The 144,179-nt window shown below is 36.6% G+C and overlaps 10 protein-coding genes, 1 long non-coding RNA gene and 6 pseudogenes across 18 annotated transcripts; 13 read left to right on the forward strand and 4 right to left on the reverse strand.

Moving 5' to 3' along the window:
• Nucleotides 1-14,714: 14,714 nt before the first annotated feature.
• Nucleotides 14,715-26,559, forward strand: TSK (tetratricopeptide repeat (TPR)-containing protein). Of its 3 annotated transcripts, XM_089049679.1 has the most exons (21): nt 14,715-15,104; nt 15,732-16,529; nt 16,703-16,879; nt 17,154-17,245; nt 18,302-18,400; nt 18,542-18,755; nt 18,846-18,975; nt 19,065-19,108; nt 19,199-19,453; nt 19,577-19,724; nt 20,382-20,498; nt 21,697-21,797; nt 21,930-22,053; nt 22,225-22,337; nt 23,396-23,507; nt 23,680-23,784; nt 23,877-23,943; nt 24,043-24,163; nt 24,272-24,445; nt 25,727-25,844; nt 25,933-26,559. In XM_089049679.1, the coding sequence occupies exons 1-21, from the start codon at nt 14,832-14,834 to the stop codon at nt 26,361-26,363; spliced, it is 3,813 nt and encodes a 1,270-aa protein (XP_088905805.1). In that variant the 5' UTR covers nt 14,715-14,831; the 3' UTR covers nt 26,364-26,559. The 3 variants fall into 3 exon arrangements, with proteins under 3 accessions (XP_088905805.1, XP_008229265.2, XP_088905804.1); XM_008231043.3 differs by having other exon boundaries at nt 18,542-18,975; XM_089049678.1 differs by having other exon boundaries at nt 18,542-18,975; nt 19,580-19,724.
• A 2,453-nt stretch (nt 26,560-29,012) lies between these two features.
• On the forward strand, nt 29,013-31,463 carry LOC148917601 (uncharacterized; annotated as a pseudogene).
• Nucleotides 31,464-31,772: 309 nt separating this feature from the next.
• LOC103328679 (DNA repair protein XRCC3 homolog pseudogene) lies at nt 31,773-32,654 on the reverse strand (annotated as a pseudogene).
• Nucleotides 32,655-49,874: 17,220 nt separating this feature from the next.
• On the forward strand, nt 49,875-51,844 carry LOC103328637 (putative glutamine amidotransferase GAT1_2.1). Its single transcript, XM_008231042.3, is given in 5 exon segments — nt 49,875-50,082; nt 50,197-50,960; nt 51,059-51,271; nt 51,382-51,603; nt 51,605-51,844. Coding segments are annotated over 5 exon segments (1,317 nt in total). The 5' UTR covers nt 49,875-49,994; the 3' UTR covers nt 51,635-51,844.
• Nucleotides 51,845-52,829: 985 nt separating this feature from the next.
• Nucleotides 52,830-53,412, reverse strand: LOC103328677 (cell wall / vacuolar inhibitor of fructosidase 1-like). Its single transcript, XM_008231085.2, has one exon. It carries the CDS (start codon nt 53,391-53,393, stop codon nt 52,848-52,850), a length of 546 nt encoding a protein of 181 aa, XP_008229307.2. The 5' UTR covers nt 53,394-53,412; the 3' UTR covers nt 52,830-52,847.
• Nucleotides 53,413-56,792: 3,380 nt separating this feature from the next.
• LOC148917602 (uncharacterized) lies at nt 56,793-57,936 on the forward strand (annotated as a pseudogene).
• A 5,584-nt stretch (nt 57,937-63,520) lies between these two features.
• LOC148917603 (LEAF RUST 10 DISEASE-RESISTANCE LOCUS RECEPTOR-LIKE PROTEIN KINASE-like 2.4) lies at nt 63,521-64,553 on the forward strand. The gene has a single exon (XM_089049871.1). It carries the CDS (start codon nt 63,762-63,764, stop codon nt 64,551-64,553), a length of 792 nt encoding a protein of 263 aa, XP_088905997.1. The 5' UTR covers nt 63,521-63,761.
• Nucleotides 64,554-65,615: 1,062 nt separating this feature from the next.
• On the forward strand, nt 65,616-74,235 carry LOC103328636 (LEAF RUST 10 DISEASE-RESISTANCE LOCUS RECEPTOR-LIKE PROTEIN KINASE-like 1.3). 4 transcript variants are annotated; one of them, XM_089050176.1, is made up of 5 exons: nt 70,021-71,205; nt 72,009-72,032; nt 72,116-72,451; nt 72,557-73,458; nt 73,920-74,235. In XM_089050176.1, exons 1-5 carry the CDS (start codon nt 70,362-70,364, stop codon nt 73,947-73,949), a joined length of 2,136 nt encoding a protein of 711 aa, XP_088906302.1. In that variant the 5' UTR covers nt 70,021-70,361; the 3' UTR covers nt 73,950-74,235. The 4 variants fall into 4 exon arrangements, with proteins under 4 accessions (XP_008229261.2, XP_008229259.2, XP_088906302.1 ...); XM_008231039.3 differs by lacking the exons at nt 70,021-71,205; nt 73,920-74,235 and adding an exon at nt 65,616-66,628 and having other exon boundaries at nt 72,557-73,777; XM_008231037.3 differs by lacking the exons at nt 70,021-71,205; nt 73,920-74,235 and adding an exon at nt 68,312-68,431 and having other exon boundaries at nt 72,557-73,777.
• LOC148917604 (LEAF RUST 10 DISEASE-RESISTANCE LOCUS RECEPTOR-LIKE PROTEIN KINASE-like 2.7) lies at nt 67,634-68,625 on the forward strand (annotated as a pseudogene).
• Nucleotides 74,236-75,170: 935 nt separating the features above from the next.
• LOC103328676 (50S ribosomal-like protein) lies at nt 75,171-76,204 on the forward strand. Its single transcript, XM_089051419.1, has one exon. It carries the CDS (start codon nt 75,554-75,556, stop codon nt 76,049-76,051), a length of 498 nt encoding a protein of 165 aa, XP_088907545.1. The 5' UTR covers nt 75,171-75,553; the 3' UTR covers nt 76,052-76,204.
• Nucleotides 76,205-82,587: 6,383 nt separating this feature from the next.
• On the forward strand, nt 82,588-83,815 carry LOC103328675 (uncharacterized). Its single transcript, XM_089049872.1, has 3 exons — nt 82,588-82,605; nt 82,876-83,031; nt 83,273-83,815. The coding sequence occupies exons 1-3, from the start codon at nt 82,588-82,590 to the stop codon at nt 83,813-83,815; spliced, it is 717 nt and encodes a 238-aa protein (XP_088905998.1).
• Nucleotides 83,816-97,599: 13,784 nt separating this feature from the next.
• On the forward strand, nt 97,600-104,330 carry LOC103328635 (alpha/beta-Hydrolases superfamily protein). Its single transcript, XM_008231036.2, has 5 exons — nt 97,600-98,192; nt 102,077-102,113; nt 102,801-103,037; nt 103,119-103,166; nt 103,732-104,330. The coding sequence occupies exons 1-5, from the start codon at nt 97,852-97,854 to the stop codon at nt 104,128-104,130; spliced, it is 1,062 nt and encodes a 353-aa protein (XP_008229258.2). The 5' UTR covers nt 97,600-97,851; the 3' UTR covers nt 104,131-104,330.
• Nucleotides 104,331-104,463: 133 nt separating this feature from the next.
• Nucleotides 104,464-108,376, forward strand: LOC103328674 (LEAF RUST 10 DISEASE-RESISTANCE LOCUS RECEPTOR-LIKE PROTEIN KINASE-like 2.1). The gene is given in 4 exon segments (XM_008231082.2): nt 104,464-105,577; nt 106,716-106,739; nt 107,103-107,257; nt 107,259-108,376. Coding segments are annotated over 4 exon segments (1,917 nt in total). The 5' UTR covers nt 104,464-104,799; the 3' UTR covers nt 108,219-108,376.
• LOC148917605 (uncharacterized) lies at nt 108,358-113,287 on the reverse strand. 2 transcript variants are annotated; one of them, XR_016125994.1, is made up of 4 exons: nt 113,042-113,287; nt 109,911-111,020; nt 109,741-109,795; nt 108,358-108,919 (listed from the first exon to the last, which is right to left on the reverse strand). It is a non-coding gene; the product is annotated as an uncharacterized LOC148917605 (long non-coding RNA). The 2 variants fall into 2 exon arrangements; XR_016125993.1 differs by lacking the exon at nt 109,911-111,020.
• Nucleotides 113,288-113,722: 435 nt separating this feature from the next.
• On the reverse strand, nt 113,723-118,080 carry LOC148917606 (uncharacterized). Its single transcript, XM_089049873.1, is given in 9 exon segments — nt 113,723-114,061; nt 114,145-114,534; nt 114,672-114,992; nt 115,034-115,494; nt 116,103-116,496; nt 116,670-116,923; nt 117,018-117,496; nt 117,498-117,573; nt 117,576-118,080. Coding segments are annotated over 9 exon segments (3,219 nt in total).
• Nucleotides 118,081-135,287: 17,207 nt separating this feature from the next.
• On the forward strand, nt 135,288-136,164 carry LOC107881026 (LEAF RUST 10 DISEASE-RESISTANCE LOCUS RECEPTOR-LIKE PROTEIN KINASE-like 2.1; annotated as a pseudogene).
• On the forward strand, nt 135,948-139,691 carry LOC103328671 (PR5-like receptor kinase pseudogene; annotated as a pseudogene). The gene is made up of 3 exons (XR_016125995.1): nt 135,948-136,078; nt 137,890-137,913; nt 138,061-139,691. The product of XR_016125995.1 is annotated as a PR5-like receptor kinase pseudogene (transcript).
• Nucleotides 139,692-144,179: the final 4,488 nt, after the last annotated feature.

Genomic DNA, 144,179 nt, shown 5'->3' on the forward strand with positions numbered 1-144,179 from the left:
TCAATAGGCACACCATGAAGTTGCCTATACAACAAAGAAATAGTATATGGACATTGAAACAATTGATCCAATCTCAGAATTGGAACACAAATAATGAAAGAGAAAATTTCACTAGTTATTTGAAATAAAAAGATTCAAAAGAATCTCTGGAAAGCAATATCAGGCAAACTTTATCAGCTCACTGCTATACAAACAAGAAAGGTAGTAATTTCAAAACTTAAAGTACATATATTTTGTGACGAATATAAAATACATATATTCCATATCAATAAATCTAGTACCATAACAAAGTTTGCGGAGATAATCCATATAATGACATAGTTAGGACTGATAAAGTGCAATTGAACCCACAGCTGCAAGAACTATATTATAAAAAAAACCACAAAGTAGCAAGAACTGCTGCTGCAAGTGTTTCCAGTCTTGCATAACTTTGCAACTCAAAGATTCATAGATTCTTTATGGGCCTTCAAAACCAATTGTGTTTCTTTGGTTGTCAGATGACAACCTACAAAATGGAAATGACAAGTACATAAAAATTCCAAGAAACTGACTATTATCAACTATGATGTGTATAATCTATCAAGGGTGTGACCAACTAGAGTATTTTGTTTAGATTTTGGTCTACACGAAAGTATGCCTGCACCTCCACCATTTCAGTTGATGTATTGACTCCTTGTAACGATTATGAATAAAAATACATTATCAGTAAAACACTGTCTTTAAATCTCAGACAATACAATTAAAAAGATAAACCAAAACAAAAAAAACAAAAAAAAAAAATTTCCCATAAACCAAACAAAAATATTTACATAGAATCAACTCAAGCTATTAAATTTTTACCAAGCATCAACACCCATCAACAAACAAGGAATTCACTGTAGAAAATAGGTATGAAACTAATTAACTTTGTTGCCCGCATTATGCTCTTTAAAATCCAAAATTTAAGTGTTTCCAAGAATTGTGTAGATTCCTCTAGTTTAGGATGTGTTCAAAGTCTAATGCCAAACCTTTAAATTCCATATAGATTATTGACTATGAAAGTTATGGGCTCAATATTATCTTTCTATAGACAGTGTGACTACTTTTGTTCCACCTCTTTCTCTTATAAGTGGTTTGACAATGATGTCCCCATCAGAAACTATGGAGCAAAGGGCTGCCTTTATTACTCTTCCATACAAAAATCAAAATCCAAAGATCCCATGCATTGGCTTCTCCAAAACTCTATCTCTCTCTCACATATTAAATTGCCAAAAAGATGTGCTTTTTGATATTCTTGTGCTATAACTTTTGGGCAGTTTTTTTACTCGGTGTTCTTAGATGGAAAATGTTCTCCTACTAAATCAAATACATCAAGTCAGAAACCAAATCAAATATATTTAAATGTAAAGCAATAAGCCTATAATGACACATACCTTACAACTAATTCGATTATGCCCTTCTCCACCGCAATTGCCACACTTTAAAGGGATGCCATACCTAGGAAGCTTATGTGGATTAGCAGGTTGTTTAGGTTTATCAACAGCTTGTTTTATTGTCTTCTTAGGCCCACCAGGCTGCTTGTGGTATTTCGGAGGGAGTAATGGAGGTAAATTAATCTTCATCCATTGATCTTGGCTAGTCATAAGCATAATCATTGGTTCATAAGCTCTCAAATAAGCCTCTTTCTAGTACACTGCATCACAAAAGTCCTCTGGATTCCCATGAAACCAACTTATTGCAGCACAAGCATGCAAACATGGTATTCCATTCAAATCCTAAGCATGGCATGAACAAGAGTGGGCATTCAAATCAACAGCAAAGTTGCGGCCACTATGGTGCATTACTTCAAACTTATTTTGTCCAGCAGCATTAGGAATGCACTACTGAGCTTTTCTTTTGTTTTTCTCTAATATCTTTCTAATTCTTGGTCCAACTTGTCCATGCCATTTCTCACAGAAAACCCTTCTTCCAGCCATCAACAACATTATATACAGCCAAATTATTTCTAGCATAGTCAAAACAGGCTTGTCTTTGGCATCCATTATGCTACAATTGAATGCCTCACATAGGTTGTTCATAAGCATGTCACACTTGGAATCACTCTTGAAATATGCCCTACTTTGACAACCTCCAGATTCTCTAAGCACCACCATCTTCACACTTTCTAGCCTTAAAGTCTAATGCCAAACAATGATTTCTTCTCTAGATTCTTCCAAAATCGAAACCAACCTCAGATTTTCACAAACCCTAAGCCCTCTTCTCCAATTTCCCCTTCTCAACTAATTTCTCCCTTTCTTAAAACTAAGAAACCTTTATTCGAAGAGGTTAAAAGTTAAAACGAAGTGGTGCCCAACGCTCATAACGGAACGTCTAAAAAACTAACGGAACGGGTAACGTGAGACTGTTTTTAAAAGGTTGAGGGGTACTTTGAGACATTTGCAAACACAGGTGGTAATCTAAGACAAGTTTGAAAGCACAAGGAGCATGTGCATAAATAAGCCTATAATTAAATAACATAAAAATTACAACATATGCCATTATTGTCAAATTTCAATATTTAGTTTTAAACCAAAATACAGCTGTCAAAACGACATCAACACACTAAAAACCTAATCATAAACGATCACCAACGATCAAAGCCGATTGTTCATTCTCTCTTTCGACAAAAAACGGTAAGAAAACCAATGCTAAACCTACTGTTCATTCTTCGTTCTGCAATGTAGTTTAGGTTTTGGGTTTAGTTTAGGTTTTCTCTATTTCAGAAACTACATTGCACATTCTGCACCCTACATAACAGTTTTAGGTATTTTACCTTCTTAGATATGAATAGGTTCATGCTTGCATGCTGAAGGTGACCATATTGATGTATTTTCAATTCTGACGACTATTTTCAATCCTTCCCCTTCTTTTTTTTAGAATTTTTTTTAATTTTTGGGTACTATTCCTCCTAAAAAAAATTTGAGATTTGGTACAGAGAAGAAAATCAAATGCGTCTGCCTCCTCATTGGTGTATCTTGTGCAAAATATATTTATAAAAAATATAAAAAGAGGCACAATCTGGAAACATTAGTTAGATATATTTATACATTTCTGCAACGATTCAGTCATATTAGTGCTTCAAAATAAAATCCCAAACAATATTGCATTAGGTTGAGCAACGTAAAGTGAAACTAAAATGTTTTAAATTTTACTCACGGTACATCCACACTGAGGTAATTTATCAGCAGCACCACATCCCCAGATAAATTTTGGAATCTGAAAAGTACAATATATGAGAAAGCTTTTGTCTCCTCAACAAGGATTTGTCTTCTCAACGGGTACCATAGAAGTGTCTTCTCAACGGGTAACATAGAGCCACTCACATGAAGGTTGTGGTCATGAAAGAGACTCCACCAGAAAAGTATTTTCAATTCTGACGGCTATTTTCAATTCTTCCCCTTTTTTTTTTGGAGTACTATTCCTCCTAAGAAAAAATTTGAGATTTGGTACAAAGAAGAAAATCAAATGTGTCTGCCTCCTCATTGGTGTATCTTGTGCAAAATATATTTATAAAAAATAAAAAAAGAAGCACAATATGGAAACATTAGTTAGATATATTTATACATTTCTGCAAGGATTCAGTCATATTAGTGCTTCAAAATAAAATCCCAAACAATATTGCATCAGGTTGAGTGATAAGCCTATACTTTATATATATTTTATGCCCCCTTTACTTATTTATTTGTTAACTTCCTCAAATTAAATTGGTTGTTTTAATCGGTTTTGTGAAATTTGTGAAGGAATTATGGAAATAGGAGAAAGTGTGCAAAAAGGGTAAGAAGATGAAGATTGGAGATTAATCAAGTCAAGAAGCCAAGTCATTCCTTTTGTCGCAAGAAGTGTTGTCAAATTTTCTAGTTCAAGATGTTTCAAGTCTTATCAAGTCAAACAAGGAGAAATAAAGAAGACCTTATTTTAGAAGGAATCCTACTTTTATAGCAATTGTAATTATACCTTAGATAGGATTTCTAGGAGTCTTATAAATAGGAAGTTTAGGTCATTGTTCAAAGGACCCATCATCCTCCATCCTCCATCGCCCATCATCCTACATATCCATACTTAGAGCCGAAATATCCAAAAGAGGATACGTAGAAAGCTTGCACAACCTTGGCATTCTACTTGGAGAATTCGGTGTCTTCCATGTCTTCATCAACCATCATGATTCTCAATAAGTCCTTCATGAACTAATTTCTTTTACTAGGGCTACGATGTAGCCTAGCTATGAATACTCAAATTCTTTGATATTGTTAATTTTATTTATCTATACATGTTGAGTGCTTGTTACCATTCTTAATGTTTTCAATTAATTGGCCACTAATTGCATGATTGGAAGAATTAGGTTGAGACCGGAAGGAGATTCCTAGTAAATAGCTTCTTGTAACAAGTACCATAAATTACATAGCCGACTCGGAAGACTAGGTTATGGTTTGTGTAATCTTTATTGTTTTCCACAAATCTTAATAGGTTCTTAGCTATCTAAATCCATAACTAGGAATAGAGTGGGTTGATGGTAAGGAATACAACTAATATAACTCGGAAGAGAGTATTGGTGAGGTAAGGGAAAACGATTATCAACGTGTTAGGTAATTAGAATTAACAAGCTAAAAGGATTGGAGTGGGATTAGCGAGGTGAAATCGGTGCCCTAGTGCTTTATCATCTTTGTTTTAATCTTTTATATTATTTACTTGATCTCAATTTATTTTACTTACTTAATTAGATTTTAATCATCATAATTCTCTTTTCATTTAATTCAAATATAATTAGAAATAAATTACTCTAGTATTTAATAGATTACTTGATCCCTGTTGGAACGATACTCTACTTACTACTATATTAATTTGAGCGATATTGTCCACTTGCAATTAATCACATCATTGAGCAACATAAAATGAAACTAGAATGTTTTAAATTTTACTCACGATACAACCGCACTGAGGCAATTTATCAGCAGCATCACATCCCCAGATAAATTTTGGAATGTGAAAAGTACAATAAATGAGAAAGCTTTTGTCTCCTCAACAAAGATTTGTCTTCTCAACAGGTACCAAAGAAGTGTCTTCTCAATGGGTACCATAGAGCCACTCATGTGATGGGTAGGGGAACATAAGTTACAGAACCAACCATACATGCAAAGGTTCTGGAACCGAGGCTTTGAATAAACTAGATTTAATAAACATCTGCTCAAGTCCAGTCCTTGTGCTGACAAAACTCATGTGATGCTGACACAAGCACAAAACGTCTTCTCTGTCATCGATTGCTCCCCAGGAAAAGGCATTTCTTTGGCGCTTTGTAGTGACCTTCTTAGCCATGGTCATTGTTGATGGTGGTTGCGACCTCGTGGTCTCCGTTTGGGATTGAATCCAAAGCTGGGACGTGATCTGGCTCCTAAATAAAATACAAACGGTAAAAATGTTATTTCAAATTCAAATTAAGCAAGCTTAAAGAGCACATGGGTAGGGCCATTGGCTTTTAACAAAACAAAATATAAAACTGATCCATCATATCCAAAATAAAACTAGGTAATGTATCATATGCTAATTCCTAAAGTGTTTTGTCACTATACACTAATTTTTTTTTTTTACATAGTTCATGACTTCTAATCATGTGGTCATCGACATGACCAAGTTCATCAACGAGCTACACAACTAGTGTAACGAGTTAGATCGAACCAAGGAAAGCCACTAGTTACATGCCGTCTAGAAGGCCCTAGGACACAAGTATAATGCAACAACTCTGGTAACATCAATTTTTCATTGCCTATACTTTCAAGTAACGACTTTTGACATTGGGCAACAACATCGAGTTGTTGGCTAATGCATGTGTATTTTTGGTAGTGGATTGACTTGTCTATTTATGACCAAATTAAGGTATTATGACTAATTTTGGAGAAGGCAAGTGATGATAGAACATTCTTGATATTGGATGGTGCTATGCGAGAAGCATTTGTACTTCTCTTACTTGGGTGAGGGAGATGTGCTTAAGGTGATGTACTTTGGGACCTATTAATAATGGTGTGTGCACTTTGATGTAGTTTAGTTTGTGAACAACTTTCTCTTTTGTTCTTATCACCTTAGTATGTGATCACTTTTGAATTATACATTATGCGAAATAAAGCTTGACTGCAACTTTCCCTTTTGCTCTTATAACCTTAGTAGGTGATGCATGTAAAGTGACTGTTGTGAAGACATGTACGGTGGTGATGCATTTAAGTTGACTAATGTGAAGCCATTGTGACATAATGGGAATGTTATATTCTATGATATTTTGATTGGAAGGAGATTGAATATTCTATTCTTATTTGGAGAAGAATCTTGCTAATGCCTAGTTTCGAGAACTATGATGACCATTTTCAATTTTGAGCTAGAAAATTCAAGCCCACAGATGAGTGTTACTTCATCTTTGCCATATACTCCCCCATTTCATTGAAAATGTACACAGGAAGCTTGCCAATGGAGACTTACAACATGTAAAGAATCCTATAATTTCACATCATGTAAAAGATAATTGAATTAATGCTCTACATTTTTAGGTTTTCAATGGGGCGAGACAATTGTGATGGTTATGATGCATATGTTCTTTTCTAGTTTGAGGCAAAGCTTCGTGCGGAAGCAGAGCATAGATTGTGAACAGACGTAAGAGTTAGATACATTCGTTTTGTTTTTTCAAATACTCACGGTTATATTCTTATTTCATGTGAATGTATTGTGCTATAATTTATGGAGTTCACAATTAAGACATGTGCATCAATTTGTTCAAATGGCTTTTCTTGGAACAACTCATTCATCCTTGATTTTATTCATACCGGTGTTTTATCGATTGTATGGCTCTAAAATTTTTGGGTACCTTAAAAAATAGATGTGCTAAATGGGTGGACGCTAGTTGGTCATATTTAGCTCTCCTACTTAAAGGTTTAAAGTGCTACATTTAATTGTGTCATATAGGAGGAGAGGTTATTAATCTTTGTGGGGAGTTTAAATGGTTTAGGTGTCTAGTTTTTCACTCGTTCTTGTATAGGGAATCTGCCAATTGCAGATTCTTGACACTCACATTTTATTTGTAAAGTAGATAAGAAACTGCCACATTACTTGATGTATTAAAGTTTTTGTTATACTTTGATCTTTTTAGTAGTACTTTTATTAGTACTACCATGTCACCTTAGAATGGAAGGTTGACAAAAACTTAGAAAATCGATGATGTAATGCTTAACATTGTTTGCGGTATGTAAAAACTGAGAATGCTTATATTCATTTTTTTTTCATATGATCATTTGTCATGTATTCTCTGATTTCATAAACTTAGTTATATAGCTAGTTTGAATTTTACAAGTATCATTAATATGAGTTGAGTGAACTTCACTTAAACGGTTGGATCAGAATGCCATGTTAAAAATTAACCCTAACTCATGATGTTTAAACAGCTCAACCTATAGAAATATTAATAAACACTTATGTCTTGAAGAAAAAAGAAATATCCAGAACAATATAAAAGAGTTCACGACTTGGTAAAGTAAAGTTAGTAAAATAAGGAAATATAACTAAAGTTGTAATAATGTGTGTAGAGTCGATTTGTAAAAGTTGTGGTAAGGATTGAGATTAATATCCCAAGTTGATGGGATAAGTTAGTTACTTGTATCTATAAATAGGAGTGTATGTCCTCCTTATGTAATCAATCAATAAAAAAAAAAAAGCAAAAGCAAAAGCTATAAGCTTTATATCCTAAGCTCGAGTAGTCTTCGTGAGGAGTGTGAGAGTTTTAGAGTTTGTTTCTAGAAAGTGAGGAAGGCTGTCAGCTTCTAAAAATTGTGGGTTTTTCTTTGAAAGTTATTTTGTTGTAATATTTTGTGAGTTCAATACAATTAATTTGTTTACTTATTTTGTCTCCAACAATTATATATTAGAGTTGTGTACTCTAATTTCTCAACAATTGGTATCAAGTAGGACGCTCGGGGACTGATTATGCTAAAGCTTCCTTAAGTCGTGAGGAGTTTGTCTCTACAAGTTTGCATTTTTAGATCAAGCTTATTCAGTATTGCCAAAATTCTGCCAACACAATGGGTGATCTTTTACATAGTTGGAGGAATCAATAAACTCAACAACAAAAATTACAATATGTGTGCGATGTGTATGAAGTCATATCTACATGGTCAACAATTTTGGGGTGTCGTTGAGGTACAACCGTGAGAAGACAACAGTGACACTTTGTGTAAGTGGAAGATCAAAGAAGATAAAACCATGTTTCCCTTAAAGACAACAATTGAAGAAGAAATGTTGGAGCACAAAAGAAAAGTCAAAACACCAAAAGAAGCATGGGATACCTTTGCAGTACTCTTTTCAAGGAAGAATGACACAAGACTCTAGGTTCTTGAGAATGAGATGTTATCAGTTGCACAACATGACATGACGATTGCTTAGCATTTCCATAAGGTAAAGTTGACATGCTGTGAAATTTTTGAATTAGATCATATTGTTGCTATTGTGAAAATTTTGAATTAGACCCGAATACCGAGGCTTTGTTGTCTTTGTACAAGTCGTCTCAACCATCACTTGTTGAGTTTGAAATGCTTGCCGATCATGATGTTATGGCTAAGCAAATGAGAGGGGTCTCATCAAAAGGTGAGGAGGAAGCGCTCTACACCAATATAAGTAAAAGCAATTTCAAGCAGCACGTTGATGGTGCATCTAAAAGTGGTAGTGACAAGACGAAAGGTCATTAAGGAGAATGAAGATCTTAGCCATGGGGAGCTCCAAAGTATTACGGTAACTGTGATTTTCTGTAGCTAGCTCCACATCCACCAAACCTTCCATGGCTTATCCACAACAGGTGTTTTGTGTCAAAAGGGTCATTTGGGTACTTTTTAACATCTTACAAGAAAATTGATGGAGAATGGACATCTTGATCAGGATTGTGAATCTATGCGAGCTTGATAATCCTTATTCTCTTCTCTTTCCTTTGTTAAAAGGCTATGCTTTTACATATAAAAAAATCTTGATTAAAATAATACTTTGGAGTTTTAGCGACTCACACAGTAAACTATAGTGAAGCAAAACTTAAAGGTGTTTTTAAGTGTCACATCATACGCTTTGGATAGGTAATTTAGGTTGGGTGATCTTATGAAGAGAGTTTTAGAGTTACTGTGGATGACTTTTAACAGGCACTTCGTGAAGTTACCTCTGCAACTGGAGCCTCTACTTATAACCTTGATAAATTCAGGTATGACTTTAGTTTGTGGTAGTAGGATCTTGCTTTCTTTGAATATAACCCTATTAAATTTTTTTTTAAATATTATTTTCTGATCTTGTGGCCATCGACATAACCAAGTACATCAATGAGGTATGCAACTAGTGCAACGAGTTAGATCGAACTAAGGAAAGCCACTTGTTACAAGCCGTTTGCATATGTTGGCAAGACAAGAACTAATAAGACAACAAATTTATAGCACATGAGATTGGGTCACTCTGATGTGTTCGGGCTGGTCAAACAACCATTGATTTGCGGGATGCGATACATGGTGATGTTCATTAATGATTTGTTCACACATTTGTGAGTTTTCTTTATGAAAGAAAAATCTTAAACATTTTCAAAAGCTAACCGAAAGTCAGTTCCATCATTACACTGTTTGACTTGTTTTCTTTGTCATGCAAAATCACTTTTTAAATATATATATATATATATATTTAAAAATTAGGTCATATAGCCGTTGGTGGTGCATGGTGAAAGTTTATTTTAAGCCCAACGGCTCAATTCCAAAGGTTACTTTTTTTTTTATAAGTATTTTCTGACATTCTCAAAATTTTTAGACCACCAACATTATTCATCACTCTTGTTCCGTGTTGGCAAAAATCAACAAACTTACTCAATTGTTTGCATTTTTCCCATAATTTATCTTTCACTAATGGCCAAAGGTTCAAAGCAAAAAGGTTCCAATCATTCCATCGATGAAGATGTAGCACTTTGTCGAGCTTGGATTATCATTAGTGAAGATCCAATCATTGGGAATTCACAATCTAGTGGAACAATGTAGAATTAGATTATAGCTCAATATTTTCCACTTATCCCTGGTGCCTAAGATAGGATACCAAGGTGCTTAAAATCACGTCGTGGGAATATCTAACAATCGTGTACCAAATTCTCGGAATGTCTTGATCAAGTGGGAAGGTTAAACAAGAGTGGCCAAAATGAAGTGGACAACGTAATTTGTTTCTTAGTCATGACATATGTAGTACTTGGATGCAAAATGGGTGTATTATAATAGGAGAAGAAACCATTCTAGCTTGATCACTGTTGGAATTTTGTTCAGCATGGCCCTAGGTGGCAACCGGTGAATGTAGATGGTGATTTTTCGATAGAGTCCATTCTGAAAACATAAAACCCCCTTGAAAGCTCGAATTGTTGACAAAGGCCTATGGGTCACAAGAAAACAAAATAGGTAAAAAGGAAGGGGGTTGTGGAGCGAAGCTGTCAAGAGAATAAAGAGTTAAGAAAAAGTCATGCTATCTTACAATGAGACTATGGTTGAGAACAAAGCTTAGGGTTATGCTTACGAATACTTCTACAATCAAAGTCCGGCTATAAGGCAATGGTTCCAACGGAAAAATGTCAATATCATAGCCAAAGAATTGGCCTATTCTCTTAACTTTGAAAATGATGTCTACCGTCCCGAACCCCTCGAATATGATGATTTCTAAATTTGGATGTATGTTTTTATTTAAAAATTATGTAATTTCATTATTGTAATACGTTCAAGTTTATGAAATAAATTATCATTTTCCAAAACTTGTTTATTCATTGCAAAACATTCTTACACACCAAATTAAAAACTTATAAAAGCAAGCTTGCACACCAAACTAAAAACACATAAAAACACTTCTAAATTGCAAGAACATTGCAATTTAGTTAGTGAAATTGTAAAAGAACATTGCAATTATAAAAAAGATAACACTCAATTATCGGCTCCAAATTATGTCTAGAGGTGTTAAATGATATCATCTGTAGTGGGCAATTGGATATACCATAATCCTTCAATTCAACATAACCTCATGAAGGTTCTCTGTACCAATATGATGCTTACTTGTCACCTCTTCCACATGACACGTGTTTTCAGCGGGAGCTATTTCATCATCATCATGCATTGTGGAGAATTAAGCATGTCTTCATTACCTCATTGATGTCTTATGTATACCATTGGCAAGCATGAATTTTTAAAATTATAAAACGAGCTTGAAGGATGCTGAAAGCTTTTTCAACATCCTTATGATATTGCTCTAGGAGTTTAGCGAACATTTGATTTTGCCGTTCTTGAGGATCCGAAAGCGACTGTACAAAAGTGCTCAACTTTGGATATATGTCATTTGCAAGACTGTATGGTTGCTTATATTGTTTCCCATTAAGAATGTCCCAGGCCCATGGAGCACGCCCCTTTTATGACATCATCAAACAAGGATGACTTATATAGTACATTCAGGTCGTTATTCATCCTAGCATTCCAAAGTTGGCATGCCAGATCTGTATGACATATGATGCAACCGCTTTAAGGATTAGCGTAAGACGACGATAGTGACTCATGTATGCAGCGTGGAGGGAATTGTGCCAGTTTTTCCACTCCAATGCATGTAGAAATTTTGTCAGTTTCTAGAAATATCAGCTGGCATACTGTATGCAAGCATAAGAAGAGCGGTTGCCATCTTCACTTGGGGTGAGAAACCAAGCTTGCCGCATGCATCCAGTTTTTGTTGGAAATAATTGTCAAAGTGGAAAATTTGTTCCATTATTTGGTTAAACAATACTCGCCTCATTTGGAACTTGTTTCGAAATTATAATGAGGGATACAAGGGACAGTCAATGAAGTAATTTTTCATAAGGTTTTCATGGGCACTTACACCATCTCTTGGTATACTACATCATCATGAAGATGTACCACCGTGGAGCGACTATGCAATTTCTTTTTTTTTCTTTTTTTTTTTTCCCGTGTACCACCATGGGATATGGATAGATTTCCATAATGAATATGAACCAACTTTATCTACCATCATAATGTTCTGACAAAAGTAAATGAGAAAATTATGGAAGCTCATAATGAATCAGAACCAAATTCATCAACCATCATAATTTTATGACAAAAGTATATGAGAAAGTGATAGAAGGCTATGAAAGAAATGTGGTGTTTTTAATTTTGTCCAAATTTGATTTTTTTGGTAGAAATGTTCAAAAAAAAAAAAACATAACACAAATATACATTAAAATTAAATAAGTTAACAAAAAAATAAGGCTTATTTATGTACATGCCCCTTGTGCTTTCAAACTTATCTCAGATTACCACATGAGCTTTGAAACATCTCAAAATACCCCCCACACTTTTAAAATCGGTCTCACGTTACCCATTCCATCAGTATTATAGACGTTCCGTTACGTGCTTTGGGCCCCACTTCGTTTTAATCCTTAACATTGGAGAATAAGGATTTTTTCAGCTTCAGAAAAGGGGAAGGGGTGTTTGGGTGAGAAGGGGAAATTTGGAGAAGAAGGCTAGGGCTTATCAAAATTTGAGGTGGGGTTCGAATTTTGGGAGAATCTGGAGAAGAAATCATTGTTTGGGCTGGGTTGCTACTACTCCTGCTTGTAATCTATACCCAGTTCCTAATTCTTCGCCTTGAAGATACAAATTACAAAGAACAATGATATATTTATATATCCCATTTGAAATAGATGAAAGCACATCAAGATACAAGCTCATGTCACCACTCCCTTTCATAAGATCTAGATTGGATGGGGAAAGGAATGGAGAAATGAAGGGGAAAATAAAAATCTCCATCACATACAAGATACTGCCCTGATAGGAAAGAGATCAGGTGCTGGATTTTGTTGTTTTCTTCATGGAGTAAGACTTAGTTTTTCTTTCGTAAGCCTATTATGTCCAAGCTTCCCTCCTGGAAGCCAAGTATCAGTTGGGTGATCAAAAATCTGCCATATAACAACAGATGAATTAAATGCATATGTTATGACAAAAGTTCCCATTGTTAAGTAGCATTGCTACGGTGGAATGAGAAACCGTTGACATAGAATGAGTTGACCAAATTTCAGTTTTGGATTGGAATGTAGGGTTAAGTTTCCATTTAGGAAGAGTTGCAATGTTGAAGACGATGTACCAGAAACAGGTTGGTTTCTGTTTGCCACCCAAACTACTGTTTTCGGGGGTAGTTTTTTGTACCATATCCCAATATAATAGTTTTGAGAGTTACCTAGTGTGAAGAAACCCAGCTCAAAAATGCCACTTGGAGAGGTAATTGTCTGGTTCCCAGAAAGAGATTGGCCTGCGTAGATAACATGAGATGCCATGGAGATACAAGCATTGAAAGTTAAACATAACAGAAGTAGAGCAGGCTTATAAATAAAGTTGTTCCTGCAAGTAAATTTCATATCCTTAGAAACTTGCAAAAAAGAGCTATTTTATCTATAATTCTCCTTCCATGAGCTTGCATTAGCTGTAAGATATTTCATTCTATTAGTGTTGGACTAAATCATCAAACAACCAAAACCTAAAAAGAAAAGTAATCTCATAAAGATAAAAGTCAATAAACTGAAAATTCTACACTTTAGTATCGTCTATCAATCAAAACTTGGTAAATCAGACAATTGAATTGAAATTTCAAGACTTCATATTTCAGAGAAAGAATGGGGATGTATTTAAGCATCACTTTTGACTTTTGAGGGGACCCTAACTATAAGTTTATGATCCATTTAAGAGTCCTAGGAGATAATTCAGGTAGGCTCCCACAAATCAAAACATATTAGTTCAAGCAAATCATCAGACTTAAACAAAGAGTTAAGCTGTTGCTTCCTTTGTTTTTAACTCTTATTAGCATTAATAGTATCTGGTTTTCCAGGTTACAAAGTCATTGAAAAATCTTATGCTGTTAAGATAAAATTATAGGCCCATCATCTATCAATCATAACTTGGTAAATCAGGGCTGCATTAGCTTAATACATCTCTTAATCAGAACCCAATTGTAAAATTGATTCAAAAAAGGGTAAAAATGTAGGCAATTTGGGGTCCATAATGGTCACTTTCCACCCAAATTATAATTACTTGATTTAGCTTCAAATTCATTAACTAGATTTAGAGTACTTCTGTGTTCTTCAATATGGAAACACAAGTTTTCAGTGGAAGCAGAAAATCAAGGAACTTTGAAGCAGAGAAATAACCTGCATGAGAAAGAAGTAGAACCCAATCTGTAGTTTTAATCAAACATCTCCTCACATCAAACTACAAATACACCATTATAGTCTGTGATTGCTTAAAAATTAATGTAATTAACAAACCATTGTGTTTATTTGTATTTAACCAATTTATGCAAAAACCAGTTTAAAGATTCAACATTAAAGCTGAAATTTCCCCTTCTCACCCAAATACCCCCTTTTCCCTTTTCTGAAGCTGAAAAAATCCTTAGTCTCCAATGTTAAGGATTAAAACGAAGTGAGGCCCAAAGCACGTAACGGAACGTCCAGGTGGTAATCTGAGATAAGCTTGAAAGCACAAGGAATGTACATAAATAAGTCCAAAAGAAATTGCACACAAACAAAATTACTTCATAAAAAATGGAAACTCTAAATGGGTCACTATCCACCATTTTTAGAGCCCATTAGGGACTATGGTTGGGCTTGCCCTAACAAGCTGCCCGCCCCACACAGAAGACGTTTTGGCGGGAGTTGAGCCCTCAACCTCCAAATTTCCAATTCCAAAAGTCCTTCCCAAACCCCCGAAACCTCAAATGCACTCCGATCTCTGAATCTCAGACAAATTAGAGAGTGAGAGAGAGAAATGGCTCGGGAGGAAGCGCAGCTGAGCGCGGCCAAGAAGTCGTATCGAAACGCTAAGGCTACGGGGAACCACGAGGAGGAGGCTCGGTGGGCGAATGTGATCGGTGACATGTTGAAGAAGAGAGGGGAATACGTGGAGGCCCTCAAGTGGCTGCGTATCGACTACGACGTCTCCGTCAAGTACTTGCCTCAAAAACATTGCCTCCCCACTTGTCAGTCACTCGGTGAGCTCTATCTTCGCCTTGAGTTTTACAAAGATGCTCTTCTGTATCAGGTATTTTGTCGATTTGGCTTTGTTTTGTTTAAGTGTTTTTTTATGAATTTTTTGTCGGATTCTATGTTTTTATTTTTCGGGTTTAAGAATGTCGAATATTGGAAGTTGGGTAGTTGTGATTGTTTGATTGCTGAGAAATTTGGGGAAAATGAAAACAAAACGAGGGATTTGGGTGAGATTATAACCAACTTATTATATTAATAAGAAGGGTTGAGCTGAGTGGAGGGGTTTTGTTTTCTGTGGGATCTGTAAAGGAAGTAGTAGACTTGAACTTCAGCATCTGTTTGGTTGTTGAGAATGTGCATGAAAGTGAAGCAGGTGAAGAACTTTGAGTAAGTAGGGCTTAATATGTTGGGCGCAGATTTGATTGTTTGAATTCTTGAATTGATCAGATTAAATAAAAGGCCAGGTTAATCCCTACATTGACTACTTTCAAGTTTCTAGTTCGTTGCAAAGTCTTAGCAAACACCCATTGAGATATCAACTGTAGCCTTAATATTAGGTGAATAAATTATTTGACGTCTCTTATTCTGTAGAGAGATTTATCGAGAAATCATATAGTTTTGGATGTATGAGTGCTACTTTTGGGAACCAAAATTGAGTCTTTACCTGTTGTCTCTGTTGCAGAAAAAACATTTAGAGCTCGCTGAGGATGCCAATAATCTCATTGAGCAGCAAAGGGCCAATACACAACTAGGTCGTACCTACCATGAAATGTTTTTAAGGTCTGACGATGACCATTATTCGGTTCAGAATGCCAAAAAGTATTTCAAGTCTGCTATGAAGCTTGCACAGATTATCAAGGAAAATCCACCTACTAAGAATTGTTCTTTCCTCAAGGAATATATTGATGCGCATAACAATATAGGAATGCTTGAGTTTGACCTTGATAATCTGGAAGAGGCTCGAAAAATCTTAACTAAAGGATTGGAGATTTGCGACGAAGAAGAGGTAATGGCAGACGATGATGGGCGCAGCAGGCTCCATCACAACCTTGGAAATGTTTACATGGAGCTAAGGATGTGGGATAATGCTCGGGAACACATTGAGAAGGACATTATGATATGTAAAAGAATTGGCCATTGCCAAGGGGAGGCAAAGGGCTACATCAATCTTGGTGAATTGCATTATCGTATTCAGAAGTATGAGGAAGCACTCCTTTGCTACCAAAAAGCACGTGAACTGGCAAAATCAATGGAAGATGAGGATGCTTTACTCAGGCAAATTGATCAAAATATTGAAATTGTAAATGAAGCCATTAAAGTAATGGATGGGCTGAAGAAAGAAGAGCAGAATCTCAAAAAGCTAACAAGAGACATGGCCATTACAAGAGGCACACCGCGTGAGAGGAAGTGTCTGCTGCAGCAAAATGCTTCTCTTGATTGCCTCATTGAGAAATCAAGGACAATCTTTGCCTGGCTGAAGGTACATACTTGGCTCAATGTGTTTTGTCTGCCTTTCTAACTTTTTTTTAAATGTATGTTGCTCTTCATAAGGAACAACGCTCCATCTTGTTGAGTTAGTCTCTTGTTTTTCTGTTATTCTTGTTATGCTATTAAAAACTTTTCCTGTCATTATTGAAAAATTTCATATTTCAGCTCCTTGAATTTGCGAAAAGGAAGAAGATAATAGCGAGTGAGCTTTGTGACCAAGAAAAGCTGAGTGATTCTCTTTTGGTTATTGGAGAATCATACCAGAAGCTAAGAAAGTTCAAGAAAGCCCTTAAGTGGTACATGAAGAGTTGGGAAATATACAAGTCAATTGGTAATTTGGAGGTAAGTTGGTGTAGTTGGCCTTTTTTCTATAACATTATACAGTATGATGTGTAATTTAGTGTCCTTGACAGAGAAGTAATGTGGACATAAAACATGCTTAAAATAATTGTTAGTAGACTTTGGTAAGCTTGGTGCATGCGATATCATCTAACTAGAGATCGAGGTGGTCGTGCTGGGCAACAATGGGATTTCATTAATGTATATTGATTGTGTTGATGGTTGTACTGTACTTCTGTTGTTTGATAGATGCTGACTCAGAATTGTTAATGCGTAGGGGCAAGCGTTAACAAAAATTAATGTAGGTGATGTTTTGGACAGTGATAATAATTGGGAAGGAGCACTAGATGCATTTGAAGAGAGTTACAGGTATGTTGTTTCTAGTGGACATTTCTTTTTGGAATTCGAAGATCATAAAGAAGTTTTTTAATCACCATGGATTCTCTAAGGTGTCTGCATTCATGATGATTGCATATAAAATTGTGAAATACAAACATTTGACATCAAAAATATCTGAGCATGTGGCTCACATAGCTTTAATATGCTGTTTATTTATTTTTCTTTGGCATCTCATAGTTTTCAGTTGTTATAACAAATTATACAAACTGTGTGTTCACGTGAAAAAGGAGTTGTAGTTTTTGTTGTAGGGTGCGGAGAGTATTTATATTCAACATGTGAAAAATAAATCTTGAGAATAAGATGATGATCATCTTTCATAATTCATGAATACAGTACATAGGTGTTTAAATAGAACACCAATACATCAATTGTCCTAATTATTTTCTAGAATCAACTTTTTTTGAACTGTACATCTGTAGTAGCTTCCAAACCAGAACCAACTTGGTTTTCACATGCACAATAGAGTCAATGCAAGAGTGTGAGAGTTAAGAACTGCATTCCTAGGCACTATATTTTCACATTGAGTAAATTTATCATAAAGAGAATTAGAGATAGTGCATAGTTTGATGCCCATTTTATTTCTATTCATTTTTCCTCTATCCATTTGTTAAAACTGCTGCTTTTATTTATTAACATCATCATCGCAATTCACATTGTTTTTGAAATGTTGCTATGAGGTTCAGATATTTAATAATCATTTTGTTCATCTGAAATACAAAAGAAAATGAATCTAAATTTAGTCTTGAGAGAGGATATATATATTACGTAGATTATGGCTTTAATTTGGTCCATATGGAGATTCATTTTGAGGACTTGTGAATGATTCATGTAGCCAACCCCATATTTTGGATAGAGTTGTGTTTTTTTTCTTCAAAAGAGCTATTAGTAACTATTCTAGCTCAAAAGATACCCTAGAATATAGTCAATTGATTTGCCTATAAATGCATAAACTTTCTTTTCTGACCCAAAAATAAATTTTCTTGCTTTCAAGGTTTATGTTGAATTCATACTGTATTGTCTTTGCAGGCTTGCGGTTGAGGCGAACCTTCCTTCTGTACAGCTTATGGCGCTAGAGAATATGCACTACAGCCACATGATAAGATTTGACAATGTTGAAGAGGCCAGGTAATTCCTGCAAGTCCCTCACCGCTCTCGATGCAATGTAAAGTAATGACCAAACGGTTAATAATATAAGACTTTAGGTTGTATCATTATTTTTATAAAATTTTCAATAAGTTATTTTAAAAGGTGGATACCTCTGTGCAGGAGATTGCAGCATCGAATCGACAAATTGAAGCAATCAAAATATAAAGATCTTCAAACAAAAAATGTGGCAGAGGATCACTGCTCTGAATCTGATACAGAAGGGAGTGGTCATCTGTCAGATAAAATGTGCAATGTATGCGGTTCATCAGAGATAAGAAAATGCAATTCTAGCAAATCACAATCTTTACCCAGTTCGACCAAAGCTTCACCCAAGGTGAAATCCGCTCATTTAGGAAAACAAAATATTACAACTGAGACAAATGTTTCACAAAAAAGTTTGTCTGAACCAAACACTAATGAGCAGACAGTCGTTGGCCGTAAACGCATTCGTTTAGTCCTTTCTGATGATGAAGATGAAATGTATGATGAGGTACAATGCTCAAAAAGCTGGTCTAAAAAACTCCCATTAGAAGATGTTGCTACATCTGATGAACGTAAGTCTTAACCATTGACTAATTTGATCTACATATTTTAACCACAGTGAAGAGCCATAAAATCTAATGTTTTTCTTGTCTGGTTGCAGTGAAGATTAAAAGAAATACAGCCAGCCCTGCTCGTAAATTTCAGGTAGGGGCTCGTCTTGGATCGATTGTGATGAATAATCTCACCCTTGTGTTGTAGTTGGTTTTTAAGTGCTTAACCCTTTGGGTTTTGCAGGATGTCTCATCCTATACCTCAAATTGTACCACAAGGTCTTGCAATCCTGTTAATATTGAACAAAGCTCTAGTTCATGCAAATCCAGGACTCTTAATGTGGTCGCTCAAAATGGCAGAGGTTTTGGAGCTTCAAGCTCCGAAGAAGGTTCCATTGCTGCTAGCGGCTCTAAATGTGATATCGGTTTCCCCGAAAATCTAGTTAATAAGAATCATGGTGCCCATCTTATTTTTCTTACCTCTGATGATGAAAACAATGTGAGTGCTAGCCAATTTACTTGTAGGCAGATGGTTCTATCTGGTTGCATATGACTCTGCACCGTGCTGTTGCCACTATTACAGTTTTAATATTTACTAAATTGTGGTCTTTTGTAATTGCAGCAGTGCATTACAGTCAAGATTGACAAAGACCTAATACGTTTGGATAATGGCTCATTTATGGATTCTGATAAGTTAAGCATTGAGTCTGTCAAGGTTGAACTGGCGTGCTTATACTACTTGCGACTTCCAATGGAAAGAAGATCAGAAGGTGGCATTTATTGAATTTAGTATCTTTGAAGTTGCTGATAGTTATGGCACTAAAACCTTGACATATAACTTATAAGTGATTCACTGCTGCAGAACAGACTGGGTTCAATTAATAGTTGCAATCAAGATGTTATTGCATACAAAGAATTTGGTTATTTTTTATATTCTTTAACAGAAAGCAAGAAAGCATTGGAATGGTCCTTTCAACATTTTCACTATCCTCCAAGATGAAAACTAGGTGGATGGGCATATATGAACACCAGTGTGTTTGAAATAAGTTTGCAGTATGGCATAGATATTGTGGCACATATGGGGGAACTATAGTAACCTTGTTGAAATAATCATGCTAAAGATGATGATTTCACAATTAAAGAGTAGGGCACGGTCTCAGTCATGCATCACAAATTCTGGCCAAGTGGCTCACACATTGCTAAGCTTACCTCTGTGCTACTTTAGTTGATTGCATGTGTCTAAAACGATGCTCATGTAAATTCCACAACTTCTCTAGATTGCATCCTTAAGCGTTTTGGTACCATTGGGTTTAGATTGATATATAAATATATATGTATATCAATCTATCTATCTATCTAGTGTTAAAGTATCTGTTTCCTCCAAAACAACTTGTGATCATACTAACACTTGGATTGTGCATTGTTAGGGCTACTTCCAATAATACAGAATATAAAATGTGGTGAAAGTGTCATACAATCCGTGGAAACATTTCAAAAGCTTAAGCAGGATATGGGGAAAGTCTTGGTTGAAGCTTTCATTGATGGTATGTGTTTCAACAGTTTGAAGCTTATTTCATATGTCCTCATCTTTATTTATATGATTTATAAAAACCTGTTGACAACTATTTGTAATTGTTATCAACAAACTAATCCTTATTTTGAATTATTTTCATAAATATATCTGGTTGATTTTCTTTTCCTGGGATTTTCTTGTGGGGTTGGGTGGATTTTGTTGAGATGTTATATTTTGATTAAATATATCTTCCTAACAAGTAATTTGTAGAGTATGAGGACTTTTTACTAACAAAAAAGAGAGAAGTTAAAGTACTTTTTGGTGCTGTTTCCACCGATTTTGTCAATTAGTTTTGGGTATGGGATCCTCTTAACTTTAACATGGCATTAAAGCAGATAATTTATCTGCCAAGTCCAATATGCCCACACATGCTCCGCGTCATGTGTTTGGCTTAGGTCTGGCCACACATGAGGTTACGTGCTGAGGTTATACAAATCCCCCATCGAATCCTCTAAGCCTTGCATCTCAATACATAAAATTTTGGGCCTCTCTTCCCCTTGCCAATTGGTTTTGAATTGGATGCTCCAACTATTACAAGTCGCTTTGCTTGCATCTGTTGTAGATGGTTAGCTCCATGAGAATTTTTTAGGGTTTGAATATTCAATCTTAAAAGGTATATATGATTGATTCATCATAAACAGTTCTGAAGAAAACTGTCTTCCCAATTGCAATAGTTGCTGTGAAGACCTTGTGTAACTATAGCTAAATTAACAGAAAAGTTTAATAATCTGCTTGATGGGATTTTTCAAATTGGGAAATTACTGCTTCGAGGAGGTCAATATGATCTGTTTAAAATACTGAAGAAATCAGATGCTTTCATTTAAAGTCTTTTCTTAATCTCTTTGTCTCTGGAAACTTTTCAAACTGATGTTGGATGTAAAGAGAATTCTTCCAATACAACTATTTGGAGCTGAGGTAGATTTCTGAACTCTTGGTAGTCTTACATTGTTGAGCATACATATGATGATGCAGATTACTGAGTATTTTTTAGTCAGTCCCCAAATGGAGTTCATGGGCTTCTGTTGTTAATCACTTCAATGTAGTTGGTTTTCCTTTATATTTCCCCTTTAACTTTCTGCTAGCAATAAATGTAAGATTCTTATTAAATGGATTATATCCAATTTCTTTTTCTTCCTTTTTGTTAAAATCCAACTTTGCATGTTGCACAGGATGGGTCCAAAAGCGCTTGATAAAACTGTACACTGATTGCTGCTACAAGTTATCTGAGACACCTAATATGAAATTGCTTAAGAAACTGTATGATCTGGAGGTAAGACTGGAGGCAATCTAGTGAGGACATCTTTGTTCTGTATTCCACAACCTGTTGTAGGATGATTATAACATATTCTCTCATTGAGGCTTGAATATATCTTCTGATTTTGGTTCTTTTTTTGTCTACCAGTTTTCAGATGATGAAGTTACTGTCTCTGAATGTGAATTGCAAGATTTATCAATAGCTCCATTGTTGAATGCCCTGTATGCCCACAAAACATTTGCAATGCTGGACCTTTCTCACAATTTGTTAGGTAATTTTTTATTAACATTTTCAAGTGTTGCTTCTGGACTAGAAAGTGTGTTAGCCTTTCTCTTTGATATGCTACTACTAGACCGAACCCTCTTTAGTTCTTGCCTATATAAAAAATTAGTCCAGGAAATTTTGGGTAGTGTTAACTGTTTATTGGCTCGGTATTACCCAGGAAATGGTACAATGGAGAAACTGCAGCATGTTCTGACATCATCAGGCCAAAATTATGGTGGGTTAACGTTGGATTTGCACAGCAACCTATTTGGTCCAACTTCTTTGTTTCAGGTTTGTAACCAACTTAGCGAGAATTTTCATGTTAAAGCTTAAGTGGAGTGTTTTTGGAAGATTTACCCTACATGTTTTTCCCAAGTAGGGTTCTCTCGCTTTTGTTTGATGCTACAAGGATTTATTGTGCATTAATGGAGATAAGTGGGTTAAACTTGACTTTGCATTTCTAATATCTTGTGAGGTGGAGCAAAGGTATTACCTTTTCTTTTTTGGCCTGAACAACAATGGTACTACTAGACCTCATGGTAAATGTTAGAACATAGGAAATTTACAGTGTTAAGTTTTTTAGATTAATGGTATCAAAGCAGGAGATCTTGAGTTCATATCTTTGTAATGATAACCTCCTGAACTCCTAAATTCCTTTTGGTAGGGAGAGGCAGACATGTAGGAGTATTAGAATGTAAATTATTACCGTACATCCTAAGTTGTGAAAAATGGTAAACCAATAAATTTCTCTGGAACTAGTTAATGACTGAAACTTCCTCTATCATATTGAGAAAGCTAGAACCACTTCTAAGGTGTCCCACTCTCTCTTTAAAGTTTCTTAATTAAAGGTTGTACGTATGAACTATTATTTTTGGCATTTTAAAATTTTCCAAGTCAGTGCCCACTTTTTCAAATAAACCCTTTCTACATAATATTCTATCTAATTACTAGTTATCTGGGACAATTGACAAAGAAACCCGTAAGATTAATAAAAATTGCACACATGTTTGGTGCATGTGAAGGAGCCACGTAACTGTAAGTATTTCAAGGTGCCAGTTTGATGTTGAGGCCATCAGTTTTAGTAGCCTACTGGTTCTTTCATGTCTGAACCCCCATTATCTTTCCTATTGTCTCTATTGATTGAAAATTTAGAAGAAAAAAAGAAGAAGATAATTCTCACGATATCAACGTATTTGCAAACGTGGATTTTGTAGTTTTATATTTAATGATGATAAGTTGTAGTCATGAGTAGCATATTAAATTTGTTGTTAGCAGGGCAACAGTATGGCCTTTCTGTATGTATAATAAGCTCACTATAAGTCTATAACCATTGGTGTGTCAATCTGTAGATTTGTGAATGCCCTTTGCTATTTTCTCGATTGGAAGTGCTCAATATCTCTGGAAACCGTCTCACTGATGCATGTGCCTCTTACCTTTCAACTATCTTGGAAAATTGCAAGGGTAAAGTGCTTTCCTTGAAGCTCAACTATTTAGAATTTTGGTTGCTGTTTCGTATCTATTATTAGTAGCATATGTGCTTCTTGCTAAATTTAATTCTTTTAACACAATTTGTTCAAAATAAGGCTTAAACGTCTCCATGTTTCTACTCTACTTATGTGGTATTCACTTGTAGCTCTTTGCAGCTTGAGTATAGAGCGGTGTTCTATCACATCTAGAACAATTCAGAAGGTTTCTGATGCATTGAATGCTTCTTCTGTGCTCGAGCAACTTTGTATAGGTACGCTTGACTTATCGTATTGGCAATCAGTATTATTCCCTGGACTCTTTATTTTCATTTAATACGTTTTCTCAATTCCTCTCTTTCCACAGGACATAACAACCCAATTTCTGGAAGTACCATCACTGATTTACTTTCCAAGCTTGGCACTCTGAAAAGGTTTAGATTGAATTAAGTAGTCACTCTTTCCTTTTGAAAGCATAGGTAACAGATATGCACTGACTGGTCTAAATATACAAATTACTTTCTCTAATGTAGATTTTCAAAATTAAATCTGAATGGTTTGAAGCTAAGCAAGTCTGTAGTTGATAGCCTTTGCCAGCTTGCTGCAACCTTGCCCTTCTCAGTATTAAGTCTTGGGGAAACTGGTATTGGAATTGTGAGTGCTCTCATTTTTCATAACTTACTGTTGTTGGACTTAATTCACTAGTCATATTCTCCTGTTCTTTTCTTTCAATTATTTATTTATTTATTTATTGTTTTGCAGGATGGGGCGTTAAGATTAACTGAGTCATTGTTCAATGGAACTGCAGAGTTTCTAAAATTTGACTTATCATATTGTGGTGTGACATCTAATTACGTTCTCAAACTAAGCACTGTTTCTTCTATGATTTGTGGCATTCTTGAGCTGAACCTTTCCGGAAATCCTATTATGCAGGAGGTTTGTTCTTTTAACTCGGGATTTTGCTAATAGTTAAACTTGTTATGCTTGTCTTTTTGCAACTAGTAACCATTCTGGGTAGTGTGTGTGATGAGTATGCTATACCATTAAGCTCTTTCTGCCAGCTACGATGTCTGAAAATGGCAGTAGTATGATGAGTATCAGAGATGACCATCTTAATAAATAACCGTAAAAGATGACTCTGTTTTACAGCTTGAATACCAAACAGTTTGAGTCTAAAAGATGTGTATTTAACTTGTCTCAGTCTAAAACTGATCTAAATCGTTCAAATTTAAAATTACATGTAAATATGTAGCCCTGATATTCCTGAGGTTGTTTAGTTGAACCTAAATGAGATTATTTTGTCATTAACCCTCTCCTAGCCCGGTGGTGTCAGATTCAAACCTCCATGGCACCTTGGTAGTTTGTGTGAGAGAAATCCCCCTTCCCTTGTAGTTTAGACTATGACTCATATTCAACAACCAAAAAAAAAAAGGCCGCCTGTTTTTAATACATTGTTTGCTAATGGCACCATCTATACATTTGCTTGGTCCTTCCACTTTGCTTGTGTCACTTTTGGCATGAAATGCATTCCTCACCATGTATTCATTGAGTTTCATCATACATGGCCAAATCCTTCTAATCCGCTTTATCTAATATCATTCATAGATGAGACATCTTTACCTTCAGAGCAGTTTCCTTTCCACTTTCCCCTGTAATCATCTATCTTGATAGTTTTAATCTACATTCCCTTTTCTCCCCTTTGATATGCCGAGAACGGTATATGGAACCCTGCAATAATTACCGAAGTTCCATTCACAGGGTTGAACTAGCAGTTGAGGGATCTGTTTGTGATTGTACATATCTGATGTAATTTAGAACAGATTTGTTCATATCTGCATACTTGCATCTTCTGTACACTTTGTGGTTGCTTGCAGCCCTTGAAGTCTCTGGTGGTCAACCTTTGTCTTTTAGTACCACTAGTAAATTCCAGATGGAATTTGACATGGTGTTCAGTTAAATGTGAATGTAATGGCTATATATATGGCTATGTATTCAAAATTTGAATATTCTCTGATAACATAATCTATCAGTCAGAAAATCCTGATTACCATTCAATGTTCCCTTCTCTCAATAGGATGTTGTCATTTGTCCTTAAGCTAATCTAAGTGCTGTGACAGAATTTCTGACCTTATTGAAAACAAAAAATGGTAGTCCATGCTATTCTAATTATTTTAATTTCAGACTTGTTATACTGACCTGATCCAACCATGAACACAGGGTAGCCTTGCATTATCATCAATGCTTTTGAATTCTCAATGTTGTCTGAAACTTTTGGTCCTTCAAAAGTGCCGGCTTGGGACTGCTGGAGTTCTTCGAATAATGCAGGCATTATCAGGTTCACACCACTAAGTCCACTTCAGTTCTAAATATCAGTCCCTCCCTAGAAATGAACTTACAATTTGTTGGTTCGATGTTTTAAGCAGGTAATGGTTTTCTCGAAGAGTTGAATCTAGCTGATAATGCCAATCTTGATAGACAGAACTCTGCTCAACCGGGGTCATGCAATGCGAACACCAACTTAGATGGGCTTGAAGTTGCTGATAGTGAAGATGATGAAGTAAAAGCTGCTGCATCTGGACTTGATGACAACCACACAAGACCGTGCCAAAGAAATTCCTCATCTTCTGGATGTCAGTTTATTCAAGGGCTTTCAAGTGCCATTGATATGGCAAAGAATTTACGATTACTGGACCTTAGCAATAATGGTTTCTCCACACAAGACGCGGATATACTGTATTCTTCATGGTCAAGATCAAGATTTGGTTCAGCTCAGAGGCATATAAAGGACCAGATCATCCATTTATTTGTGGAAGGTATCAAGTGTTGCGTGAAACCCTGCTGCAGAAAGGACTAGTTTTCTTGCTGCTACATCTTCATTGAGGGATTTGCAGGGAGGATTTGAGGCACTTGGGAAGCTTAAGCTATTTTTATTTTATTTATGTGTATATATATTTATATTACCCTTCAATAAGTTCCACTTCCAGCGGACTTCCAGTTGAGTTCCAATGAATTTTCTTAATAATATTAAAGTCTTTTAGTTTCGTACCAAACACACCCAGTCTCTTTTTTTTTAATTTTTTTTATTTACATGATATACAGTGGATAATCGGTCTTTTTACCGGTTGTTTTGTTTTACCGACCGATTGATCGAACCTCAGAAGATCAAAGAGTAAGAGATATTTAGTGATATACCAATTCTTAGCACTAATATTATAGATAAACCATACACCATTGAATTTCTATAAACAAACTCAAAAAAATCCCAAAAAATGATATCTGGTCTTATTGAATTTAATATTGATTATTAAATTATTTTGATTCCCTATTGAGTGTTTTGGGTATTTTATGAGATTTTGGGGTTGGGTTTATTTTAAGAAATTGATGGCAGTTTTGTAATTTATAAGAAGTTAAAAGTCTCTTTGTTATGTTGTAAATGGGCTTTGGGTGTGTTTCTAAAATCCATTTCATATGGGGTATTTTTATAATTTGAACCCTTATATTGGGTATAATAGTGAATCTCCCCCTACATAAATTAAAAAATGTCAATAAATCATAAAAGAAAAGAAAATGTTAAATTAATTTAATTAATGTGGTTGTCCATCTCATTTTCCATATAAGGTGGTATGAGAATGTGATATACAAAATGCGGTAAGAGTAGCATTTTGGTGTACTCACAAGCGCTTTTATGGGCCCAAGTCCTCTTGCTCATGCATTTGTTTTGCATGTCGTAGAGCAAGCGTTGGCTTTTAAAACAAGCACTTTTATGGGTTTCCAAGCTTCGTTTACAGTATCTTGATATTAAATGTGATTCCAAGACTCCAATACAAATCCTTAATAAAGAAATTCAACTTGTTGACAATATTTGGCAACTGGTACAATCTTTTAACAGGGTTTCTATAAAGCATATCTTCCGTGAAGTTAACATGGCCGCCCCAAAACTCTTGCCAAGAAAGAAAGGACATCATTTTACAAATACTTGTATTCGGTTCCGTTCCGGAATGAAGTGTTACTTAAATTTAAGTTTGATTTGTACGGTTGTTAGATCCCTCGAGAATCTTCTTCTGCACTTTGTTTTCAAGCCAAAGAAAAAAATAAATCAATCAATCGAAGACTGAAATGTAGCACGATTCGATTCAAAGATATATGCCGTGCTGTATTGGAGTCGTATACCGAGCTTTGTCAGGTGAGATTTCATGCCAACACAACCACAAAACCAACACCATCTATCCATGATATATTATCTAGTGATGGAAGCTCATATTACTTGCAGTTTGAACACCAAAAATCTGATCCCTAAACGTAATATGAAAAGGTTATATTATATCGACTATATGGAGAAAGATTATTGTTTCGCCACAAAAATGCAATATTTTCTGTTTTGACAACTTTGATCAGTTCAGCATTGTCCTGCCCTGATGATGCACGTTTGTGAATCCTTTATAAGGCCAGACGTATCCATGTGAGCCATTTCTCTTAGATACAGATTTTGTTATTTGCATGTATATGTGAATCCTAATTATTATAGGTTTACTATATCATAAAGTCCATACCATTTAAAAATTTTTGGGAGGAGAAATTCTTGTGTGATGTGTGGGACGAATGTGGGATCCACAGGCGTGGGCCCCACTGCTTCACTACAGCATTTCATATGAAATTTTTTTCATATATGTGTATTGCCTATTTAGTATGATGACCAGGAGAATGAAACATGGGTTTAAGGCAATCTTTATAGGGAAATAGCTCAAAATGCCACTCTTTTTATAATTTTAACTTAAAATATCACCTCTTTTTTTTTTCACAACTATCACCTATAAATATAGATTTATTGTCCACTTATTGCACACATATCACATTTTCAGAAATTTTGTTCTCTCTTAGCTCGCTCAGCCCCCTTTTCTCTCTCTCTCTCTCTCTCTCTCTCTCTCTCTCTAGCGCAGCTCTCTGTCTCTCTCTTTGCTCTAGCACAGATCTTTGTCTCTCTCTCTCTCTCTCTCTCTCTCTCTCTCAAGCAGCTCTGTCTCGATCTCTGTTCTAAATTGCGAACCTCTTCTTCGACCCCATATTTTAGGCATGTCTTCTAAATAGTTGCTTGCAGCCTTGAAGCTCTATTGGATCGCCGACCTCGAATAAGTAGTGTTGATGGTTATTTTCATAATATCTGTTGGAATATGTGAAATTTGTTTTATTTTGATTGCTTGGGTTTATGTTAAATTGGTTTTGGCTTTAATTGCTTTGTGTTAGGTTTTTTGAATCTTCATTATCATCCATTTGGGTTTTTACCAATTGCATTTAGATTGCTCTGGATATGTAAATCTTGAAACTTTGGACTTTCCATTTGATGTAGTGGATTTGTATAGTGTGATTGTGATGAATCCTTGTTCACTACTGTGTTAGTGTTGTATTGCTGTTGTATTCCTGTTATTTTGCTATGGTATTGATATTATATTGCCTGATTATTGTGGTTGTATTGTGTTAATGAAATGTTGTTTTTTCATGGTCAGAAATGGAGACAATTGTTATTCTGGTTTGCTACAATGGAAAATGGGTAACCTCAAAGAAGATGTGCAAATACGAAGGGGGTAACTCAAAAGGCTTAATAGTGCCACGGACCATCACATTTTTTGAACTGTTGGACCGTGTGCATCAGATTGGTAATACAAACAGCAGGGAAGACAAGGTTTGCTTAAAGTTCTCAGTTTTGGTGGCCTCGAATGAGTGGAAGCACATAAAGATTGAGGATGATGATGATGTCAAATTTTTTATGAAGTACAATTGTAAGGTAACACCTTCAAAACTAGCTCCATTACTCGTGAGTAGAGAAGATAATGGACTGACAAGTGATGTAGTTGATATTATGCATATCATGACAGATAGTAGTTGGATGGGTCGTTCTTTAGTTGCCATTGTTGAAAGCAATGAAGTGACTCGGAATAATAAAAATGTCACTGATGTGGGAGGTGATGTTGGGACAGATTTTATAGACATGATTGATTTTAGCGAGGTGGAGGAAATGCATGGTGGTGATAATGGTACTGAAAGAAATGAAGTGTCAGTGTACTCTGCCCCTCATATTTTAGGCCCCTTGAACATATCTACCCAATTGCCAATAATGCATTTAGGAGGAGAATCTGAACCCACTCGTGAACATTATTTGAGTCAAATGGGTGAACAAAACGGGTACAATGTGGTCAATGTAAATGATGGAGAAGCATATTTGGACACAAGGTATTCGTGAAGTGATTAGAATTCGAAAATTACAATTGGGAAAATTTTCTCTAGTAAGGGAGTATTGTTGACCGAGTTACTGTTGACGGCATTGAGAGGCCGCTTTGAATTTAAGGTGCAATTATCTTACACTAAGAGGTTGCTTGTGGTCTGTTGTCAATGTCAATGCCCATGGCCGGTCCGAGCATCGAGAATTGGAGAATACAACTTCATGATTGTGAGGTGTACAGCTGTCCATGAATGTAATTTGAGGTTCGTAAATGGCAACCATCGTCAAGCAATCGCTGCACTTGTAGCCACTTCATTTAAAAGGAAGTTAATGGATTCTCGAACAATATACACACCAAGAGACATAATGAGAGACGTGAAACACAACTTTGGTTTCACCATCCATTATTCGAAAGCTTGGAAAGCAAGTGAGTTAGCTCTATTGTCCATTAGAGGATCAGCCGAGGAGGCTTATTATATCCTTCCAGCCTATTGTTATGAATTGGAGAGTATGAATCCCGGCACAAAGACACACATCCAAACTGATGAGAACAATCACTTTGTGTATTTATTTATGGCAGTTGGTGCATGTATTAGAGGGTTTCGTTCTTCCATGCGCCCAGTGATAGCCGTGGATGCCACTCATTTAAAATCTAAGTACAAGAGTGTTATGTTTGTAGCAAATGCATTCGATGGCAATCGAAATATACATCCTCTTGTTTTTGGGATCAGGGATTTGGAGAAGGATGCATCATGACATTGGTTTTCACTAAACTTCATGAAGCCATTGGTGAGTGTCCCAATCTTGTTATCATTTCTAATTGTAATGTTAGCATAGAGAATGTGTGGAACAAAGTTTTTCAAACGACACAACATGGCATATGTTTTTATCATATGAAGGGGAACATGAAACGCACTTGCAAGTTGAAAAGGCGTGATCAAATACTTATGCACTTTGAGCAGGTTACGAAATCTTATTCCATTGCTGAATTTGATTGTCATTTTCAAAAGATCAAGAGAAATGAACATGTTGCTTAATATCTTGAACATGCAGGGTTACATAAGTGGTCTAGAGCTCACATGGATGTACGCCGCTACAATGTAATGACAACAAATATTGCGGAGTCAATAAACTCAGTCCTTAGGTTTGCAAGGATGCTGCCAGTAGTACATTTGATGGCTCATTATGAAATAGTTCACCGAACGTCGTGAGTTGGCTATGAATTGCACAACAACATTGTGCCTCAATTTTGGCGAGAAGAAGTTGAGGAATAGGTTGGAGGATGCTGCAAGGATGAATGTCGTTAAACTAAATAACGTACAGTTTAATGTTTTGGACAGTGATATGGACGGCTTCGTGGATTTGACGAACAACAGTTGTAGTTGTAAAAAGTTTTAGCTTGAGCAACTACCTTGTAAGCATGTAGTTGCAGTTTGCCGCTTCTTGAAACTAAATGTATATTCGAAGGCTTCTTGGTATTACACTTGGAATACTTGGTTGGATGCTTATTCGGATAGCATCTACCCGGTACAGCCTCATGCAATGTGGGTTATTCCTAAAGATGTTCGAAGTCGAGTTGTGCTGCCTCCCATGGCAAAGGTCATGCCAAGCAGACGGAAGAAGCTAAGAATTCTCACGCAAGGAGAGGGCAACATTATAAGAAAGTGCTCAAGGTGCGGTTCCATAGACCACAATAAAACCACCTGTAAAAACAATATCACATTGCGCAATTTATCTTAGACAATATGATTTGTGTTGCTTTGTTAGCTAGTCAACTTTAATTTTATTTATGGTGGGTTTCGTGTTATGTTGAATGTGATTTGTGTTAAATTTGCATAATTTGGGTTGCATTGCCATACAACATGTTGTGTTCCCTATTTATATTCACAGTATCGCTATCGTATTGTAATTTTATTGCCTTTAGATTGTCATTATATTATACTGGTATTGCTATTGCAATGTAAACTGTGAGTACGAAATTAAAGGCTTGGAATGTAACTCCAAACGGATCCAAAACATTAAAGTTTTTAGAATTCCATTATTACACAGTTACTGTGATACTCCTACTACACTTTCTTTTCTGATTACAAATTCAGCCGATGCATGGGGCAAATGTGAGGCAAATATAAGGTCAAATGTCCGATGTGTTTGGCTAAATATAGTTGTTGAAGCAGCATTACAACTGTTAAGCCCAACAGATTGCTCATGTCTTGCCAAGAACACCCTTGAATTTATGCAATGTGCCCAAACCAGTCCCAAAGCTGGACTCACCCTTCTGCCTCATGTATGCAGGCACTCCAAGTTTCCCAACCTCACCTCATTCACTCCATCATGTGGCCCAATAAAATCCACTACTTGGTTGGTGACAACCACCGCCAACCTAAACTAATTTTCTAAAGCTTTCACTGTTCCAGATATCTTGAAGAACATTTCAGACCGCCATTTCAAATCTACCGGTGTTGTTTGATACTGTGATCGGAACAATGCAGCAATGGAATTAATGACAATGAGTTTCACAGGTAACCAGGTGTGATCAATGGCAATAAATGCTTGTATGTCTCGAAGGACATGGATGAGTTGTTGAGCATCATGAACGCCATGAACATATATGTCTTCCAATGGCTTCATCCCTATTAAGTTGGGGTATGATGCATGATAAAGGTTGCCTAGTTGTTGCAATTGACGAAATGAGAAGCTGAATTCTGTGAATATGTAGAGGGAGGAGCCCCCTAGTCCACCATGTGAGGGTGGGAGCTGAGCTCTAACCGTAAGTTGGAGATAAAGTTGCATCTTTTCGGAACCATTCTCCCCTACCAATTTTGTTATGGAGTTGCAGGGTATCCCATCGCCCAAGCAGCCATCTAGTATTGGGCATCCGATGGATAATTTAGGGGTTAAAAGAGGAATGAGCATGAGGTTTTGTGGTGTCATGTTTCTGTAATTTAGGGGGAGATGTGATGGTGATGCAAGACATGAATTGTATGTATAGAGTCCATATTAAAGGTGTGTAATGTAGGCCATATGTCTTTTAAGGGATGTATACTTCATCCCTTTTCCAATTTTTAATTAAATTTTGGTTTTGTTTTTTGTTGTAATTTTTTTGTCTAAGATATTTTAAAAAAATATGCTAATGCAGTACCTACTGCAATAGGATCGTATTATAACTCTATTGTACTCTCATTGACATCATATTGCCATTATACACATGCTTATTGTGGAGTTATTGGCGCTATATCGCCACTGAACTGGACACGGATAAACTATATACGCAGAAATACAAAAAGAGGCATCATAGTTCTATGAAATCTAATTTTGAAACTTACATAATACAACAAGAGGCCACCCCACATTACATAATACAAAAAGAGGCTACTTGAACATGATTCCATTTTACATGTTGTTTCCACTACATTTTATAGCCAGTTCAAAGTCATATTAAAGTGTCACAAGTTTCCTGCTGTTGACACATTCGAAGTTGCATACTCTTCAATTGTAGCGATCGCGACCCATGAAATTCATGACCCACTCCACAGTGATGTTGTCCTAGTTTCCTTCTGGATCCACTATTTTTGCAAACTTACGAAATAGTTCGCATTCAGATTCCACTTGTTGTTGCTTCAACTGGGCAATTTTATCAGATTTCTTGAATACCATAATTGCAGTGGCAAGGGCAATTTCAATTTTTGCTTTCATACCCTTTATATTGAGGAGATGCATGCGGGCATGACAACGAGAGCAAATTGTGCACTTTTTTATGACACCCCACTCAGCTTGGCCCTCCGCAATTTTTGAAACTATGTTCGCATGGAGATTTTTCCAAAACATGGTATTGCCTCGACATTGCTGCATGTCATGGACCAAGTCTACAGTGAGTAAATTGGGTGACTTGGCTTGTGTTTCAGTCTCCCTTCCTTCAACAATTGAAAGCGTTGGGTTTGGTGTGAGGTTATTGTCCATGATTTTGGATAGTTATTGTAGGCTGGTGTAGGACTTAATTGGAGAAAAGTGGGACTAAATGCGATGTGAGTGAAATCAGTGGGGAAGGAAATGGCTGCAACAAGTTAATGTCATGGAAGTTTTCCCTTCATTCAGTTGGGTTAATTAATATAGGCAGGTATTAATGATCCGAGTAAATCGAGAGTAATTGGCAGGGCGTATTGGGGGAGTAATTGGCGGGAGGATTGGTGGAGTCATAGGATAGTATTAGGCCAGCATTATTACCCACTGGCTATATGCATTTTTTTAAAAATATATTTCTATTTTGAATTTTCCGAATTTGGTAAATTTCCCATTATGTAATTGAAATAATTTGCCTAATTTGCCTAATTCAACAACTAATTCAAATTATCCAATATGGTAATTTTCTTATTTCCCATTTCCGCAATTTCAACTCGTTTCCAATTTTCCAATTTTCCAATTTTCCTATTATCCAATTTTCCTATTTTCCATTTCCTTATTTTCCTATTTTCCTATTTTCCAAGTTTCCTTATTTCCTATTTCCACTTATCCTATTTTCCAATTTTTCAATTTTCCAAGTTTCCTTTTTTCCTATTTTCAATTTTCCAATTTTCCAAGTTTCCAATTTTCTTATTTCCAATTTTCCAATTTTCCAATATTGAAAGTTTCCTTTTTTCCTTTTTTCCAAGTTTCCTTTTTTCCTATTTCCATTTTTCCAATTTTCCAAGTTTCCAATTTTCCAATTTTCCAAGTTTCCTATTTTCCATTTTCCATTTTTCCTATTTTGCAAATTTCCTTTTTTCCTGTTTCCTATTTTCCTATTTTGCAAGTTTCCTTTTTTCCTATTTCCATTTTTCCAATTTTCCAAGTTTTTCAATTTTTCAAGTTTCCTTTTTTCCTATTTCCAATTTTCCAATTTTCCAAGTTTCGTTTTTTCCTATTTCCAGTTTTCCAAATTTCCTTTTTTCCTATTTCCAATTTTCCTATTTTCCAAGTTTCCTTTTTTCCAATTTTCCAATTTTCATATTTTCCAAGTTTCCTTTTTTCCATTTTCCTGTTTTCCTATTTTCCAATTTCCATATTTTCCCCAATTTCCATTTTTCAAATTCCCAATAATTGCTTAGTTATATAGTCCTTTTTTGGCCTGAAATCAACAATTTCCATTTTCTCATTAAGGTTTGGTTTTTTTTCGTTTGTAAGGCAATTTTGTTGTTGTTATTGTAATGCTCTACTGTTCTAAATGATAGCCAAGTAGTAAATGGTGTAGTTTGCAATCCCATCAAGTTCCTACATATAACTGAAGCTTCCTACCATTTCTGCAGCATAGGCACCTTCTTAATAGGAAAGGTAATTATTCTTGCTGTTATTGTTGTTTACAAGTGTTCATAACATCAAACTAGAGACTAAATGTACCTTTATTTGTTTTTATGCAATCTGCAGCTGTGAATTGTACCCAGCGATACTTAAAAATGTCGAATGTACGCCCTCCAAAGGAGCATGTCAGTTCCTGAGACCAACCGTGGCATGTGCCGTTCCCATCTCCACCTCTGACTCCCAATCACGATCCCACTTCATCTGAAAGTGAGGCTGAGAGCAATGATGCGCTTGACAAAATCTATGTCATCAAGCACGACCTCCAATATTTGTCTAAGGCAGCAGATTGGTGGGAGAGCAAATGTGATATTCATGGCCAAGTTATGGGAAGCTTGGCCAACAAGTTGAACAAAGCACATGCTGGAGAAGTAAAGCAAACTCTAAAAGCAATAAGTCAGAGCAAAGAGTTAGAGTCCCTCAAGTTAAAATTGGAAGAGACAAAGAAATATGATGTCCAACAATTCTCAAAATCTAAAGAATACAACCATGAAATGGTTGAATGTTTCAACAACGGTTTCGAGATGTTCTGAGATTTTGCTTCGGTCATCTCACCATACTACAATTGGAACGAAATTGATGTAGCTGGTGTCTGGCAGGTGCTGAATATGGGTGGAGAGGGAATGAGTCATCATAGCCTCGTGCATGCAGCGAGGATGAAGGCCAAAGACATAGCCTCGTGTATATTGAGATACTATGGCTACCTTATTGCTGTTATATTGCCCTAATATTGCCACTATATTGATGTATATTGGCCTAATATTGCTATTATATTGTATGTATATTGACTAGGGCTCATCAATGGGTTTAGGGTTTAGGCCTACTTCATTCGAAAAGAAGAAGAAGAGGAGAAAGAAACAACGTGCCTTTCAAGAAGAGGCACTCAGGTGCCTCATAATTACACAGTAAGACATTGTAAGAAATAATTTTAAAAAATAATAACTATTAAAAAATTATTTACAAAAAAAAGGAAAGTATGAATAAATATGCAAATGCTTAGTGATGGGCTGAAAAAAAAAAAAAAGCAGGATTACATTTGGTGGTATGATTATGTTTGGTGATACGATATGTTGTTGTCTTAATCTTGATATATGTAATTGTTGTATTAATAATTGACACAAATTCATTCGTAATCATCCAATTATTAACTGGTAATGAGTAAAGCTAAGTAAATTAAATGAAACAAAAGAAGAAGCCCAAAATTAACATAAACAGCAATTTCTAGCACCCTTTTATCACCACTGTATGACCAAGGTAGCACCAGTTTATTCCGTTTTAGGCAGAAAAGAATTATGCACTTCATCTATTTTTTAGTTTTGACATATGTCCATCTTTTGACCTTTAACTTGTCAACCCATTACGAAAATTTTGTGTTCTATATATGGTTGGATTGAGCACAGAAAAATGAAGAAAGCTACATGGACCAAATGTAAAAAATGGATACAAAAATTAGCAGAATTCAATGAAAATGAATACGTCCTTTCAAACAAGTAAACTGTTATACCTTCATAAAGAGTAAGTATGTTTATATATCGAGGTGTACGAAATAGTTCAACTCCACAATGTAAAGAATAAGTATGCTAAGCACGACGGCAACTCGAAAACAAAACCCCAAAATGGAAATAGTTTATGTGCCATGTAAGTTAATTAGCCGCCGCCACCGATTGTACAATATTACACTTCACCATGTACAACAAGGCCGAAGACCCGGGAAATGAGTTCACCTTGCTACACAGAATAACTAAACCAAATAGCTGTATCAAAATGGCTGGATTGCCATATAAAGCACCTCCAGCAGAGCTTCGATGTCTGCATCTTCATATAAAGGAGTTCCTGACATAATTAAGGAGCACAGTGAATTCCCAAGTCATAAGTGAAGACTGAACTCAATTCACAGACATTATGACATTTACCTCATATATATGCCTCCCTCTTAAAGCCTCTATCTCAAGCTTACGTCAGTAATATGTGATCTTCGAAGGGTCAACTTTATCCAATGAAATGCCAGCACTGAGATGCTCGATGAATTTGACTGTCATGATTCCGTAAGAGCTACTGTCGAGGCAATAAGTTCAGAAATTAGAACTGCAGTTATGTACAATATCGATAAACTGCATTAAATTCACATAGCTTACCCATCACGTTGTTGTGGCACATCTCCAATGTTGCAAACTGTGAATGACGTAAACGTGGACATCTTCATCCCCTTTTGCTTAACCTCTTCACCCTTAGAAGCGTCATCAAAGTGCATATCGTATAGCACATGTGCCAGAGTATCGCTAATAGGGTGCAGATATTTGACCAGCTTTGAAGTTGAGGTAAAAGCAAGGTAGGAGTCATACACAGTTGCAGTATGTCTCACGAAGTCAATTTCGATTGCAACCAAATAGGACCCTTGAAGATTATATGGAAAATAGACATTTCGGACTTTGGTCCAAGCTTGCCCATACCCGTGTTGCCATGTACCGTGCACATAGTGATGTATATTCTTCAAGTTGTTGGCTAGAAGGTCAACGGTGTTTGAAGCAGCTACCTTGTTCGATCCTCGTTTCTTGGTAGGCCCTTTGACCGACTCTAGAAATTGCTACAAACATTGAAATTAAGGCATATTACATAATGACAAACCAATGCAACTGAAGTAGTGAATGTAACATGTTAACATGTTTACCAGCAAGAAATAATCAGTCGTTGTCTAGTGAGTTCCAAATAGCAACGGATGAGAGAGTTGCCTTTTCTAGATGAGAAAGGTCGCCATGTCAAGGTGCTGGAAGTTGACGTATATAATATGAGCACAATTTCATACAAATGTACACTTCACAAAGGTAAGAAAACAATTTAATTATCCTAATGAAGTAGAGTTAAAATTCTTACCTTTGAGCTAATCCATTCCGTATCATTGATAAGTTTGAAGAAAAACTCAGGGCCTACTGAACATGATTCCAACTGCATCTCCGCACTACAATAGGCAAACTTCCAACAGTGAATTTTGTACTCATTTAATAATTGTGACATTGTAAAATATGACAAATACACACATGTATATTAAATGCAGCTACATTTTCTTATTGGTATATCACTGCATACTACAATAACATAAAGATTGGATTTCCAACGTAAAGAATCCTAACCTTATATATCGTTTTTCCAGGCAATGTAAAACTCTATTATTGCCTTGACATCTTCAATGGGTAGGGGTTTAGTTGGATCAAAACATGGCGGGGTCGCCTCCGCATCCGAAACACTCATCGTTCTTTTCTACCTCGAAGGATCGATAAATGGACTCAACAATATCCTGGCCGGTCGCTTCTTTCTGCACCCTTTACCTTCCACCTCTTATTTTTCAACAATGCACTAGCTTCGTTATCATCAGGCACAATAACTTTGGGTATTATTGGAGGATTCATCTAACCTTCCGATGGCATAATGTCGCTCTTTTTCCAATCATCTAACAAAAACAATAGTTTTTTTGTAGATTTCTCTGCACCCATCCCCATCTTCCGAGTAGAAAGCTTATCGATTTTGGTGCTAAGCTTCTTGCTTGTATGCGAGGAACCAAGTGCCCATTTCGCCTTTTGGACTTCCATGGCTGCGCAGGCTTTGGCTCCATCACTTGGGGACTTGTGCTTTATTGTTGTCGGTTCTGTAGTCAGAGCAACATATTCATGTATGGGCGAGATGTCATTGTCACCTCCTTCATTCATATGAGGACTACCAAGGTCCTCATGTCCTTCCCCATGTTCATTCAACCCACCATTTTGTTTCTTCAACTGCTCTATCTCCAGGTTAAAATAGTGTTCGATTGAAGCGACACTTTTTTTTTTTTTCAGACTCCTTTTCAAGTTTCAACAACTCCTTCCGTATCATTTCTTCCAAGTCACGCTTCAAAGTGCGTAACTCAGTGGACGGTACTTTACCCTCGCATCCAGTTATAATGCAATGTTACAATACTTACAAAATGTAACCCAAATACAGCTACTGTTTTGCTATTGTATTGCCTATATATTGCCTATATATTTATTATATAGCAGCGCATTTAAGTTTATTATGACGGATATATTGCAAAAAGGTCCTGCTTACCTTAGAAGATGACGGAAGGGTAGCAGTTTCGTCAAGTTCATCATTTTTTCTTCAATAGAAGCATAAGTGTTGGTTTTTTCTTCGGCGTCATCACCAAACAACTCAACAATTTCTTCAGTGTCCTCAATCACTGTCACCCCAAGTCTAATAGGGCAGTTGCTTGTCAATTACACTTGGGTGGAGAAGTTGCACATCAACCTGCAATTTACACATACAAAATACAAATAAGTAAACTTGTTATATTTTCATACGCATAACATTATCATTAAAAACATAACTAACCTCATGGTTCTCGAATATTTGGCTCATTAACTCATGAAAACGAGCCGAAGTATTGCTCCTCCATTTCAGTATACGAGAGATGTGGGCATTCTCTTCGTGCACGACAAAATGCAGTGCAACCAATGCTGGAAAGACCTCAATAGCCCAAATCTAGTTTGAAGAATAACACGTCAATCACTTAAACAAATGAAATTGAACTTAAACATTAATGGAAATTTGCTCACCTGAAGTGCAAAGCCAAAACCTTTGATGTGGTACTCTCTTGGTCTACCACTTGCCATTGTCTTTGCTTTCTTTTTAGATTTTTTTTTGGGTAGCTTTTTGGGGCACTTTTACTTGTTGGTAATCTGCAAAAAGTGCCCTCAAAAGTGAGGTATTTATCTTGGCATAAGAAACAACATCCCATGGATACTTCACAAACTCTTCAAGGTCTTCTGCCAATTTCAAATGCTGCACGTCAATGTGGACGTATTTTTCACTACCCAACAGCACAAATACAACAAAGTACAGAAATCTAAGCTTGAATACATCCTCCCCATCAGCGCAGTCGAGGAAGGCTTTTTCTAGTTCCAAAAGGTTGACAGTTTTATGATTGCAAAAGTATTTCCTTTTCAATGAGTAGTTCTCATTAGTTGTAATCAGAATGAAATGAAGGTTTCCAAACCTTAGCCTTGTGACGACGCAAAATAGCTGCGTCGTGAATTGTATCACCTTATTGCCAATGATGAATTTTATCTCATTGACTTGTGAAACTATCTTCGGATCAACCTTCCTCAAGTCCACTTAAGGTCCTCAATGAGTAAGAGATGACTAAAACAACTCTCTTCAAACCTTTGTAGCTGTTGCAGACTGAATTTCTGCTTTATGGTACTAATGGCGGTCTTTGTATGGGAAAGGGACATCGTCTTTCCTGGAACTTTTCTTCCTCATCAATCATCAACTTCACTTTAGAAACCATATTTCCCTGCACACCAACATTATACAAATAATTTCAGACCGTTGAAATCTACACAATAACAAGCAATAAACACATAGTACACAAGCATATCAAGGCAATAGGCAGGAGATATATCAGTGACAAACGTACATATAGGGGCAGGCAATAGAACATGATATGCAATGCATGTATGTTCACTAATGTCTCATGACAGAAAAAACTGTGGAATGAAATGGTCATTTCCATCAACTGTCAATCCCTCGAAATGTGAAATAATACAAATTGCATTTTTTACCCACTTTCAGTTTCCTTATCTACTCTCAAACTCTCTCCGCACTCCATTTATCTGCATTCCAATTTTACTAAATCAGGATTACATTCCATCCACAAACCAAACACCATATAATTGTCAAAGTGATTTCATGCTCCAAGGATGAACTTCATACACAGTTTCAGAGTAAAGGCTAAAACAACTACCCCACTGCATCAATCCTTCTCCACTTAGTCACAAACAAATTCAGAAATAATCATTCAATTCATGCTTCAAAATTCATGCATGCTTACAAACTTACACAATCAAAAATCACATAATATGGATTACAAGAACTTGAATAATTGAGTCGAGGCAAGTGTTGGACACTCTAACCTTCAGACGAATTACGCCTTACAGAAGGACTCTTTGAACCAGATTATGTAGGAAACCCTCTTTGTATTCAAATGGATAAACTTTACTGAATAAATTCCCTTATTTTAAATATAGGAACACTACTGCATTTATACGTCTTTAAAAGGGTATGTCCCAACCATATAAAAAACCAACTAATGCATCCATTCAATAAACAAGTGCTTTGATACCTCTTCCTAAAAATTGACAAAGGACACCATCGTCCAATTAACTCTATTCATTTCCATTGAAATTGGAAAATAAATATTAGCTAATATTAAATTTCCAACAAAAGTTGCTGCAACTGCTAAAAACTATAAAGATTCATGTGGCTAATGCAGAGACTATAAATGAACACCTACAATTTCCCTTCTTTGGATGAAACGAAACAACAAACAAACACAGAATCCAATTGCATAAATTGCCGAAACGATTAAACCCACAATGGAACGGGAATAAAACCAAAATAAACTAGCAATAAAACAACACTACAATGCCAATATAACACCACTAAAATGGCAATCCAACAGAAATAAAACGACAATACAACATCAATAACAACAGCAAAACAACAGTAGTTTCAAACAAAGAACAGAGAACACACTCCTTCATTGTTTCAAATAAGGAATCATCATAATCACACAATTTCGGAGAAACCCCCATACCCCAAACCAATTTCAAAAAAACCCCTAACCCCTAAACCAATTTCGAAGAAACCCCTAAACCAATTTCATAGAAACCCATAAACCCTAAACCTATTTCATAGAAACCCATACACCCTTACCCAACTTCAAAAGAACCCCTAACCCTAAGCAAATGACGATGAACAGTACCTTGTCGATATGATCCGTGGAGTTAAGCTTCGATGAACACACACAACTGAGGGAGGCAGGCCACTATGTCACAGAGAGAGAGAGAGAGAGAGAGAGAGAGAGAGAGAGAGAGAGCTGCGCAAGAGAGACTGAGAAAGACCGAAGACAGAGAGACAGAGCGAAAAGAGAGAGTGAGAGCTGAGCGACAGAGAGAGAGACAGAGCCAAGAGAGAGATGGAGCCAAGAAGTTCAGAGAGAATAAAATTTCTGAAAAAGTGATATGTGTACAATCAGTAGACAATAAAGATGCATTTATAAGTGGTAGTTTTAAAATTTTAGGGGAGGGGTAGTATTTTCAGTTAAAATTATAAAAAGAGTGGCATTTTGAGCTATTTCCCATATTTATAGGATTGCCTTGGTTGCTATCTAGTTTTTGGAGTTGACTCTTTACATGTATTACGTAAGGAAGCATTATTTGTTCTTTTTCTCCCTTGAAATTTTCAGACTACGGTTGATTAAGGTAGTGAGCGCACTGCTTTGCGTCCAAGTTCGAATTCTTTTTCGGTAAATTAGATTAATTTAAGGTAATTTATACTATCACTTTTAACCCCAAAAAAAAAAACATTTTTTCATAATTAATTACAAAATAGAAACAAATTTTTTCATTCTCCCATGAAACCAATGTAACCATTTGCATAAACAAAAACTGAACTACAACAGTAAAAACAAATAATAAAAACTTATTTTATATGCTGGGAACTTAGCTTAGTCTTTACAACGAACTTTTATTTTAATGGTATATATTTTTCTTTCCAATATTAAGCTGTTCAAAGTTCGAATTCTCCTTGATTAAATAAAATAAAACACTTGGGTTCATGTTTTCTAAATTATCCCACAACTCTTGCTAAGTATCATCATATTTTTCTCGTTTCAATTTGCCGTACGTAGTCAAGCTGTATACCAAAGATGAACTTGAAAAATAAGTTTAAAGTAGAGAAGAAAGTCATGATCTTCTAAGAAATACTATAGAAGAAGAATTAATACATAGAGTAGGTGTAGCAAAGTGGATAAGTTGACCGCCAAATAAATAGCTCCCCTCCACATCATCAGAAGATGATATGCATGCCAATCCAACGTATTAAACTTCCACCTCCTAATGTGGATATTTCTAATTGGATCATGTCCCAATGGCATCAGGTTTCACCTACTTTTCTTCAAATTCTTTTTACTACCCGTTCGAATATTTCGCACCATATTCTTAATCAAGCAAGTAATCATACTGAAGGTGACTCTGAAATTATAATTCAAAATCAAATCCTACCTCTTGGTCTACTAAAACGCTTGTGCAACATATTTGGCAATTGTTGTATGACTTTCAACATGTATATCCTTATCGTATGCTTTTCGTAAAACAAATCAAGTGGCAAATACGTTGGCTAAGAAAAGGACATTATTTTTAAAGACACGTGGAAAATTTTACAGTATATATTTTAATATTATTTTACAGTATAAACATTTTTTCTTGTTCATAAAAAATTAATTAGTATGAATATTATTTTTAATATGGAGATGTGCTGGACTCGTATACAGAACCTTGCATGTCGGCTAAGATTGATCATGCCAACGCAACGCAAACCCCAAAACCAACACCACCTTTCCATGAGCATGATATATCATCATGGACAAAAAATGTAATATTATCGGTTTTGGCAACTATGATCATTTCAGCATTTCCTGCCTGACGATACACTTGTGTGAACCATCAAAGAAAAACATGAACAATTTTATATTTTCTTTTATGAGGCCAGACATATCCATGTGAAGCATTTCTCTTAGATAGTATTTTGTTGTTTGCATATCTGAATCCTAATTATTAGGTCTGTCTTCACATATTTGTATCTATAGTATCATATGGGAAGGACCTCGGGTCCACAGTCGGCAGCTGGTATTTACGGTAAGGAGAATTCAAACTTGAAACATTTAACGAAGGTAATCTTTAGAAAAATTAGGTGGAAGACAGACTTCGTTGTTCCCTACCTAAACCCTATAACTACATGAAATAATTGATTATTTACATGTATTGTTTTTCTCTGTCTAACTAGCAGGAGAACGTTTTTGTTGTCGCCTTTAGGTATTTTGTTTGGTGTGCTTGGTCTGTTTGGCCTTGTGTTGTGTTGTCCAGGGGGTGTTTCAGCTGTTAGTCTGGTTCCCTTCTGTTTGGTTGTGTTGCAGCTTGTTGTGCTGTTTCCTTCCTTTCCCTTTCGTTTTTAATGAAACTCTTTCGAACAAGGAAAAAAAAATAAAAAACTAGCAGGAGAACGTTATTTTTTCTTTTTTTTTTCAAATTTGTTTATGTAAAAAAACTTTGAATGCACATTGTGACACACACAAAGGGTTCCTATAGATCACTCGGACATCTATTAATTTCGTTTTTGGCAGCTAGTAATTGTGAAACGTGTTTACAGAATAATTCAAAAATAAAAACAAATTTTTTCAGTCCTCTCTCATATGTAACACAAACAAAAAACTGAAACTAGAATAAAGGGAAAAATAACAACACAATATAACTTTTTTTTCCCCTTTGAATTTAGCTCCATCTTTGGCAACTAAATCTTAGTTTAATCATGCTCGGTCTTGAGATTTTAAGGGCCCTGTGTGAATTTTAATTTAAACTAGAGCACTTACTAATCTAACACAAACTTACACCATTACTTAATGTCATACAACAATTTTTTTAGAATACAAATCATTATCAATTAGCATGCAAATCGTAAATAAAATTTATAATATTTAATATGAGAAACTTAAATACCAACAACTCAAATAAAATTTTAAAAAGTTATAAAGTTTCAATATTTATATATAAACTGTCAAATATATATGAACTATATCCAATGCTCGTCATCATATATAACTAATCAACATGATAATGAAGTAAGTCATTTAATATATATAGATTGAAATTTAGATTTAAATCTGACTAATTAATTTTGAGTAACATTTATGAATTTTGGAATTAGAGTTTTCGATTTTTGGTGTTGAAATTCTTGAAATTGAGAAAAAAAATTTGTTAAAGGATTGAAAAAGAGAGTCAAAGAGAGAGATTGGTGATGATTATTACTTACTAGAAAATAAGATGTTTGTCTTTTCTTTCTTTTTCTTTTTTAAATTATTGTTGTTACAAAAAATAAAATGAAACAAAAGTAAAAGTAAAATATTGATGTACACAAGTTGGTTTTGAACCCACGCCCTAAAGAGAAATTAAAGCCCTGCAAACCAACACAACCAGAAATATTTTTTTGGGGCTAAAAAATTGGGGCCCTGTGCGATGACACCACTTGCATACCCTCAGAGCCACCTCTAAGTTTAATGGTATTTTTCTTTCCGGTGTTAAAAGCGATTTCAAGTTTGAATTCCCTCTGTCCTTATTTTTTTAAGGAAAAAATAAAGGGAGATACTTAGGTTCATCTTTTCTTAATCATCCCATAATTCCTGCTAATTAAGTATCATGTTTTTCTCGATCGTGCCAATGTTTATATACTAAAAATGTATTTGAATAATACAAGTGTGCATAAAACAGTGTGCATGGAATGGAGAACCCCTCATGATATGTATTGAAGAAATTCATGATGTTCTAATATAACAAATACTAGTATAGAAGAATATAGTGTAGTAGTGCGTAGCAAAGTGGATAAGTTCACCACCAAATAAATAGTTCCCCGGGTGTTACCTCCACATCAGAATCAGACAGATCATACTCTGCATGCTAATCCCTCCCATTATATATACATATTCCCCAGTCAGCTTCTGCTCAGCTTTGACCCGTCTTGGTTGAAACCTACCCACTTAATGTATAACGATGACATACCATTAACTCAATTTGGCCAAATGTCCTTCCTTCCTACCATCTATCAACCCAACACACGACTTGCATGCATTTCCTCCATTCCACGTCTACTTGCATGTATTTCCATGTGTTCCAACTCCCAAGCTTCCCGATATCAACAATGCTCCAAAAACCAAAATTAAACTGACCTAACGTATATATCATGGTTTTTGTGACACGAAGCTTTGCTAATTACGAGAGAAATGTTAACGGCACTTTCTTAAAAAACGAATAGTTTTATGACCTTTTTTTTAAGAGGGGTGATAATATATTAAATTCATACGTATACATTATACGGATAGAGCTGGTCTTGAGATTTTGAGGGCCCTATGCTAACCTTAAACTAGGGCCTCACATAAGCTAATACAAACTTATACCATTACATAATGCTATACAATAAATGTTTTTTTTTTCCTTAAAGTGACCAAAGTACCCCTACTCCCAATGGCAAAATTGAAATTTCACAAAAGAATTAAATTTGGTTAAATCGATTAAATTGTATCAGGAATGTTACACCTTTTGAATAATCATCATAATTGTGACGATGAGTCTTTATCATAATATATCATATTCAGATATTAAATATTTTTAACACCCAATTTATTTTGTATCAATATTCCAAGAACATCATTAATTGGATGTGACTTTTTTGGTTGAGTTAGTTGGATGCATTATTTTTGTAAAATTAAATATCTTTTTAACACCTAATTTATTTTGTATCAATATTCCAAGAATATCATTAATTGGATGCAACTTCTTTGGTTGAGTTAGGTTTTTTTTTATTATGATAAGCGATAGAATATTATTGATGTAGAAAAGGTAATACAAGAAATTTGAACTCATATCAAGGGCAAAGGAAAAGTCATTGGTCACGAATTGCAATCTTTGTACAGTACATCAGAAATAAAATCAGAAGGTTCCTCGAACCAATATAGAGAACCCCCGATATGCAAGGCAAATTGCGCTAAACGATGAGCCACACCATTAGCAGTATGACAAATATGGGTAAAACCTTCCCCAGTGATCTGTGTCAGCAAGCTCTTGGTATCCTCCACCACAAGTCCTATGACGGACCTATCTATGGAGTGACTTCGAAGTGCTGTAACGATCTGGAGAGCATCACTTTCAAAGATAACATTTTGATAACCCCTGTGGTTGAGTTTGTTGGATGCATTATTTTTGCAAAATTAAATATCTGAGCATATATAAAAACAATCATGTACCACTTTACTAACTACTTTTTTTAATTCAGGTGAGCCCTATATATGGAAGTCTTATCTTTATGGGCACTTGAAAAAAAAAATCTACATGAGCAATTGAAGAGCTAGCGTCAAGTCAATGATGGGGACGTACGCACGTGACAAGCAATGTTTGCACATAGGAATATAGATATTATTGGGGCAATTAGTACTTGCTGAAGAATAAATATATATATATATATATAGTGCCATGCATGCAGTTGAGAGATTCAGTGTCATCATTTGAGGAATGAGGTGCTTAGTCGTTGGATCTATTTCAATGAAATCATGTGGTTGAGATTGATTTAAGTGTTTAAACTTGTTTGTGTCTAATGACTTGCCAAAAACCCACATGTACGTACGCTTTATTGTGTAGCAGGGCTGCTGTAACTCGTCCACGTGTTATAATATGGATGGGCGATATGGTTAATATTTTCCACTTTTATTATATAATATCAATAAATATCCACTTATATATATTCTAACAGACGAGTTATACCATGTGACATACTCTCATACTACGTACACTATAATTACTAGCACTTAAAGCATTCACAATGGGGTCCCTAAACCACCTTCTTAGACAAATGTTAGGGAGGCATTGGAAAAATACAAGTCCAACCATGCTCCCTATTCACCTCCTAAAATAGAGAGACCTCTAGGAACTCCTAAATTTGAGGAGAGAGAAAGAATTCCTAATAGCTCCTTATAATTTAATGATGTTTCGTTTTATGCATAGTTTAAACTTTTAATTAATACAAGCTTTTTTTTTTTTCTATAGAGATGATAACCAATCATGTTGAATTAAAAAATAACTATAGTGTTTATGACTTCCTAACTTAGGGAGTATGATTGGAGTTCAAATTTTATAGAATTCCTAAAATAACTTTTGTGTGTTTTTAGCTAAATTTTAACTAAATAATAGGGAGCATGACCTTTGCCTACATAATTACTGACTAATTCCTTGTGATCGGGTATTTATTATTTCAGTATGTGGTTCTGAAAGTTGCTGGGATATTGAATGTTGGTGTTGACATTGGACAAGCTGCTTTAAACAGTGGTTGCAACATTATGTGATTGACAGATAGCAGAGCAGTTTTTATCTTTCAACAAAAACAATAAGTTTAAAAAAAATCAAAATTTTAATTTGATCCTAATTGTCATTATCAGGGGTGGCCCTGAGGGTGTTCAAGTGGTGCCACCGCATAGGGCCCCGATTTTTTTTTGTGTATATATAATATATGTTTAACACATTTATATATATATCAAGTGAGCAAATTGTTGACATAAAGACGTTCCTAGTTGTGTTGGTTTGCAGGACCTCAACTTTTATTCAGGGCGCAACTTCAAAACCTGCTTGTGTTAAAGACTTGTCTGATGTCAACACCAACATTCAACATCCCAGCTACTTTCACAACCACAAACTGAATTAATAAATACCCTAAACCCTATGCTCAGATATTCAATTTTGCAAAAAATAATGCATCCAACTAACTCAACCAAAATAATTGCATCGAATTAATGATGTTCCTAGAATATTGATACAAAATAGATTAGGTGTTAAAAAATATTTAATATCTGAATATGATCTATGATGACAAAGACTCATCGTCACAATCATGGTGATTATTCAAAAGGTGTAACATCCCTGACCTAATTTAACCAATTTAATCCAATTTAATTCTTTTGTGAAATTTCAATTTTGTCCTTGGGAGTAGGGGTACTTTGGTCACTTTAAGAAAAAAAAACATTTATTGTATGGCATTACGTAATGGTGTAAGTTTGTGTTAGCTTATGTGAGGCCTCAATTTAAGGTTCGCATAGGGCCTTCAAAATCTCAAGACCGGCCCTGGTCATTATGGTGGTTTTGTTGCTAGCTAGGTCACATTTGCATATGACTCTATTCTTTAAATAAATTTTACTGGCCCTGTACGTAATAATTTTTATTCTACTTTTTGCAATTTGATCTTTTTTATTTTATTTTTGTCATTCGATAGGGGGGGAAATGGGGGAGTATTATATTGGTTGCCTCAAGATTGTCTTTTACGTTAATCGAACTCGGGTGCACAATACTCGGAATTGAACCCGTGACTTTTCATGGGAAAGCAATTACTCCTAACCACTACATGTACTAGTGGGTTTTTTGGACGGCATTTGTTTATATAGATTTACTGTGTCACTTTATGATTTTGACTCAAGAATTAATATTAAGTTTAGTTAAGTTTTGGCTGTGTGGATTGGATTTGTTCTGACCCTAGTTGCTTAATTGAATAAATTCTCCTCTTGATAAACAAAAAGGAAGTATTCCAAAATGAGTTTGGCTGCTGAATTATGTACAATTTAAAACTGAACTATACTTCTTAATGAAATGTCGGTTAAGTACATCAAGTAAAGGAGCCATCTTCTATTATGTTCAATTGTGTACTCGAAACATCACATATACAATGTATGTGATGAAAATTACTGCACAAAGAGAGAAAAAAGTAGGCCGTCAAATACAGAAAATAAATGTGTAATTAAATGACTATATTATGCAAAATAGCTTCATTTAATCTTAATTTACACCTTGACCAAAAAAATATCTTGACTCACACCCTCTTGCTAATTCAGATATATATATTTTTTAATAGAAGCGTTAGTCTAAATTATCTTCGACCTCGTTGGCAATACAGATAACTATTAAATGGTTTATTTTTAGATTTGGAAGGAATATTCGAATTGTTAATTATGATAGTAGGTATATTAATCGTGTGTGTCTTTTTTAGCACTAATAATAATATTTATTTTGTTACATATCTAATTCAACAAACCGACTTTGAAAGTGTGAGATGTATGCGGCGCCTGGACTACGTACACCTCTCTTCCTCACCTGCTTGCTTCGACCGATCTCCTTTAAATAGCGCACATCATCTCTGTCTTTCTTATCCTTTTCCTCTAATTTTAGGAAATCAAACTCCTCCTACTTCTTAATCTCTACTTAATTCTTCTTCTTCTCTCCAATTCCAAAAAATAATAATAATAATAATAATAAACCCAACCCAACAAACATGGCTTCTGATCTCTCCGTCATCCTCCCTCGCGTTCTCATCGTCTCTAGACGTACCCTTCGCAAGAACAAGTTCGTAGATTTTGTGGGTACGCTTCCGATTCCCATAACAACAACAATTCATCTTCTTTTTCTGTTTTTATTTTATTTTTTTTCCTAATAATTTGCACTAATTAATGTATGCATAATATATGTGATTTTAGGTGAATACCATCTTGATCTCATAGTAGGCTATGGAGCAGTGCCAGTGATTGTGCCCCGTGTCAATGGGGTCCACATGTTACTGGACAGCTTCGAGCCCATCCATGGAGTTCTGCTCTGTGAAGGAGAAGACATCGACCCATCGCTGTATGAAACAGAGGTGGATGTTTCAGGCCTTTCACCAGAAGAATTGGAAGAAATCAGGAGGCTTCATGCAAGTGACACAGCCATTGACAAAGAAAAAGACTCCATTGAAATGAGGCTGGCCAAGCTTTGCCTTGAAAGGAACATACCCTACTTGGGCATTTGCAGAGGCTCACAAGTCTTGAATGTGGCATGTGGAGGTACCCTTTACCAGGACATAGAGAAAGAGCTCTCGAAAAAGCACAATGAAAATTATGAGTTAAAGCCTCAAAATGGGGTTCAAGTTCGACATATTAATTATGATGATTATGATGGGCACAGGCATGTAGTGCAGGTGGTGGAGGAGACCCCTTTGCATCAATGGTTTAAGGAGTCTATGGAGAAAGAGGGGAAGATGGAGATTCGGGTTAATAGTTATCACCATCAGGGTGTTAAGAAATTGGCTCAGAGGTTTGTGCCAATGGCATTTGCACCAGATGGTTTGATTGAAGGGTTTTATGATCCAGATGCTTATAATCCTGAGGAAGGTAAGTTTATAATGGGGCTACAATTTCATCCAGAAAGAATGAGGAGGCCAGATTCAGATGAATTTGATTACCCTGGTTGCCCATCTGCTTATCAGGTCTCTTACCTACTTTTTGCTTTTATTATTTTTATCTGTTGATTGATATGGGATTCTAGAGGTTGATTATTGATTTTATTTTTTCTGGGTTTTTGTAGGAATTTGTGAAGGCAGCAATTGCTTACAAGAACAAGGTTAATAGCTCAACTTCAGTGCCACAACCTTTGAAGCTTGATGGTGAAATGGAGATGAAGAGAAAGAAAATTGTCAGAAGTTTCTCAATTGCAAGAATCATATACAGTGGAGGCCTAGGAAGTGGTTTGCAACCAATCAAGGAATCTGAACTTGAAGCTGGAGCAGAATTCCTTGAGGTTTCTGATAGATTACCAACTGTTTGATATTTTGTTCCAAAGTTTTGCTATTTTTCTTTGGGTCATTTTAATTTGATGGTAATATGTGTTTTTGTCTTATTTATCTGCAGTCAAACACAGTATTGAGCTTACAGCAGGAGAATAGGCTAAAGCAAATGGGTGCCACAGTGAGAAATGCAGGGTCCTACATAGAGAGATTGAAATTGAATGAGGAGAGAGAAAGGTTGGCAAGGAATGTGATGGGGAAAATGTCAGTTGAGCAATTGTCTGATCTGTCGGCTTTCTACCATATGATGGGGCAAATCTGTTCTGAAGTCTTGGAAAGAAAGCTTCAATGGGATTGTCAATGATATTGGTTCTTGACCATTTCATCCCCTGTTTTTTAGCTGAATATATTTCATGCTTTGAGGTCAAAAGGGTAGCTAGCTGCTGCTTTGTGCTGAACTCACATGAATCTTGGATGATGGGCTCATGTCTATATCTCCTTTTTACTTGTCTCTCTTGTTTCCTGTTACTTACCCTGAAAAGTTCACTATTTTTTTTCCCTGTTGAATATGAAATAAAGTGTGTAAATTTATGCGTGCATAAGACCTTTACAACCAGTTTTGGAACTTATTAGATATGTAAGTTTCACATGTGCGTTATGTCAACAATTTAACAGATTTTCGAAAGGAAGCTGGATGGAAGTCGACAACTGAGATTAGTTATGAACACAATTGTTAACCTTGAGGATCATTAGTGACAAAAAAACAAAACAAAACAAAACAAAAACAAAATGAACTCAAAACTTGATAATTTTGTTCACCTCAAGGATGTTTTGTGATAAAAACACAAAGCATTATTTTACAATCAATGTGGTCCTTACTGTTCTTTACTTTCTGATACATACCTTACTGCTCTTTACTTTTGTATACATACCTTTCTACTTCAGAAATCATGTGCTATAATATATCTCTTGGTTATTTCATTTGATAATACCTTCCTACAATTTTTTAGTACTAGTTGTACATAATTTCATTTAACATAGATTTGTTTGGGACTGTTGTCATCATCAGAACAACCCTGTTTAAGGGTTGAAATTTTTCCCAAACAACCAAAAAAAGTGGAAGCCTGTATTTTGTGAGTTGGGCTCCAAGCCTTGTGGCGGCAGACGGGGGGACTCTAATGGGCTAGGCCTTCCTTCTGGCACGACCCATTTAAATCAAAACCGAATATTTTGATCGAACTGCATAGCCGCCACTCACCACCACCATTCACAAACCCGGATTATAGCGATTAACATCCCTGAATAGCCAAGAGAACTAGTGATTCATTTGGTTTAAGAATTCCCCAGAAAACAAAACTATTTCATCAAGGCCAACAACAATTAATCAAAGTCGGAGAAGACACGAAACTGTAAAAAGTTAATTAACCAGGCAGGACCAAATAAGTATATTTAGGTATATTATTATTAAGTTTTTGAGGATGCTTTTGATTGTTGTTGGATATAAATGATATTCATTTTTGAAACTGATCAGAATGTGTAAAAGAAAACAACATGAAGAAGAAGAAGAAGAAGAAGAAGAAGAAATATATATCAAAGCATTGTCCTCGCAATTGCTGCACCCACAGCCGCAACATCATGAGCAGCTTTGTTCTTATCTGTCAGAGGAGAGCTCCCTTCAGAAAATTGGCTTTCACATAAGTCAATCACGATGCCAGCGTCACTCATGCCTTGGTCAGCAAGCTTAGCGTTACCTGAAGCAAAGGCTTCATTAGCTAGGGGAACATCACCTTCTATAACTGTCTTGTAATAGTCAACGCAGGTGGTCAACGATCGGTCTCCTGGGCTCTGCTTAAGTAGCTCATTGATTTTGTTCAGGCTGTCCGTTGCCTTAGCCTTAACAACATCTGCCATTACGACGCCTAAGCCGCCCACATCTGCGGTGTAGCTTCGGGGATCTGAGTTCAAAGAGATGACACAAAGATCGTAGTATGGTGTTTTTTTGCAGGTTAGGTCGATGAGATTGGCACCCATTGGAAAATAAGAAACCTTGCAATGGCTTATAGGAAGAAATACAATTACACAGAAAGCAATTTCTAGGAGAGATAGCATGAGTTTTGGAGATATTGAATTCTTCATGTTGGCAAGAAAAATTAGGGTTGTGGGGAGTTGGTTTCGATGTCAAATTATGGTGTGAGTTCCTTTATATAGGGTTTGGATGCTGAGACAATAAATGTTGGAAAGAACAACGTACCATGTGTCACACATGATGTGTATATAAACCGCAAGTGGTAATTTTTGGTATATTGTCATTTTTGGATACTCTATTGATTTTTTTTTAATCACATTATACCTATTGAATTTTGATTTTAGTCTTTTGACTATTGTTTATATTTGTAAGTATATTATTCACTACCAAAAAAAAAAATTCCGAATCATCTGTTTGGATTTTCTCTGTTAGGACATAATTGATTTTCATTCTCTACGCATCACAACATTTAAATTTCAATCCAAAGGATTTAAAGTTGACACATTGTGTTTAAACAAAACCCAATTTTTCCTAATTAAAAAGGAAAAAGATTTCCTAATCCAAACTTGACGTGTTTTCCTCTTAATTTTCCTTCCTTTCTCTGCAAGCTTCTTCCTTCTTCCCCCAGATTCTATTGCCTCTTCCAAAAAAATCCTTCTTTCTCACTGGAAATCAAGTGATGGTAGCCACAACGTTGTTTTGATTAATTTTGAGGTTTTTTTTTTTTTTTTTTTGCTACAGATATCTTATTTATATTTTATTCTTTTGATCCCTTTTAGATGGACTTATTTGTGCATATGTAGGTTTCTATTGGATTCCATGTTTTTGTCAATGTAGACCGTAGGTGTTTCCGGAGTTGATTTAATGGTAGATTTTTTATAGGGTTGTTCCTTTGATTAGGGTTTGATGATGGGTTCTTCATAAATACAAACGTCTTTCAGCCAAGTACAAAATTGATGCAGGGTGCATGAAGAAACAATGGTTATTCTACAATAAGAATTTGCATGCACAATAATCTATTTTCATATTCCTCTAGCAAAATTTGCACGCATAATAATTTGAGATATTTAGTCATATACCTATTTTTAGCACAAAAAATATAAATAAATCCCTACACCATGTAATTTCTATAAACAAACTCAAAAAATAACAGCTAGCTCTATTTAAATTAATTTTGATTATTAAATTACTTTGATGCCCTATTGAGTGTTTTAGGTTTGTTTATGAGGGTTGGGTTTGTTTATAAATTTGTATTTAAGAAATCGATGGCAATTTTACAATTTATAAGAAGATAAAACCCTTTTTGTTATGTTATAAATGGATTTTGGGTGTGTTTCTAAAGTCCATTTAAGATAAGGTATTTTTATAATTTGGGCTCTTATATTCGGTATAATAGTGAATCTCCTTAATAATTTTTTGAACATTCTTTTTCGAATAGAAATTTAATAGAAGAATTTTTCATTCCAAATAATAGGTGTAGTAAACTAAAAACTATGAAGAATAAGCGGCATTAATGCAGCTAATATGGAGAAGTGAAGGGAATATATGTCACGTTTTTAGCCATTGGATGGTTTTTAAATGAGGTTGCAGATGAAGAATAAAAGTTAAGGAAATCCTAGTAGAGAAAATCAAATCACAGAATTCTGATAAATAAAAAAACCTTTGCTTGAAATTGAAGTAATTAAAAGATCTTTGTTTTGTCAATTTCAAGATCTGGATCCTCTGCTAGTCTTTCCACATTTCTATTTCTATCTTTCTAAAATAAAAATAAAAACGTTAATATCTTAAAATGTAGCAATTTAAAGACTTCCTCATCCCTAATTTACTCTTATCCGACTAAGAAGAAGTAACCTACTTTAAATCATTAAGAAAACTGAATTGTCACTTATTTTTCAAATAGAACTAATAGATAGTCAATATGAATTTAAGTTTCTTAATTTTAAAAACTTATGGCATGTTTACTAATCCGTAATTGAATTAGGAGGAACTGAATTGAGGATGAATTGAATGGAGAAGGAGTTGGATTGAGGAGAATTAGATTCCGGATTCCTATTAAAGTTGTTAACTAAATCATATGGAATTGGAGTATGAGTGGTGCTAATTACTAAAAATGTCCTCGTTGTTGGATTAAATTTGATGGCAAATTTGAAAATTTGAAAATTGTGTGAGAATATAATGGGTAAAAAAAGATGAATTAATTCCTAATAGGTTAGTTCTTCAGAAATTAGAATATCACCTCCCGCCCAAAAATTTAATTCCTCCAAAATCAAGAATTCAATTCCTAATTTTCTATGGGCCTCACTTACTTTTTAATTTCTTAATGTGAAATAAATACATAAATCCTTCATAAATAGAATTCAATTCCTAATCAGTAAACACATAATTAAAGTAAAAGAGGGAGAAAGCAAGATAAAACAAAGGGAAAATAGTGATGCATAATAGAGAAAGAGAAGGAGAAGTAGAGGGAGGCCTTCTAGGGTGCCCATAGATCACAACTTGTGCAAATTAGGCATCTACCCTGTCAGATAGCCATGACCCAATAATCTGTAGCTTGAAGGCCCATCGGTCTGGAGTTGATTACCGACCCAATAAGCGACTATTACATGTGCGTAACCATGTTGTATATTTTTATTAACAATTTTACATTTGTAGGACTTGATTTCTACCTAACAAGACTACATTACTAAAATTGTCCAAATTAATACAATCCGTCCAATTTTGTTCCTATCAACCTTACAATGGTTAAAACCATGAAATGGATCGATCCGGGTCGATTCAATTTGATTTTGAGTTGATACCAGCTTTTTTAGTGAACACAATTTTTTACTTCCAATTTGGCCTAGTTCACCATCAAATATCACCTTAGTTATTGCAAGGAGCTTATAGCTCAAATAATTAAGAGTAGTTATACATGCACTCAAAGTTCAGTATTCGAATCCCCCCAATACCACTATTTTTATTTTTATAGTCACCTTAGCTATTATCTATGTTGCACAGGTACGGGTATGCTAATACAATACGATATAATTTGTTGATATAACAAAACTCCAAAATCTAGGATATCAGTACGGCACCGATTCAGCAATTAAAGTAATATATATTTAAAAATTAATATAAATAGCAAAAATTAATATTGCATTCATCATGTTATAATCATCCACCATAAGTTCAAACATAAAACTAAGCACATAATACAAGTCTCCATAGAATTGCTCAAATCATAAAAATTAAAATAAATAAAAATAACACAAAAACAAATTAAAACATTGTGAAAGCCTATTAGAATAATATATTGTAATTGATATGTTATTATTGTAATATGTTAATTATAACCATACATAGAGTAGTTACTTGATATAGGTAGACAGATCCAAATCAATCCCTAGGATTGGGGATCACACTACAGAGATTCTGGTAGTATATATTTTGCTTGTACTCTACTATTGACAATACAACAAAACCTATCAACCAAGCATTCTTTACATGGTATCAGAGCTGCGTCCTGGTGCCTGATTTCCTAACCTTTTCAAAACCCTCCAGCAAACCTGCAACCACCATGTCAGACAAAGAACAAACACTAGAAAACAAGAAATCCAATTCCAAAAATTCAAGCAATAGCAATAGCAATTCTGGTATGGATACATCAAATCCATACTATTTTCATTCTTCAGACCACCCTAGTCATATGCTCGTTCCTACAAAATTGAATGGCGCCAATTATCCATTTTGGAGTAAATCCATGATTCATGCCCTCACAGCCAAGAACAAAATTGGCTTTGTCAATGGATCCATTAAGCCGCCATCAAAAACAGAAAACCCCACAGAATATGCTCTTTGGAATCAATGCAACAGTATGATTTTATCATGGCTTGCTCACTCCGTGGAACCCGATCTAGCCAAATGGGTTGTCCACACCAAGACCACTCATCAAGTATGGGAAGATTTCAAAGACCAATTCTCACAAAAAAAATGCGCCAACAATTTATCAGATTCAGAAGTCCATCGCCTCTCTCACACAGGACACCATGACAGTCTCAGCCTATTTCACAAAACTCAAAGGCCTTTGGGACGAATTAGAGACATACAGAACTCCTCTCACTTGCAATGAGATGAAAGCACACAACGAAGAAAGAGAAGAAGACAAGATGATGCAATTTCTCATGGGCCTTAATGACACATTCAGTGGTGTTCGCAGCAACATCCTCATGATAACACCATTGCCCAAAGTCCGTCAAGCTTATTCACTTGTCATTCAAGATGAAACACAATGACTGATGACATCGGAAACAACCGAGAACTTTTCTATTGTTGCAGCTATCCAAAGCCGTCCAAACAATCCCAAAAATAAACATTGTGATCATTGTGATCGCAATGGTCATGTAATTGGATATTGCAGGCAATTAAAATTCCATTTGCAATTTTTGTAATCAAAACGGACATACAGAAGACACTTGTCGTTTCAAGAATGGAACCTACACATCGAGCGGACAAGGAAATCATGCCAGGAACAAAAACCAAGGGTCCAATCGAGGTACAAACTCACGTAGAAATTCTGGTTTCTTTGGTAGTAACACGCGCACCTTCACGCAGCAATCACATGGGTTTGTTCCACATGCGGGCTCATCCTTCCCATCCGCACATGCGGCCCAGTAAGCTGGCTCTTCAAGTGTCACACAGCCTTCACAAAACCCAATTCAAGCTCTAGACTTTTCAGCTCAGACCTTCTTGAGTGGACTTACTTATGAGCAATATCAACAATTGGCCACAGCCATGTCACTAGTCAACACCAATGCATCATCCTCTGGTAATAACCATGCATTTGTGAATGCAGCTGGTCTGTCCACCTTTACTGTCCCTTCAATTAATTCTGTTTCTAGCAAACCTTGGATTTTGGATAGCGGGGCTACATATCATATTACATCCGATTCTACACTTTTCACAAAAACGCAACCATCTCACACTCCCATTGTTAACTTACCCACTGGTTCTTCCGCACCAATTACTTCAGTTGGCACAATTCCTTTCAATAACACCATCACCTTAGATAATGTTTTGTGTGTTCCTTCCTTTCATTTGAATTTAATGTCAGCCAGTAAAATTACCGACTCACTCAATTGTTGTGTTATTTTGTTTACCACATTTTGTGTCTTATAGGACTTGGCTACCGGGAAGATGATTGGTTTGGGTAAACAACGTGGTGGTCTATATTACATGTCGCCTTTGCCAAGGATACCTGTTTCCTATCAAGTTTCACAAACCTCCAATTTATGGCACCTTCGTCTCGGACACCCTTCACCTACTCGTTTTCAATTACTTTCTTCATTGCTTCCTTCAAAAATTGTTTCTGTTGACAATAATTGTGGCATTTGTCCTATGGCTAAACAAACAAGAATTCCTTTTCCATTAAGTTCTATTTCATCGCGTTCAACATTTGACTTATTACATTGTGACGTTTGGGGTCCACATAAAATAGCCTCTCATTCGGGAGCTCGTTTTTTTCTTACAATTGTTGATGACTTTACTCGATGCACTTGGCTTTTCTTGATGGTTCACAAATCTGAAACACAAACTCTTCTAAAATCTTTTTTTATTTTTGTCAAAACTCAATTCAATTTCAATGTTAAAGCCATTCACACTGACAATGGTTCAGAATTTTTATCCATGAAAGAGTTTTTGCAAACTAATGGAATTGCACATCAACGATCCTGTGTTCACACTCCACAACAAAATGGAGTTGTTGAGCGCACACATCGTCACATTCTCAATGTTGCCCGCGCTCTACGTTTCCAAGCCAATTTACCTCTCAAATTTTGGGGGGAGTGTGTTTTAACTGCTGTCTATCTCATAAATCGTTTGCCCACTCCATTATTGTCCTATAAGTCCTCTTTTGAGTTGCTCTATCACCAGCCACCAACCTTTAACCATCTTAGAGTTTTTGGGTGCCTTTGTTATGCTACTGTGACTCATCCCCTACAAAAATTCGATGCTCGTGCCACACCTTGTATTTTTGTTGGCTATCCCATGGGACAAAAGGGCTACAAACTTTTTGGTCTGCACACCTCCAAATTTTTCGTCACTAGAGATGTTCAGTTCCATGAACATATTTTTCCTTTCTCCACTATCCCACCTTAACCTGCTTCCTCAACTCCTATTATTCCTAACCCAATTTTTGACATTCAACCACCACTTTCTATAAATCCCATTTCATCACCCAATGACATCACATGTCCACCTCCTGCCATCCCAATCCCAACTAGCATTAACACACCTACCCATGACGCCACATGTCCACCTCCTGATGCCTCCATTTTAGAACCTACCAGCATCACTCCTTCCTCTCCACAACCCCACCCCGCCACCACCAGTTAGGTGGTCCCCAACACTTCACCTATCTCCCATTCATTTAACCACACCTTGCCACTTCTTCATTTTCCATCCAAACCAACATTACTTAGTTCACCTCATTCATCTCCCATGGCTCCAACATGTCATTCCACTCATCCAAGGCAAGCTCCCACATGGCACCAACATTACCACATGTCCAACCATGCCTCTTCATCTGCCTGGTCGCCATCTGCTGTTATAGGTACAAAATACCCACTCTCTCATTTCTTTTCTTATTCTCGCATTTCATCACCCCATTATTCCTTTTTAGCTAACATTTCAGGCACCACTGAACCCACCAGTTATGCTCAAACTATCCTTGATCCCAATTGGCAGCAGGCCATGCAAACAGAATTAGATGCTTTGGCATAAAACAATACATGGACTCTTGTCCTGTTGCCACCTGGACACAAACTCATTGGTTGTAAATGGGTTTTCAAACTCAAATATAAATCTGATGGCACCATTGATTGTTACAAAGCCCGGCTTGTGGCCAAGGGCTACACACAGGTGGAAGGCATTGATTACCAGGAAACATTCTCTCCTACAGCCAAACTCACCACATTGCGTTGTCTTCTCACTGTTGCCGCTGCTCGTAATTGGTTCATCCATCAATTAGATGTTCAGAATGCCTTCCTCCATGGCGATTTGCATGAAGTCGTATACATGGACCTTCCTTAAGGTCTTCGCCGACAGGGGGAGAATATTGTATGTCGACTCAATAAGTCCCTTTATGGACTTAAACAGGCTTCCAAGAACTGGTTTTCTAAATTTTCTGGTGCTATTCAATAGGCAGGCTTTCAGCAGTCAAAATCCAATTACTCATTGTTCACCAAGGTTCGAAATAATTCTTTTACAACAATTCTTATTTATGTGGATGACATACTTCTCATAGGGAATGATTTGCAAGAAATGGAGCATCTCAAATCTTTTCTCCTCAAGCATTTTCGCATCAAGGACCTTGGTGATTTAAAATACTTCTTGGGTATTGAGTTCTCTCGTTCCAAGAAAGGTATTTACATGTCTCAAAGGAAATACGCTTTGGACATATTACAAGATGCAGGTCTCTTAGGCTCTCGCCCAGATAAGTTTCCAATGGAGCAAAATCTCATACTCACACCCATAGATGGAGCTTTACTCAATGATCCTATGAAATACCGACGGTTAGTGGGACGCTTGATCTACCTCACTGTAACAAGGCCCGACATAGTATATTCAGTTTGGACATTGAGTCAATTCATGCATGAGCCTAGAAAACCACATTGGGATGCAGCACTCCGTGTTCTCAGATTCATAAAAAATTCTCCAGGTCAAGGCTTATTATTTCCTGCATCAAACAATCTTGCTTTGAGAGCTTACTGTGATTCAGACCATGCCGGTTGTCGTACCACAAGACAATCTATCACAGGTTTTTGTATTTTTCTGGGAAATTCTCTCATCTCGTGGAAATCCAAAAAGCAACAACATGTTTCTCGTTCATCCGCAGAAGCAGAGTACCGAGCCATGGCTAACGCTTGTTTGGAACTCACTTGGCTACAATACATACTACATGATCTTGAGAGTCCCTCAGGTTAACTCGGCTCCATTATATTGTGACAATCAGGCTGCTTTATATATTGCTGCGAACCCTGTATTCCACGAGCGCACCAAACATATTGAGATTGATTGTCACATCGTTCGAGAAAAGCTGCTTGCCGGATTGATCACTCCTTCATATGTTCCTTACCACGCTCAATTAGCAGACATTTTTACGAAGCCTTTGGGAAAGAATGACTATACCAGATTAAGCAGCAAGTTGGGACTTCATGACATTCACTCTCCAACTTGAAGGGGAGTATTAGAATAATATATTGTAATTGATATTTTATTTTTGTAATATGTTAATTATAACCATACATAGAGTAGTTACTTGATATTGGTAGACAGATCCAAATCAATCCCTAGGATTGGGGATCACGCTACAGAGATTCTGGTAGTATATATTTTGCTTGTACTCTACTATTGACAATACAACAAAACCTATCAACCAAGCATTCTTTACAAAGCCACTTCCTAAATCTTTAACTCCATAGGATTTTATAATTTTGAAAACGAATAAACATATTTTCAAATATTTTCGGAAAGGTGCACGATACTCCTATATCCATATCAAAAGCGTATTGTACCCGTATCAGTGTATCGGAATATCGGATACGAGCATATCCATATCGGTGCACCATAGGCTATTATACTTGATGTCATGTGAAAACAAAATACTAACAACCGTGCAACTTACATGTCATGATCATACATAGTACGAACACGTAACCAAGATTGTCTCTGATTCATAAACTAAAAACAAAAGGAGAACCAACCAACAACCACTTCCAAAGCATCTACCCAACTGTTCATTAATTTCATATGACTTGTAAAGTAATCATGTAAATTGTATGCACCCTAATCTGTCAACTATAGGTGACGTCCATTCTCAAGTCCAAAGAACTAGTCAAAGAGAGACAACTTCGGCCAATATGCGAAGCTCCCGGCAGAAAATGCAAACTATGGGTCACGTCCGATTCCTGTGTGTCAATTAACGTTTCACACTTCTTTTTCTACGGCGCTTTAATTTCGATAACTTCCACCCTTTCATCATTTCTTTTTGTTAAAGATCCATTTGAATGAGTTACCAATCAAAGGAATGACCACACCAAGATATTGTCGGTTTTTCACAAGTGATATCCTATCCTAGTCAAGTTCGGAGAAAAAAATTCTGATATAAACCTTTTTCCTGTTTTGAAATTTGTATTATATGTGTAATTGTATATGTGTTTGGTTGCTCAAGCAGTTGCGATTAAGTGATCTTTTATTGTATCAAAATTGGATAAATAAGAGACTTGGTGAACAAAACAAAGGATTGCTATAGTGTTAAATTTGTGTTCACTTGGCACGTTAATGTTACATTGACGACACCATTATAAATGAGTCGGCAACTCACAAGATAATAACACGATCCATTAACACGAATTGCCATCAAATTTAGTAGTAAACACGATGGTCTATCAACAGAATCGAAACATCATTTATATGCAAGTAATACGTAATGAGGTCTAGTCCAGTGGAAAATGGTCTTAACAGATAGTGGTCCAAGTTCAACTCTTATAACATCTTGGCAGTATGAAAAAACCCCATTCCCCTTCTTAATTTGGCACAAAATAAAAATATGCAAGCAATACAATTATGGTGTGTTTACTAATCAAGGAATTGGAATTCGACTAAGGAAATGAATTCCAATTATGGAGGATTCGTATTTACTTTATATCAATGAATTAAAAAATAAGTGGGGCCCACACAAAATTAAGAATTGAATTTTTTTTATTTTGGAAGAATTTAATTCTTGGGTGGGAGGTGGTATTCTAATTTATAGGAATTCATCTTATTTATCCATTATATCCTCACACAATTTTTAAAATTCCAAATTTGCCATCTACTTCAACCCAACAATAAAGACATTTTAGTAATTAGTACCACTCTCCTCAATTCATATGGTTTAGTAAATAATTTTAATAGGAATATGAAATCTGATTCTCCTCAATCCATATGATATTAATTTTAATAGGAATCCGGAATCTAATTCTCCTCAATTCAATTCCTCATAATCCGATTACGGATTAGTAAACATATCATTATAATTAATTAATTAAAGAACTTCTCGAAAGTAAACTATCCCCTTCCTCCTCTTAGACCATGATTAGGTTGGTGGGAATTGGATGAACCGACCCAAGCTAGTTTGTGAGGCCATTAAAAATCAGTGTCTCTGCTTGTAGGGGGGAGAGGCTTATAGTTAATTTGGCTTGACTTTGAGCAGATAACCGCACAAACAATAAAAATCCCTGTACGGAGAAGAAATTTCTGGCCTGCGTTAAATAAAATTTCTTATTCAAGTCAACAAACCTTTCAAGCACTCATCATTTATGTATCTCTATCTTTGAACAAACTTTCCTCGTCACTTGGCTTATCTCCAGTTGCCTCCCCACTGCCCCTCCAACCACCGAACAAAACTTTTAATTCATTTCATTTCTATCAAACACTTTCTCTTCCCCTAAAAAAAAAAAAAAATGAAGTCCTGGCTTTTCTTCTCATCCCCTTTTGCCTTCATTGTTTTCATGAACATTCCTTTAGCCTCAAGCTTTGATGGGTACACAAGTTGTAGCAACAAGTTCAACTGTGGAGATATCACAAACGTTGGTTTTCCTTTCTGGGGATACGGCAGGCCAGAGAGTTGTGGCTATCCAGAACTGAAGCTCACATGTTCCGAGAATGTCACCGCTATAGGGATTATGGGGGTCCAATACAGAGTGTTGAAGATAAACCAAGAAGCTGAAGAAACACTCAAACTTGTGAGAGATGACTACTATGAGAAAATTTGTTCTCCACAGTTTGGGGACACCAAACTGAATTCCAATCTTTTCGAATATGTTTTAGGCTCTGTCGATGTTAAATTCCTGTATGATTGTACTTCACAAGGTGAGTTCAGTTGCCCCAAGGGTGAAACTTATGGTGATGTGGCCACCGTAATTGCAGCTTTTCCGGTGCCTCCCATGTGTAAATCAAATGTGGTGATTCGGATTCCGGACGCAATGAGTTTCAGAATCTTTAGTTCAAAGAATGTAACAGAACTTGAACAGGCAGTTAGAGAAGGATTTGAGGTGAAGTATAAGGTGGACAGTGCAAAATGTGATGAGTGTGTTGGTTCAAAGGGTGTCTGTGGTTATGATTGGGTTTTGAATGAGACTGTTTGCCATTGCGCGAATCAAAGTTCTGCGTCCCCGATTTGTTCTGCCACAGCAGAGGCCATAGACAATCCAGAATTGCCATCAGCTAAAGGTACGAGCTATGAACCCAAATAAATATGCTAGCAGGAGTGGTTTTTTGCATTTGAAGCTGAATTTCTTAGCTTTTGGCAATTGGGTTCCTCATATCAACTCATTTTTGGTAGTGTTCAACATGACTTCATTTTGTCCCATGGACTTGTGTGCAAGAGGACTGCAAAAATTTTGAGAATATTTTAGTCCCTTGACACTCTGACCATAAAAAAACCAAGTTAGTTCATTGTCAACTGTCTAAATTCAGCATAGCACACAAGGATTTTTAAACAACCATTTTAATCCTTTGGCAAAGATAGAAATATAATCATATTTAGGAATGATTTTGATGGATTGCCTTTTCTTTGGACTATATGAGACTTTTTACTCATTTACAATTAAGGGTGGATGAAACAGAAGTGTGGAGAGATAATTAAATGTTAATGTTCCATCACAATTTGGGGCCATATATATATTAGTGGCCAAAGTAGTGCTGAATTTTCTTTAAGTTAGATGGCTTGTCCCTTTCATATCTTAATCAGGTTGGTAGGAAGTTGGCCTTATTTTGTCACTATTAAGGAACACATTAGGGATTTGGTTAAAGATTTGCCTCATCTTTAACCAAAACCGTAACTTGCTAAAATCCTTCAAGCTAAAGGGACCTTTATTCGTCCCCGGTGCGTAGGGTGGTAGAGGGTGGAGGAGGGGTCACTCGGTTTGCCGCCAGTGCCTGGCCTCACGTCCTCCCTCTCCATTTGAGATGAAATGGTTGAGATATTTTTGAATGTTTGTTGCTCTGAGGTTATCCTTGTCCAACAAACAAGTCATGGAATCTTTTGTAACTATTACATTCTTCCTGCCATGTTCTTTGCATTGTACTTATTATAAGTCTTTTGCTAAAGGTCTTTGGTGGTACCTGTCCCAAAACTCCATCATCTATTGACTTTGTCTAGCTTCTGGAATAACATATTTTCCAGCCCTCATGAGAACACCTCCACATCATCTGAGTGGTTTAGGAAATTAATTAGAAATATAAACAAACATGGAAGTAGACTAATTAAAACTATTGCATGCCTTTTTGGGATTGGCTGGTGTGCCAAGAAATTCAAACAAGAATGAGAAAAGAAACAGAGAAAACGAGATAGGCTTCTGTTTCCCTTACCAAACTTCATTGAAATTTTCAAAGGCCGATAGCTTAAGACTTGGCACAACAACTATATTAAAATAAAACAGGACGCTTATTCCTTTTTCATTGCAATCCTTGAGCTTCCCCATTTCATTGATGCTTGAGTTTCCTTGTCCCTCACTCTGAGCTTTTTCCTCCAAAAACATGCATACCCTTCTGCTTCAATCGTTGTTTCCCTTGCTCTTGATCACTTCCTTTCTTTCGATCAACGTTGAGTTAAGTCTATGCCAGGACAATGAACAATATACAAACTGCAGCGAAGCTATTAACTGCGGTGGCATCGGAGGCATCTCATACCCCTTTTGGGGAGTAAACCGGGCTAATTACTGTGGTCTGCCGGGGTTCGAGGTCAAATGCCTAGAGAATGCCCCCATAATCAACATGTCGAATGTCAACTACAGAATTCTTAAAACGAACTCTAGTGCTCCCTCTGTTACAGTTGCTAGGCAGGACTATTGGGGAACTATCTGTCCTCAGACTTACGTCAACACCAGCATCAACTTCTCTCTGTTTAATTATCCTTCTGGGCTTACAAACCTGACCTTTTACTACGCGTGCAATTCAAACGTCCCGGGGCTGGAGGTTAACTTTACTTCCCAAGTTTGCAGTACGAACAACGGTGACATTGCTGTTTGGTATCTCACCCGGAGTCTCCCAGTTGATGTAGCTGCTCTTGTTACCCGCGCCTGTACAGCTGGGGTCAGTGTTCCGGTTTTTACGACAGCTGCTCAGGCTCTAGAGGCCAATCGAACAACTATCCAGGAAGCCGTAGAAGAGGGCTTTGAATTGGGATTGGAGATTGATAATGTTGAATGCAACAGTTGTGTGGAATCAGGAGGGAAGTGTGGGGTTAACGCTACTGGTGGATTCAGTTGCTTTTGCCTGGATCAGGCCTATGCAGCCGTATGTAATGCAACTGCACCCGGAGCACAAGGTACGTCTGTCCCTCGTCATTCTCTTATAAATTACAGACTAGGAAGATGTTAGGAGTTTTTGTGTCATTGAATTCCAGGATTGGTAGCATCCACTCTTTTTTTTTAATATTACAATTTAGATAGCTTCCTACGTGTGTGATTAGGCTCGTCTGTTAAAAGCCCGGATCGGAAATTGGGAATTGTGTCCTATATAGTCCATGTCCAAGTAGGAATAATCCATCTGCATGCAGAAGCAGAACATTGAAACTGCTGAGCTTCACAGCTACAATAATAGGTCTGCGACTATGTGAGAGATCATGTTGCTATGAGCTTCAGCAATTAAACTTGCATAGAAAATTTCTGTCAACCAATTGAACCTTAAGCCCTTAAGATTGTTCATGTTCTGGTCATTTTGATCCTTTGGCACAAGCATCAAGTTGGAAGTCCTGATGGTGCCAGAGTCAACCCTTTTTGTTGCTCTCCCTGGACTGCAAAACTGTGCCGTATTACATGCTCCAAGCAGCCTAAGAAATATAGCCACCAGACATCTTATACAATCCCATTGAAGTCGGTGTCAGTCGCCCTTTGTTGACTTTGATCATCCAACATGGAAATAAGATAGTTTTATTAATCTAAGTGCAGAGAGGTTTAGGTGCACAAATTCAAAACTTAGCTAATTTTCTATCAAGGTGTGCTGATTTGTTATACAACCAATACAAGTTTCGTGCTAAGACCGCCTGCAAAGTTGACCATAACTATGTTAGAGAGAGAGAGAGAGAGAGACTTGGTCACCCAAAAAAATTTCCATTGACTACAAGCACTCTTAACGTTCCACTAGAACCTTCTATTTTTAATATGTAAAAAATATAACATAAAAATAAGATTAATCCAACGTTAACTTCGTCACATCCCCACCCATTTGTCTTCACAGTCGTACTTTAGAGATGAAGGCATTCACATTCATCTTCTCTTCTTTCCACAACTTTGAATAGTATTCTCTCTCTCTCTCTCTCTCTCTCTCTAAAATGAATCTCTATCCCTTGCAAAAGATCTCTTTTCTCCTTGTGATCACAAGTACTATATGCCTATTGTATATTCCAAGATCTTTGGGTAAGGAGGATGATGAGCAATACCTCAACTGCAGCGCTTCGTTTCAATGCGCAAATATTCCGAATATTGGTTACCCTTTTTGGGGATCAAGCCGGCCCAATTATTGTGGCTTCCCGGAATTCAAGTTGAACTGCACCGGGGACGCCCCGGTGATCTCATTCCAGGATGAAGATTATCGAGTCCTGGATATCAACCAAAGTGCAAGTACTGTTAGAATCGCTAGGACAGACTACTGGAACAACGTTTGTCCTGTGTCACCTGGCAACACCACAATAGAAGTAAACCACGTAGAATATGCTTCAGATGTTCAAGAACTACTGCTGTTTTATGACTGCCCCCCACTCAATATTCCTCTTCCAATTCAGCTAACAAGTCAGTTCAACTGCAGCATAAACAGCACTGCCAATTACATCAATTACTTTGTCACACACAACCTCACGAATTCTGGGCTCACGAATATTAGTGGTACCTTTGGAACGTGCAACACGACTGTCACTGCCCGTGTTTCACAATCAGCGAGTGAAAATTTGGCGATGAATTCCACCAAGGACAATCTAGTTGCTGTTCTTGATTCTGGGTTTCGTTGAAATGGGATGCAAGTAATAACTTGTGTAAGCAATGTAACGGAACTGGTGGTCAGTGCGGGTACAATACATCTACATCTGAGTTCACCTGCTATTGCAAGGATGGACCTAATCCCTCAAACTGTGCAGGTATGCATGCGCTTGTAATCTTTTTGGTCTTAATTCCTTGTCTTTGGGGCTTTTTATCAAACACCTACATGTCACATGTGGGTCGTTTAGAATCTTTATGCTACTTTCAATCCCTTCACCATGGCAAACTCTCCTACTTAGCAACCAATGCCAAAGGGCTTTGGCTCAGGTTAGAGAGTTATATAGAAATCTAGCGTTTAGGCTAACTACTTCTTGATTCCTCTATGTTTTCTTTTAGTATATAGTCTGGTCTAGAAACAAGTGAGGGGCCAAAGCAAGATTGGGTTTTTGAGTTGGGTCTCAGAAGAAGATGAAGTTAGTTTTGATGGACAAATAGAATTTTCTTAGATGGGTGCAAGATTTGTGCCAGATTGAGTCCTTTTGCAGCTCCTGCTGCATCTTCTGGTACAAATTCAGAGACATTAGTGCAGAGTATGCAAACATAATACCAATTGTTCCATAAGGCACCATCGGAGCCCACTATTAAGTCCAAGCAATCACATATTGTTCCCTACTTATGATTAAGTCTAATACATCGGATGAAATAAGGCTGGATAAACTCATTTAGGTGTGAGATTTCAACTTAAAAGGCCTCGGTACAATTACCAACGTAGACAAATGTCCAACATTCAACTGGAGCAAAATTTTATGGGATTAGATTTTACAACCTTACCCCGCACAACTAAACGGGACCTTATTGTTTTGCTCAATTCTCTATCCTAGAGTTTAGTGATGTCAAATTATGTGTTCCTGCTTGCAATTCTCTATCCTGTGGTCTAAACTATGTGCTTTCCTAAACTTTGACCTATACCAAACATTTTCTGACTCCTACTCCTTTTCCATCCAAATTCCTTTCACATAGCCATGGAAAACCCATGCGGCATTCCATTGGAAACCGCAAGTTGGGTTCTTCTGGTCTTTTAATATCATCTCTCCAATTAGCTAGGCTGGCCATTTCCATGCCAAAACAAAACCAAATGATTCATACCACGTGTTATGCTTCATATGTTCTGACTTCTGAGTTATCTAGGCTGCTTTGACATTTACTATAATGACCTTATCTGAATTTAGAAGCTTGTATGAATTTGTTTAGCTTTTGGACTAGCTTTTGTCAAAGTAGTGTTTGAGGTTGAATGAAATCCATTTAATGAATCCATCTTGATAAAGATTGTTCTTTCATAATATACCTTTAGAATAGCTATAGTTCGTCAATAAAACAACGCTTTTCATTTCATGTGCGCGGTGGTTGGGCTTTTTTTATTATTAAATATATAGTATTGTAGGGACTGAAAATGTCTTATTCCATTTGCATGTGCTATCATGAATACTTTGTACCGAATTCATGTATTGAAATTAGGAATTTTGAGCGAAGATTTTACTAGTGTAGCTAGGTTCAAGTTGTAGCAGCCGTGTAATGTGTGTGAGTTTAACATATTATCATCCTTCCGAACAAAAAAAATCTTTAAAAAATATTAAAGAATCTTCAAACGAAAGTAAGTTATAATAATTTCTGCCTCAGAAAAAGGTGCTCTATAATTTGATATATTTACCCGAGATAAAGTTGGGGGGTAGTAGAAGTTTTCTACCTAAGAAAAACTTGCCCAAAAATTGTATGAGATTTTCTTCTTTTCACATTCAAAGCCCTCCTCCAATTCATCAACTACCCTTTCGAAAAATTGCTAGTTTGGAGCTCACACTGTTTGACTATACCTTTGAAGTTGACCACGAGTCTTACTCAATCTAATAAATAAATAATAAATAATCATTTTAATTCCTTGAATTACGAAAATACCCATACATTATTGAACAGAAAAAATTCATTAAAGTAAAAAAGATAGGGACGTATTTATTTGGTCAGCAGCCTCCAAAATATTCAAAAGCTGTGTGCAGTGTCCACCCACAACAGTCCAAGTCAACTAACGCCGCCCATATGATCAAACCAAAACCTCATTGCATTTCATCACTCAACTCTCTAAGCCACTTCCCGCCTCGCCCACCCCACACCCAAACGCCGTTGTTTTCCCGCCCTTCCCCAATGCACCCACTCTTCCTCCTCTTCTTCTTCTACTCCTTCGAGGTTACGAAGTCGTTTCCCTCGAATGCAAACCTCTCCAACTGCTCCCGGGCCTTCGACTGCGGCCCGCTTCGAAACCTCTCGTACCCGTTCGCCGGCGGGTCCCGCCCGGCCTACTGCGGCCCGCCGGAGTTCCATATCAACTGCGTCAACGACTCGCCGGAGCTGACCATCTTGTCGCTGAGTTACCGAGTTCTCCAACTCGACCCGGTTCGTCGGAATCTGAAGCTGGCCCGCTCAGACCTCTGGACCTCGACCTGCACAGACAAGGTCTTCAACTCAACTATGAAATCCGAGTTCTTCGCCTACAACGACAGCGACGACGTGGACGTGTCCATTTTCTACGGCTGCAATTCGACGATCACTACGCCGAAGCTCGCGAATTGGTTCCACTGCAACAACAATCGGGATTTCAACGACTCTTACTACTTGATCGGGCCGGTCCCGCTCGACCCGATTATGAGCACTTTCAAGTGTGAGATTGGAATTACGGTGCCGATTCTCAAAACCACGGCTGCGAAGCTCGTCGCCAATCGGTCGCTGTTTCAGGAAGCAATCAATGAAGGCTTCACTGTTAACTATACCAACCCTTATGATAATCAATGCGCTCAGTGTCTTGGTGTAAATGGGCTGTGTGGGTTTGACACGGGTTCGAGCGAACCCGTTTGCATTTGCGGCAATCGGGTTTGTGACCCAGCAGGTATTTTCAGCAGTCTTTGAAGTTTTTATTTTTTTTATTTTTTCCTCTCATGGGTTTTGTAGAATTTACTCATAGTAGTTTTGGGCAATTTTTAGGTAGTGTTTTGAGTGCTCAGTATCCAAAAATGGCTTCTTTGTCTTCTGGTTTTGTTACCTTACTTAACTCCTATGTTGATTTTGATGACACCAAACAGAGGAATAGCCTTTTGTGCACTGTTTTGCTATTAGTCCCTCTTTAGTAGACCATTGCACTACTTAACTAGTGTTAGGATCTCAACGTTTCATAGATTCATTTGCCTTGGCACATGAGTTTTTGGTTGCTTCGGTTTTTCAAACGGGCACCAGGTTCTAGCTGAAGACAGGACAAGTAGATGGCTAATGTGTACTGAGCATTCAACTAGATAGATGGCTGATTCCGTCCACTGCTCATCAATTTCCCGTAGATACGTTCACTTTGTTCTTAGAAGATAGAAGTTGTCACAAATTGTGATTTGTTTAGTGAGCTATAATGTAATGCTATCAGTTCCTTGTGCATATTGGAGAGAAAGAACAATGGCTTTCTCCATGTTTGGCCTGCTTTGTTTTCAGTGACATGCTATTTGTATCTGTAGCCTGATATGGGTAAGGGGTTTTCTTAGTTTTGATATTCATGGAAATTCCACAGGTTATTATAAGAGTAAACACAAGTACTATGAAGAGTTTGTTTTTCCTTTTTTTGTATTGAGAACTTTATAGTCCACAAAATATTTCTATATATGTTATACAATTTTCAACTAATGTTGCTTTATCTTTTGGCTGTTTCAGGAAAAAAGAAGGAAATAGCAATAGGTAATACTTCACTTCATTAATAACATATTGATGACATCATGGCAGAAAGAAGAAAATTTAAGCAATATTTGTTTCATCTTCAGGTCTTGCTGTAGGAGGTGCAATCCTTTTTGGAATTTTCATAGGATTCTATATATATTCTTTCATACAACGAAAGAAGAAGAAACTTGCTGCACTAGCTCAAAGCAAAGAGATTCCAACACCCCTCACGAGCAAAAGCGTTGCTACTCCCTCAACTAATCTCTCTCAATCTCAAAGCATCCCTTCGTATCCTTCCTTTACTTCAAAGTCAGACTATGATAAGGGGAGCACTTACTTTGGAGTTCAGGTCTTCAGCTATACTGAATTAGAGGAAGCCACTGAAAATTTCAATCCTGCTAAAGAACTTGGAGACGGAGGATTTGGCACTGTTTACTATGGTTTGAAAATACTTCCTTTTGCATCTCTACAAGTTACCAATTTCACTCACCAATAAATACTTGTTAATTCTGTTTTGTAATATTTTCTTTTAATTGCTTGATCAGGTAAGCTACAGGATGGCCGTGTAGTTGCAGTGAAGCGCCTTTACGAGAACAATTTCAAACGTGTGGAGCAGTTTATGAACGAGGTCGAGATCTTAACTCGTCTCGAACACCGGAACCTTGTCAAGCTGTATGGATGCACCTCAAGACGCAGCCGAGAACTCCTCCTTGTTTACGAGTATATTCCTAATGGAACAGTGGCTGACCATCTCCATGGGAAAAGAGTTGAATCCGGGTTTCTTAGTTGGCCTGTTCGATTGAGCATTGCCATAGAGACAGCTGATGCACTGGCTTTCCTTCACCGCAATGATGTAATACACCGTGATGTCAAGACCAACAATATTCTCATAGACAACGACTTTTGTGTGAAGGTCGCTGATTTTGGGCTCTCAAGATTGTTTCCCAACGATGTCACGCATGTTTCAACTGCTCCACAAGGGACCCCCGGCTATGTTGATCCTGAGTATTATCAATGCTATCAACTCACGGACAAGAGTGACGTATATAGCTTTGGCGTGGTCTTGATCGAGCTCATATCATCACTACAAGCAGTGGATACCAATAGGCACCGGCACGATATAAATTTGGCCAACATGGCTATCAACAAAATTCAAAATCATCTAGTGAATGAGTTGGTTGATCCTCTTCTTGAGTTCGAAACAAACCATGTTGTTAGGGGGATGGCAACAGCAGTGGCAGAATTGGCCTTCCGATGTTTGCAACAGGAGAGGGACATGAGGCCAACCATGGACGAAGTGTTAGATGGTTTGAGAGCAATCCAGAATGAAGATCTTGGTTCAGAAGACGGTCAAGCAGTTGTGCTGGATATCAGGGCGGATGACGTTGGACTCTTGAGGAACATGCCTCCCCCACTCTCACCAGACTCAGCCGGAACTGATAAATTGGTTAGCAGCTCTACCCCACCTAGTTCCTTTTAGCACTTCAGATTTCCATATCCTCCCACATCCTCCTCTTTTCTGCTTTTTGGTGAGCTTCAGCCTTCAGTTCTAAAATAGATGGTAAAAAGTATTGTATACTCATAATCAGATCCTCTGGACTGGATTCAAACTTCATTGTCTTTCTATATGCTTTGTTTTCTTTTGATGTTGATAGAAGATATACTAAAGTGGCATCACTATTTGATCCAAGCCAGCCAATGTACATAAATTAATGAAGCTGTCAGCACTTGGAATGTTTTTTTATGTACAAAACTACCTTCTTCTATTTTTCTTTTTCCTTTTTTTTTTTTTTTTTTTCCCTTATAATCAGTTTCAATATATCACAAACACATGGTTTTTTAGGTAAATCTTGACATTTAAAAATGAATTTTTTTTCCTCCTTTAATTTTTGTTCTTCAACTTAACAGGTTTATAAGAGATGGGACAAAACTATTTAACCCAACTGGTGATGGTGGAAGCTCAGACTCAGAGTTCAACAAAATCTCATGGTGGATTGATTTTGTAACTTTTAAGTTGTAAATGCAGGAAAGCACCATTGTCGTACGCGGATGGTGGACTAACTTTTGGTACAATACTTTCTTCGCTACAAGGCGCGGCAGAGATGGCCTTTGTTGTCACTACGTCACTACGATATTTTGGGTTTTGGTTTTGCCATTTTTTTTTTTCTATACAATTATGTATAATTATACAATTATTTATATATGCACAATCAACTTACAATTATTTGAGCATATCTATTTGAATAAAGCAACCAAAAAAAACATCATGTAAATATGCAATTATATTTTATCTTTGTATAGGCAAGTTCACTACTTCCCAAAGAGAAGAAGCCTACCATACTTCCTTTGCCTTCCTCAATTTTGTTGTATGAATTGACTAAGGACTCATTTGGGAGTGATTTTGAGAACCAAAATCACTTATGGGGGGAAGGTTTGAATTTAAGAAATTTATTAAGACACAATTTAGAATGGTTTAGCAAGTTTAGGACTCCAAATTTAGAATTTAGGGTTTATGGCGGATCAACGCTAAAAATTAAATATATTTATATTAGCTTTAGTCATGTCGAGTTGGATGTATAACGGTTTGACACGAAAATAGACATCTATTAACCAATCATTGTTAATTTTCGAAACATGTTTAATACGATAGTGACACTTTCTTTGTGAAAGTTAATTTTATTTTTTAAAATTCTAAAGCTTATAAATTCATCTTTTATTAATATTCTTTTTAATAATATGCGTGGACATTTGTTTTGTAAGGCAGTACAAATAAGTTTCTAGTGCATTAAAAGATATATATTTTTAATACATTTTGTCAACACAGTAAAAAAAAAGTAAATACGACATGAAATTATTAGTAAATGCGCTATTAATTTGTGTTTATATATTTCGACACGATGAGTTAATATTTGGGTCTTAAGGAAAACGCGTGACATTACTGATTGGTTGAGATCCAACAATAGCGAAATTCGGTTTCCAACTCTCCTTTCGTCATCATTAACCAAAAGCAAGACTTAAAAACAAACAAGAATATCAAAATCAATTCAACAAATCCGTCCCCAAAATAAGAACAAAATTCTTGGCTTCAGCCGACTCATCTGTTCTAAGATTCCAATCAACAAGCAAACATCCCCTCAAAGGCCGCCACGTGGAAGCATAGATGGCCTGCAAGCCAAATAGCCCCAAGAAGAAGCCAAAGAGTCCAAGAGGCCCATGACCGAAAGCAAAAGTTACACAAGACAGAAGAATCCATAAAGCCGTTTCCTTCTTCCTCTTGTTCACTCATTTGTTTCTCCAGAGCCCCACCCTCCAATATCAAATTCCAGTTCTTCTCTTTTCTCTCTTCTCTCTTCTCTCTTCTCTATCTCTACCCAATAAAATATTAAAATATTCTTAAAAAGAACGCATTTTTCAGCTCCACTTGCTCACTCCGAACAGTGAATAAAGCAATCCCATCCTGATCCTCCCATGGCCTCCTCAGATCAGATCTCGCCTTCTCTCTCCAATTAACAACGAATTTACACTAAAACTTCTCCAAATTCATGGCGACCTTGCAGAAATTCAAGCTCTTAGCCACCCAATGCGCCGTAGCCGGAAGCCCCACCCGGAGTCCATCCGCTAGCCCAGTCATTCACCTCCGCCGCCGCAAAACCCTAAGAATGTTCCTCTCCCGCACCGACCGCCGCCGATTTACTAGCCGAAGCAACTCCGACCCTCCAGTAATCAACGGCGACGACGAAGACGACGACGATGATCGGCCGCAGAAGAGCAAGGAGGTCGCGAAGGTTCGGCACAAGCTTAAGGACCTCTTCGTCTCCTCGCCGCCTTTAGAAGATAGGGTTTCGGATAGGAGCCGAGGAATTGAACAAGAAGAAGAGCGAGGGTTGTTGTCGGCGACCGGAAGTGTCGGTGGTGTCGGTTCTGGTGGCTTCGCGAGCCGGCGCGGTGCAGGCATGTCGCTTCGGCCACTAGCGGCGTCGTTTCGATGTAGATTACTGAAACGAGCTTGGCGGCCTGTGCTCGTCACCATCCCCGAGTAGGCGTTCTCAATTTTCTGTGGATGCACGGATAATTCCAAAATTTTAATTATTTTTTTCTTTTTTGGTTCTTGGAAATATTAATTTTTGCTACTCTCGGAGTGTAATTTTAGATTAGAAATATAAATAAATAAAATAACTAATGGGATTATAATATTATTTTGGCGCCGTTTGTTGCTTACGTGCGCCGGGTGTCGCTAGCGCACTGATCACGACGTAACGGGCCTTAGAGTTAGAGCATCTCTAACGGCCTTTGCTTTGCGACGAAACTGACCACAGAACGTGAGAGCAGCAGCGGCGTATTTTATCAGCTAGATTCGGATGTACGTTTAGATCTTATTATTAAAAGCATGGTAGGTTGTGGGATTTTCTGTAGGAACAACAGTCTTTCTTAATTCCAGACGAAAAAAAAAAGCAATCTTTCTTCATATTTTTTAAATGTGCTGATTAAACCTAACAAAAGTAAATGAACGTGTTAGTTAAATGAAATTTGACGGTGGGTGGGGTTGGGTCATTGAAGATGATGGGGACAAAGTTCGGCAAAAATGGATACGAATATTGTGCATTAATCTCGGGTAGAGGGTTTGCACACAAATATTTATTGAGTGTTTAAAAGTTTTGAACCATGTGAATAGAGGTGGAAGAACGCAACCAATTGAGTTATAACCCACTAACATTATGCAAGTGAAAGAACTCGATCAATTGAGTTATAAGTCACTGGCATTATATATCAAAACTTTATACCAAGGGAACGGGACCCAACACTACACTAGTGGGCTATTATAGAAGCTATAGAGCATAATAATGCACGGCTTACTCTTTCTTGGTTGTGCTTCAAATCCTTTCACGCTTACGAAATCTGTAATCATGATTTACAACACAAATACACAATCTAACCATATTTTTATTTTGTTTGGATCTCAAACAGAAAGATCTAGATTTTATGATTTTTTTTGGGTTCGAAATCTAGATTTTATGATGAACTGATTTGTTTGGATTCAAGACCATATGTTTGAGCACTGACCATTGTTTTTTAAAGTACTTTTTTTCCTTGGGCTTGATGGAGTGATATGAATAGATTTGTTTTTGGATGATCTTCTTGTTGGATTACATACTAATTCAGTATTGCGCATGCCATCTTGAGAATAATTTCACTAATGAGCTTGACCTTCTAACATTAAACTTGGATGCAAAGCAAGCCAATGTAAAAATAGAAAGAATATTTTTTTTTTTTGAAGTGATGGGCATTATTGCTTCAATGTATATGACACTTGTATAATGGTGGAAAAACTAAAGACTTGTTAAGTGGATTATCAAATAAATAATGTAGAAATGTCCTTTGGATTATTGCTTCAAAGTTATATTTTGTATAACTTTGGATTATATATAAATACCACTTCTCTTTTATTTTGTTCAAAGGACGCCTAAGGCCTTAAAAATTTCGGAGGCACAAGGTTTAAAGGCTAGGTAATGAGGTGAATTCGTTTTGATTCAAATTCATATGAACGTATATTTCAGTGGTGACCAACTTTTTTTAGTATAAGTTTATTCTATTTTCTTGGCTTGAACTTATAGAATATGAAATAGCAAAATTGCCCAATTGTAAGATAAAATAGAACTAGCACTTATGCTATGCATGTGTTGGATATGTTACAAAATATAATTTAAACTCATTGAGAAAAAATAGGGTGGATGTGGGAGAAAAGGGAAATGGGATAGGGGTAAAACATTAATAAAAAACATAGCGCCCCCCTTTTTCTTCTCAGTGCCGCACGGCTCCATTGGGGGAGGAGGACTGTCCCTCTTCTCCCCCCCCTTCTCTTTCGTTTCTGCCAGCTCTCAACCTCCCCTGCCTTGGATTTCTTTTGTGGGGCTGGTCTTATTTTGTGTTTGAGCCTGTTTGGCTGTGTTGGTGGTTGTCTTTGAGAGTTGGTTGCTTCTCCTGGTGACTGCTTGAGCCTTGTGCTCTAGGTTGAGATTCAAGCCAATTCTGTGTCCTCCTTTCTTGGCCAAACACCCCCTTCAACTAGATTTACTTCTCCCTCAACATCCCCTATCTTACTATTGCTTTCTCCTTCTTCTGGATATGGTTTCTCCATTGGGATACAACAACTGCTTCTTTAAGCACTTTGTTGTGTTTTATCAGATTGTATAAAGAGCTCTTGCTGCCGGTTCTAGCTCTGGTGCTTGCGCCAATACTCTCCATTCCCTTGATTTCGATCCATTGGTATATACCATGGTGTTGTTGTGATTGGTTGCTGTTTTCTTCTTCGTGCACAAGCGGACTTGAGTGTAAAGCAGAAAGTGACTCTTGGAGGAATGTTCTTGTGCTGATGTGTTTATGTTTTTCGGGGAAATTTTGTTCTTGATGTAAGATCGGTGGGTCTTTATGTGTAGCTATGCTAACCTATGCAGAGGATGTGAATCCCCTCCTTTGTGGCAATATTGGTGTGGTCTTCGATCCCATTGCTGCAACGGTGGCTTTGTTTTGATTTTATGCAGGAAAGATTTGTTATACTAGACTGTATTGGTTTTTAGTGTAATCTTTCATGTGCTTGTGGTACTTTATTTATGCATTTGGCATTTTTGGCTTGTGGTACTTTATTTATGCATTTGGCATTTTTGGCTCTTGTTTTCTCTGTTTGTTTCCTTCCTATTTTTGGGGTTTTAATGAACATTGATTGACCCCCTAAAAAAAAAAAAAAAAGGTTCTATAAGAGTTCAAACCTAAGACCTCTAGTATGCAAGTTAAGGCCATTTTTCACTAAGCTAGACCCCATTAGCCCTTTTATACCTAATGATTATATAATTTGTTTACTCATAATATAGATGAAGGGGTAAAGTTCGAATCTAATATAACAACTACTAAATAAGCACGACCACCACTTAATTCATAACTTTGATTTAGAAGTTGTCTCATTGAAACATCAAAGCAATTCTTCTATACTAGTAAGGTCTCCAGTACATTGAGCAACACCATAAACTGAATTATTCGATACACCAAGCTGTAGATTCCATGAGTATACAAGAATTTATTAACATAAGCCTTACAACATAATTGGGCTATCAAGTCATGAACTTTATGATAAAGCAACAAGGGATGATCAGGAGGGTTCTATTCATCACAAAAATGCCATTACTGTGTCACTCCTATCCAAGAAATGTTCATTTGAGTATTTTAAGAGGCAGTCATCATACCAAGTTATAACTCCTTTCTTTTTAAGCAGAGAATGCGAATCGATTTGTATTGCAAACCTGATACAACTTCTGCAAACAGAGCGGGAGCTGTTACTCCAACATTGTGATAGCCCATGAATATAAGTACTTTTACTATATCTGATGCCACTTTGTTGACCATGACTATACTTCTCAGATAATTGTTGAAGTAAGCCATTCAATTTAATTACATAACTCTTATCAGCTGAAAATTCTAGCTGGTTAAAACACTTATGCCCAATATATTCAGCAACAGAGCCTCCAAAGACAACATCTAGAAAAAGAAAGAAAGATAACTGACCCATAAGGATAATTAATGGTTTTGATAAAAACGTCTTCAACAGAAATTCACTTGTGCCGAATGAAACTTGAGTGCTTGGCCTTAGTGGCGGTTCTAGGATTCGAAAGCTAGTTGGGCAAAACTTACATATTAAACTTGACGGTATGAGTGATTCATTAATAAACATAAAAAGATACACAAATTTAGGGAATATGTAATGAGTCTTACCTTCAAATGCATCTCTATCCATAAATAAAAGTTCAATAAATAAAAAAACTAAAAGTAAACCAAAAGTAAATGCAATACAAAAGAACACTATTTTAAATCTAAAATTTAACCATACGAGGCTTAGAACTCTTAAATTCCTTAATTTTCGATGCATTAGCAAACTCTCTTTCATTCCTAAATAAAACCTACAATACTCAATTTTAAATTAAAACTATAATTAAAGATATATAGAAAATAGAGGGAGAAAGAAGCAGCTGATGTTGAGTAGCTAAAAGAGAGAGAAACAAGCTGATGTCGCATAGCCAAAAGAGGGGAGAGAAGATACGGGACCACCTAGATGGGCAGCATGTGTGTAAGGTTTGCTTTTAATTTTTTTAATTTTGAGCTGGACTTATGTTATAACATATGTAGTTTTTTTTTTTATTTTTTTAATATTTTATAAATTAGGGCGGGCACCCAATTTGTCCTGTGCACAGAACCGCCCCTGCTTGGCCTTTATAGGATTAGATGTTAAAAGATAAAAGCCTAAACAATATTTTAGTGTATCTCCAATAAGAGAAAAAAAAAAACTAATTAGCATGTCTTCTTCTTTCTTCGAATAAATAGGAAATTATATTGATGTGATAATTTAAAAAGTTTTACAATTTTCATTTTTAAAATACAAGAAGTATGACTCTTCAGCAAATCAGCGAAACACATGCCATTAAAATATTAAATAATTAATTTTAAAAGTAGTCCGATTTAACTTTTAAAATTTCGATGGTCCACTATTTAATTTTTTATTCCAAAACCATTAATTCATAAATATTATCATGATTTGAAGAATTACCTGATGGAAGATGAAGGAGGTTACCTTTGAAGCGTGCTTTCAAACCTTTCGAATGGGAAGAAGATGACATACCTTAGAGAGAAGAAGGTGCTTGCAATCTCTCTCTAAGGTGGCCAGTTTAAGCTTGGAGGACTCGTAAAGAATGCAACAACCCTACGATGAGATGAAGACATAAGTTTCCTTAAATATGAGCCTCAAAACAAGTGACTCACTCACTCCTCTATGCTTGGTCTGCCTAGCCTTGTGAGTGGGCATTTTGGGCTTCCTTGGTTAATAGTTGTCATCCAACTTATGTCCCAAGCCCAATTAGTTAAGGCCCAATGGGCCTAAGAATCTGAATCCTATTTTAAGGTCCATCATGACATGCCCTTATGTTTTCCCAAAACTTATGTTTAACTGTGTGTGAATCTATTATGTTCTAATTAGGAGGTAATGGGATTAGAACTCTTATTAATTGATTGTGAATTAAAATTTCCTTTTAATTTTCTCTACAAGTGAGGATCATTATAGTTAATCCTAAGGTCATCTCCAACTCAAGGACCTAAACCAAAAATATCCCAAATTATTGCCTAAAATCTCTCACAACCCAAGAAAATGAAGGACCCAAAATTTGGAAAAACTCAAATACCAGTCCAAGTTTTGCCTGGACCCAAAACTATTTAGTGGAGCCCACGCTGAGGTGGCACATATGTGCATGAGAAAAATCTGGGACCAGCTCTGGGAGAAATTATAGAATGATATTGTACTACCACGTCAGCTAGTAGTACTTCTATTCAAAATATGCCATGTGCTATTTTTTAAAAATTTATAGTGTTTTATTTTACAGCTGGACTTTTGCCCTCTAGAATAATATTTACAAAACGAAAAAACCAAAGACGACGGAAACCAACTCCCACGACAACCCAAATCTTCCTACCTTGCACTACCAACCACCCAACCCAATCGCCCAAGGGTTTTGGTTGGCCACCTAGTTAATCTACAATAAGAACCACATAAAGAAATCACTGGAAATAACAAAAACTGATTATTTCCTTTGTGGTTTATGTAGAAATGAGTATCAACAAACCCAAAAAGAAATAATCAGCACGCTACAGAAACCTGTCGAGTCCCATGGACTATTGGGTTGGGTGGAAGAAGTGCGAGGATGGGGATTGGGTTGTGGTGGGAAGGTGGTTTCCGGCGGCTTCTTTGGGTTCTTTCTTTTTTAAAATAAAAAAATCTTATTCTAACGTTAAAAAGAAAGTATTAAATCCATATGTACAAAAAATTATAATTAAAAAAATGACATATGACATATTTTGAATGGAAATACTGATGTGATAAGATATCATTCTATAATTTCTCTAGCTCTGTGGGTATGTCATGTTGCCCATGCCACGTGTCTGCTCGTGGTGAAGTGGCCGTTGCAATTCCAATGTCTCTTTATTTTATTTTATTTTATTTTTTATAAATCTAATAGTATCTTTAAAAATAGACTGGGCCCACAGTGCTAGCTTTATTCTAGCTTAAAGTGGCGTTGCAATTCAAATATTCTTTAAAAAAAAATTCCAATAGTAACTTTAAATTAACGATCTAGATTAAATCTAAGCTATTTTAACAGTAAAAAAAAAGAGCAAACGGCTGAAATTTAAATCCAACGGTTAAAATAATATTTTAAATTAATCCAAATCAGATCCAACCCCAAAACTCACTCCAAACTCTATAAATACTCACTCATTTCTCAATTAATCTACCAAAAACATATTTTCTATTTGTCAATTTATTTTTCCTTTGTCAATTTCATCAATCTCTTTCATTCTCATACTTATGATATAATTTCAAGCACATCATCTTCTTCATTCTCATACTTTTCATATCATTTGAAGTTTTCAATGGATAACCGTGGCAAGACCATCTTTTCCTTTATGTTTGATGATGATGATTCAGATGATGAAGAACATCATTAGAGAGTGATAGAAACCATTGTCCACCATACTTCACTGAAGAATGAAGCCACCAAACATGGTGGGTCGGTAGTCGGCCGTATGTAGAAGAACCGTGAGAGGGAAGATCACTATTGCAATCTCATGTCCGACTACTTTGTTGAAAGGCCACATTTTAATACTACCGACTTTCGTAGGCGGTTCCAAATGAGGAAAGAGTTGTTTTACTACATCTTGAATGATATTGTCAACCACGAGCCATACTTTTGCCACAAAAAAAAAAGACGAGCTCAGCCGACAAGGGCTATCCCATGAGCAAAAGTTAACTGCTGTATTTCGTATGCTCGCATAGGGATGCTCAGCTGATGCCACTGACGAGTACTGTAGATTGGGTGAAAGCACAACTCTTGAGTCACTCTGTAAGTTTTGTTGCACTATTGAAGCCGTGTATGGCCAATGTTACCTCAAGTCTCCAAATCCAGCTGACCTTTACAAGCTATTGCACAAGGCAAGCAGTCGAGGCTTCCTAGGCATGTTAGGAAGTCTTGACTGCATGCACTGAGAATGGAAGAATTGCCCATCTTCTTGGGTAGGACAGTTTACCGATCACAAAAAAAAAAACCATTGTTGTGCTAGAGGTCGTGGCCTCGTACGGCACATGGATATGGCATGCCTTTTTTGGAGCCGTTGGATCCAACAATGATAACAATATTTAAGCTCGTTCTCCATTGTTCAATGATGTGGTACAGGGAGTGGCTCCTTATGTTGAATATATTGTCAATGAAAATCAATACCATTTGGGCTACTATTTGGCAGATGGGATCTACCCCCGTTGGGCTACTTTGGTGAAGACCATCTCTTCTCCTGATAACCCAAAGAAGAGGCTTTTTGCACAAATGCAAGAAGCGTACATGAAGGATGTTGAAAGAGCATTTGGAATACTACAGGCTCGATGGGTTATTGTTCGGGGCCCTGCACGTATGTGGTGCAAGGATAACCTCCACTCAATCATGATGACGTGTATAATTTTGCACAACATGATTGTGGAGGATGAGTACGAATATGTTGAAGAGGAATTTGATGAAGAGAATATGTGTCCACAACGATCCAGGAGGGCCAGAGCAAGACAATATGAGTTGGAGCCAAGCATTACATATGAGTACCACCAAGATAGGCAGACTCTCTCTGATTACATGATTCGTCATAATAGAGTTCGATCTCCACATGTGCATCAGAGTCTTCGACATAATTTGATCAATCACCTTTGGAGGAGCTTTGGAGATGGTGAATGAGGTCGACAATTGTTTCAATCCTCATTTTGTGTTTCAATTATGTTGTGTTTTTTTTTTTGTTGTGTGTTTACTTTTGGAATAAAACTAAACTCATGGAATTTCAATTTTTTTTTAGGTCAAATTGTTCAAAAAATTAAATTATGATGTTATTTAAAAAGATTAAATGAAGAAAAGTTTTCCATTAAAAAAAAAATTAGACTTAAACTATTCTTAAACAATTTAATAAAGTTGCGGACTTAAAATTTGAGTCTAGAGGGTTGGGAGAAAAAATCATTTGAGTCCGGGCAAAATCCAAATAGTGACTTTTTGGAGGGGGAAAATTTGGGTTTAGCCCTGGGTTGGAGAAGGCCTAAGGGCTTCCATAAGCCATGAGTCACATTTAGCAGTATGTCATGACTACCCAAGCAAACTAGAATAGAAAAAATCTATTCAATTAGAATTACAATGTAATACAGTCATTCTCTATTTCAATACTCCCAATCACATTATTATGGTATGGATAATTCATGTCAAGCCCATGTTGTGATTCACTCACTTTCATATGATTTATATTAGCATATTAAAACTTCTTTTTTAAGTCATGCTTGACAATTTCATCAGAGTTTTCTTTAATCATATCTTAGAGCATTCTCTCTCTTTATTGGGGATATAGATTCCTTATTTTACACTAACATGCCTCTATGAACCAATTGAGAGGGTCCCAAGAATACATGAGGCATATATGTGGCCAATACATGTTTATATATATTGTACTATCAAAAAGACTAAGGACTACTTTGCAATTTTGCAACCCAAAGTTTCTTGTTTGACATGTAAGTGAAACTTTCATACAAGAACTCTTGATTGATTGTGTTTAGTGAAATCACTATCCACTGAGCACCTACATACTTGTCTTAGCGTCTCTACACAAATGAGTTGAGACCAATCATCCTCCCAATAGAGCAGACATTATATGTACCGGTTTTTGTTGGTTATCAATGACTAGTTGATAATTCTATGACTAGAAAGTGTTTAGGATATGAGGGTTATAAGAGGAAGGTCTCCTAAATATTGTTTAGAATCTTTTCTCTTTATTTCATATATCTTGGACTATTGTTTAAGCATTGTTAGGCCAAAATTGGACAAGTAATTTGTATGAACCTTCACCCAACATAATCTCACTCTTGTCAATGACATAAATGAATTTTTATTATTTTAGCTACAATCTCTTGTTAAAAGAGAACATCCTTTGATTCTAACATGAATAAAATGTAATTGGGGGTTTTGTGTGTTTGTTTAAGTTTGCAACTACACCTAGGTTGGACCCCAAATTGCCTACGTATCCCTTTTGAGGGATCAAGCCACTCATAGTTCTTTAGAGAATTTAATTGGACTTTTGAGAAGTGAATGACCCCTTAAAAGAATTTGTTGTGATATGAGTTGAGTATGGAATTTGGATGAATCTGGGTTTGTGGTTGCATATGGATTGAGTCTCTACATGTTCTTGGCTGAATCAAATCGAACATAGTTCAAACGTTAGGAATTTATTTGGAGTGAATTTGTTTGTTTCGCATTATTTAGAGATTTCAGACTTGGAAATCAACGAAGGTGTTAGTGTCAAAAAGAAAACAAGAAGTGGTGTACTTTTATATCAATTATTTCTTAACTGACATATTGGAATTTTGGACTGACTAATTTTAATTTATAAAACTTTCTTTTCCTTGATCAAGTCTCCCTGATATACATATTGTTGGTTAAAAAAAATAAAGATAATTGCTATATTTATAGATGATAGAGTCTAAAACTTGGTTCTATCTTCTTAAGACGAAATTACCTCCTCATAGGTGCTTTTAGGATTTGCTTGGCAAATGTCTTCTAGGATAAAACGATCGACTTCTTGTTGAAGTAGCACTACAATTCCCAAGAAAAGCGAACTCAAACTTGTGTATGAACTCTCTCTTACTAACTCACTATATTTATGAAAATACAATGTTATGAATGCTCTAAAAACTACTATTGTCGAATGACAATTGGATGAATGAAATGTTGTAGGACATTCTCTATTTATAGGCAACAAGGCCTCTGCTCAGAAAAGATGTAATTGAAAAATATCAACAAAGTTACAACCATAAGCTAAGAAGTGCAATATTTCAATTACTATGAAACAATGCAACTTTTCACATAAAGTATTATTATTTCATTCACAAAAAAAGTAAATAATATTTTATTTTTCCTATGTTAAGAACATGACTATTCCCAATTGATACATACCAATTCGTAAAAGTCATGTACTTAAAGTCACGGGCCCACAATTTAATTTCCATTCAATTATTAAAAAAATTAAATATAAATATTGTAATTTTCTAACACAAGTCTCCCCTACTCGTTCTCGCTATGTAGCGTCCTCTCTGTTCTTGACAGAACCTTCTTTTGATCTTTCTTTGTTTTTGCGGGCTTTTCTCTTTGCTTCTCCTTGGATTCAAACAACCCTTCTGTTCTTCACCTTTTGTTTTTCTGAAAATTAGGCAGCCCTTGGGTTCTTCTCCTTTTGCTTTTGCCTCCACCCTTTTAAGCCTTTGGTTCATACCTTTTTATAGGCAAAAAGGTGAGTAGCAATTGACGGAGCATGTTCCTTTACTGAGTGTGCCGCTGTTTTTATGAATGGAGTAGTAGGAGATAACTTGTTAATTCTCATCCCACCATTTTTCCTTCTTTTTTTCTTTGTTTTCCTTTTGAAAGTGGGCTAAAGTGGGACATTTGACTCTAAACTTGCTGCCATGAGGCACATCACTCTTTTTTTTCTTTTAGTTTTTAAATATTATTTACAAATTTTCTTTGTAAAAAATATAGTGCAACAAGCACAAAATGAGACAATTGCTATTAAACAATAAATCGGATTAAAGGAAAAAAAATATAGTTGCAAAGTTCTTGTTTCTTCTACCAACCCATCCACAAAATTTGTAAAATAAATACATAATCATCCAATGGTCCAAAACATTCAAAACTAAACACCTAAAAATTAGAAAAAGAAAAAAAACCATGTAATCCTTTTGATATTTATTAATACATTTGTTGAGGCCCAAAAAATCCAAGGTCAGGCCCAAGTAAATTTCTTGCCCAGTGCAATACTTATTTAAGAAGAGACCTGAATTGGAGCACGCAAAAGTTTGTCATACACGCTCGCACGAGCCATGATCCACGTGTCATGCCAAATAAATATGCAATCCATCATGCTACGAATTGAAATGAGCCTATAAAATGTAGTGGCTCTATGAGCCCAAGCTAATTATCCCGTCAAGCATTATATCCCTTTTCAAAACGATAAAATTCAAGCACGCCAATCGACATACAATGCCAAGCAAAAAACCCTCATTTTGCACCTAGGCACGCTATAAGCTTAAGTGGGCCCAAGCCACGCAAATGCTCGGGGCTTCCTGAGTGGGTTGTGGTATGGATGGTAACGAGCATTCATGAGGCCCATTGATGAGCCAAGAAAAAGAAGTTTTGGACTGCTTGGGAGCCCCAAAACTTGAGCAAATTTCTTGAGCCCAAATGTGTGGGTAAGCATAAAAGAGAGAAAAAGATAACCCATTACTTTAGAAAGTTGGCCCATCACCTTAATAAAATTAGTCCATCACTTTAGGAAGTTGGCCTATTCCCTTAGTAGACTAACTCATCACCCTAGGATGGCCCAAATAACCAAGAAAATATCTGAAAGTCTTCAGCACATGGCTAGAGACAAAATCCACGACAAAGGCCAAGGGTTGCCCATGTATGTAAACTGTTGGGAGACTTCAGCAAGCGATCAAAGGCAAACCTCAAGGCAGACCATTCAAAAAACCAAAGGGTATTAGTGCGCACAGGTTGCTAGGAGAAAAAACACCCTTCAAACCAATGCCCTAACCCATTTCTTTCTCCTACTAGCTCTTGCCATGAAATAGGGGAGGAAAGAATGAGAGGTGGTAGCCAAAGCTAAGAGATGGCCACTGGAATAGTTGCAGGAAGGCTGTAGAGCTCCTAAAAATCTTTCTATATGTGTTTGGACTGAGAAGGATTTCTCAAAAATGAGGATGAATCGAAGGAAGAGAAGACTTGGCAGATTGGGGAGAAACCAGCTAGGGTCTTGGGAAGAAGGAGCTTCCCGTGCCTATAAAAAGGAGCATCTCCTACCCATCAACACACCCACATCCAGATATAGTAAGCATCACTTCTTATCCCTGGAACCCTTCAATTTTGAGCCCTATTTCCTCTATATCTTCCAATCTTCTCTTCTGGCAATCCTTTCCAGAGCTTGACGAAGCTTTCGTCAAACTGCTGGAAAATCGCTCAAACCACCCACTACTCCTCCCTCATCTCTCTCTCTCTCTCTCTCTCTCTCTCTCTCTCTCTCTCTCTCTCTCTCTCTCTCCTCAACAAATTCTCTCAAAATTCCTTATCCCTTTACTTTGAACCCCTGTTTCTCATAGGAAATCCAAGCTCTCTCTCTCTCTCTCTCTCTCTCTCTCTCTCTTATGCTAAACTCATGAATGCTTAGCTTCCATGCCATAAGCTTCTCAAGCCAAGCCATATATTTATTTGTAAGCAACTGTTGGTTTTGTTCGTGAAGGAGACCAATGTATTTCCTAAGGCTCCACAACCCTTTTAAAGCCTCCATAACCCTTTTAAAGCCTCCACAACCCTTTTAAAGCACTCGGGGGTTTGATTCTTGAACTCAGACACAGGGGCCAATTCACCCATTTCTATTTACAGCAGTCTAGGCCCATTAGTAGCTAACGGAACAAAAAAGCTCCTACAACATTCAATTGTAAACACTTATCTTTTAAAAATTTCATCTTATTGAATGAAATCATATTTTTTCCAATTCAAAATATTTTACATCCACTTGTTTGGAAAAAAAAATTAATAATATAAACCTAACATGCAAAAAGTATTTTAAAATGTTTACTAGTAAAAAAATTAACACAAAAACTAATTAATACCCAAAAAAAAAAAAAGAATTTGCATATTAGAATTTACATTTTGATATGTTGCATTCTATTTGGGCCTAAAGAATTCCACAGGCGAGGCAAATTGAAAATCGGCCCGTAATAGAAAAACAGAAAAATGGGCCTTGTCTCCAAAAAACAGCCCAAGCGACTTTGGAAGCCTATGTTTTTGCAAAAGTGGCAGAGGTTTAAAAACATGAAAATAAACAAATAAAATTTCCATTTAATGGTAACTTAATACCAGGCAGGTCGAAAACCTCTAAAAAATTTGATTAAACCCAGCTTCTAAAAAATTCTCATCACTTGATCTCAACTCCAAAAAGCAAGTCAACAGATTTTTTCTTACTAAAAAATGTATTCTAAAAAAAGCCCCACGTGACTTTGAAAAGTCAAAATTTTCAACTGTCACAGAGGAGGTGATACGGAGTTTAATGAAGGCAGGTCTTATAGGAGGACTACTCCATTTTTGTAGCCTATTTGGGGGTGGTCAAAATTCACTCAATTTGCCAAGGAAGAAATCTGAGTGGCCAAGAATTCTTAGCGGCCGAGAATTCTAGTGGTCAGGAATTCCTAGCAGGCAAGAATTACTTGTGGCGCAATTCCTAGCTACCGAAGAATTCCTAGTGGTCGAGAATTCCTAACGGCCGAAGAATTCCTAGCGGCCGAGAATTCCTAGAAGCCGAAGTGCTTTCTCAAAAGGTGGCCGAGATCTTTTCTTCAAAGGCCATGGTGCCTTATCAAAAATATGGTATGGCGCTTCTCTTTGCAAAAGTGGTGGGGCGTATCCTTGCAAAAGTGACTGTGCATATCCTTGCGAAATTGGCCAAACACTTATCCTCGTAGAACTTGGGCAAGCAAAGTTGGGCCGAGGGAGTTGAAGTTTGATAGGAGGTATTTCCGCCGAGTTCCCAATATTTGAATATTTTGGGAACTCAAAGATAGTCCAAGGTGGGGCTAAGCCCAATATCCAAATATTTGGAGTTCCCATACCACCCACCTTGGTGGATGGTTAGCCAACTCTAGAATTCTAAAAACTCAAAGTGCATGAGGTTCCACCATATGTCAAGATGAAATCTCAGAGGTCCAAGCCCAAGCCACGGATTCATGCCCAAGATTTTCAGATGTCAGTGTGCACGTGACGGAGGTTGATGACAATTCATAATTTTCCAAAATGAAAGAAAATCAAGCAACCATAATATCTCCGCTGATATGATCCACAGATTTTTGGGGGCTTCAAAAGGAAAGAGTTTTAAAATAGTTGACATTTGGCCATTCAATGGCCAGTCCCATGGGCTGAATGGATGCCCTATATAAACTTCATCAAACGAAGGTAGAAGGCACAACATCAGACAGACAAACCTATCTCTTGTCTTGCACTTTTCATTTCATAGACTTATGATTTTACTTTTCATGCACTTAGTGTAACGAGTTCTTCCTTTTCTTAGTGTAAGTTTAATTTCTCGTTCAATTTATATTTTCTTGCCATTTAAATTCAAGTTCATTTCAATTGCTTTACTTTTCATTGTTATCGCACTTCAATTAAGTTTAATTTCAAGCTCATTTTACTTTATCGTTCTTATTGCTATGATTTCGTTATTTCTTTATTTATCGCTTTGATTCATTTTATCGCACTTTAATTCTCGTCTTTATGTTATTTATCTTTTGCACTTTACTTTATACATTTGTCTTTAAATTATATTTAAGTTTAAGCACCTTTACTTTATGCCCTTGTTCTTCGTTTCATTACGTTTCATCTTCAATCTTCATCTCCACCCACTCCACATCATTTGGTCACTCACATAAAGCCTTGACCCCGAGGTAGTGAAAGAACTCATGCCGTGAGGAGGTTCCTTGCTCGGTCCGAACAATTGTTTGATTAAAGTCAGATCTCAAACGCAACATATCCATCTACTCACATTTCATTCAAGCCCAAATTCGGGGCTTTGTGGTGGCACACCTAGCACTCAAAAAAAAAAAAAAAATACAAAAGTTCCTTCCGTCGGCCGCCTCAGCCGAAAAGAGGGAAACACAGCCATAGAAAGAAGATCAAATCCCCTTTTCATATACAGAGAAGCTCTGCACCAAAGCAGGTTGCCTTTCCAAGAGATAAGCATAGCTACATTTTCAAGAGATAAGTAAGGAGCAAGGAAGTTGTTCATTAGGAAAAGCAAATTGACCATTATGGCAGATTGTGTTTTTTACAAGGAACAAACAGAGAACAAAGAGAGTTGGTTTTCTTTCAAAAAAAAAGAAAAAAGGAAAAGACCTCTATAAAAATTGATTGTTGATAGTTTTTCTCTGCCAGAATAACAAACTTCCCTTTTTTATGACATTGAAAAAAGAAAATATCTTTTTGAAAGATCTGCCGCACATTATTAAAAATTAAAAACCCCAATCCAGCATTTCCTATAAATATGAGAGGAGGTGAACAGATCAAAGGATAACCAAAAATCAATCAAGACAAAAACTCTCAAAGTCATAATTGACAAACTCAAAAAGATCAATTGATCTCAAAAGCTTTCAGACCCTAAAGCAACCAAAGCTCTTTGATCCACAAGAAAGAAATCAACTAGAATTCAAATATCTAGTTTCAGTTCAGTTCAGAGAAATAGTTTTACAAAGCGAAATTTCTCTCGTTACAAATTTGGTTTATCACAAAGCCAAGTCAAGACGAGTTCTGGTTTTTACAAATATAAAAACCTCAACAAGTTTATAGAAAGCCTTGGTCAAGTAGAACAGGCACCATAGCACAGCTCCACTCAGTGACCATCAATCGAGCCACTTTTGTCCTCTTCAGGCTAAAGAGGCCTCAATTCTACCTGTTCAACAAGACTTTCATGGCTTGAAATAAATTGAAGCTCTGCCAAACTCAAATGTTGGTATCGATTTTCAGCTGAAACTCATCAGTTGAAGGTGTTGACGATTCAATCCAGCATAGACACATCCAATCTAGCCCAGTTCAGAGGCAGCTACCCAGGCAAAAATCGAAGTCCAATGTTCATTCTCTTTTTGGAGTTGCCATTTCTCTTTTGAGACCTGCAATAGGCAGTTTTGCCTAAATAGTTTGTCTTCTTTTTATCTATTTTGGCAAGAACTACTAATTTTGTACTATAAACAAATTGTGAAGTCCTCACCAGTCTAAGGCAAGAAAAGAACTTACTTGGGAGATATTCTTCTCCCAAATTCACAATTGCTTGTTTAAGAGTCAGTCACTTCGGGCGCAAGTTATCTATTTTTTAGAAGTTTGCTAAGGTTTTAAACTGTTATTAGTGGCACGCTTATGCACAAAAGAAAGTTGACTTATTTACCACCAATGGTTGTCAAGCCAGTAGGAAACTTTACCATACCATCATAGGATTAAAAACAAAATCGGTGAACACATTCCTTATGATTTGTCTCGTTTTCTTCTAGTTATCTAGAGCATTTCCCAAACTTAGGATGTTCATTGGAAATTTGGAATGTCATGACCCTAATCCAATAAGCCATGCGGTTCACTGGAGTTTCCTCAATAGCCATATTACTTGGACACCTTTGGACTAAGAAGCAAAAATCCATAACACGTCTTCCTAGGTGAGATGACAACTGCTCCTATAAGGCACTTCATCTTTCCCTCTTCAAGGGATGTGGAATTGTTCACCGATCTTACTTGCCAATCTCACGGGTTTTACAATCCACCCTATTGGGGCCCAACGTCCTCGTTGACATACTTCCAGTCAGGGTTTAGCTTTGATACCAAATTGCCACAGCCCACTCCCACTAGCAAGAAATTGGGTCTAGGCCATCACGGTTTTGTTTTTGGGCCTAAGCTTATGTTATATTGCCTAAAACGCATCTTACTAGGTGAGATGACAACTGCTCTTATTAGGCATTTCACTTTTCCGTCCCCAAACGATGTGGGATTATTCACCGATCTTGCTTCCTAAGCTCACGGGTCTTACGTTTTCCAACTTAATGACTAAGTGTTCTACTCATCCACCACAAAACTACACAATACGTCTGGGGCAAGGTGTGAATGAGGAAGTTTTGTGGAGGACATTTGGTTATGGATATTCCAACCTAAGAAACAATGATTCAAGAAAAGTTTGTTCTCATCTGAGGAAACACAAAATGTTTCCTTTGCACAGTGTTTGGCTGAGTGATTTACCCAATCTTGTTGATGAAAACCATGAATCATCCCATTAATGTAGATGAGTTGGTCACTACTGCACTTTGAAGATGTTATTGCTAGTTTTTACTCATTTTTTTGGGGTCTTTTATATTATCAACTGTTGATTGTTCTTTTCATGATTGTTTTAGATCTTCAATTCCCACTTTGTATGTGTGTTGTTTGCTTCTTTGGTAATCTCTACTTTGATTCTTAAGGTGAGTTTGAGGGCTTAGATTTAACAACGTATTTGAACTTTCTCTAATGACTAAATTTTTATTACAAGGGGAGATTCTTTTCCTCAACTTGCATTCCAAGTACACATATCATATTCAACAATGCTACGATGCACCAACTTTCTTTACAAACTTATTGATACCAATACATGAATAATATGGTAATTTAAGCAATGGTGGATCTAGGAATTTTTATAGTGGTAGGCTAAATATTTTTTTTATTTATAAGGAGATATATTATAAGCCCTTTTTTTTTTCTCTTGAAACAAAAATGTAAATAAAATTTTATAAATCAAACAAGGCCACATTACGAGCAAATATAACATAAAGAAATACAAAATATAAATAAATACTAAATCAAACAAATTGTCCAACATCAAAAAAATATGTTCGATTGCAAAAAACTTAAAAGAGCTTACCTAGTGAAGTGGCTTCTCTCTTTGAGTGTATCAAAATATTTGATTATATATTTTAATTAATAACTCAAGTTGCAAAAATAAAATATAAATATATCAACAATCTCCAAAAGTTTCACCCAAACCCTAAATTGTAAAAACTTAACAATAACAATTAGAATTGGAAATTGAATATAAAAAAAAAAGAAAGACTTACCAAGATTGAAGAACCCACTGAAGATAGGTTGGTACAACTTTTTAGAGGAGGAGAGCTATTTCCTCTAGGCTTTCAAGGTTCAAATATGACGTTTTGGGTGGCTAGAAGAAATATTTTGATGTTTGCTCTCTATGGGTGTAACCCAAGATCAGTACGATTAGAATAGCTCAAGTGTTGGAGCCTTAGCGTGAGTCTTGCTTCTAATCAAATTTATATAGGTTTGGATTGATGTTTATTATTTGCTATATGCTTCAGGAGTGGGCTACTATTTATTGGAGTAGGAATAAAGCTTATAAAATTGGCTTTTTATCACAAAACGTCCTTGAGGTTTGCGAAACTATTAGATTGCGTCCTTTTTATTTTGTTTTGTTTTTTTGTCATTTGTGGTCCTCAAAGTGAACATGCATGCTCACAAGTAGTCCTTACCGTCGTCAGGTTTCGTCCAAAAATATGTTAGATTGATGATGTGGCACACATGTGTGCCTCATATATCCAATGATATGACGCCACGTGGATTAAATACAAAATAAAGGCTAAATTGTAGCAATGGTCCCTAGACTAAGACCAAACTTTACTTTTCGTCCCTCATATTGCTAAATTGTGACGGTGGTACTTTAATTATGCCTCCACTTTCACAAATCGTTATTTCCGTCATCTCAATCAACTTTTCCATTAAAAATGATGACATGGCATGGATACTTGGCATGGGCAAAAGTATATTTTCACAAAAAATTAAAAAACTCTCTCTCTCTCTCTCTCTCTCACTCTTTCTCTTTTCTTCCCCCTTACACCCAGATTTCTTCTCCCCAGCCCGATTTCTTCCCCACCCCACCAATTTCCTTTTTAAATTATGGTTATTATTGTGGCTATGCGAGGAGGAGGATGTTTGATAAAGATCAAGTAGAGCTCATTTGCCATTAATGGCTCTTGGTGTTTTTTGATGGAGGCTTGCTTATTCTAGATGATTTGAAAATGGATGGAGGCAACAAAAGCACCTTCTACTGTTAGGCACTTGTGTTTTATATCTCTCTTCAATTTGATTGATATTTTATATCCTTTAGGATTTGAAAATGGATGAAGGCAACATTCAGGCCCGGCTCTGTGGCAGGCGAGAAGGGCTACTGCCCTGGGCCCCATCTCAAGGAGGGCCCCAAAATATTTATTTATTTTATTTTTCTTTTAAAAATTGCTTCTAAAATAGTTTCTTAATATGAGGTAGAGTAATATACTAGTATATATAAAGGTCTAGAGTATATATAAGAAGCTAATAACATCAAGATTTATGAAGTTCCATCTTGCATTAATGGTTTCTCTTCGATTTTGCTTCAAACCAAATTTATGTTCAAGTCCTACTAGTGTTAAGAAATAAAACTTTTTTTTTTTAATAATGATGCTTGATGTATTGATGTTTTGATTATAAATGTATCAAATGGACTATCTTTGTCACATCCCAGGATCGGCTTTGCCGTAGCACGATATTGTTTGCTTTGGGCCTCCTTCTCTGCCCTCACGGTTTTGTTTATGGGAACTCACGAGCAACTTTCCAGTAGGTCACCCATCCTGAGGATTGCTCTAGCCCCAACTCGCTTAACTTCGGAGTTCCTTTGACTTCAAAGCCAGTGAGCTCCCAAAAGGCCTCGTGCTAGATGGAGGCGGGCATGTACATATAAGGCACATCACCTCCCTCTCCGTTGGTTGATGTGGGATGTTACAATCTTTGGAAGAAAAAAAAAGGGACTATAATGACTTTGGTAAGGACTAATTTGTGCTTTATATAATTAACATATATTGTTCTACCCCTCTTTCTTCCTTTGGTGCATTTTACTACTTAAAATGTCATATTTTTCTTCCAATCTCTTTCCAAAAAAATTTCTTGTGTTCAATCATTGCTTTATATATAAAAAAATTTAAACATTTCCACAAGTAAAATGAATTTTTTTTAAGGCCTAATTTTTGTTACTAGTTGTAAAAGGTCTACATTCTATATACACACGTATAAATGAAAACAAATGTTTTTACTTGTAAGTAGTCTTGCATTTATAGGGCCTTCTTTCTCACTTTGCCCTGGGCCACCAAAATTTTAGGGCCGGCCCTGGCAACATTATTTTATGGGGAATGCGTGGTGCAAGCCTCCATCGAAACAAAAAGAATTTAAATAAAATAATAAATTAGGCCCACATAATTTCAGGAAATGGGACTGTCCTCACTTGCATTCTGCTGCTGGACATTGCGGGTCTCCACTCTACCACTAATGTTTTGCTTCCGTCTTCGTAGTCTCTGTCATCAGTTGGTAGCTTATATCGACAAAGAGGGCAAGTATGGGGGATAAGAAATTGGTAGGGGGAGAGAGAGAGAGAGTTTTTGTTTTTGTTTTTTGTTTCTAAAAAAATAACATTTTAATTAATTTAAAATTAATGAAAAGACAAATGTGCCCTCATTTTTAACGGAAAAGTTGACTGAGATGACGGAAATGACTATTTCTAAAAATGGAGGCATAATTAAAGTACCACCGTAACAATTTAGCAATATGAGGGACGGAAAGTAAAGTTTGGTCTTAGTCTAGGGACCATTGCTACAATTTTGCCAAAAATAAAATTTTAAAAATTTAAAACTATATAATAATAAAACTGCAACTTCTTTCCTTTCTTTCCTCTCTCTTATCTCCTCTCCCCATCCCGACCACCCCCACATCTCACCTCCACTCTCCGCCCATCCCCACCATCACAACACTCTCTCTCTCTCTCTCTCTCTCTCTCTCTCTAGTCGAACAAAGTAGAACGACATATCATATGCCCAGTCCTAAGACCTAACAACGAATATCCCTCGCATACTTTTTCTGTTGTCCAGCACACCCATAAAGACCACGTGATTCCACGACTCAACGGCACATTCTCAAAACAAACACCACATCAGCAATATAGATGATCAAACACTCAGTAGACCTCACACAACATTAAGGCCTAGTTTGAAATTACTGTCACTTTTAAAAAAAAGTTGTTTATGTTGTGCTTTTGAAAATAATGAGCTATAAAGTAAAGCAGCTCCATGTTTGATAAACAATATTTTAAAAGTACTGTTAATGCAAAAAACAGTGTCAAAACCATTTGGTAAATTTTAATATAAAACTGTTGTAACTGTGAATAAATGACTAAAATAAACATGATGATGATGTTGAAAGTGTTATGAGCTAATCATGTGGTGGTAATGGTCGTGCTGGTGGAGTGGAGGTCATGGTGAAAGAGATGGAGGTGAAGGTGGTGGTGGTGATGAATGTGGAGTTGGTGGTTGTAGTTGTGGTAGTGGTGGCGGTGGGGATGGTGGTTGTGGAGGTTACGGTGGTGGTGGTGATGGTGGTGGTGGTGGTGGTGGTGGTGGTGGTGTTAGTTGTGGAGGTAGTGGTGGATGTGGAGGTGGTGGTTGTGGTTGTGGTTTGTGGTGGCGGAGGATGAGGAGGAGGTGGATGTAGTAGTGGTGGTGGCGGTGGTTGTGGAGGTGGTGAATGTGGTGGTGGAGTTGGATGTGGAATAGGGAACTAAAAAATTCATTACATGCTCATCTCTACTTCTGAAAGCATCTTTGAAAAGTCATAGTCTACTTTTAAAATGCTATCAAAATGACATTATTTTTAAAATAATTGAGATATTTTATTTTTACCAAACAACTTAACTTTAAAGTAAAATAGGTTTTTGGCCAAAAAAATAAAAAATAAAATCTCTAAAAGAGCCTAAACTCAATCGGCCATCGAAACTACCTCCATAGGCCCCACTTCGCCCCGCTTATCTTATCCAAAGTTTGATTATACCAAATTCAACGTCCTCCTGCTATACACAGTAGACATTCGTATAAAATCGCCGTCACAAAAAAAAGGAAAGCAAAACCAAAAGCAATTCCAAACACTTCAAAATACGATGATGTGATTTCCTCGGCTAAGTTTGACACGTTCTCTTCCTTGAATTTCCACGGGACACCGACTTCCATCTACACGCGCCACCGCTGGCCCACCGTCATTTTTTTCTGTCGTGCCCATATCTCTGTCGATTACGACCGTCAGATCGATCCAATGGTGTGTGGTTGGGGTCTATGAATTTTGGTTTCGCCTGTGATGAGAACGATAAGATGGGCGGAGTGACCTCTTCGATTGCAGCCAAGTTCGCGTTTTTCCCGCCGAATCCGCCGTCGTACAGAGTCGTCCCCGACGAGTCGTGTGGAGGGGTACTGTACATTCCGGAGGTGCCCAGAAGGGACGACGTGGATGTGATGAAGCTCAGGACTCGCCGAGGGAATGAAATCGTGGCCGTACACGTCAAGCACCCCAAGGCCTCGGCTACTATGCTCTACTCCCATGGAAATGCTGCTGATTTGGGCCAGATGTTCGAGCTCTTCGTCGAATTGAGTGCTCGCCTTCGGGTTAATTTGATGGGGTAAGTAAGTGCTTTGTTTTTTTTATTGTTGAAGTTTTTAATGGTGGATTTGGCTTCTGGGATTTTGAATTTGAGTCTATATTTGAATGCTTTCATTTGGTTTGGCAATAATTCTTGTGGATTGAAGTTTTTTGAGCATTGGGTGTTAGTTAATTTAGTTAATTTATAGGTGGTGTTGGAGGAACCTGTTATTCTGTATAAATGGAAACTTTTAGAGTTATTAATTGTGAAGATATATTAGGAAGCAAATTCATTAAGAAACTGGTTGTCTCAGTTGTTTCCTTATACAAATATTTCTCAGAAACGCGAAATTGCAAATCAACACCAAACTAAAGAAAATCAACAAATTTACTAAACAAATGTATATATTTTCCTATACACGAAACAAAGACAGCTTAATTCTTAGCACACTGAAATCGTGCCAGCTAGTTGAAAGTCAATCCTATATACCATATCTTGCTTTCTAATTCCATGACATCTTTCAGTTTTCCGTAGATATTTTACTATTTATAAAATGAGCAGAGCTTAATTTTTCAATGACCATCAAACTCATGTTGCTTTTTGATTGATTCTTTGATTATTTGCCCGTGTAAAAGTTACCTTTTCTTGTAAGAAAACTCTGTAAACATAATTGTAATGGTGGACTCAGAATCTTATCCCCAAGTCTAACACCTTATATCATAGTTATGTTTCTCTTTTGTGTGGAAAATCTAGAATAGATGTTTTTGGCTGTTCCGTGCAGTCTGTACCATGCGTGTAGCTGTACCATGCCTACCATCACAAATGGTGCACACTCATGTGCAAGAGTAACATTTATGCCAAATTATGTGGTAGTGAATAGTGGTTCTTAGAGGAGAGTTTATAAGTATTGTGCTATTGTGCATGCATGTCTACGTGCAGTTTGCAAACAATGAAGGAAATTGTTGATGATGATGCACACTGTTTTCTATAAAATTTATCTATCTAAACATCTGGAGCAAAAACAAAGAAGAATTTCATGTTCACCAATAAAATGCTCAAATATCTGAATGGAAACATAATGTTAATTTGTAATTTTGTATGCATGTGTTTTCATTATATGTTGACGTCACATCTTTTGGGCTGTGGCATAGTATCTCTTTGTTTGCATCTCTGATTACATGTATTTAGTTAACCATTGCCCATGTAGCATTTATTGCGCATGATATCTGACTCACTGTATGTCAATTCACTGCAATTAATTTCAACAGTCTGGCCAAGCAGTTGAGCATCGTGATATTATATACGTTGCTGTATAATAATGAACATATATTATTTCACCTCTTCTCTAATGTGGATGGCAAAGTACATTATAGTTGTGGATGTTTGCCATCCACCATTGGATCAAATGAAGGTAGTAGATTTAATAATCCACAACCTTGTAACTACCACCCAGGACCCAAAACAGTGACAAACCAAAAGAAACTAAACTTTATTGAAAGAAAGAAAACCACTCCGGTGAAGAAAAGTTTTCTCCACAACCCCATCACATTAAAGGATGCTTGTAACTTATACATACTTTGTGCCAGCAGTTGGATTTAGTAAAAATCCTCTTCTCTTGATGGAGTAATTGACGAATCTTGTTTTTCAGATCTAGCTGTTCTGTGAAAATTGGAAGCATCGTTATGCAGTTTAAAAGACCTTAGCCAGTTTTCTAGCTGAGGAAGCGGTTTGGAATTTCCAAATGTCAACTGAATTGTGATTTTTTTGCAAATTTGCAATAAATCCAGGATTGGTGGTTGTTCCTCACTTACTGATAACTCTGAATACAAGTGTGGAGCCAGTTTTGAAACTCATAAGTGGAACCCAAAATTTTGAAACTTATAGATTGCTGTTAGAAATGCTGTCTGTCTACTATCCTTTAAGAATCCTTTGTCTGCTGGGAGATGTTTATTAGTTGGTAGAGAAAAGTCAGAGAGTATAGTATTGTCATATCAGAAGAGTTCAGATATGGTGTACAGGTTTAAAATAGATGTAATAGGTAGACATAGTAGATATGTAATGAGTAGACACAGATTGTTATGAGGTTATGAAAATCTGTTATGATATCTTCTCTACTATAGGATCTTATTTTTGGATGTTGATGCCCTTGTATCCATCAAGGGCGAGGAACACCTGGCTAATCTCATTGAGGAATACGATATATCCTCCTTCCTCATCTTACAGTTCTTCAGGCTCTAGTCCCAGATTCCCCATGCCGTTGCCACACTAATGACTCCATCAAATCTTGTCTCCAGTGTTCCTAGCATGGGGGAAGAGAAAATTTACTCAGAGGTTGTGCTGCCATATTTTTTTATTTTATTTTAAACAAAAGATGCTGTTTGGGCCTGGCTGGGTAAATACAGGTTGTAGATTAAAATCTGCACCCTTCATTTGATCAAATGGCAGATAGCAAAGATTGGCAACTTATTTGCACTTTGCCATCCATATTAGCGAAAGGCTCTACATTGTTTGAGACTGTCATTCCATATATCAATTGTGTTGCATGCATGGATAAGTTTTGAGACAGATTTGGTAATAGAAAGATTGAGGTGTTTCTGGTGAGAGTTAGGTTTCTGTATGTGGTTTTCTAGCCACAATATAGAGGTCTGCATTAATTGTTTAGACTTGGCCACTGTCTTGGATAAACAAAAAAGATAGTAACTAATCATCTTAAGTGGAAGTTCATAATAAATAGAGTAACTAATCTTACTGTTGATCCCTATTGACAAATTTGATTGGGTCGCTATTGATCTTACAGTCCTGTAGTTGAAATGGGAAGAGGAAGATATAGCTACATTGAGTTGATTTTTTCCTCAGTAACATGCACGCAATATGCACCAACAATCCCAAATGACTGAAACATGCAATATGCATTCTGTTGTAGTATGTACTATGTAGTTTGCAAGCTGTCTATCTGGTTCAATTGGATTTAGACTTTATTCAAAATTCAAATGCTAGCATGATGAAAAAGGTTCTTGTTTGGTTTCTTTTACTTCCACAGACACATCAAAAATACTGATAGGATGTTTCTGTTAAAAATGAAACAGGACTATGTTCAGCTCCATCTCTGAGATTTGAGGCCCTGTGCAGGGATAAATAATGAGTCCTTTTAACACTCACACAAAGAAAACGCATGTGAAACTGAAGCAATCAACTGAAATTATGAAATCAAAATAGCTAGAGGGAGAAAGATTCAGAATTTTTACCTTTAATTTTTGGAAGATACTCATATTGCTAAACAAACAGGTGATACAATGTACATATCCACTAAACACTGGAGCTAAAACCAAATGACAAGACATATAGAAGCTAAAGTGAAATTAGAAATAGAAGCTAAAGCGAAATTAAAAACAGAAACTAGTGAAACACTTGATATCCAGAGGCTTGCGGTGGAAACTTGAAGCACTGAAGAAGAGTTGCCTTTGATAGTGTAGCGGGCAAGTCCTTCTTCTTTTGTCACAAAGATTAAAGATCTTCCAGTTTGAAATCCACTCTATGAAAGAAGATTAAGAATATCAATCTTAGAATGACTCCATAATTTTATCAAACAGAGCAAACAGGACAAGATGTTCAATTTCGTATAAAACGCATCATGTGCGTGCAGTGGCATTGAGATTATAGAACTCAAATACAAGATTTCTTTCATAATTATAGCAACCAACAAGCATTCTCACAAGCTTTTGATATATCCCCAAAGAACACCGAGCACATGCTAGAGACTTCTGCTCACCTGGGGGCTCTTATTAATGTTGGGGACCTGTGCAGTCGTACTGGCGGCCCTGATTAATGTTTCATTTTTGTAGGAATACCTCTTTCTTGAACTAATTATAATATGTTTCTATTATTGGATTAACTTAATAGTGTTGTTTTGATGGATTTTGCAGCTATGATTACTCTGGCTATGGACAGTCAACTGGGAAGGTGAGATGCCTAGGCCCAACGGTGCTTTCATAAGATGGCTAGCTTCTTAGATTAGTTATGTTTTGTCCAACTCCATATGGTGCAGTGCATAATATCAGCTGTCCCTTTGTGTGTGCATTGTTTTTTCTTTTTGGTGAGGGGGTGATATCATTGTCTTTTTTTTTCTTGTTAAAAATATTAAGCTGCTCCTCAGGCTGTCAAGGAAATTACTATACTTTTATTTGGATGGGAACTTTTAATTGCGGATTGACATGTAAAGAAATACTTTTGGGGACATCTTTTCTTCTTAGTCATGTACTGGGGAATTTTAAATTTTAAATTGAAACAATAAATTTTGTTGAAATCTTATTTCTGGGCACATAATGGTAGAGAATGCGAGTATAGATGCATTATTTGAGGACTGATTTTAGAAAATTAAGGTTGGAGTTTCTTTAGCATGTCAAAATCATTGTGTTTGGTTGTTGATTTTCGAGGAGAAAAATGGACTGTTGCTCGATGCATCCGCATATATTTTTGATACCTTTTTGCTATAGACAATATTACAAGGGATGCACAAAATGAGGATTTGATTACTCAATCATTGATGTCAATTGCTTGCCGGATTAATTTGTTTGAATTATTCAATACATCATTGCATAAATTTAATAGCTGTGATAATGTAACAGTCACCCTTTCCTCTTGAAACAGGCAACTGAATATAATACATATGCCGACATTGATGCAGCTTATAAATGCCTCAAGGAGAAATATGGGGTCAAAGATGAGCAACTAATATTATATGGTCAGTCTGTTGGTAGTGGCCCAACTGTTGATCTTGCTTCACGTTTACCAACCTTGAGAGGTGTGGTGTTACACAGTCCTATTTTGTCAGGGCTGAGGGTGTTGTACCCTGTCAAGCGGACGTACTGGTTTGATATTTACAAGGTAGTTTCGTACCAGTGATTCCGCACTGCCTGCTTCTTTCATCCTGCAAATGGGCTTATATTGCTTTTTATGTTTTTCCAGAATATCGACAAAATGGCATTGGTGAACTGTCCTGTCCTGGTTATACATGTAAGTGTATATCCTCTCCCTCAGTTTTCTGCACACACATCTGAAGGCAGATAGAGTTCGAAACATAACCACAGGAATTTCTTTAGCATGATTTAGAACTTCAGATATATTGGCATCAAAGAACTCCTTAATTGAATTTCACCATATTACATAGTATGTGGACTATAACTATTGATCAAATAAGTTCATCACAGATTAAGTTCTTCCATTGAATTGTAAGGAATTTTAAGTGTCAAATCTGAGCCATGATCACATCCTAAGTTGAAACACACATCTGCTTATAACTTCAAAGTTTCAAATCCAACTGGGCATGGGTAAGAATTGATAAAAGCGTGATTCATGCAGCATCTATTCACGAGCGAGATAAGTTAACTTAGTGTAGGAAAAAAACCTATTCAGGAGTGGTGTGAGGATTGCATTTCATGTGAGATTCTAATTATGATCACCTGGTTGGGATCAGGAGAGTGTAGCCACCAGGTCACATTTCCTTTCAATCTCCTCTCATACTAGAATTTGCCACATGTTTTGTGGAAAGTAGTGATAAACTAAAATGTTACTTGTCCAGGGGACAGCAGATGAGGTTGTAGATTCGTCCCATGGGAAGCAACTTTGGGTGCTTTGCAAGGAAAAGTATGAACCTTTATGGCTTAGTGGAGGTGGACATTGCAATCTTGAGCTTTACCCAGAATTCATTAAACATCTAAAGAAATTTGTACATAGCCTTGGCAAGTCAAAATCAGCCACAAATGGTTCTAAAACAAGTACAGTAGATTCTGACAAATGCAAACAACCTGAAACCGGCACTTCAGATTCATCCGAATTGGGTTCTGATCTTCCGGAAGTTTCTAGAAACAGCTTAGATAGTCGACTTGAGAAGTCTAAAAAGCCAAACAAGCCTGAAAAGTCTCGGATGAGCACTGACCGAGTTGACACCTTTAAGAGAAGAAAGGGTTTAGTGTGGTGATTTGTTCTTTACATGGAGAGCAGTTGAAATAAGTTATGTGCTGATATCCACTTATTTAATGATGTATCAACTCCAAATAGGATGAATTTGATTTGGGTGTGTCTTGTTTCACATAAATTTTAATTTTAATTTGTATGTATATTCTGCAACTGTGGGAAATCCTGCTTTGTATTTCTTATGCAAAATCAGCCTCATCTAAACACCAGGTGTCTTCACTTTCAGCGGTCCTTCCACTTTGGTATTTCTATTCGAAAAGAAATTGCCAAGTAACATAAAATAAAAAATAAAAAATTGCCGACATATTGGTTATGACCAAATCAAGCTGGTTCATTAAAATCATTTCTGATCATTAGTTAACTAAAAATCTTAAAACCGGGTCGCTTTGATATCTCTAATGATATATGGGGACAGGTTGTGTTCCAATAATTCTGTCTTAAATACTAATCTGTTACCAGGTTGCTTTGATCACAAGGAAAAGTCTTCTATCCATATTTTTATTAAAATCAAAGGCCAACAATTGAAAACTTGGCACAACAAATTAATAACAAATACTTGAGGAACTCCTTCATCACGACCTCTTTCCTAGCTAGTTGCAAACCTGTGAATTCCCAGTTTGTTCATTAACTTGGCTTTCTCGGTCTCTCACTCTGAACTTTCCTCTAAAAGAAGATGCAAATTCTTCTATTTCAATCTTCAAACCTCCTCCTTTTGACCATCAGTTTCTTCATTTCGATCAACATACAGTTTTGTCTATGTGGAGAAGATCCACAATATGCAAACTGCAGAAAAGCTATTAACTGTGGTGGCATCGAAGACATCTGGTACCCCTTCTGGGGAGTCAACAGAGCAAGTTACTGTGGTAAACCTGGGTTTGAAGTTCAATGCCTAGACAATGTCCCGGTGATCAACATGGTGAATACCAGCTTCCGAATACTCGAAATGAACCCGAAAAATCCTCGTACTGTTAGGGTTGCAAGGCAGGATTATTGGAGCACAATCTGTCCCCAGAGTACTTTAGTCAACACCAGCATCAACGTCTCTCTGTTTAATTATGCTTCTGGGCTTGCAAACCTGACCTTTTACTACGGATGCAATACAAGTACACCATCTATTAATTCACAGGTTTGCACAATAAACGGCAGTGATGTCAGTGTGGCCTTTCATCAAACAGGTGATGAGCATCCAGTTGCTAACGATACCTGCAAAACTGAGGTGCTTGTTCCAGTTTTTAAAACAGCTGCTCTGGCTCTTGAGAACAATCAAACAAGCGTCAAAGATGCGGTGGATGAGGGCTTTGAATTGGGGTTGCAGATTGATAATGACCAATGCAACTATTGTGAGGGATCAGGAGGAACATGTGGGTATAATAATAAAACTACAACTCATGGTGGGTTTGTTTGTTTTTGCAAAGATAAGCCCTATGCAATCACATGTGCAGTAAAATCAGGTATGTGTGTATCTTTTGTTTGATTTGGAAGATGCTAAGAACTTTGAAATCAGTTTAATACTAGAAATTTTTTTCCCTTGCTAGTTAGGTCTTAGGTCATTGTTTTAGCTCATACTTGTGTGAGAGAGCTTGAGGGTTAGACTTTGCATTTACAAATGGTGCATTTTGTTTAATTTAAATTATTTGAACAATCGGTTAGACTTGTTGCAACATCATTTAGCCTAATTTTTAAATTGAAATGCTGAAATTTAAAATTATTGAAACTGTAATTATTAAGATTAGACTAGTTGATGTGGCAACAAATCTAACCATTAGATTGTTGTAATGGTTTAGATCAAATGGGATGTACGTAAATACACTATTTGTATATGTAGAGATTGGGAATCCACTACGGACATAGTAAATTCAAGCTTTTTACCACCTTTAAAGATTGCTAATGCTGATGTATGTAAGGGACTTATAGCTTAAGTGGTTAAGAGTAGTTATCCTGCACTGATGTCACCAATGCTGGAGTTCATTTTGATATTAAAAGAAAGCTCTGTGAACAACATATTTGATATTAAAAGAAAGCTGTGTGAATAACATATTAAATCGAAAGCTTGACAATCCTATCAGGGTCTTATTAATCCACATGATATGCATTTATAACTGAATGATTAAAAATGTTAATTCCAATTTAGTTGTACAAGTCAACATATGCTTTCAAATTAATATTGAAGACCAGATAAAACAATTAATAAGTAAAGTCAAATGTCTGACCATTGATGGCTTGCTACATCACCAACTAAACGAATTTTAGGCCTATTTAATTATTTTAATTATTTCGATCCATCTCTTTGGTCCCTCAGTTTAGTTTATGAATTCTTTAGTCCTCAAACATTTATTTTTGGTCTTTACATCACACCTTCCCTTTTATTTATATGATTAATCATCCAATTGAAGAATTTTAAGTCCCTTTAGATTTGAACTTATCAAACATGAAGATTCAGAGCTTCCATTCCAGATTTGTCACATGGTTGACTTTTAATTGATGCCAACTAATGGGTCGCATGCATAATAATACCATAGTTTGTAAGCAATGTTGTAACATATATATAGTCTCTCATCATTAATGATTATTTGTACATATTTGTGGCAGATATTCAGCGCAAGGGGGCAATAGGTATGACGAAAGCTTCAAGAAAGGGATATAATTCAAATACCGGATCGTCTATTTTTCAAAACTTCATTCGTAAATTGTTCTTACGACAAAATTAGCCAAATCAAATATTATTGAAACATCTAAAAGTCATAAATGAGCACAATAATAATCAAATGGTTAAATGATTTTCAATCCAATTGATTTTCTGCAAGAACAATATTTGGCTAATCTTTTGTAAAACATCTACAAATGAAGTTTTGAAAAATAACATAGACTTCAATTTTCTTGAAAAAGAAATACATATATATATAACATAGACTTCAAGTTTCTTCCTTTTGAAAATTAATGAACTGCCTAATTAACTTGCACACTGTTTGGATACAGCCTTTTGGACAGGTGTTGGTATAACCATCGGCGTCATTTGCATCATATTCATATCAAGGAAAAGGAAGTTCTTCTTGAAGAGGTACTTCAAAACGGAGCACAGGTATGAGCTTGATATCGAACAAGTTATACAGAATTATGGCTCGTTTACCCCGAAAGCGGTACAGTTATTCAGATGTAAAGAAACTCACAAACTCATTCAAAGATAAGGTTGGCAAAGGAGGATATGGCACTGTATACAAAGGAACCCTACCTGATGGCCATCTTGTGGCAGTCAAAGTCCTAAACGAGCCAAAGGGTAATGGAGAAGACTTTATTAATGAAGTTGCAAGCATTAGTAGAACTTCCCATGTCAACATAGTCAAGCTTTCAGGATTCTGTTATGAGAGGCATAAAAGAGCTTTGATCTATGAGTTCATGCCTAATGGATCCTTAGACAAGTTCATACATAGGCAAGGATCTTCGAACACAAATTTTCCTCGTTTAGAATGGAAAATGTTATTCGAAATTTCAGTAGGCGTCGCACGAGGGCTGGAATACTTACATCGTGGTTGCAACACAAGAATTTTGCATTTTGACATAAAGCCACAGAACATTCTTCTGGACAAAGACTTCTGGCCGAAAATCTCAGATTTCGGCCTTGCCAAATTATGCAAGACGGAGGAGAGTATTGTGTCCATGTTGGGAGCAAGAGGAACAGCAGGATACATGGCGCCAGAAGTATTTAGTCGAAACTTCGGAGGAATATCTCCGAAATCTGATGTTTACAGCTACGGGATGTTGGTTCTTGAAATGGTTGGAGCAAGAAAGAATTTGGATTACGGAGGGTCTCATACCAGTGAACTGTTTCCACATAATGTTTATAAAGATCTAGAGCTAGAGAAGGATGAAATTATCTTGGAGGGCATATCAGAAGTCGGGAAAGAAGTAGCAAGAAAGTTGATATTGATAAGTTTGTGGTGCATTCAAACAATTCCATCTGATCGGCCATCAATGAGCAAAGTAGTAGAGATGCTGGAAGGGCCCCTTCATTCTTTGCAAATTGCACCCAAGCCTTTCTTATTTTCTAGTCCAATATCTGGTGGAGACTCATCCCAACCATCTGTGAGAAGCTAAGGAAGTTAGCTTTATTAGCACTTTCGTTTTTCTATTCTTGGTTGGTTCTTTTTTCTTTTTCTATTGTATGTGCGTTACCCTTCACTGAGCAAAATTATTTGATGTATCAACAGTGTAAGCCAAGCATACAAGAAAGACAGAAGTATAAACCTTGGCCACTATGGAAAAATATTGATAGAATTAATTTTTTCTAATTACAATAAGAAATATACCTTGTTTTAACAAGAAAAAAGTGATCCTTTCTTTTGTTAATCATCAGATTACAATCACATACAACCCAGCAAAGTTGGAGCACATACATACATATAACTAATCGGCTAGACTTAGGCCAGTCCTTCGACTTTTCAAAGTTTGAGTGTCCAGGACTTTGAATGGAAGGCTGATAGAGTGGCAAGCCAGAAGGCTGCTGGAGTGGCAATGCTGCTTTACAGTGGCTCAATTGACTGTATTCGGTCAGGCCCTTGCCTTTGCTTCACGAAAAGGTGTTGATCACCATCGCTAGCTTAAGATATTTGGGGACTTGTTAATAAGTGCATATTGTGATTTGAGACAGATTAGGAGTGTGAGAATTCCACTGGAGCATCTCAACCAGAAAGGTGTAGATTTGATGAACTTCCTGAAGAAATAACTGGAATCCTAGAGGCCGTTGGACGCCTCTCTCTTTCCCAAGTGTGAATCTTCAATTTTTGCACCTAGATAATCTTTATCATTTGGATGACAAATGAAACAACAGAACATGCATAGGAAAAGAAAATTCAGATATTTATAATAGTTAACCTGATCTATAAATAATCCAAATATGAAGCTAGGAGAATGAAAATGAAAGAACTTCGCATATATACATCATAAACTTGGTCCAAAATAAGATATGAGAAGCTACTCAATCAATGTCGCAACCAATGCAACTTCCTTATGAAAAGCCTCAAAGCTTGAGGCTAAATTGAGTTATTATAATTACAAAAATATAAAACAGCTATTGAATGTATTGAATGCCACTCTAGAGTATAAATTAACCATCAAACTTGTTTTTTCAAAATTTCTCTTACTATTGCTCAATTCTTTACCATATATCCTTTTGGTTATATTATCTCTCTAAGTCTAGTGCCTTTCTACCTAGTTCGAATAGATAAAAGAGTAGATTATGGAGGTGGACTGAACTGATGGTGGAAGGTGGGAGGGTTTCTGTTGGTCTGTTTAGGAACTTTGGCTTTTGGGAGAGGGAAGGAATAAATGGGTAAGCTGGTTTCTTTTGAACACGGTGCATGTCTAATATTCAAACTTAAAACTAAAACGCACAGCTTAACCGAAACAACACGGAGATCGTCCAAAATCAGATTTTTCAAATAAAGGAACTCTGGCGAGGCTTGCACCTTTCACAGCGCAAACTTCAAGCGCCTTTCATGAGCTATGATGCGCCTGAGGCGAATCACTGCTGCCTAATGTCAGGCATGCCTTTGAAAACACTGAAAAAATACTTGGGCTAAATTCCCTCTAATAAAAGTAGATGAAATTGAGTACATACAGGAAGAGGGGTTGTGCATCCAAACATCTAAGACCCCAGGAGATCTCTGTCAATTCTGGAAGAAAGCAAGATATAAAAAATGTCAGTGGAAGAAACCCGTGGCATATAGAGAGATGTTATCACATAGACTAGACTGTAAGATTTGCTTCTTGTTTAAAATCAACATCTACCATCTTTGAGTTGGGAACATTTTGTAATATGCAAACTCGACAAGCTGTGGCAGACTGAAACGACAGAGAAAAATTATTTTGTTTCCCCCACGGTGATTGGCTACGTTCATAGACAAGAAAGGAACGTAACTATATGTAACTACCATGTTACACCTTCAAACAAATTTCAAAGATACATGGGATGGATAAAACCAATCCACATGCACAAAGAAAGAACTTGAGGATTAGTTTCGGTAGATGATAAAACTTAGAGCCCAACATAAGCGCATCTGTCCAGACTAGATTTAGATCCAAACAACAAGAGAAATCAGAGAAGACGCTTTAGGGGGTGTATTCAATTGAGATTTTAATAGATTGTAATTACATGATTTTAATATAATGGATTTCAGCTGGATTTGTAATTATATGATTTTACTCATGATTTTAATAGATTGCAATTACATGATTTTATCTATACTTCTATACAAGCTTGAACTCTACCACCCATCATCATTCACCTAAATACATAACCTGAAGGAATATACCCAATTTTTAGGGTTAATATAAAGATAGAAGCACAGTAATCCATCAAAGGTTAGTCCAGGGAGAGTACATGGACATCAACAATGTAACTCCCAACATAGCCACACATGGCTAGAATGAATACATTAAAAAAAACACAACACAACTGAGAAACCAACAATAGAAATACAAAAGCATAAGTAGAGGCTAGAAGCTACATCCAAAACCACCAACATCTAATGTAAAACAGATAGCACTAGAAATACAAAATAAAGAAACGTACTAAAAACTCCTAGCCCAACCCCATGACCACTCCAGTTTTTGTCAAAGCTTGGACCAAAACTGTGGAGTGAAAAAAACACATTGCACCTTATCAACATTTCTTCTAGATTGTGGATAAGGCTTCTTCTTTCTTTTTTTGTTTTGTCCTGGTCCCAAACGTTTTGGGACAGGGAATTAGAAAAGATATTTTGCCATGTGCGTTGTATGTGCAGCAGCTACGCATAAATTTTTTTAATTTAAAAAATCCTCGTTTGAGGATTTAGATCAAGCAACTTGTGGGCACACCGGTAGAGTTGTGGAGGGCTGTAACTCCTTGCGAGGAAATGTCTACAATAAGCAGGAGATTTTTTTTTAAAAAGTATCGAAAATATAATTTTGCTCCAAAAAAGCTTGTCTACAAGGAAAGAAGAGCTATTGGAAAATGCCTATTAGCTCCAGAAGAGGTAATATTGTCTTTCTTGATAATGTTTCTTTATCGTCTCTTTTATGAAAAGTTTTTTTTATGTACAGTCGAAAGCATACAAAAATAGTGGGGAAAAAAAGGGCTTGTCCAATATAGACCCCTACATTTTCTATTCCCTAGACATATACCCATCACTCTATAAATCTATGTGTAAAACCCAATTTCAAATTTAAATGACCAGTAGGATATAAGAGGTCGTAGTATTTCTATGTTTTTACATCGTTGCCACTAAACTTCATATTTTATTTATAATTTTATTTCAAGCATTTCATTAACTGCCATAATTGTAATTAATATACTCCCTATTAATAGCATATCAATCACCCCATTTCTTTTAGTTGTCATTCCCTCTCACATCTCGCCCACTAAAATTGCAAACAAAAAAAAATCTGTAAATTACATATCCAATCATGTACCTATGAAAAATATAATATAAATATATACATATAAAATATAGGTATATTATTTACCAAAAAAAAAAAAAACAAAGTCAGTTACTTTTAATTGCGCATATTTTTCATAATTAAAAATAGGTACACAATAATTTATATAAAATATAGGTACATTATTTACCCACAAGTAAATTATTTTACAATACACCTGTAAATGTGTATAGGTACATTATTTGGAGAGGAAAAATAGGTACATTATTAGAGGAAAAAATAGGTTTGGAGAGAGAAAATAGGTTCATTTAAAAAAATTGCTTTTAATAAAACAAATAATAGGTACTTTATTCAGAGAAAAAAGGCTATATTATTTATAGAAAAAAATAGGTACATTAATTAGATAAATAATAGGTACTTTATTCGTAGTAGGTATATTATTCAAATGGTAGGTACATTGGATGACATATAATACCTAAATCCCTAATTGTAAGTACATTAAAATTAATGTAGGTATATTGGAATAATGTAGGTATACTATGTACACTTTTCATACTAGGTAAATTATATTTTTCATAAAACAAACAAGTAAGGTACATTATTTTTTCAACATAATCAGTATGTACAATTTTATTCATAAACAATTATAAAGTGGATTATTAGTCATGCATAATTCATAAAAAGAAAATAACATAAACATTTTATTAAACAAACCGATTACCCAAATTTGAATTTATTGTTAAATTTTTTTTAAAATGTTTCAAAATTAATTCTTACATCCATTACAACCATTTGGAGATCTTTCCAAATTCAACATCTATCATTATATACAATCCAATTAAAAACTATTTCCATATTGATTCCTACATTAATATACAAAATGCAATAATGGTTTAGTTGGGGCTATTTTTGGAATCTGAAAAGTACAATAAATCAGATTTTATGCTTAATTAGGTAATTTGCTGAGTTAGATCCTAGTCATGGGTTTTTACTTATACAAATTGGGTATTATTTATAGGAACAAAAAGTGAAGGGTTTTAGGTACGGCAAATTGAATTTGAAGGGTGTAAGCCAAATTTACTAAAAAAAAAAGTATGAGAGCATATATGAGAATCATGCATAGGAAGATGAGATTTGTTATGTGATTTGGTATTTATATCACACACTCAAAAGTCTCACACAATATCATTTAATGAAATACCTCAAAATCAGTAAGTTTTTTAATACCACGGTACTTTTTCTTATCTTTTAAAAGTCATAATTGAATACCATTAGATTTTTATTGATTACTTAAAAATCCTAACTGAATACCCCCGTACTTTTAAGTTTCAAAACAATCCATTAAAATCACAATTGAATACACAAGTTTCACAGACAGATCTGACAGATCTACGCAGACAAGAAGCAAGAAAACGAAATTTTTATCATCAAACACACGTAAATTAAGCACAGAAATTAACATGGCAAAGATAAACAAAAGAGACAAGGATATAGAAATATACTTCTGGTAAATCATTGATTCGATGTTTAGGAGAGCCTGAGATCGATGTTTAGGAAACCTGAGGCTCAGGCTCTCCGATAGAAATGACACCATCATCAGACTCTTCATCTCGGGCTTTAGACGCCTCAGATGTCTTCACCATTCTCTCTCTTTGGAAGCTGATCGATCCAAAACCCTAATTAGTGATTAGAGTGTGAGAGATGGCTAAGTAGCCTTTGAGTTTTTATAGATGAGGACGAATGTTCTAGAATAGTGGTTTCGCAAAACATGAGGCTTCAATGCTGTTAAGCTATATCAACTGATAGGTATATTGAACCAAGAACAGAGAGAGAGAGTAGAGAGAGTAGCTAGAGAGAGAAGCTAGAGAGAATATCAATCTGATATATTTTCTTAATCAATGAGTAATTACATGAGAAAGTCTTCTATATAGCTATAGATAACAAACAAACTAACTACTACAGCAAGATTGTGACAAGTGTCACAATCTAAAGCTCTATACTCTAACATCCCCCCTCAAGAGCATGCTGTGAGGAACCAAGCATGAGATTGCAGCAATGAGTTCTGAAAAAAGGACCACTCAACCCCTTTGTAAGAATATCAGCAAATTGCAATTGGGAAGACACAAATTGCACAGAGAGTTGTTTCCATGATACTCTTTCACGAACAAAATGCACGTCGATCTCTATGTGTTTGGTCTTTTGATGCTGAACAGATTAAAAGATAAGGCAATGGCTGAGAGATTGTCACAAAGAGGATGACACACTGGGTAGTGGAATGTGCGAAATGCTAATAATTGTTTGATCCAATCCAATTCAGCTGAGGTAAAGGATAAGGCTCGATATTCAGCTTCGGTTGATGATCTGGAAACAGTTTGTTGCTTCTTAGAGGACCACGAAATTGGATTGTTACCCAAAAATACCACCAAACCAGTAGTAGATCTTCTATCATTAGGGTCCCCTGCCCAATCAGCATCACTAAAGGCCTTTAACTGCAAATCTCCTCTAGTATATGAGATACCAAACTGCATTGTGCCCTTTAGATACCGTAATATACGTTTAAGCTAGTAAAATGAGACACCATTGGATTTTGCATAAACTGACAGACTTGGTGCACAGAAAATGCAATATCTGGCCTAGTGAAAGTTAAGTATTGTAGAGCCCCGACAATACTTCTATACAACTTAGGATTGGAATAAGGTTCCCCATCCTCTTTGAGTAACCGGTTGTAAGGGAGGCATGGTGTATCACATGGTTTAGCTTCAAGTATTTCAGATTTAACCAATAGATCAGCAACATATTTGGTTTGTGACAGAAACAAACCAGTGGTAGTTTTAGTGATTTGAATCCCTAAGAAATAGTGGAGCAACCCTAAATCCTTGATATCAAACTCAGTAGTAAGAGCACTAATAACCTGAGTAATTGCACCAGAAGCACTGCCAGTTATAATGATATCATCCACATAGAGGAGCAGAACCACAATCTCATGACCAACATGCTTAACAAACAATGAGGAGTCAGAGTATGTGTTTTCAAAACCCAAAGAAGGAAGAAACTGAGTAAACCGATCATTCCATGCCCTAGGAGATGAGGATGAGTTGGATCTTCAAAACTAGGAGGTTGAGACATGTATACCTCCTCTTGTAGGATACCATGCAAAAAAGCATTTTTGACATCTAATTGGCAAAGAGGCCAATTGAAATGAGCAGCAAGAGCAAGAACTAACCTAACTGTGGTAGGCTTCACCACAGGGCTAAAAGTCTCCCCATAATCCAATCCAGGTTCTTGACTGAAACCCTTAGCAACTAACCGTGCTTTGTGTCTGGCAATAGACCCATCTGAGTGTCTCTTAATCTTGAAAATCCATTTACAACCAACGAGGTTCTTGTTTGTTGGCAATTGAACTAGACTCCAAGTGCCTTGAGTATGTAAAGCATTAACTTCTTCTTTCATGGCCTGTAACCACACAGGAACTTTGATGGCAGACTGTAACTAACTGGTTCAACCAAGGACATATCAGTTCCCCCAGAGTCCTGAACACTTGCTAAGAGAGCTTTCTTTTTAATAATCCCACTCTTGCTTCTAGTTTGCATGGGATGCATATTGAGTGGAGGAATGGACAATACTACTTGTAAAGTATCAGGAGTAAAATCATGTGTTTCTAATCCAGAGCCAGATCTGATGTCAAGTGCCACAGGGATTGGAGAAGAGGCTGGAATTGAAGCAGCAATGGACTGAGAACTAGGAGAAACTTCAGGAAAATCGGAGGCAGAATGTGTTAAGGAAACTGAAGCAGATATATGTGATGGAGTAGGTGTAGGGAGACCAGAAATTGGAGGAGTAGAATCTGGAATGGATGGGACAACTATATTCTCGGTAGTAACAATAGGCAAATGACAATTGGAACGTGGACATGATTGTGTAGATGTGAATGTGTTTGAATGTGTAGGCAATAAATCTGTGTAGGGAAAATGGCATTCATCAAATATAACATGCCTAGAAACAAACACTCTCTTTGTAGGCACATGATAGCACAAATACCCTTTATATTTGGTGGCATACCCAATAAACACACACTTTGTAGTTTTGGCATGCAATTTGGTGCTATTATATGGTTTGAGTAAAGGAAAACAGGCACATCCAAAAATTCTAAGGTGAGCAAGGGTTGGATATGTCCCAAATAACATCTCAAAAGGAGATTTGTTATGAAGAACAGCAGTAGGCATACGATTGATTAGATATGTGGCTGTTTGACAAGCATAGGACCAGAACTGAGATGGCAATTTGGCTGTTTGTAATAAGGTGATAGTGGTTTCAATGATATGCCTATGTTTCCTCTCAGCAACCCCATTTTGTTCAGGAGTATATGGACAAGAGAGGTGATGTGAAATGCCCTTTTCAAGAATAAATTTTTTCAATTTGTTGCTGGTATACTCTCCCCCCCATCAGTTTGAAGAATTTTAATTGGAGCAGAAAATTGAGTAACAACAAAGGAATAAAAGGCAACAAACGCAGAGAACAAATCAGACTTGTTGATTAATGGAAAGATCCAGCAATATCTGGTACATTCATCTACAAAGATGATGTAGTATCTATAACCATCAACTGATATACAAGGTGCAGGACCCCACAAATCAGTATGGATAGTTTCAAAGGGAGTGACAGACTTATTGAGATGTTGTGGAAAAGGTAGTTTGCTAAATTTCCCTTCTAGACATGTATGACACATCATAGGGGATGAGGTCTTGGGGACATGAACATTAGCTTTATTCAACATCAGAGAAACAACATTATTGGTAGGATGACCTAACCTATGGTGCCACAGATTAGACTGAACACGTTGGCCAAGAAATGCCTTAGCTTGAGAAGGTGTCTGTGAGTTTGAAGTGGACAAGGAGTGGATAGGATATAGTCCATTACTGCACAAGCCTCTGTAAAGGATCCTCCCTGTGGCTTTGTCCTAAATCCAAAAACAAAAGGCATCAAATATAAGCCAGCAATTATTGTCAAGACAAAGTCGATGTACTGACAACAGGTTCTGAGTTAATTGAGGAACATAGAGCACTGAGTTCAATTTGATTGGGGAAACTGATGTATGAATGGTAGAATGACCAACATGAGACACTTTCAAACCTTCACCATTTGCAGTGTGAATTGTTTCATTTGTGGGATACGGGGAGGCCAGTGATGATTAGTCAAATCAGCTGTCATATGATTGGTAGCACCGAATCGGTGAGCCATCTTGGAGAAGAACACAAGAATTGGATGATTGAGATGCAGAGTGAGCACTTGTGCATGGCTTGCATAGTAGGTTGCGAAGCCGGAAACTGTGAAGGTGTGAATGAGGAATGCTGAGGAGGAGCTTGATATGAAGTGTATTGCAAATTCTGTGGTTGCACAGGATAGGATGACCGTGAAGAATATGAAGCAGTGGTATGCATCCCAATATAGTTTGGACCCTTATCATTATAGAAGCAATACCAGGTGGTATGAGTACTTCTACCACAGATGTGACATTTGGTTTTCTCATGAGAAGCCCCACAGAATGGAGCAGTGTGTCCCTCAGAGTTGCATAATTGATGATTTGAATCATGGGTGCGAAGGAATGCCAAACGTTGACCAGGTGATTGACCAAGAACTCCAGGAGTAGAGTTGGGAAGCATATGTGCCATAGGGGAAAACACTGGTCTAGAATGATAAAATCTAGATCCCTGAGTGAATCTGCCTTTACCCTTGTTTTTGTTCCCATTATAAGGTGTAAAACCTCTAGTAGCCACCTGAGATGGACCATGAGTCGGGGAGAAACTCTGAGGCTGAAAAGGAGGCCCTTTTGTGTAAGTGGAACTGTATTAGCAACCATAGCTGTCATAAGAGGAGTATTAACCGAATGTTCAACAATGGTTTCCTCTGCAAGTAGCTGTGAGCGAAAATCTTTTAGAGAAATCACACTTTCACGCCCGTATAACACATCGGAAGGTGTTATACTCAGCAGGTAGTCCATTCAAGGCAAGAATGACAATATCTTCATCCGCAAAGTACACCCAGCAGCAGAAAGATAGTCCCTAGCTTCTTTAATGCGATGAAGATACTGATTTATCGAATCAGAACCCTTCTTAATTGTTTGCAAATTAGATTTCATCTGAAAAATGCTAGTCCGAGATACAGTGGAAAATTGTTCCTTTAGCCTAATCCACAGATCCTTGGAGCTAGTGCTACCAATCGCACAAGACATAGCAATAGGTGATAATGTTGTAGTGATCAATTGCATAATAGCTCTGTCATGCATTTTCCATACCATATATTCATCAGTTGGAGAAGAAGAAAGGATACCAGATTCATCAGAGGTCGAACCGTGTTGAGATGGACAAGGAATCGAACCATCAACATACCCCATGATTCCATTGCTTTCAAGCAAAAGTTGCATCTGAAAGTTCCAATTGAGGTAGTTCGAATCATCCAGCTTGACATTAACAGATGTAGAAATGGAGGAAATAAGGGCCGTAATTGGAGATTGAAGCAACTGAAGCTGCGAAGCGATCACCATCATGATTGCAAGATCAACCTGTGAGTGAGACAATACCACAAACACCTGCTGTGCAAGATTCAGAAAGAACCGATCAAGAAAGGAAGAGAGACACGAAACCCTAGAAATTGCAGAAATCAGAAAGTGGAGAAGACGAAGTATCGAATCGGAGAAGACGAGCCGAATCAGAGAATGCGGAAGCAACAGAGGATCGAAAAGCTTCAAGTGTAAGCAACAATGGCGATTGATACCATGTTAAGCTATATCAACTGATAGGTATATTGAACCAAGAACAGAGAGAGAGAGTAGAGAGAGTAGCTAGAGAGAGAAGCTAGAGAGAATATCAATCTGATATATTTTCTTAATCAATGAGTAATTACATGAGAAAGTCTTCTATATAGCTACAGATAACAAACAAACTAACTACTACAGCAAGATTGTGACAAGTGTCACAATCTAAAGCTCTATACTCTAACACAATGCTGTGGGTAGGGGTATTAGGTTAACGTTTTCAACACAGCTTGTCTTGGTTTATTTTTTGGTGGTATGCAGTATTAGGGTTTTTAGGGTGGGGTTTTTTTCATTATAATGCTTCTTTTTCTTTAATTTTTTAATATTTTTAATGACTCTTTTTTAATGCAACTACTGTTCTACTTTGAACTCATGATTTACTCTAACAAATGGTATTACATCAAATGATAAAGACTTTTCTTCTAAAAATTTCTGTGTTACTTTTAAACAAATTAATTTGGTGCATACATTTCGAAATTTCACTACTATAAAAAGTGAAAAAGACGATCAGAAAAAGACAACGGTAACAAAAAACGGTCGTGGATAAGTGACTTAAACAACTAAAAAATGGAGGTATTGTTGAATATTTTTTTATAACGACGCACACAAATAAAAAAGCGTCGTCTTATTAAAAGGTTTTCTTGAGTTAAAATCGACTAAAAAACAACGACAGTATGACAAGCGTCGTCTTTTAAAAATTAAGTGTCCTTTTTTTTGGTAAAGACATGGTTGTTTTGAAAGAACCGTCGTCTATTATGTGTAAATATGATGGTATTTTTTTAAAAAGGGTCGTCTATTATGAAGTAAAAATGACGGTTTTTAAAAAAATGGTCGTCTATTATGAAGTAGTCTATTATGAAGTAAAGATGACGGTTTTTAAAAAGGGTCGTCTATTATGAAGTAGACGGTTTTTAAAAAATAAATCGTCTATAATGAAGTAAAGATGACGGTTTAAAAAAAAAGATCGTCTATTATATGTAAAGATGATGGTTTGTTTAAAAAACGTCTATTATGAAGTAAAGATGACGGTTTAAAAAAAAAGATCGTCTATTATATGTAAAGATGATGGTTTGTTTAAAAGGGTTCTATTATGAAGTAAAGATGACGGTTTTTTTAAAAAGGGTCGTCTATTATATGTAAAGATGATGGTTTGTTTAGAAAAAGGTCGTCTATTATGAAGTAAAGATGATGGTTGTTTTTAAAAAAGGGTCGTCTATTATGAAGTAAAGATGACGGTTTTTTTTTAAAAAGGGTCGTCTATTATAGTAAAGATGACGCTTTTTATAAAAAAAGGGGTCGTCTATTATATATAAAGATGATGGTTTGTTTAAAAAAGGGTTGTCTATTATATATGTAAAGATGACGGTTTGTTTAAAAAATGGTCGTCTATTATGAAGTAAAGATGACGATTTTTTTAAAAAAGAGTCGTCTATTATATGTAAAGATGATGGTTTGTTTAAAAAATGGTTGTCTATTATGAAGTAAAGATAACGGTTTTTTTTTAAAAAAGTCCTCTATTATATGTAAAGATGATCGGAGTTAAAATAACCGTTAAGTTGTGATTTTTCATTTATAACCGTCGAAAAGTTTTGTTCCCTTACTTGATCTCTGAATGTTTATTTTTTCTGATTTTTGTCGTATATGATCTTGAAGTATAAACAAACAAGTTTGATGGTTGGATCGTTAAAACTAGTTTTGTTGAATGTGTATCCCATCAAAACAATATATTCACTAACAATTAAGAGTTTATCTATACTTTCGTTAAATATAACATAAGATTTTGTGGTATCCACTAGTGTAAATATTTTAAATTGAAGATCAAATTCAGTCATTGTATTCATATAGGGTCAAGGAGTGTAGCTGTAAAAAATCATCAAAATCGGAGTTAAAATAACCATTAAATCATGATTTTTCATTTATAACCATCGAAAAGTTTTGTCCGTTACTAGATTTCTGAATGTTTGTTTTTTGTGATTTTTGGGGTATACGATCTTGAAGTATATACAAACAAGTCTGACGGTTGGATCGTTGAATGGTGTGTGTATATATATATATATTTATTTATTTATTAAGTAGCTTTAAATTTATTTATTTTGTACGTATAAAACTTAAGAAATTGAATAGTATGTACATTTATTAAGTAGCTTTAACCTTATTTATATTTTAAATCGTAAAATAAAATAATTTTATTTTTTATTATTCATAACAATTATTTTTATAAATATTGTGCTACGAGCCAATTTTTCGTCTCTCAAAAGTTTGCGTGACCAATAGTTCGTTGCACAAAATTCTAAAAATTTAGGCGGGTACCAAAAATGGGTCATCTATATATGTACAGATGATGGTTTGTTTAAAAAAAAGTCATCTATTAATGAAGTAAAGATGATTGTTTTTTTTTTAAAAAGGGTCATCTATTATATGTAAAGATGATGGTTTGTTTAAAAAGGGTCATCTATTATGAAGTAAAGATGGCAGTTTTTTTAAAAATAGGGTAAATCTATTATGAAGTAAAGATGACGATTTTTAAAAAAGGATCGTCTATTATAAAGTAAAGATGATGGTTTTTTAAAAAGGGTCGTCTATTATAAAGTAAAGATGACGGTTTTTTTTAAAAAGGTCGTCTATTATATATAAAGATGATGGTTTGTTTAAAAAAGGGTCGTCTATTATGAAGTAAAGATGATGATTTTTGTTAAAAAGGGGTCGTCTATGATATGTAAAGATGACGCTTTTTATAAAAAAAAGGTCGTCTATGATATGTAAAGATGATAATTTTTTTTTTAAAACATCATCTTTTAAAACACTCTAAAAAATGGTTGCTTAAGTGAATTCGCGCTCGACAAGTTTTCAAGTTTTCACCCGTCTTTGAAAATCTTATCTCTCATTAACAAGCGTCGTCTTTTAAAACATGCTAAAAAAATGGCTACTTAAGTGAATTTGCACTCGACAAATTTTTAGATTTTCCCCCGTCTCTGAAAACCTTATCTTTCCCTCATTGAAACCCTCCTGTACTCTCTAAAACACCCTCATGAAACTCTCTACAAAATCATCAAAAAATCGATATCAATGAAGGAGTTGAGAGATTGAGGTCTTCGTAGATCCATAAGATGTAGAGGGAGGTTCTGTATTTGAGAATCAAAGCTGGTTGAAAGGTTTGATTTGAAAGTCACCTAATCTCTCAATACCCTTCTATATCTTGCTAGTGAATTCTGGATTAGTCTATTTGCGTTTCTGGTATGTTCTTTGTCTCCCTAATTTCAGATTTTGTCTCTCTTGATTTGTCTGGTTTGTTTACATATTTTTTTATATTTCTGATTTCTTTTTAGATTTTCTGATTTGGTTATCAGGAGATGAGGAGGAAGCTTGCAGATTTATAACTTTTTCTTTTGCAGGTTTTCTATGTGAGTCGTATGTTTTTTTGTTGTTGAAAATTTGTTACCTTCTCTTTTCACCATCATTTTATTTATATGATGGTCTTTTTTTATGCTCATTTTACAAGTTTTCTATGGAAATATGGACCAATAGTAAAATTTCTCTTCCACCTAATTTTTTATGTTTATAATCTTAGCTTTTTTTTTTTTCTCTTTGTCATTTTGATTTATTTACAGGGATGATGGAGGAGACTTCAGTTGTGCATAATTTGTATGTTTGGATGAGGAATGCTTGGATTAGGAGTACGTAGGTCTTGTTAGGAATTATGTTTGTTGTAGAATAAAGATTGGTTAACTATGTAATAACTATTGAATCTTCAAGTTTTATGAAAGAAACTATTTTTGAGTGTATATATTCATTAATAAAGCATTATGGTTGGTTTTCTAGTTAAAATCGTTGTATAGCATCATAGGAAATAAAAAAGAACTAAAATGTAGCAGTTAACTTATTAGACGACGGTTTTATAAATCATGGTCTTTACAGATAATTAACGACGGTTTTTATAAAAAATGGTCGTTTATTATAGGTAAAGATAACGATTTTTATAAAAGGGTCGTCTATTATATGTAAAGATGACGGTTTTTTTAAAAAGGGTCATCTATTATATGTAAAGATGACGGTTTTTTTAAAAAGGGTCGTCTATTGTGAAGTAAAGATGACATTTTTGTAAAAGGGTCGTCTATTGTATGTAAAGATGACGGTTTTTTAAAAAGGGTCATCTATTGTATGTAAAGATGACGGTTTTTTAAAAGGGTCGTCTATTGTATGTAAAGATGACTTCTTTATAAACAATCCACGATGTTTTTCATAAAAAATCGTCATCTTTACATACAATGCACAACGGTTTTATTAAAAACAATTGTTTTTCCTCTTATAATTAACGATCTTTACCTCTAAACAACGACGATTTTCTTTAAAAACCGTCATCGTTACAGATAAACAATGACGGTGAAAAGCCGTCGTAGTTTGACACCCAAATAGATGACGATCAATTTCACGACGGCTGGAAAACCTTTTACACGACGGTGGTTTCCCGTCGTCTATTCGATTTTTGTAGTAATGTTTTTAAGAAATTATTTTTTTGGGAAAAACAAAAGTATTGTATTCTGTTCTAAGATTTCATGCTTCCAAAAAAAAAAAAAAAAGCAAAGAAAAATTGTTAAGTTGAAGTATATATACATGTGTGCTAGTTTAGAAATTAGTGTTGACAATAGTAGTGGTGATGGTTATGTTATGGTGAAAGGTAGAAAGAACACAACAAGTACGTCCAAATTTAAGAATGTTAGGTGAAAAAAGTTTGTAGTTTATGCACTCAGAAATAATTTTGCATGGAATGTTGATTCTAACCTTTTAAATGAATGAGATCTTATTCAAAAGAAATTAATTGGTACACCCAAAACACATTCTAGAATCTACAAGATACGAGAAAACTCTCAAAGTCAAACACCAACTTACCTTACCTAAAACACTAAAAAATTGACATAAAATTCAACGTCTTTCATGGAAACAAACGCCAGCTAACTAGCATCTATTAAAAGGTTAACTATTGATTTACCCTTTGAACTTGTACGCTACTTTCAATTTGCACCTTGAATTTTATTTTATTTTGGGAAAACTGTTGATCTTGAATTTCATAAACTTCCTCTATGTCACCACCTGATGCATTATCATCTAGTATTGGATTTTGAATTGAGTTGCCATTATTCCAATTCCACATAGTTTCTTCATCAAACACCACATCTCTGCTTATTACAACCTTCTTTGTCACCAAATTGAATAACTTGTAAGTCTTTGAAGTTTCACTTACATCGAGAAATATACACTTCACTGCTCTTGTCATCGAGTTTCTTTCTTCTTTGATCAGGTGTGTGTGCATCTGTGATGCACCCAAACACCTTGAAATGATCAACTGAGGGCTTCTTCCCATTCCATGCTTCTTGTGGTGTCATATTCTTCACTACAAATGTTGGACTTCGGTTTAAAATGTGAATTGACCACCACTACTTCTAGCCAAAACTATTTTGGGACCCCTCATGTAGCTATCAAACTTCGAACCATGTTGTGGTGTGTATGAAGTAGTCAGTTGTCTTCTTATGCCATTTGCTTCATAATATGCTTCAAACTCAATAGAAAAAAACTCTCATTCTCTGTCTATTCTAAGAGTTTTAATCTTCTTCTCAGTTTCGTTTTCAACAAGAGCCTTGAAACTCTTGAATGCATGGAAGGCTTCTGATTTTTCCTGCAAGAAATATACCCATATCTTTCTACTTAAATCATCAATAAAAGATATACAGTGTCTCTTATTACCATTTGAAGAAGGATTGATTGGTCCACACAGGTCTGAGTGAATTAATTCAGACATAGCTCGGGCTCTTTATGCCTTTCCACTAGGGAATGAGTCCCTTTGATGTTTCCCAATGACACATTTTTTGCAGGTTTGTGATGGAGGACAGATTGCTAGGAGACCTGTAACAATTTGCCTATGATGAAGGGTCCTTAAGCTATTAAAATTTAAATGGCCATATCTATAGTGCCATTTCCACGATGAGTCATCTTCCTTATTGATCTTCAAGGGAAATAATCTGTTTGAGGACATTTTTATCACAGCAATGGAACCTCTCCTAGGATCATACACTTCACATTCTCCTTTGAAGATTGTGATATTGTAGCCTCTATCTTATAACTGACCAGCACTCAAGAGATTTGTTTTCAAATCAGGAATATAAAAAAAAAAACATTTGAGATGATTTTAATGAAGTCATTCTTAGTCCTGATTTGAATGTCTCCATTTCCCATGACATCTCCGGTTGATTTGTCCCTAAAGTTCACAACTGAACGAAAACTTTCATCCAGATTTACAAAAGAGGACTTGCATCCACTAATGTGATTACTCCAACCAGTGTCTATGCACCATGTTTCTTGATCGGGCTCCTCCAATGCTTGGAAGGCCATTAAAAGTGTCTTTTCCTCCTTTTTCTTCTCAGAAAAATTGGATTTTTCTCCCTTCTCCTTTGGCGGCTTCGTGTAGCACTCACTCTTATAAGACCAAGGTTGCCACATCTGTAGCATTCAATCTTAGACTTGTCAGACCGCCCCCTTCCTTTTCCTGGAGAGTCATCATCTCTCTTTGAGGAATGAGATGGATTGCTACCATCTCTATTTCCATGACCTCTTCCACTTCTTCCTCTACCTCTTCCTCTATTCCTTGAGGATTCATTATGGGTAGAGGCTTTGAGAGCTATTTGCTCCTCTACCTTATTAGCAAGGTTGAGCTTTTGTTCATGAACTAACAAAGAACTTTGAAGTTCATTAATGGACATACATTCAAAATCCTTGGACTCTTTAATTGAACAGATCCATTTTTGGGACATTGATCTCAACAATTTTACATCGTCCATGGTTGCACCATGAAAACACATATTGTTTGCAATTCCCACAGTTCTTGCAAAAAAATCTGTAACAGACTCTCCAGACTTCATTTGAAGAGTCTCGAAGTCTCTTGTTAGGGCTTGCAGCTGTGCTCACTTCACCCTTGTTGTGCCCGAGTATTTCTTCTTCATCACCAGTCCCAAATTTGTTTAGAAGCCCTAATCCATATGCTATTGTAATCCCGTATTTATGCTTGTAAATCAATAGACAATAATTTCCAAATCAATATCCCTAAATTGCCAAAGCGATACCTATCAATTGCCACATCGATACCCTACAATTGCGAAATGGATATACAGTAACTGAAAAATTGATATCCATTAGTCTATCCAACAAACCCTGCTCCAAAACGTTACCTAAAATTTTCAACTCAGAGACCCTTGCTATTACTACAAAAACATTATGAAAAACACACAAACGTATATGATGTGAATAAAGTCAATTAAAAGCTAACATGTAAACTCATAAAACTATTTCATTAAATTATGTGGAACCGATTTATATTGATCATGCATCACAAAACTATTTTAATGATTGTTTTTTGTAATAATAGAAGTGCAATACAATGACTTTTTGAAGAGTAAGGAAAAAGAGAGTCATGTTAACGTTAAAATCCCCAACACCTTAACCTGCTATAGTCAGTATTTCAAATAAAATAAAAAACTCAATTAGCATGTGCACATGCTTCATTAAAAATAGATGGTGTATCGTCGCCTATGTACTGTAGACGTTGCCATGGGGACCCTCCCGATATCATACAAAATGTCTTAGTTGAAGATCGAGTGTAATGGTTTGTTTCAATAACTCACTGTTTTTTTTAATTAAAAAAAACATGTAGTTTTAAATCAATTGGGAGACTTTGGAAAAACTTTTGTAAAATGGACAAAATTGCTTATTTATTTTTGGATTTCCTATCCTTTACATTTGCATGTCTTTAATTTGAAAGTTGAGAGGTTTTTCTGTCTTTTTGAAAAAGCTTTGGCTTTTTCCAAAAGTGAAATTATTTTTTTGGCTAAAACCTAAATTTACTTTTATGTATTTATGATTAGCATAATATAATAACTTAATTATTGTTTACACCATAATCGACTGAGCAGTTTGGCACCAACTAAATAGGCACACGCGCCAATGGCTAAAGAAAGACACTTGAATGATCCCTTAAATACAGATGACGTCATCACCTTCTTCCTCCTGCCGAAGGGGTACCTCCCTCTGAATCGGTAGTTGCCCACCGGTCGCCACTACCGACGCTCTCAAGCTGCAAAACCTAGAATCACGGACACGTGTCACCACCACAATAGTTTGCACAAAGTTCCACATCGAAACTTTGTGTAAACTCTCGCTTTCACTTCTCTATAAAAGGGGAATAGTGCCCTGGTAAAAAGGGTAATTATTTTCTACCATTACAGTTACCCTGCCAAAATTACCACATATTCCACACTCGCTGACTTATAATTGTCAAAGGTTCCACAACCTTCCTACCCTGCTGAAGATCCAACATTCTTCCATCTAAGTTGACCTTCCGAAAAAGGGCATCAACAATTATAATTGTAAAATAACCAATATCCGAAAATTCATTTATCTTTGATCTGAGCATGCAAGTGCTTTGTTCATGTCGTCAGATGAATATCTCAGCTAGAATTGCTGATTTTAGGTCTTTTTAGAAGTAGTTAATTAATCGGATCCATTTATTATGTTCTTCTCATTTTATTTTCTTCTTATATTTCTTCCCTAAGAAGTTCCCACGAACCTCCTCAATGAATACCAACTTGTTCTTTCCTGCGGAACTTACAATTGAATTTACTGTCACGTCTCACTTCTTAGGCATGGAAGTTAATTCAAACAAAGTAGGGCAAATATTCATATATGCTCAGAGATATTTATTCTTCTTCAATATGGAGGTATTTATATAAGTACAAAGATGTGTTAACCCTAAATAAAATAGGAAATATATCTAAATTACAATAGGAAGTAAATCTCTATTACAATAGGACTAAATAATAATTGGTAAGTAACCAAATTCTAATGAAATAAGGAACCAAAATCCTAACTAAGTAAGGACTCGCCAACACTCCCCCTCAAGTTGGGCAAAGATATGTCGCACGCCCAACTTGACAAGCGAGTCACAGAACACCATACTTGAGAAGCACCAATTATAGATAAGGTCTTTTCGTCAACCACGAGTGAAACAAGTGGCAAATTAAAGCAAAGTTCGCAGCGGAAACACAAGAGCAAGTCTTAAAAAATAGGGCACATAGCAGAACACAGAAACCCTATGAGCATGGCAATAGATAAAGCAGAACACGAAACCCAGCACAAGAATAGATAAGGCGAACACGAAACCTGTGAGCACGCAGAGATAAGGCGAACACAGAAATTCGTGAGCACAGCAAAAGATAAGGCAGAACACATAAATCCGTGAGCACAGGAATAGGTAAGCCAGAACACATAAACCTTGTGAGCATGACAAGAGATAAGGCGAACACAGAAACCCTATAGTACGGCAATAGATAAGGCAAAGCAAAGAAACCCTATAAGCACGGTAGTAGGAAATGCAAAGCTAGAAACCTTGTGAGCACGACAGTAGACAAGGCAAAACACGAAACCGTGAGCACAACAGAGATAAGCGAACACGAAACCTTGTGAGCACTGCAGTAGATATAAGGCAGAACACAAACTCTATGAGCATGGCAATAGGTAAGGCAATAGCAAGGTAGGCGGTGGAGACAGTAGCAAGGTAGACGGCTAGGATTATAGGTTAAGTGTATAGTGCAGCGGAAATAGGTAGTGTTTAAGATTAGGGGTAGGTTTTTTAATTTTTATAATGTTGTAGAGACGGACCAAAACACAGCAACATCATTGGCAATTACCATAGCAACGGAAAACAAAGCAAACAAAGGCAACATCAACGACGGCCACATCAACCACAACAACGGCAACGATAGCAGCATCCAAAGTGAAGGAGAATTCCTCCATATCTACTTTACCTAATTCACTCAGACACAACTTCTCTTCACTCCCCTTCTCCCCTTGAAAAGAAGGGGTCGTCGGAGTTAAGACATAGGTAATATCTTCATGGGAAAGAAAAATAGATTTTTTTCACTCACCCTCCCCCCCTTCCCACTCCCTTGAAGAGGAGGGGAGGAGAGAACTTAAATTGCAAGGAGAACGCAAACACAGGTCACACGAAAACTGTAACACCCCGACTCTAATTATTTCCTATTTTAATTAACTTAAGAGAAATTATGAATTTACTCTTGGGTTAAGGGTAATTTTGGTCATTTTCTGATCCGGGGAGATTTTGGGACCACAAGTGGTTTGGTTGCGTAGGTGGTACTGAGACAAACCGTAGACAGGCGGTAGGCTTGAATCGGAGATTTAATGAAGTTTTGGCGATCAAAATAAGCTCGATGGCAGAACCGTAATTATTTCGAAAAGTTTGGAGTAAAAATCATATTTCAGTTTTTACCCTCATTCTCTCTCTCTCTCTCTCTCTCTCTCTCTCGCGTCCCCTCTCATCTTTGTTTTTCTCACACCGCCACCCTCCAAGATCACCGCCGCCAGCCACGACCGGCCTCGAGACCGGTCTCGTCTGAACAACCCGACTCTCCCTCATCCTTTTCCGACCAGTTTCAGCCATCACCATCCACTTTGTGCTCGCGGAAAATGCAGAAAAGTTGCGGAATTGAGAACTTCACACCGCTCGATCTCTCTCCTCCAGCCACCATTTCCGACGGGTAAGGTGAGGTTTCTCATCCATTTTCTGAGTTCTAGCTGCCTATTGCATAGGAATTGATTGATTTGCGGTTTAGAATCTCGATTTTGGAAGTTAGGTTTTGGCCCTTTTTCAATGTGAAATTCCGGCCACTTGCCGTCCGAATTGGACGTTGCTGTAGTTGAAAAATATGCTCCATTCGTCGAGTAGTATCTAGGATTGGAAGGGTGGCTTGTGATTTGGAGATTTTCCATCGCGGAAATTTCTCTACACACCCACGCGCTGCCGGCGCCGTGTGGCGGCGCGTGGGGAAGGCTGGTGAAGTTGCTTTTTATCTTGATGAGATCCTTAGGTTGTCATGAGTGCGTAGGATTTTGCGGATCTCAATTTGGATGTCGTTTGACTATCGAACGGATTTCGCATATTGTGCATTATCCAGGTTCGATAAGTTCTAACCGTTGGATCGTTTCCAAATTGAAGTATGTCGATCTAGGTACTCTTAGAAACCTATAGGAATTCGCGGATCGTGAATTGGAGCCCCGGATGTTTCGATTCAATAATTCAAAGTTTGAGGATTAGCGATAACCGTACGATAGGAAGCGATTCCCAAACCTGTAACCGGACCTTAGGATATTCCATTGGACGTACACGCACCGGGAACTTGGGGATTTAAGTATTTCCTTTTGTGAATTTCTATTTTGGAAGTGCGTTATATTATTCAAGAGTTCGTATCTCGAAATAGGTACTTTGGTTGATCATTCGCAGCAGGCAAGGACCCTCTCGGGGCCGGGCAGCTTGGGATTATTTGTGAGTGAACTTTGTTATAAGCATATGCATGGTTTTATTGATAAAATATTTGTGCATATATTTTAAATGGTGATTTTGATTTAACAATTATTTGGTTGATGGATTTGAATATTCTTATGCGTATTGGCAATATATTTTAAATATGGATATATTTGAGTATGAGGAATATGTTTATATGAATTTTGGGATGTCTATCTATATTGCCTATGTATAGAGTATGAGAGGTTGTTGTGGTGAGATTGTGGAAAGATATGAGTTTGAGGGATGGTTGTGAGATGTATGAGTATGTTAGGTGAGTACCATTCCCTAGTTACTAGGCTTCCCACACACGTCGTTGGCAGTGCCGGTGGGGTGGGAAGGCCATGAGATTGTGGGTCTCACACATGTCGTTGGCAGTGTCGGTGTGTAAGACACTTCCCATATGTCGTTGGCAGGTGCCGGCATATGGGAAGAGTATGTATATTGCTTAGTATTATCACACACGTCGTTGGCAGGTGCGGTGGGGTGATGATACTGTCTGCGCGCGTAGGACTTGTTATGAGATTTGTGAGCTACACGTGTCGTTGGCAGTGCCGGCGTGTGAGCTATGGAGTTCCGTCCCCCGGTTGGACTACTCATCCCGGACGCGGGTTAGTGTTCGAAATCTGCGTACCAGCCAAACAATCCCCCGGTTGGATTGTTTCCCCGGTACATTAGTATGGAGAGAAGTATATATTATATTATAGTTACAGTTATAGATATATATATATATAGGTGTTTACGGGTTGATGAGAGTTGCATATCTTTGGGAATGGACTTGTGATTTGAGATTTGAAGATTTATTGGATTTTGGGATAATGTGTTTTGAGTTTTGGTTTCTGAATTGTGAAACTGCATGCTAGAGCATTATTTTTACATGGTGGGGTTATTATGTTGTTTTAAAATGCAAACTTTATTTTTGTCCACTCACATATTTCTGTTTTGCGCCCCCCAGGCAGTAGTTGCTTTTAAGCGTTCGAGCAGGTTGCGAGCTCCAAACATTTCATCTGTAGATAGGACTTGTGTAAATTCCTTCTACTCAACTGTTTGTTATAAACAAATTCTGTTAGATGCTCTGTTATCGCCCATGTTAGGTTGTTACTTGAGGCCGGAGGCCACTTTATTTTGGATTGTTGTATGTTAAAAGCATGCTGGCAGATGGGATTTATATTATGTAAATTATGCAGGTTGAATATTGTTGGGTTTGAGCATTTTACAGGGGAGACTCTGCCAAAATTTTGGTAAGATGTCTTGGGGTTTTAGTAAGTGGGCCAGGCATCGGTGTGATGTCGGCACCAAAGCGGGTCCGCCCGGTTTCAGGGAAATTCAGGGTCCTGTCAAAAACCTAGACTCTGATACCAAGTCAAACAAAGTAGGGCAAATATTCAGATATGCTTAGAGATTATTATTCTTTCTCAATATGGAGGTATTTATACAAGTACAAAGATGTGTTAACCCTAAATAAAATAGGAAATATATCTAAATTACAATAGGAAGTAAATCTCTATTACAATAGGACTACATAATTATTGGTAAGTAACCAAAATTCTAATGAAATAAGGAACCAAAATCCTAACTAAGTAAGGACTCGCCAATAGTTAACAGCACCAAGGCCTCGATATGCTGATCCAAGTAACCTCATTATGGTGAAACTATGTAGGCATAACAGTTTGCATGGTCGCCAGAAAAGAACTAAGCTTAAAAAACGCGACATATGAACAACATGTCCGGCCAAGACGATCTGATCTTCATACTGGTTGACATTGTATTAATATGTCAGATTGTCTTCTCAAGGTAGTGCTCTTTCTTATTTCCTGACATTTACGTAGTGTTTGGGGGTGGTCAAAATTGACCCAATCCACCAAGAGTTGAATTAATGCCAGCGGCCTCTAGGAGAAACCTCAGAAGGAAAGGAAGTTCTGAAATATAACAAGAGGATCTTTGCAAGTCTCGGGTGCTAAAAATCGCAAAAGGGAAGGAAAGCCATCCAAACGGCTTTAAAAGAAAGTTGCTGGGATCCACACTTATATATTCTAAGAAATTACACTAAAAGGGATATATTCATTTATAGAGACAAGAAAGGACTGAATTTTTCAAAAAAATGAAGAAGATTGCTCGGCTAGAATTTTGAATATGAATTTTTTTTCTTATATACATTGTCTCAATCTTTTTCTCTTTACATATTGTGTACATTTATAATGTGTATATTTGTCCTATAAAAGAAGTCTCTAGAAATAATTATATAGAAATGAAATATACTATATTCATCCATATCCTCTCAACATTAGCATGGAGTGAGCTGGCTCTTTAGTCTTCAAATGAGGTGTAGTGCACAGCTGTGCTGGGTGTCTTGAGTAATTTTCTTTTTTTCCTTGGGCTGTTGGGTGTCTTGTGAATATATTACTTTATGATATATATATATATATATATATATATATAAACATATTTATGTATATGTGTGTTTGAAAAAGAGAAGAACTTCTCAGCAACACCGGCAGAAAAAGAAAAATTATCAAAGTGGCTTAAATAGTTGTGGGGGCCACATAAGATATAAGGAAAAGAAGTGGTTGGTCTTGTGCTAAGTTCAGAAGTTTCAGCAGAAGCCTCCTTGCAAGTGGTAGAATTGAAAGATGGGAAGACTTGTAGCTAGCGTATTAGGACTTATTGCACTCAAATCAAGAGAAGAGTTTCATAATCCCAATTCTATTTTATTGACCAACCATATGGGTTGGTAGTGGTCGGGAAATTCTTATTATGCCTAGAGCCCAAAAGACGTTAATCTTGGAAGGATTTTCAATGAAAGTCAATTGAGACCATTTAATAGCCAAACCCATGAGCTGAAGAAAGCTCTACAAAGAGCTCATAAGAAGAAGTGAAAAGGATGCCTGACTCAACACACAAAAATCTATCTTTTTATCCTGCACCTTTCAATTCTTAGTATAGGATTTTATCTTTCAAGCATTTTAGATTATCCAAGTTCTTCATTTTCTTAGTGTAAGTTTACTTTCTTGTTAAATTCAAGTCTTTATCACTTTAATCTATTTTATTGCCTTTACATTTCAGTCATTTCGTTTCTTGCTTTTACATTCATTGCACTTATCACCAAAATTCTAAAAGAAAGTTGTTGGGATCCACACCTATATATTCTAAGAAATTACACTAGAAGGGATATATTCATTTATGGAGATAAGAAAGAAGGACCGAAGTTTTCAGAAAAAGGAAGAAGATTTCTCAGCTAGAATTTTGAATATGAACGTTTTCTTATATTCATTGTCTCAATCTTTCTCTTTACATATTGTGTACATTTATAATATGTGTATATTTGTCCTACACATGAAGTCTCTAGAATAATTATATAGAAATGAAATATGTCATATTCATCCATATCCTCTCAAAGTTAGCATAGAGTGAGCTGACTTTTTAGTCTTCAAATGAGGTGTAGTGCACAGCCGCGCTGGGTGTCTTGAGTAGTTTGCTCTTTTTCCTTGAGCTGTTGGGTGTCTTGTGAATGTATTACTTTATCATATATATATATATATATATATATAAAATAAACATATTTATGTATGTGTGTGTTTGAAAAAGAGAATTTCTCAGCAACAACGGCAGACAAAGAAAAGTTATCAAAGTGGCTTAAATAGTTGTGGGGGCCATATAAGATATAAGGAAAAGAAGTGGTTGGTCTTGTGCTTGAAAGAGAGAGAGACCGAAAGGCCAAAAAAAAAAAGAACTCTTGAGATATATTATATATATTATATGAATCAGAGAGAGAGCTCATGCCGCTGGAGTTTGAATGGGCCTATATGGCCATATATGCCTTTGTTCAAATTAAACATACATTAGTTACACAAAGAAAGTAGTAACTAAAAGTATGCAACCATCAACCGTGCGGCCGACACGATATGGCCATAGGAGAAAAACAAGAGTATGCGGCCCATCAAGGTTCCTCGCTGATGTTTAAGTCCCATGCTCAAATTTTCTTCCTCGTTGCTATGCTCAAATTTATTAATATATATAATATGAGACAATTAAACAAGAGTTTCCTCGATGGATCTTGGAGCTTCCATGCCAATTTTTGCAGCTTCTCAACCAAAGCCAGAATCTCCAACATCTAAATATTTGGAGAACTCACCATGCTGCCGACATCCAAATATTTTTGCTGTTCACATATCACTCAACGTTGGTAGGAGTCTCAACCAAGTCAAAAGCTCCAAGTGCACAACATCTCACCAAATGTCAGATCAAGTCCAAAGCTCAACCTGCGAAGCTAAGTTCAGAAATTCCAATAGAAGCCTCCTTGCAAGTGGTGGAATTCAAAGATAGCCAGCATACCAAGACTTATTGCATCTCAAATTAAGAGAAGAGTTTCACAGTCCCAATTCCATTTTATTGGCCAACCATATGGATTGGTAGTGGTTGGGAAATTCTCATTAAATGCCTAGAACATCTTGGAAGGATTTTCAATGAAAGTCACTTGAGGCCATTTAATGGCCAAACCCATGAGTTGAATAAAGCTCAATCATTCTTGACCCCGAAGGAAGTGAAAGAACCTACATTAAGAGGAGGTTCCTTGCTTGGCCAATCAATCGTTTGATTAGAAGTCAGAAGCGCAAACACACTTGCACAAATTTTCCATCCAAGCCATTAAGTGGCTTGATGGTGGCACGCCTACGCATCTCAAGAGATAAAGGACCAAAAAAATCCTTCCTTTGGCCTACTTGGCCAAAAAGAGGAACCATGTAGACTTCAATTTATGTCCTCTATTGGAAGTATTCGTCTCCTTTAATCCTGATTTGAAACCAAATTAAATCAAAGATTCCTTTAATCCTGAAGTGAAACCAAATTAAATCAAATATTTAAAGTTACTCATACAGAAATTCAAAAATTGTTGCAAGAGGAGAAGTGCAAATTCTACAGCACCTTAGTAGTGTGGACCCCATAAATTTAAATTGTTGAAGTAATATTTGTAGTGGATCGCGTGAGTTTTCAATTAAAATTGATGACTGATAATAATCAATGTACAGTTGTGACGAATCAATAGTGGAAAGTGTGGGCTCAACACTACTAAGGTCTTCCTTTGTTTCTCTTTCTGAAATTACTGTGAAGCAGAGGTTTCGAGCCTGACCCTTGATAATTCCACGTTTCCTGGCCCAAAAAACAAACTTCATTTTCTGAATAGACGCGCTTTAGTGGCATCGAAATTTCCATTGACTGGCAAACAACAGAAAAGTCTTATAAACATATAATAAGTCTTATATCAAACAACAGAAAACTCACCTATAATAAGTCTTATAAATTTATCCTTCTGTAGGTTTTCTTTTATTGGGCCTAAAATTGTATTATTAAATCTATCATAATGTCTAAGTCTTCTATGTCCCATTCATTGAATATTTCGAAGTCTTCTATGCCCCAAAAAACACGACTCATTCATTAATCACGACGACCTGTGAATTTCCTAGTTGTAATCTTGTGCTTCCCTTTTTCTATTTTTATACTTGTATTGGTTTGTCACTTACCCTGAGCCTTCCCAGCAAATATGCATGCCCTTCTGCTTCAATCGTTGTTTCCCTTGCTCTTGATCACTTCCTTTCTTTTGATCAACGTTGAGTTAAGTCTATGCCAGGACAATGAACAATATACAAACTGCAGCGAAGCTATTAACTGCGGTGGCATCGGAGGCATCTCATATCCCTTTTGGGGAGTAAACCGGGCTAATTACTGTGGTCTGCCGGGGTTTGAGGTCAAATGCCAAGATAATGTCCCCATGATCAACATATCGAGTATCAACTACAGAATTCTTAAAACGGACTCTACTGCTCCCTCTGTTACAGTTGCTAGGCAGGACTATTGGCGAACTCTCTGTCCTCCGACTTATGTCAACACCACCATCAACTTCTCTCTGTTTAATTATCCGTCTGGGCTTACAAACATGAACCTTTACTACGCGTGCAATACAAGTACAACTATCTCGGGGCTGGGGGATAACTATACTTCCGAAGTTTGCAGTACGAACAACGGTGACATTACTGTTTGGTCTTTCACCCAGAATCCCCCAGCTGATCTAGTTGCTGTCCCGCGCCTGTACAGCTGGGGTCAGTGTTCCGGTTTTTACGACAGCTGCTCAGGCTCTAGTGGCCAATCGAACAACTATCCAGGAAGCCGTAGATGAGGGCTTTGAATTGGGATTGGAGATTGATAATGTTGAATGCAACAGTTGTGTGGAATCAGGAGGGAAGTGTGGGGTTAACGCTACTGGTGGATTCAGTTGCTTTTGCCTGGATCAGGCCTATGCAGCCGTATGTAATGCAACTGCACCCGGAGCACAAGGTATGTCTGTCCCTTGTCATTCTCTTATAAATTACAGAATTGAATTCCAGGATTGGTGGCATCCACAGTTTTTAATTACATCCTAGACAGCTACCTAGGTGTGTGTCATTAGGCTCGTCTGTTAAAAACCTGGGTCGGAAATCGGGAATTGTGTGCAGAAACAAAAAACAGAAACTACTGAACTTGACGTATACAAGAAAAGAGATCATGTTGCTATGAATTTCAGAAATTGAACATTTTGGATAGAAAATTTTGTAAAACTTTTAAACCCTTAAGAGTGTTCATGTTTTAATCATTTTGATCCTTTGGCACATGCATCGAATTGGAAATCTTGATGGTGCCAGTCAACACTTTTTGTGGCTCACACTTGACTTCAAAATCCGGATTCCTATTGAAGAGGGCTTGAGGTACAGTTGCTGGCAGGACTCTTGGGAAATTATCTGTCCTCTAACACCAACATCAACTGATCTCTGCTAAATTATACTTGTGGGCCTTTTTCTAATGGCCTTGATGAGGAGTAAAAGGTCTGTGAAGCAGAGGTTTGGGTGCATAATTGAAACTTCTTGATAATTCCATGTTTCCTGGAAAAAAAACCCTGCATTTTCTGTAAAGACTTTAAGTTAGTGACATTCTTAAACACTTTCGTAGACTTTTGTTATAAATAATTAGCTATACAAACTCATTCATTTAATAAGTTTTTAAAAATCATTAACTTCATGTATGCATGCTCCTTGTCACTCTCTTATTAAAAAAATTAAAAAAAATAATTAATTGGCAAGATGACTTTGAATTTTTTTCAAGTAATTTAATAACAGCTACATTTTTCTATTATGCATCCAAAATTCCATGTTTTCTAGCAAAAGAAAAAACTTCATTTTCTTCAGAGACGTGTTTTTGTGGTTACCAAAATTTTCATTGACTGTCTTATTCTCGAAGTATTGAACATGAAAAACTAACCAGTAAGTCAACTTTGACTCCCTCAACTGCAGCACCTAATATTAATACTCAAATATTTCAAATATTGGTTATCCTTTCCGGGGATCAAACCGGCCAGAGTATTGTGGCTACCCTGTGTTCAAGGGACTAAATTTTGGCTAGAAACCATGTACCCTGGGTACCACCAGATCTCTCTCCCAAATATGTCAGCTTACACTCGTCCCTCATAAAGATGTAAGGGAGATATACTTGTTTTATATTGAACTTGAAGTCACACCACAACTGTCATTTTGAAATGAAGTGCACAACGACATTTTTGGAGTGTCAATAACAGCCTTTTCTTAAAATCATTATATAGAGTTCTTTCTTTTTCTTTAATTTTTTTTAATGAAAAAAAGTTTAGGGGAAGGGAAGGCTACCCCATCTTAAGGCCAGGGCATACTAAGGCCTCTTTGAAGACTTACAGGTAGTCTTAGCCCCTTTTTTTGTTTTTACAGATTACTCACTATAGGCATTGTCAGTAGCGGGATTCGAACCTATAGGCCTTGGTAGCAAAGATAAGGATCTTTACCAACTCAACCAACCTTCATTGGCATTATAGGGTTCTTATTGATTCTATACTAAATTAATTAATGAATATTTTAATAGTAAGGTTTTAGAAAAAGAAAAAACAGATGGAATGTTCTCAAATTGTAAGCATTTGGCAACAAATTAGAGACACAGTGACCAAATTTAAGGCAAATAAGTAGTGACAAAAAAGGTAGTTTTTGTTGATGTAATCTACCGAATATCTTTGTTGCAATTGAGATAGTCTTTTTTTAGCAATTGATTATTCATTCATCGATTAACATTTCTCTATCTTGTGGCTGTTTCAGGAATAAAGAAGGAAATTGCAATAGGTAATATTTCGTTGTAGTTCTTGATTGACTGTTAAAATGGTAGCCCTCCAAAGTGGTTTTAGAACTTAAATGACTGTTTAAAATTACTACATAAAATAAAAATCCAACAAATCAAGTAATTATAATGAAACAAGTATTTTGTTGCAGGTTTGACTGTTGGTGGATTTTCCGTGATAGTAATCATTCTTTGTATTATTATATGCCTATTGTGGAAGAAAAATGTCCGAAAATCACTCCCACACATATCAAGAAAAAGAATGGTCTTATTCGTCAAGAAAGATAAGAGGGATGAGTTTGATGTTGAGGCATTTATAAGGAACTATGGATCGCTTACTCCAAAGCGGTATACCTATGCAAACGTCAAGAAAATGACAGACTCTTTCAAAGATAAAATAGGTAAAGGTGGATACGGAACTGTGTACAAAGGCAGGCTACCTGATGGCCTTCTCGTGGCAGTCAAAGTCCTAAGCGAGTCCAAGGGTAATGGAGAAGACTTTATTAATGAAGTTGCTAGCATTGGTAGAACCTCCCATGTCAACATAGTCACTCTTTCTGGATTCTGTTACGAGCGGGGCAAAAGAGCTTTGATTTATGAGTTCATGCCTAATGGATCTTTGGATAATTTCATACATAAGCACGGATCTGAAATGGCAAATTTTCGATTAGAATGGAAAACGCTATCTGAAATTGCAGTTGGTATTGCGCGAGGACTAGAATACTTACACCGTGGATGTAACACAAGAATTTTGCATTTTGACATAAAGCCACAGAACATTCTTCTCGACAAAGATTTTCACCCAAAAGTCTCTGATTTTGGCCTTGCCAAATTATGCAAAACGAAGGACAGTATTGTATCGATGATGGGGACAAGAGGAACTGCAGGATACATTGCACCAGAGTTGTTTAGCCGGAACTTTGGTGGAGTATCTCACAAATCTGATGTTTACAGCTACGGTATGTTGGTTCTTGAAATGGTTGGAGCAAAAAAGAATTTGGATTCGGGAGTGTCTCATACGAGTGAAATGTTTCCACATTATGTTTATAAAGATCTAGAGCTAGAAAAGGATGAAAATGCATTTGGGGCAATCACAGAGGAGGAAAAAGAAATAGCAAGAAAGATGGTATTAATAAGTCTGTGGTGCATTCAGACCATTCCTTCTGATCGGCCATCAATGAGCAAAGTTGTAGAGATGTTGGAAGGACCCCTTCATTCCTTGCGAATTGCACCCAAACCTTTCTTGTTTTCTCCTACAATAGCTGCAGAAGACTCTACAACTACAACTAGTGGCGGATCCACCATGGGGTCAATGGTGTCAGACGGCCCCATGGCAGCCCTGGAAATGGCTTCGAGGTCCCATGTTGGCCTTGGCAACCATGGGAGACGACCCCATGGAGAAGAAGACATGCAAGTTGTGAGGGAGAAGATAGAGGGAGGAAGAAGAGAGAGAGAGAGGGAGGAAGAAGAAAAAGAAGACAATGATTGAGAGGGAGAAGAAAGAGAGAAGAAGAGGAGAGAGAGAGAGAGGAAGGAAGAAGAAGAAGACTGTTATTGAGAGGGAGAAGAAAGAAGGCACTGCGCAAACACAAATAATGATAAAAGAGTGCTGCTATTTCCATCCCCTTATTCTATTTTTCCACCCACCTTATATTCAAAATTTTAAAGACAAATTACCCTTTTGTAAAATTACTTCTAAGGACCTAGGGAATTTTTATTTTTATTTTTTAAAGCATTTCAAATAAATAAAATTATAATAAAATAAATTTTTTTAAAACAAAAACTCTCTCTCCTCTCTTCCTCCTTCACGACTTGTTGGCTTCTTCCTTAGAGTTCTTTCATCCTCGGTGCTAGAAGCCACTGCTACCGCAACACTAAAAACAACAAGTCCAGATAAAAAGGGTTCTTTCATTTCACAATTTAGTTGCATTTTGAATAGATTAGAGTTTGTTTTGGGGCGGCAATGAAGCACTTGGACTCCATTGTTTAAGCAAGCTGACTCCTTTACTTTGGCAAAGTCAACAAATGAAATTCCACAATTTCAACATCGTCCCTGCCCTCATACCCACCCAACGTCCCTGCAATTTCTCACTACACCCACCCCCTCCACAATCTCTATGTATCGATTCTAGATCCCCATCCTCCCTTGGGTTTCTGCCAAAAAAAAATGAAGACATAATTATCATCTTCATTTTTTTTTTTTGGCAAAAGGAGTTATTGTAAAACAATAAAATTAATTAAAAATATAGAACATGGGTGGGGTTGAAGGTGTAGAAATCTGTAAGGTTCTCGCCGGCGGGGGAGGAATCGGTGTTGGGATGGGAGGTGGGGGTGGCTGCAGGTGGGAGAAGGAAAAGTGGCTGTTGACTGTTGGGTTTTCCCTAGAGGAGGAGGAAGAGGAGAGAGAGTTTTTGTCTTTGTTTGTTTTTTTAAATTATAAAAAATATTATTTGACTTTAATAATTAAATGGTATTTTAGGAATAATAGTGGGTGAAAAGATAGGATTGTGTGTTTTCAGTTTTATACGGTGGGTGAGAAGATAAGGTGAGTGAGGAAATAGAATAAGGGGGTGGAAATAGCAACACTCAAATAAAAAAGAAGAGATATGTTAGGGTTTTTTAAAATATTTTTATAATTATGTCGGGTGGACCTATAAATACTAAAAGTAGGCATAAATAAAGTAAATATATCACTTACCATAGTGGCCTCTGAATTGAAAATAATCTTCTGGTCTATAAAAAACTTGTTTTGGATAAAATGAAACAGTTATCATTATCTGAAAACTGAGAGTGAAAAAATTGTTTTTATGATTTCTCTGTTTTCAGCAACTGCTACAGATACTTTTGGTGTTTAAGTAATATAGAGGGTCTATGATTAACGAAGATGGCCGTTGTGATTCATTCTTCTTATTCATTCACTTCGAAGAGTATCACGAACCACAGTTAGTACCAACTTTTTCTTTTCTGCTGAACCAACTGACAACTGACTTTATAGTCACGTGTCACTCATTAGGCGTCAATATGCTCATTGAAGTAACCTCACTATGGCTAGACAATCTGCACACGCACATATATATAAGGGTAAACGACCGAAAACCCCCCTAAACTATACCGCTAATTGAAATGCAAACCTTGAATTATTTTTTCAGCCAATTTAACCATCAGACTATTTTAAATGGCCAATTTACCCCCTGCTGTCAAGTTTTTAGACTTCCATTCAATTTTCTGTTAATTATAAGGACAATACCAAAAAATAATATAGCCGTGCGGCTATACTAATTCTTTAAAAAAAATAAAAAAATAAATCTTTTTCCTTTTCCTTCTTCTTCTTCCCTTTGTTTTCTTTGCTAGGAATTGATCAAATCCTACCCAACCAACAGCTAGAGCATGGAAAATCGGTGAGAAAGCATACCTCACTCGTCAAGATTGGTGACCGGAGTAAGGAGAACGAAAGCTTGGAATTTCTGTCAAAAAGCGCGATCTTAGATGTTTTCGAGAAATCAGCGGTTCCAAGGGCGAGGATCGATGCGGAAAGGAAGGAAGTGGCGGTTCATTCTGCTGAACCAACGACAACTGACTTTATAGTCACGTGTCACTCATTAGGCGTCAATATGCTCATTGAAGTAACCTCACTATGGCCAAACAATCTGCACACGCACATATATATAAGGTAAAAACCCCCTTAACTCTACCGCTAATTGAAATGGCATGAATTATTTTTTCAGCCAATTTAACCATCAGACTATTTTAAATGGCCAATTTACCCCATGCCGTCAAGTTTTTAGACTTCCATTCAATTTTCTGTTAATTATAAGGGTAAGTTTGTCATTTTACAAGGACAATACCAAAAAATAATATAGCCGTGCGGCTATACTAATTTTTCTTTTTTTAAAAATAAATCTTTTTCCTTTTCCTTCTTCTTCTTCCCTCTATTTTCTTTGCTAGGAATTGATCAAATCCTGCCCAACCAACAGCTAGAGCATGGAAAATAGGTGAGAAAGCATACCTCACTCGTCAAGATTGGTGACCGGAGTAAGGAGAACGAAAGCTTGGAATTTCATCAAAAGCCGACGCGATCTTGGACGTTTTTGGCGAAATCCGGCGGTTCCAAGGGCGAGGATCGGTCGGAAAGGAAGGGGAAGTGGCGGCGGTTCAATCCGGTCTGGTCTCGCTCGGGTGGAGGTTGCTTGGTTATGGAGGGAGAAGGTGGCGGTGTGCAAGAGAGGGGGTTATCGCGGTGCTAGGTTTTTTTTTTTGTTTCTTTAGTTTTTAAATATTTAATTATTTTTAACGGAAAATTGGATGAAACTACATGAAAACTAACGGCAGGGGGTAAATTGACCATTTAAAATAGTCTGAGGGTTAAATTGGCTGAAAAAATAATTCAGGGTTGACATTTCAATTAGCGGTATAGTTCAGGGGGGTTTTCGGCTGTTTACCCTATATATAAATTGGAACAACTAAACTAAACTGTGAATGAAAAGCTTCAATCTCATTAGTTGAATATATCAAGGGCTTCAAGACTTGGCATTACAATATTGATAGAGGAAAAACAAATATACATAGAATAATACCATTGTTGGAGTGTTTTGTTGGAGAAAGATGGATATGAGAGAATATGGAAGAGAGTTTTTGAAACAATTTCCCGAACCGAAAGAACTGCGGAGACCCCCATCACACCCAAGCGGGTTCACTCCTTAAATCTATGATTTCGTAGTCTCTATAAATTGAACATTTCCCCAAAATTTCAATAAAACATTTAACCCAAATATGCACAATAAAATCTCATGCAATTTACATAAATGGCCTCCGGCCTTCAAATGCTTCTAGGAACTGCCCACAAAGTTCTTAAAATAACTTAATGCATCAAACATGCATATAACAACTTCAAAATCTACTCACGTTCACTCACTTAGTCCCCAGGACAAGCCTCAATTCAACCAAGTTTTGGAACCAACAAAGAGGTCCAAACCAATCCCAATAAGACCACCTTGGGTCTAATATGTGGCTGCACCTAGTAACTACAAGGATCAAGCCACGTCTCTTCCTATCTATCCGGCTCCTAATATCAAAAACCATTACCACCACACAAATACATACATTCAAATATTTATCCATCACAACCCATCAGACAATCACGATCACCCTTCATACTCTACTTTAATAACTGTCGGGATACCAAACCTCCTGACACGTGCACAAACACTCTCCTCTTAAACCTTTGTCCCGACATCTTTTTTCTTCAAATTCCGATCCGAAAGTTCCTATAGGTTCTACAGGCTCTAGGACACACGTCCGCAAGTTTGGTCCAGATCGGACGGTCGGATGGCTCACGATCGCACGATCGGACGGTCGCTAAAACCCTAACCCTAGGGTTGGCATTTTCGGAGTATCCGGGACTCCATTTTACGATCCGTTGAATCCTACATGATCCTAAATACCTAGATCAACATATTATAATTTCAGGACCATCCGACGGTCCAAACCTAGCGAACCCGGAAAATACGATATGCGATATCCGTTCGGAACTCTAACGTTATCCAAAATGAGATCCGAGCACACCTACGCGCCGTGACATCGAGAGGATCACAATGGGACAAAAATGCCCCTCAGCTCTGCCCACGCGCCGCCAATAATCGCCGGGAATCCTCCAAATCGTGAGCCAAGACTCCTACCCTAGGTAATACACCTAATTTGGAGTCACTTTTGTTCTTGGACATACCCCAAAAACTGACCGGAAGTGGCCGGAATCTCCTCGAAATCCATTTACCTACGCTACAAATTGATCAATTCCTACCCAACCATCAGCTAGATCATGCAGAAGGGATGAATTTCCATACCTTGATTGCCAAAAATGGCGGCGGACGACGGAGAACGCCGCGGTTTCTGCGCTTTCAAAATCACGGTGGTTGGCGAGACCATGGGGTAGGAAGAGGTCATTTTAGTACCGCCCGTCGACTGGTGGCGGACGAGAACGGCCGGCCAAAGCGTGGCGGCCTCCATTGTCGCGAACCAGCGGAGGGAGAAGGAGAGACGCCGAGAGAGAGAGAGAGACGGGGGCATTTCCGTCTTTTAACCAAAAATCCATTTTCCAAATATTTACGATTATGCCACTGAGCTTCACTTGACCATATCTCTCTACAACTCCGATTCGAGCCCACTCGTGTCTACGGACTCATCTCACCGTGCTCTACGCAACGGTACAACCGAAATTCCCAAATTCCTTCCGGGTAAGAAAATGACCAAAATACCCTTATCCCACGGGTAATTT

This window comes from Prunus mume, linkage group LG4, assembly GCF_029339155.1.
Source record: "Prunus mume cultivar Tortuosa linkage group LG4, ASM2933915v1, whole genome shotgun sequence".
Classification (NCBI taxonomy): domain Eukaryota; kingdom Viridiplantae; phylum Streptophyta; class Magnoliopsida; order Rosales; family Rosaceae; genus Prunus; species Prunus mume.

Coding starts and splice junctions, on each gene's coding strand:
- TSK (XM_008231043.3), top strand. CDS start 14,832: ATGGCTCGGGAGGAAGCGCAGCTGAGCGCGGCCAAGAAGTCGTATCGA. Junction 23,944..24,042: donor AAGCTTGGCACTCTGAAAAG/GTTTAGATTGAA, acceptor TCTCTAATGTAG/ATTTTCAAAATTAAATCTGA. Junction 24,164..24,271: donor GGGAAACTGGTATTGGAATT/GTGAGTGCTCTC, acceptor ATTGTTTTGCAG/GATGGGGCGTTAAGATTAAC.
- LOC103328677 (XM_008231085.2), bottom strand. CDS start 53,393: ATGAAGAATTCAATATCTCCAAAACTCATGCTATCTCTCCTAGAAATT.
- LOC148917603 (XM_089049871.1), top strand. CDS start 63,762: ATGAAGTCCTGGCTTTTCTTCTCATCCCCTTTTGCCTTCATTGTTTTC.
- LOC103328636 (XM_008231041.3), top strand. CDS start 70,362: ATGATCAAACCAAAACCTCATTGCATTTCATCACTCAACTCTCTAAGC. Junction 71,206..72,008: donor TCGGGTTTGTGACCCAGCAG/GTATTTTCAGCA, acceptor TGGCTGTTTCAG/GAAAAAAGAAGGAAATAGCA. Junction 72,033..72,115: donor AAAGAAGGAAATAGCAATAG/GTAATACTTCAC, acceptor TTTCATCTTCAG/GTCTTGCTGTAGGAGGTGCA.
- LOC103328676 (XM_089051419.1), top strand. CDS start 75,554: ATGGCGACCTTGCAGAAATTCAAGCTCTTAGCCACCCAATGCGCCGTA.
- LOC103328675 (XM_089049872.1), top strand. Junction 83,032..83,272: donor TTTACAAGCTATTGCACAAG/GCAAGCAGTCGA, acceptor GATGTGGTACAG/GGAGTGGCTCCTTATGTTGA.
- LOC103328635 (XM_008231036.2), top strand. CDS start 97,852: ATGAATTTTGGTTTCGCCTGTGATGAGAACGATAAGATGGGCGGAGTG. Junction 102,114..102,800: donor ATGGACAGTCAACTGGGAAG/GTGAGATGCCTA, acceptor CTCTTGAAACAG/GCAACTGAATATAATACATA. Junction 103,167..103,731: donor GTCCTGTCCTGGTTATACAT/GTAAGTGTATAT, acceptor TTACTTGTCCAG/GGGACAGCAGATGAGGTTGT.